The sequence below is a fragment of the Pteronotus mesoamericanus genome, unplaced genomic scaffold, assembly GCF_021234165.1.
Source record: "Pteronotus mesoamericanus isolate MK-2021 breed Mesoamerican mustached bat unplaced genomic scaffold, CSHL_Meso_final contig_94, whole genome shotgun sequence".
NCBI classification, from domain to species: Eukaryota; Metazoa; Chordata; class Mammalia; order Chiroptera; family Mormoopidae; genus Pteronotus; species Pteronotus mesoamericanus.
In genome coordinates this window covers 32,794,420-32,938,598 of record NW_026555285.1, presented here as the reverse complement: position 1 = coordinate 32,938,598, position 144,179 = coordinate 32,794,420, and the positions used below count along the sequence as shown (strand labels likewise).

Below are 144,179 nucleotides of genomic sequence, written 5' to 3'. Positions count from 1 at the left end.
CAGGGACCCAAAATACTTAATTTTGACCTGTGCTCCTTTAGAAGATTCCCTCTAACTTGCAGGGAACAGATACAGACTATTCTAAAGCCCTTTTGCACCTCCCATGCACCCCCATCCCAGGTCTTCACTGTCGCTTGCGTGGCAGCATTACTGGTTCTGAATTGACTTAGTAATATTTACAGCTAATATCCCGACTGCCCCTGACTGACATGACACTGTATGAAGACATGACACTTCATAATGTTTTTCAAAATCAAAATCAGAACAACTCTAGGCTTTCCTAGTTTGTTTCTTGACTTCTTCAGGGAACAGTTAGGTCACTCAGATTTTTCACTTCATTTCAGTTCCTCAGCACCTGTATATGCCGTCCTCATTGGTTATTCCTCACCAGCTGATGCTTTTTTCCTACATGGTCCTTCTACGTAGGGTTTCTCTGCAAACAAACTGAGAGCAGGCTGCCTGGCACTTCGTTTTCTTTCCTTGGATCTCCATTTCGGTGTCTTGCCCAGAGTTGCCCATTAATCAATGCTAGTGGAGCTGATGAATAAATAATAATTAATGATCATTTTGACTCACCCAGGTGTTTATCTGCTCAGCTGCATTATTGAGATGCCAGGGGTATCTATGTTTTATAGAGATATTTGCTGATTGAGAAACTTATTGATAGATGTGAGTAATGGCTGCTTTATTTTCAAGGTTTTCCTGACGTGTTGGTACAGCTCAGGGCTCTGTGTGCATTTCTATTGCAAATGATTACAGGAGTGGCATGTGGAGAGTGGACTGGGAGGCAAAATATATGCAGGGAGAGTGGAAATCACCGAGGAAAACGACTGAAGGGGAAATCAATATGAGGTGAAAGGTCAACAAGCCTCCTGCTGTTAGTCTGTCAAAATGTATTTAATGGGTTCATTGGATATTTTTCACATTTAAGAAGTTGACATGAGAAAGGGTTAGCCTGTAATAACTTTTTATCTTTCACTTACAAAATAGCTATTTTTTCTTTTGAGAATTTTACCTCTGTTAATTCTGTAGCTAGAGCCACATTAATTTATCAAGGTGTAATTTAAAATATATTCGTTAAAATTAAGTAAGAATCACATATGGAACTTGCTATCTCCAAGGATTTCGTTTCCGGGTCCAATTTCATTGTGTTTATTAAGAGGATTTTTCTTTTGTTCTCTTTTCTTTCATCTGTACAATTAGATTGATCTTCAGTTCTCTCTTCTTCTAGCAAGAGAGTAAGAGTAACAGAGGCAAAAAAAAAAAAAAAATTAACTCATTTCCAGCAATAGATTTTGGTAAAGAACTTTAAAAATAAAGTCTCTCCATGTAAAATCATACTTGTACTATCTTTTTAAAATATCTGTACTCTCATTTGATGTATATCCTTATTTATTTAATATTCCCCATTATTTAGACAATTCAGTCATCTTAGTAGAGGCTCAAATTTTTGTATTTTCTAACATCTTCAATCAAAATACCTTTAGGTAAATTAAAAATGTTAATTCATGTGATGGTTTCTGAGCTTTACAGAGAGATGCAGCATTAAGCATTTATATATGAAAAATTCAGCATGGCAGACTTCAATATATTAACAGTTTTCTCACTTTTTTAAAGACTAAGACGTTTGTGTTAATATGCAAATTTCCTTTAGTTGCCCATCAAGACCAGCTGATACCAATTTGGTAGGCTCAGACCAGAACCTTGCCTTTCAGTAAAGATCTGTTCCATTAATTTGAGGGAGCAATGCTACAGAAGTCAAGTATGGCCTGGAGATGCTTCTTAAAATTGTCAAGGCCCCCAAGGACGTGGCACCTTCATTTGCCACAGGTAATCTGAGCAGAGCTCAAAGATATGTATGTGAAAGAATTTTGAAAACTGAAAGTACTTTATACATTTTGTCAGGCACGCTGAGATTTGAAATTTCAAAGCGTTCACATGGAAAGGTACCACAAAGTTTAAAATGAGTATTTTTATACTTCTCATTTTTCACAATATTAAACATCAGTCATTTATTAAATAAAACTTTATTAAATATATACGATACACAAGGTATTTGCTAAATATTGGAGAAACCAAGGTGGAATGAACATAGTCACTGCCCTTTAAGAATGCTTTGCCCAGCTGGAAAGCAGGAATGTAAACAAAAATTATGTGGCAAGTACTATGTATTAGTTTTCTGTTGCTGTGTAACAAATTGCCTCAAACTTAATGACTTAAAAGAGCATACATTTATTATCTCATGGTTACTTTGGCTATGAAGTCTGTGTACAGACTAACTAGATCCTCTACTCAGACTCACAAAGTTGTAATGAAAGTGTCAGTCAGAGCTGATGTCTCATCCAAGGCTCAAGGTCCTTTCCTAAACTTACATGGCTGTTGCCAGAATTCATTTCCTTGCAGCTGCAGAACTCATGGGGACTTGCTCTTTCAAAATCAGGAGGTGAGAGTTTCTGTGCTCAGGAAACCCTAAGTCTTCTATCAAAAAGTTTACCTGATTAAGTCAGGCTCAACACCATCACTGTCTCTTTGATTAACTCAAAGTTAACTGCTCAGGTATGTTTGCGTATACCTGCAAATTTCCTTCATCTTTACATGATAAAGTAATCAGAGGGGTGATACCTCATCATCTTCAGAGGTGCTGCCTATGCTCAAGGGGAGTGGATTGTAAAGGGGCATGGCGGGTCACTGGCCCATCTTACAGTTTTGCCTACTACACGCTGGAACAGACATATTTAAGAAAACAGTTACAACTCAATCCAGTAATGGAGAACAAGGGCAAAGGAAGTCATGGACACTGGTTAACTGTGGATAAGTGAGGTTCCCTGATGCCACGATCATTAGAATATTTTTGCGCCAATTGAAGAAAAATTTTACTTCAGACTTTCTATAAACAAAGGGTCCCAAAGCTGTATTAGAGAGGAAATGCAACGAGGAGACCCCATCAAGGACACAATATGCATTTAAATACAGATGACTTGGTCATTGGGATCTAGTAAAGGAAGGATTTGGATAATATGGAACTCAAGTGGGAAACCATTTAGGTTCTTGGGTAGTGGATCTAAACACCTTTTAAGTCAATTGGTGTCTTAGCTTGGGTTCCCCTTAAGACAAAGGCTTGTGTGCCAATAGCTCATTAGAAAATGAGATTCCTGGAAGAAGGAGCAAGGGGCAACGAGACATAAATAGGGAAGGAAAGAAAAGCAACTCAGAAACGTGTTCTAGTAGTTCTTGGCACCTGTTGATCATCAGTGGCCCACTAATGAATGCTGGTCGTGTCAAAGAAGGTCCAGGGTAGAATGAAAAAAGCAGACAGTGGGATCTGAGGTGAAGTGCTTTTAAATTGCACAAGCAAAATGCTGGTCAAAACTTGTACAGGACAGTGACTGGAAAAGAGACAGGGGTACAAGGTAGGGCTGAGGGGGTTTGGAGGAGTACACAAAAGGCATTTGATATATTGATATTTTGAAAACATAATGAAAACTATAGAGTTGCTGTCAAGAAAAATGCAAGTATGCTCACATACACACATATTGTACGCACTTCAGGTAGTTTTTCTACCTCTAAAGCCGATCTATATACCCAAGAATAGGGTCCTCTGTTTAAGGTACTCTTTATAAAGAAAAGATTTTGACAACATGGTATTCATGTGGGAAACTGTTTGTTTCTCTAAGGAAAAGACAGCCTTCTTTAAATAATTGCTTTTTTCTCTGTATAAAGTACTTTCTTTTAAAATATTCTTTTATTCTTCAAAAAGTTCATTTCAACATCTATTAGTCTCTTCAACAATAAGTGTGGATGTTTTCTGAATTCATCTGTATTCATTAGGTCTACAGCAACAGAAAGGGGTGAGGGTCAAGGTTGGAATGTGGTAAAAGAGCAGAACCCCAGTATCTGAGATGGCAAATTCTGGTTTGAGGAAACTTTCTGTAATATGAGCCTCTTATCTCTTCATACCATATCATACCAGGAACAATGATAGCTTAATTTCTAACTATGAGTTTGATAACAATAATTATAGTAGACATAGAGACCGTAAGATAAAGTTTACATGTTTAATTATCATGTATCAGTTTTGTTACATATTAGAGCTAGCATCTGAGCTTTTATTATACTCAACAGCCTCACTCAGACCTGGGACAGAAAATGTGAAAATGGATTGTACAATCTCACAAATTTAAAAAGGCAAACTGGAAGTATTTTCCTTCTTGAAAAATGCATACAAAGGACTGCTCTCACTCCTATCTAGGTGAAATAACGTATCACTTTCCAAGACAAACATAAATCTCACTAAAGTCTCAGGTAAAACAAAGGCAGAGCCATGTAAGAGAGAAAATGGAATGAAAATAAAGTATAGTGGTAACACTGCAGTCAATAAACATATATATATATATTCACACACAAAAATAAAGAAAACTAAAGAAACCGCTCGATTTTCTCTCGAGCCCCTCATCAGGTGTCCAATGAGAAACAGCAGAGAGAGAGGAAGCTCCCTGACAAGAAATATGGACTTTACTCTAGTCGTCATAGAGAAAGAGTTGATGCCCTTCAATAATCAAAGATACTGCAGATGTTGCATATCATAAGAAATACTCAGCTATCTCATAAGTCAGGTGAAGTTTACACAACTGCTGTGGACTGATGTTTGTGTGCCTCCAAATTCATATGTTGGGGCCTTAATTCCCCATGTGATAGTATTTAGAGATGGCCTTTTGGAGATGAGGTCATGAGAGCATAGCCCCAATGATGGGATTGCCCCTCATAAAAAGAGGAATATACGAAAGCTCCCTCTTCACCATGTGAGAATACTCCAAGAAAGTGGCCGTCCACAAATTGGGAAGAGGGCTCTCACAAGACGCCAGATTGGGTGGCACCTTAATCTTGGGCTTCTCAGCCTCCACAACTGTGAAAAATAAATGTTTGTTGTTTAAGCCACCCAGTCCATGGTATTTTGTCATACCAGCCCCAACGGACTAAGACAATAACTAAGAAGTGAGAAACATCTTAAGAGCTATTTTTACCAAGCATTCACTGAATATCGAACACACTAGGTGCTATACATGTACTAATTCTAAACTTTCCTATAATCATTAATACTTTTAACCTATTGTGTCTATATATAAAGTGTGTTTTCTTTATTTTTTTTAAAAAAGAGATATAATTGACATACAACACTGTATTAATATTAAGTGTATAACATCATGATTTGATATACAGCATATGATTTGGTATGTGAGTATTTACCCATGCAATCATTTCCAGTGTTCTTTGATATGTATAGGTCCATAATTTTATTAATTTTCTTCTGTCTGAAGGAAATTTAACATTTTTTAAGAAGCTTTTATTTATTTTTAGAGAGAGGGGAAGGGAGGGAAAAAGAGAGGGAGAGAAACATTGATGTATGAGAGAAACATCAATCCATTGCCTCTTGTACACCACAATCGGGGACTGGGTCTACAACCTGGGCATGTGCCCTGCCTGGCACTCGAACAGATGACCTTTCACTTTGTGGGATGATGTTCAACCAACTGAGCTATGCCAGTTAGGGTAGAAAATTTAACATTTAAATTTAACATTTCTCATAGTGGATATTTGCTAATTAACTCTTACAGCTTTTTACATCTAAAAACTCCTTATTTCACCTTTTCTTTTAAAAGGTATTTTTTTCTGGATATAAAATTCTAGGTAGATTTTTTTCTGTCAGTATTTTAAAGATGTTATTTCCAACTTGGGGGCATAGCATTGTTTATAATACTCCTTTATTATCTATGGGATCATTATCAGCTTCTTTAACTTCTGATATTAGTAATTTGTATCTTAACTTTCTTTTTTTCTTTTTGCCTGGCTAGAGAAACATCAATTTTATTGATCTTTTCAAATGATAAACTTTGGTTTCATTAATTATCTTTATTGTTTTTCTGTTTTCAATTTTATTGATGTCTGCTCTGATTTTTTTCTTTTGCTTACTCTGAATTTAATTTGCTTTTCTCTTTTTAGTTTCCCAAGATGTAAACTTATATTTTTGATTTCATATCTTTTTTTCCTAATACATGCATTCAACAGTTTTAATTTCTCACTAAGCCTTGCTTTCACTGCATCCCACAAATTTCAATAGATTGTATTTTCATTTAATTTAGTTTATGTTTTAATTTCTCTGAAAATTTCTTCCTTAATTTGTGTGCTGTTTCAAAGTGTGTGGTTTAAATCTGCAAGTGTTTTGGGATTATCCAACTATCTAATATTGACTCCTAGTTTAATTCCACTGTGGTCCAAGAGCATACTTGTTATGAATTCTATTTTTTTAAATTTATGAAGGTATGTTTTATGACCCAAAATGTGGTATCTCTTGGTGAATGTTCTATGTGAATTTAAGGAAACTGTGTGTTCTGATGTCATTGAATGAAGTATTACATTAATGTCAACTAGATCCAGTTGATCAAAATAGTGTACTATGCAGTTCAAATATGTTCTTACTTATTTTCTGCCCCAGACTTTGCAATGAGGCGAAGTCCAAACCTGGAAGATGTCATAAATCCACAAGATAATTCTGTTCCAGAACTTCAAATCTTTCTGCATACAAAGATTAATTTGTTTACTGATACTTTACCCAAAAAATGTTTCTTCAACATCAGTACACCTCTCCTGAATCCTCTAGAAGGCTTGTTAAGTATATAATGTTGAGATTCACTCCCAAAGTTTCAGCTTCTTTTTAGATTGTGGGTCGAGCCTGACACTTTCCATTTCTGTCACCTTTAAAAACAAGGTGATGCTGATGCTGCTGGCCCAGAAGCCAAACTTAGGGAACCATTAGCTTACACCACCTAGGTATACTTAAAAATCCATAGGGTTCTGCATATGTATGCCAAGGATTTGGAGCACATTGTGTTCCAGACATTCTAAGCCAGGGTAAATATTTACTAAAGAGAATATTATTCCTGATGAGGATTTTCTATGTCTTAGCCTGGCCTAATAGGTGAAGAAATAGGTAGTTATTAAATTGCTGATAGAACTCACTCAAGGAGATACAATATAGACCCAGGCTTCTGGCAATGTTGGCTATCATCCTATCCCAAATAAATTTATTTCTAAATTGTTCCTCATTTCTTCTTAGCAGAGAAACTCTCATATTGACATAGTCCAGATTGGAAATAGAGTCTTGCTAAGTAAATTGAAACCAAAAGAAAAGAGGAAGCACAGCAAAGCGGACTTTGGCTTACATACCCCCAGGAAAGTTCTTGACAGAAGTAACTGGGCCCAACTTCCCAAATGTAAGCAAAGTGGTGTTATTGGGAGATTATTATTTCTCAAGTGTGGTTTACTCAAACATCAAAGCGTAGGCTGTAATTATGAAACCATATTTCTATGTAATTTTCTCTCACTAGAAATCTGCTCGGGTCCTCTTGTACAGCCTGGTCAATGTTAGTTGTCAGCCCATGATGTGCTTCTTTGGTTTTACACAACATGGTGATAGTGCATTCTACCCAGGCTAAGGAAAAGACATCTTTGCTAGCTCATTCCTGAAAGGAGAAATGACTCTCAAGCTAGTCTAGTCTATGGTCTGACTACATTATCCCTAGACACATTGAAGATTGATACAGTTCACATTTGCTTACTCATTAGTCAACCAAGAAAACCCAGTCTTCCTAATTCTAATGCTCTTTTTCTCCCTACAAATTTGATTGTCCAACACAGGGTAAGCAGCACCTGCAGGACCAGTGGCATCACTTTCATATCTGGAAGATTCATACCTCTCAGAAACTAACATTCCTCCTTTTGAATTTGTGAAGTGAATAGCTGAGATCCCTGATGTGCTTGAATTTTCTAATAGAAGTTTCATACTGGTTAACTAAAAAACACCTGGATTTTAGAACAGCCATTTACTTGCATTCTCTCTCTTGGCTGTTAGGGAGAAAATACAGAGATATGGCTAGGTTTGCAACCTCTGTATCTGCCAGATTTAGAGGATTAGTTCTTGAGGATAATTTGTCCCTGCCTTGGAGGAGTAGGTTTTCTCCCATCTCATCTCATCTCTGCAGGGAAGATAGGGTTAATTATTTTCAGGAAACTATCCTCATCAGGCACCTTCCCTTTCATAAAGCACATCAATAAAAGTCCGTAAGTTTATTATTAAAATACGAAGTTTTGACCTTAACTTACAACATAGTGTCACTTCATTTTAAATTCTCCCTAGGAATTAATTATTTGCTACCTTACACATCAAAAACTTTTGTTTTAAAAGAACAATATTTATAAGAGAATGGGTTAAATAATAAAATATGTCTCAGGATTAATGTGTCAGGAGCAAATATCCTTTGTTTGATCTCTGCATAAACTTGTATTTACTAATTGCAGTTGGTCTACATTGCAGAACATAGTAAGAAAAAAGATCTGAACTCTTTGCTTTTCTCAGCATGAGGGTTCTTATAAGAATGTCATTTGTCATATGATACAATCTCCTCTTTATGAACACAAGAATAGTTGTAAGAAATCGAATTGTATTTTTTATTGAACATTTTATTAATATGTTTTTATTTCCTTCTGATTGTTGGCAAGCTCAGAATCACAGTGGTAGCCATAACCAGCAATGTTGAAGGCATATATAGCATAGATTTTTGTGTAACAATCCTATTTGCTTCATTTTTTTCTACTCTCACTTTTCTCATCCTCTTATGTTTTATTTAGTTACTTCTTATAATAGATATTAATGGAAAGACTTTTTTAAGGAGGCAGAGTAGGTTCAGTCATTTCCAACTAATCTATTTGGTTAAAAATTTCCATCAACATTTAAAAAGTTATGTATCAAGACTGTGTGTGGTGCTGGAATAAAGATAAACATATAAATCAATGAAACAGCATTGAAAGTCCAGAAATAAACTCTTATACTTACAGTTAATTGATAGTAACAGAGGTATGAAGGCAATTCAATGGGAAAAGAATAGTCCTTTCAGCTAATGAAACAGAGACCATGGAATATCCATGGAATATGAACTTTGTCCCTACGTCTCTCTATAAAAATTTTCATAAATACCACATAGAAAAACTAAACCAAAATGAATTGGAGATCTAAATGTAAGAGCCAAAATAGTACAGATTTGAGTATAAAATACACAAAAATGTTTTGAGACTTTGGGTCAGGCAAGGATTTCTTAGATATGACACCAAAAGCATGAGTAATAAAAGAAAAACTTGATAAATTAGACTTCATCAAAATTAAAAATTTGACTTCAAAAGACATCATTAAGAAGGTTGTAAACCAACCCACAGTATAGGATTGAGTATTTACAAGTCATATATCTGATAAAGGACTTGTACAAGTAATGTTACAAAAAAGTTTTACATCTCAATAAGACAACTAACTCAATTGAAAAGTAGACAAAATATTTGAAAAAAGATACAAGCATGGCTAAAGAGTCTATCAAAACAGGCTCAACATCATCAGTCAAAACTAAACCAAAACTACAAAGACATACCAACTTACACCATTGGAAAGTCTATAATCAAAAAGAAAGACAATAATAAATTTTGGCAAGAATGTAAAAACATTGGGAACCCTCCTAAATTATTGATGGGAATATAAAATGGTGCTGCAACTTTGAAAACAGTTGGGCTATGTCTCAAAATGTTAAACCTGGAGTTGTCATATGACTCAGCAATTCCATTCCTAGGTACTCATTCAAAAGAAATCAAGATAGCCCTTACCAATGTGGCTCAGTTAATTGGGCATCGATCCACAAAGAAGGTCTCCGGTTTGATTCCAAGTCAAGGCACATGCCTGGATTGCAGGTTCAGTCCCCTGTCAGGGCATGTATAAGAGGCAACTGATTGATGTTTCTCTCCCTCTCTTTCTCAGTCCCTTCCTCCCTCTTTAAAAATAAATAAAATCTTTAAAAAAAAACAAACAAAGAAGTCAAAATATATGTCCACAAAAGACCAAAAAATATGTACACAAATATTCATAGCCACATTATTTATCATAGCCATAAAATAAAAACAAAATGTCCACAAAATGAGTGAGGAAACAAAATGTGCCTATACATACAATGAATACCATTTAGACATAAAGTGAAATGAATGTATCATATATGCTATAACATGGGTGTACCTTAAAATCACATGCTAATTGGAAGAAGCCAGCCACAAATGGCCACATTTCGTATGATTGCATTTTTATGAAATGTACAGAAAAAGCAAATCTATGGAGGCCAAGTAAAGTAGTGCCTGCCCTGGGCTGAGCATAAGAATGGGGATAAACCATAAATGCCTATGGGGTTACTTATCAGGGTGAAAAAATGTTCCAAAAATTGATTATGTCAATGGTTACACAATTCAGCGAACTTACTAAAGCATCATTGAATTGTAAACAAAACAAGTGAATTTTATGATGTGTGAATTATACAACTCAATAAAGTTAATTAAAGAATTCAACAGCTAAGGCTGAGGAGAGGTACCTCAATTCAAAACACCTGGCACTGGCCCTCTAGCTGTTGCAGCCCACAGCAGACAGACCAGGGGTGCGGCACTCTTCTGGAAGAGGCGTTGAGAGCCAGACATACTCACATTCCCATTGAATGTGCAGCTGTCCCAGTCTAGTAGTTCTTAGTTTAATGGGGTTATATAATTTTTAAATCACATTTCCGAAGCATCCTATGATTGATATGTATGCTATATATATGTATGTGTGTGTGTGTGTGTGTGTGTTTACCATAACTCACCTAAACCAGTCAGATCAACATATGAGTAAAAGTCTCCCCATGGCCAAGAATGGATAATCAATATGTCAGACCACATTTATCTCAGGTGAGGAAAATCAGAGTGACATGAAAGAAGTGAATGATTATACTTAAGTATTAGGGCTTGTCTGCCTCAGGTTATTTTGATGATACTTCAAATATTTATGGAAACAAGGGAATCGTTGTTGTTTTTTTTCAAGCAGTTTAAATTTGAGGAGGAATGTTTCTGATAGCATCCTAAGAAATGTCAATGCAATCAGGAAGTCCTTAATTCTTTGTTAGGACCCCAAGTGCATACAAACTTATGATGAAATTCGACAGGAAATGTGTGCGACAATCCAGGAGCATATCAAAATTAAATGTTCTATAGGTTTCCATCAGGAAAATAAAACATACATGTCATTTTTCTTTCTCTTCACTGCAGCCACCCAGCCCCTGGTTGTCACTGTTCCAAAAACATGGAACTTAAAATACTCCACTATGTTGCTATTCAAATACATGCCTGTCTTAAAGGACTTTATTTTGAATCTAAGAAGAAGAACTGAGTCATAGTCATCTTTGTATCCTTAGAACTTGGCTAAAGATTTGGACATTGTTAAGAGCTCAATATATAGGGTCTGGCAGAAGGAATGCCTGCTTGAGTGTGGTTGGTAGGGTAATGATATGGGTTTAATAATTTATAGTTTTAATTTGAACATTTCACCTAAAATATCATATGGTGGGCTTGGGTGTGATGTTGTTATGTTACAGAATTACATGCTTATGATTTAGTAATAAAAAATTTTATAATAAAAAGGGGGTGTTATCTGTCTTGGACCTTGTACATCTGATAAGTAATAACTAGGGTGACTTAGCTATGTTCATTGACAACATCTATTCCGGGCCACAGTAAACTAACAAATGGCATTTATTTCTTCATTTATTTCTTCACTAATTCATTTAACAATACTTGCCAAGTACCTACTATGTACTAAATATAGTACTAGGTGCTGAAATAACAGCAGCAAAAAAGACAGTCTTTACATCTTAGAAGCTCCAGAAGACAAAGACACAAAAATAAAACACTCAGTGACACTCAGAGACAATATCTAGGAGCCCGTGGAAGCTGCTAACTTAATCCAGGGTGTGATTGTGCAGGGATCAAGCGTGGGCCTGGTAATCCAGTCGGGCAAGTGGAGAAGGAGGCAAGAGGCAGGGGGCGGGGGGCGGGGAATGTAGTTACACTACAAGGTGGTTGAAAGGCTTGGAAAGAATGTGGGCTTTACAATCAGACAAACCAGGTTTTCCACCTTTAACTAGGCACTTACGAGCTCTGGGACCTTGACCAAGCGCTTTATTCCCTCTGTTTTCTCATTTGCAAAAGGTGGCTAATGACACTTACCTCACTGTAGACACCGGCCCGCAGTTAATACTCAAATACTGTAGTCGAAGAATAAGCGATATGGCTTCCAAGTGATAATGTGAGTTTTTAATATAGTTTTAATATTTTAATCTAAATAATTGTTATTATACTGGCAAATTTTTTAAATAATTGTTCTTCATTTACAAATCTGAAGTGGCTTCCTATTGCACATAAAATTAAGTGAAAATTATTTCTAAACAGTCATATTGAAGTATAATTACAGATATACTACTGGTGATTTATTTATTCATTAGTTGATGGACATTTTGGTTGTTTCCACTTTTTGACTTTCAGGAATAAGGCTACTATGAATATTTATGTCCAAGTCCTGTGTGGACATATATTTTTACTTCCCCTGAATAGATACCTAGGAATGGAACTGTTACACCATGTGGCAACTCCAGGTTCAGTATTTTGAAAAACTGCCCAACTATTTTCCAATATTATACTTTCCCACCAACAATGCATGAGAATTCTAATTTCTCTGCTCTCATTCCAACACTCATTGTCTGTCTTTTTAAACACTTTTTATCTTTATTTAAATATTTTATTTATTTATTTTTAGAGAGGGGAAGAGACATCAATGTGTGGTTGCCTCTCATGCGCCCCCTACTGGGGACATGTCCTGCAGCCCAGGCATGTGCCCTGACTGGGAAGCAAACCAACGACCCTTTGGTTTGTAGGCCAGCGCTCAATCCACTGAGCCACACCAGCCAAGGCTAATTTAAACATTTTTTAAAAGAAATATTATTTTAATGATTAAAATAAGACATTTCAATTGTATAAGTTTGAAAAATATATAGAATTACATAAAATTCAAAATAACTCATATATTTTTTAGTGCATATCTTTGTAATTTATTTTAAAATAACACTTTTGGGGTACCTGATTATGATAATGCTGAATGCCCAATTTTGGTCAAACATGAATTTAGAGAAGGGACAGGTATAATCAAAGAAAGATAGCTATAATAATAAAAATTACTTACTAGAAACATTTAATCCTCAAAGCAGCACTATGAGGGAGGTAATATTATTTTAGTAATTTAATAGATGATAGTAGCTGATGTTTCAAGAAGTTAAGTAATTTCTCTAGGTTAACATTGAAGTAAATAATGGAGCTAGACGTCAAACTCAGGTCTGGATTTCCCCAAGGCCTCTGCTATATACAGTAAATTCATGCTGTTTATGGGACTTATCTGGGCACAAAGGATAGGTGGGATTTTGTTGATAGGGAACAATCTTTTGGTTGTGAAGGAAATTAGGATATAAACCAGACTCAGAATAGATACATCTATAGAATATTTGATGGTCATTGCTAGAGCATCCTAATTAGAGTTGAGTGAGAAAGGTACAGTTGAATGGGTTGTATAATATATGGCCTTGGATGTAAGGCTGAAGAGGTTAACTACTTCCTAGAGGCAATGGCAACTACTGAATATGTCTGAGATGAAGAGGTGGCATCTTGTGATGTTACAAGATGGATTGGGGAAGGAAGTGATTAGATAGTGAAGGTGAGTCAGGATGTTGCTGAGAAGCTGTTTTGTGAAGTGATGAGGAGTGAGACTATGGGGTGGCTGAGGATGAGAGTGGACTTAAAGGATGTAAAGAGCAGGAAGGCACTTCCTCCCCTTCCCCACCCCACAATGGATGGTAGTAAAGAGAAATTAAACATGGGAAATAAGTTTCCTCGTTCTTTACAATTCTCTACTGGATTAAAAATATTAATTTTTCAAGACATTTCTGATGGTTTCAAGTATTTTAAATGCACCTTGGCATCTAATTCAATGCTGTCGATAAATGTCAATAAGTAATGATTTCCTCTATAAAGGAATTAAAACCTAGTATTTGGAGAGCGAAACTAATTCAAAGTAATCTATGTGATGTTAAACTATAATATGAGTGTCCTTCCCTGGGTTTAAGTCACCCGATGCCCCAACCGGGATCAGGAAGGCGGAGGCAAATGTTTCCAGATTTCTGAGGAGCTGCTGCAAATATGTTCATGATGTGACTGCAGCCATAGCAGCTTCAAAGGGGAAATGTTTCTTTCCTTAGGTTTTTTTAAATGTATGATGAGGGAGTAAATATAAGAGAATGAAAAAATTCATACTTGAATATAAAATATAAATAAGATTCTTAACTTTTTGTAGCTAACATTTATTGAAACCTGGTACCATATATTTAGAAAATAATCATTATAATGATAATAATAATAATACAACTACTATTGCTTGAGAACTTACAATATAAATAACACTGTTTCAAAAACTTTACAAACATTTGCTGATACCTAAATACAATGTGACCTAAGAAGTAGGAATTATTTTCTGTATTTTTACAAGAAACAAAACTTAAGCTCAGCGAGCCAAATTAACTTCCCCGTGGGGAAAGGCAGAAAGTCACAGAGCCAGGATTCACACGCGACTTACGGGGCCCTTTCTTTACTCCATGCACTGTGACTTTAGGTTAAGGGGCTTTATCGTCTGCTATCACCTGAGTTATATGATTTGAAATTATAGACTATATAAAACACTAAGGTCATTCTAAACACATTTATCTCCAAGTTGAAATCACTTTTTGTCTATGAGAACAGTGATGTGCTGCTTAAAGAACTGTTTATGCATTTCCCGTGAGAACCCATTCTTTTAGTCACTTTTCTCTTAGATAGCTGTCTGTCCATTGTCATCCTGTTCCCTTTTGTATGGCCTGCCTTCTGCCTTTTGCCTACCTGGTCCTTTTATTTGGTCTGCTGGCAATCGTCACCTATCTTTTTGAATGCCACTTCCCTGTCAGTACTGTCTTTTGCTTTTCCTAATATTTCCTTGGGATTATTGAGTGCCCTTCCACCCTGTACCTCCAGAAACATGAATCTCATACCACACTATATACACATACTGGTGTGTTTAAATACCTCCTTTACTGATTAAATTATGATCTTTTTATGGGGAAAAACTGTAACTTATTTATCTTCACTATGATTGGTCTTTATAACTGCAATGCCTATACTGCCATACCTTAAACTGAATCGATAAGTTTTAAATGGTCATCTTATTCATTAGTAATCATGCTCTATTTTATATTTATTATGTTTCTTCTTCAATGTATCTATCATGGAGTTTACTTGGACACTGTTCTAGTTCATTTCAATTTTTGACCAAAGTTTTCATCAAGGAAACTGTCAGTCCTAAAACAGTAAAAAAAAAAAAAAAAAAAGGAAAGACCTTCTCTATAGGAACATGACTGGCAGGGTCTCCAGCCCAGACCACATTGGCAATATCCCCATATTCACACTGCAAAACCGTATCTACTTTTTGGGCCCAATCACAATCACGTTTAAATCTTTTTAAGTACTACTCTCTTCCAAATGCTTCTTCCCAGATGTGCTGCATTATTAATGGAATGGAATTAAATATAGAGGTTTTTTAAATGAGCTTGCTTCCAAGTATATTAGACTTCATCTTCTCATTTTGACCTTCTTTATTTCTTGATATTGCAATTTTTTACAAGTCCTTTGCCCCATTCTTTATCTTCTCTTGTTTTCATATTATCCACCCCATTAATACCCCTCACAATTTGTGATACTTCTAATATACCTAGTTAAGACCCTACATGTGACCTAATACTGATCTTTACAGCATGTTCCTGGATGACTCCTAAATGGATAAACTACTGTCTATCATGATCACAGATTCTCCTCTATCCTTTGATTTTTCTGAGCAGGGCCAATCACACTCCAAATTACTGTCACGTTTCATTTCCCAGGTATTCTGAATAAATTTTCTAGCTAATATACTCTATTAAATTATTTACCCTAATTAGGTGTTTTCCATTCGTGTGTTGATGAACATCAAAGGGAAGGAATTACTGGCAGCCTTAGAGACCCTAAGTGCTTCTGCATGGGAATGAGAAGTGGTGAAGGGGAAAGAAGAAACATAAGCGGATGATAAATTAAAAAACTCAAAAACATAAACCTGCATGAGCTTACTGTTTAGCTGAAATTTATTCTAGAAGCAAATTTAGCAGGTTGGCTAAGTTCAACAAAAATTTCTAGAGTGATTTTTAAAGAAGACAAAATTGTAGGGTGTTTTCTTCAACTGAAACCCACGTATTCTGGTACTCTTCATGATCACAAAAAAGCTAGTCAAAGCAGATACAGAATTCCTTACAGACCCTTATCTTGGTCCTCTAGGATTTATAATCTAAAATGGATACTCCAAAAAGGAACTTTTAGAACAACCATCACTCTTCCTCGTTCTTCACCCAGACCTCTATCCCTTTTTCTTTCAATTTTGAGTTAAATAATAATGCACTGTGAAATGGAATAAGCCTCATATGACAGCACTTTGTCTTACCTGGGCCGTCTTTCCTGATTTGTCTTCTCTTGGGCCAAAAATACTGAGTAAAAAAATCACATAGTTCCCTGAGGGTTGCGTTTCAATTTTAACAACATTTGAAAGAGGTCTCTGATTGGAGAAACTGACCAAGAAAGATATGGAAAAGTATTAAACTTGCATTCTTTAATATAAACTACATGGAAACCAACTGAAAAATAGCCAAGATATGTGAGCATTCTGGGCCTGCTACCTGTTAGGCATCCTGCTAATTGACTTTCGTATGACATCTTTAATCCTCACAGCAGCCTTTTGAGTTAAGTATCATTAATATCCCCATCTTACGGATGAGAAAACTGAGCCTGAACGAATGCAAATAACTTACCTAAAGTTGTAGAGATGTACTATTGGACCTAGTGGGCAGAGGTCAAGAATGCTGCTAAACATTCTACAGTGCATAAGGCAGGCCCCACAATAAAGAATGTCATCCCAAATTGTCAATAATGCCAAGGTCAAGAGATGCTGTTCTAGACACCTAACTATAGTTTCCTATAAAGGATAGAGAATTGTGATAACAGTGGTTTTATTAGAGAAATTTCAGTCATTAGACAGAAAGAGAAGGATTCAGATTCAGGATGCCCCATGATTTCCTAAGACGGTTCCAGTGTATTCTGTGAGGTTTGTTTCTTGTTTCTGGATGTGTGTGACTGAACCTTGGTTTCTCTCAAGCAGATGCTCAAACTGCAACCTTTGAAAACAAAGTCGTTTATCACTGAATCCTATGACAGGCTTGACTTTCTTCCAGTCTGCTCTGCAAAATGCTGCAGTGCTCTCTCTCACCTGAGTCTGTTGTGTCTGTGGTCTTTCTGGCGGCTGGTTTCTACTTGCACAATCTGTGCTATCATGTACTCGATGGGTGGTATATAGCTGTAATGTCACTTGAAGAGAATATTTTCCCCATAATGGTTTCTGAACTTAAAACCCATCTTGCATTGGGTAATACCATCTTACTTGCTAAGTCAAATCACCAAACACCATCCAGAGAGAAACAACCCTGGACAACACTGTTTGTTCAATCTTTCTGTGTCCATTTCAGGTGGACCAGCCTATGTGCCATGGACAATCTACCACCCCCCCATCATGCTCCTCAGCTTAATAGGGCTACTCAAGACAAAACAAATTACTATTGCCAAATTGGAAAATTATTTTAATGTGGCTTAAACAAGGCATAAGGATGTGATCACCATCAGCATGCATCTTTTTGTACTTTGCCTTCTGGAATGGAAACTCCTTGAGAGTAGGAAGTAAAGTTTTTGAAGGTCATTTACGGAGTTAAACATAATGTAGCTTCAGGAGTATTTAATATTAACAGTATTTTCATCAAAAAATTATTAGATATTCCTTTCTAATTATTTTTATTACAGCTTGGGGGCATTTGGATAAAGAAATATGATGACAACTTGGAGGGAGTTCAGAATGAAACAATAAAAATGAGTGAATGGTTTGAGGGGAGAGGGAATCAGTTATGTGCTGGCTAAACAAGAACGAAAGAAGGAAAGGCCTATGATAAATGGAAGGTATATGTATCAAACAGCAAATCGCTGAGTTGTTGATAGGCCCTTGAGTAACACAGTTACTACCTCTGGAGCCATATATTTTGGGATTAACTGAGCTTTCTTTTGCCCTCTCTACAGTTGAATTCCCTGATCCCAATTCTAATTTCATTGCTCCATGGGGAGTCACTTGCTACTGTTGGTGGGAGTCAAGGCATTACCCAAGATTTTGTTACAATGGGTTTCTTTTGTATTTTCCAAAGACTTGACATCATCCTTAAAACTAATAAAAATACAATATTTTTAATAAAAATTCCAGTTCTCCTGTTCTTAACAAGAAACCCCATGAAATCTTGAAGGGGTTGGGGTCTGTGTGATAGAAATATGGAGAAGGTGGTGAAGAAGATATATTGAAGCAGTAACTAACTTGGAGAACAAATAGATAAGGCTTTGAGATGTGAACTCTGCTCTGTTGGCTGGCAGTCCCCACCCTTTGATGATTTGACCACATCTAAACCACTGTGGAACTCTGAGCACCATATTATAAGAGGGGTATTGACATCAAGGAAGGATCACCTTTGCGAAAAGAGTTTGAAGACACAAATATAAAAGAAATGTAGACAATGAGCCAAAGAAGTTTAATGGGGAAATTATAACCAAGTTTAAATATCTGAAGTTCAGCCAGACAAAATGGAATTTTGACTCTTATCCTAATATCACAGAAGAAAGAACAAGGACCAATGGGTAGGAGTTTCAGAAGTATAAATTTCTGATTAATCTAAGGGAGAAATGACAAATAATTGGCTGTACCACAATGGAAAGGCTGCCTATAGAGAGAAGGATTGTCACTTGAAGAATGTAACCAAGACTGAATGATTATCTGTTAGGTTTGTAGAGGAAATTCATGAGTAGGTAGAAGAAATGGATCTGAAATAGTGTTAATTCTTTTCTGATGATAAGATCCTTTAATTGTGTTATATACATTAATGAAATGTTTTCTGATTAAAGTCAAATGAATGATTGAGAGATGTTCAACTGTTGCATACACAGCTTTATCCCTGTTTTGCTTCTACTAATATGAATCAAAACTAGTTATAATTGTGTGGTTATCAAGAGGAACATAAATCATCTTACTCAATTTCATTCTTACATATTTATTAAAGTTCACCCTCACATACCCATTCACCACCTTCTGTCTCCACTCTCTCTTAAGGCAGTCCTCATCAGTTCTCTCCATGGTATTTCAGTAGCTTCTGAATTGTTTTTGTCCACATTCCCTATCTTTTAACCCATCTTCCTCAGGGTTCCCGGTGTGAAAGGTTTGGTCCTGGGGGCCCTTCAGAAAAAAAATGTGTTGATGGCTCCTATCTGCCCACAGATAAAAGCCCAGCATCTGACCACAGAACTGGAGATCCTTGGCCCATGGACCCAGCCTCTCACACTTACCTCAATCTCTGCTGTCCTTCCCTGGGAAACCGTCCCTTCAATAGTAAGGGATCTCCTGAAATCTCTGAAATAGAAATGCTCCCCTGCTTTATATTTTTTAAATCAAATGTGTGGTCATTATTAATAAGTCCACTGTAAGATCAGTCTGTTTCATCTCCTCAATTATTTATTCTCAGGACTACCAAACCAGACTATGAAAGAAAAAAGGAACCACAGTTATTTAGTTGAGTTGTATTCTATACAACCTATTTCTCTCAATAAGTTCTCTTTGATTTTCTTAATTCTTGGGTGTAAAGGTTAATATCTATTTTTACCATTGTGTTTTGAAGATTTTATTAAAATATTATGTCCTCCATTGTAATTATCAGACATTTTTTCACATTTAAGAAATATGGTAATAGAATATTTCTTATAAAAAACAACTACCCACTCATAAATATTAATCTTATTTTTCCTTTGCCTATCTTCAAGAGCCCTGATCAAATGCAGAGCATGCCTTCTAATGTCAGGCTAGGAGAAATGCATCTGTCTCTAAAATACTAAAAGCAGACTGCTTTGCATATGCAAAGTGGGCAGCACACAATTTTATGTACAATGTACCCAGTTACATAACATTCATCATCTTTGATATGTAATGTGTATAATTCAAACACATTTTAAATATAAATCTTTGCATAATGCACATTTAAAAAGTGGACTCGGTATCCTTTATGTAAGACCACATACAGGTGTGGTACCTTTGCTGAAATTCCATAAAGATGAATTTAGTCTGATAACTGGCACCCTCAGCAGTACATCATAATAATCAAAGCTTTAAATGCAATAATGTTTAGGAATTGAGCTGGCACCAGGGAGACTAAGTCCTCAAGTCAATATTTGAAAATTAGAGCTGTTGTGTCAAATGAAGTGCTAAACTGGAGAGCTGCCAACTGCTGAAAGCCCACAGGCAGGGGCTGTGACTGAGAAAATATAGAGTTTCGAGACGAAGCCGAGGAGGGGTACTGAGGGGAGATAATGTCTCCTTATCACATCTTGTTCAGGCCCATCTTTGGATTCAGTGCTCTCCTTTCCCTTCGTGCTACAGATCCTTCAGCCCAGAGTTCCTGGGTTTCCCTGACCGAATTTACAATCTAGAGTTAGCCCTCTTTGGAACCAAGGGAGATCAGAAAAACATGATTCTTTTTGAGGTGGTGGTAGGAGCCTGGTTTTTTGTGTCAACTCTCTTAGGGCAAGTGTTGCATCATTGTATGAGGTGCAGGAGCACGTTCAGAACCAAAGTGCGAAACCCGCCTCTGTTTCTGAGCCGAGGGAGCCTTAGATTAATGATGGGAACAAAAATAGAAACTCAGGTGGACTCATTGGACACATACTAAATTAAAAATATGGACATTAAGTATGTATAAGTTTTCTCTTCCCTCCACTATAAAATCTTTAGTTTCTTTACTTTGTAAGCATTTTTTGTATATCCCCCACAGACACACTGAAGTGCTGCAGATCATATGGCTTCTTGGGGAAGAAGGGAGAGATGAGACTCTTGATATTGTTTCCATCACAGTTCAGTCAGGAAAATTGCCTGTGCTGTGTAATTCAATAAAGGAGATTTAGTACATGGAATTAGAGATAGAGGTGTTGGAAGAGCCAAAAAGCCAAACAGGGGATGGAGAGACAACTCAGAGATTAACAACAGCAAAAAGCAGCCACAACACCAAAGGCTGAAAAGATACCGAGATGAGGAGGTGTGACCAGATCTCAGAAGCAGGCCATTGTGGTGGGAATTTCAAACAAGATGGAGCCTGCTCTATAGGAAACATGGAAGGGGACACTTGTTGACAGGAAATGAAGCCATCAAAATGACAGCCTCTGTCTAAGATGCTACCCATATAATAGTTGGGAGGGGATGGGGAAGCAATTTCCTGTCCTCCCACCTTCCAATCCAGTGCCTCCCATAGGCCTAACCTAGAGAAAACACAGGGCAAGGAATCCTGGGAACTGCAGTTTTCAGGGCTCAATCTTCTAAAAATCATGAACAGAATTACATACCCAACCAGAGTAAGTTTTTACAAATGGTCGGACAGCGATAATTTGATTTGTAGTTTTCTTTCCTTAAAACTTTCTCCTAGTACAGAAAATCTAATCTCATGGTAAAAGATTTGACAAGGAGTTAATATGGAATTGATCGACCTCCCAATGACAACCCTTTGCCCATCCTGAGTTCCTGAACTTGTGTAAATGTTAATCAGCCACTTGTGCAAGTTTTGACTAAAGGTTTACAAGTGTGCTATGGCGGTGGGGGTGGGCAGGGGAGACTCGGGTACTTAAATATGAGCACATAGATGAAATATCACATTATGTAAGACTTTACAAAATGAAGTGCTTCATTAGGTGTATAAATTATAGACTTAAATAAGAAGAAAACAAAAAGGGAAATTTCCAGAGAACAGGAGAACAAAAAGAACATATAATCAAGATAGGCCACACATGGGAACAAGTTTCTGAGCATACAGTTAAAGAAGTAGGTTAAATTCATATAAGAGTAGAGGATGTTCCAGGTGAAAGCCAAAGAGTGAAGGCAAAGAAAAAGCTGGCCTTTTCTTGATTCAGTGAAGTAGCCATTCTGATTAGAAAGGAGAAAATGAATTAGAGACTGAAAGAAAGGCAATTGCTCATTTGTTTGAATTAGAGATTTAATAAAAAGTTTAGAACATCACATAGGGCAGCCATTCTTGTCACAGTTTTGCTATGATTCATGAGTAGGAAAGCAAGTGGGAATAATTCAGACCCTACTATGTCCTTCACTGCTCTCCCCTCCTACTGAGAATCATGGATATACGGCATTTTTCTACACAACCAACTTAATCATCTCCAAAATATGTGTCACACTCTCCTTCAGAAGCTTTGAAGAATTGATAGATGGACAAGTGCATAAAGCAAGTATAATAAGCTACTAAATTATTTCAGCTTTATGTTTGAAGTTTTTCATAATACAATTTAGGTTCAAAAAATAAGAGCACAGAAGAGGAATGTTCCATTTCCTTTCTTGGAAGCCTATCAGTTAGGAAAGTCTTCCTATGATCATCTTCTTCACAAGTTTTAAATAATGCTCCCACCTTCCCTTAGCCATTCTTCAGTACTATGGTCAATACTCTTATGATTATCAAATGTATCTGTACATATTTAGGCAGGTCTCTCTTGCCTCCATAATGAACATATACTATTTACAATAAAACAAGGGTGCTATCTACTGATATTTGCTCTGTGAATGGTCAGCCCAAACTCTACTTTTTCTCTATCTTGTAAGACTTCAAATTATTCAGTTGCTGCTACAGCCAAACAGTTTGTCACCAATCATCAAATACTTATATTTAAAAAATTTTTTGTACTAATCAATACACCTGATTATAATTAAGATGTTTTAGCTCCCGTGGCCTGCAACCTTCTTTTTTTCAATATTTTTTATTCATGTATATTATTTACTGTAAAATAATGGCAATCCCCTGTGTTTGTGTGTGTCTGTTAAATATTTCAGTTTATTCCATGAACATGAGTTTCATTTTTAGGGTTGAATGTATTCATTTTACTTAAGTAGAAGAATCAGTGTAGTAAGCCTGAAATTAAAAAGGCATATTTTATAACTAAGTAATAATATCCAAAGACAATTGTATTGCCTAGAAACCTCAGGATTTAAAGGATATAAATACTATTTTCATTTTCTATTAATGCCCTATTATCTATAGTTATATGAACTGAATTTGGCAATTCCATGTATTAGTACATAGATTCCAATTACAGTGGTACCTCAGTGCTCATCATTAATTCGTTCTGATGAATGAAGAGCAAGTGACTACTGATGAAGCATTTTCTCTTGCTGGGTGGTATGACTCATACAAATCCTAGCAAGTGCAACGAGTGGTGGGCAAGCTTTAAGTGCTGGAACTTTTTTTTCTTTCATCAAAATGTGGTGAATACCAGAGCCAAGTACTGAGGTACCACTGTACCTAAGCAAAATATTCAAAGTCAGGTATTCACTGGACAGAAAGGAGAACAAATATTCCCTTGAGGAGTCTGATCTCACAGTCTACCATCAAACGGGATTACACACTTTTACACTTATAGTTCAGAATATTTGAAAAAGGTGAGGAGATTTAGACATCATTTAGTTCCATTTAACATTTATTGGACTCTTACAAGTTTTGTGAGTCAGTCAACAAGAGAGAATGAACTGTTTATCTGCATATCCAGACACCCCACTATAAGATAAAATGAACAACTTTACCCAGTTTATAAAGCATTTTTCCTGAACTCCAAGCTCCCAGGCACTATCCTCTTTTTTCTCACTCTAGCCAGAAATGATAGGCAAAATAATACTCTCCCAAGAAGTCTGTGTCCTAATCTCTAGAATATGTTACTGTCCATGGCAAAAGGGATTTTGCGATGTGAGTACATGAAGGAATTTGAGGTGGAGAGGTTATCCTGGATTTTCCAGGTGAACCCAGTCGATTGCAATTGTTCTTCTAAGAGGCAGGGAGTTTAGCATCAGTGAAGATGTAGTGATGGAAGTGAAAGTCAGAGAGAAAGGCATGTGAGGGTGCATTGCTGCTGCCCTTGAAGATAGAGGAAAGGGCTGTGAGCCAAGGAGTGCAGGCAGCCTCCAGAAGAGGGAGAAGGCAAGAAAACAGATTGTACCCTAGAGCCTCTGGAAGGAATGCAGCCCTGCCAACACCTTGCTTTTAGGATTTTGACCTCTAGAACTGAAGATAATAAATTTGAGTTGTTTGAAGCCACTAAGTTTGCAGTGGTGTATCACAGCATCAAAAGAACACAAAAATACCAACCATCTTAAACATAAATGACACTTACTGTGTCTGCCTGACCACTCCTGGTGGCTCTCATCCCACCGCCACCTGTTTTCCCTATTCCACTCTACTCTGAACTGCCTTTGCTCTCACCAACAATGCCAAATACAAGGATCATTTTTTGGCCTTCTTCTTTCCTGAAATTTTTGAAGAATTCAGCAGGAAACTTGTCATGTGGGTTCTCTATTAGTTGAGCTACTTGATATGCAATCCAATCATCTACCTTGTTTTCCTTCTAGTAAATGGGAAGTGCATAAGGCAACTTCTGACGTGACTCCCATGATCCCCATCTTAAAGATATTCACACCCTTATGTACTGCGCTCTCCTTGAGTGTGTGCTGGCTCTAGTGACTTATCCCTAATAAACAGAGTATGTCTAAAGTGATGGAATGTTACTTCTGAAATTAGGTTACAAAAAGACCATGACTTCCATCTTGCCATATTCTCTTGCCTTCTTGCTTCCCTTCTTCCTGCCATGTGAACAACTCTGTGGAGAGCCACATTTGCCAAGGAATTGACAGACCCCTCCAGCCAACAACCAGAGAGGAACTGAGGCTCTCAGTGCAATGCCATTGAGGAACCCAATGCTGCCAACAGCTATACAGTGACCTTAAAAACAAGCCCTGGCTGGGTAGCTAAATTGGTTAGAGCATCATCCCAATACGCCAAAGTTGTGGGTTTGACCTCCAGTCAGGGCACATACAAGAAGCAGCCAATGAATGAATCAATAATCGGAACAACAGGTGAATGCTCCTCTGTCTCTCTCTCTTCCTCCCTCCCTCTTTCTCTAAAATCAATAAATAAATTTAAAAAAATCAGATCATAGGTACTAATATAGTATCTGAACTGTAGCCTTGTGAGAGGACTCAAAAGAGATGCACCTAGATATAATTCTTAACTCACACAAACTGTGATAACAAAAATGTTTGCTGTTTTAAGCCATTAAGTTTTAGGATAATTTATAACAAAACAATAGACACCTAATACAGGCAGTTCATAGAAAGAATATACATAGTCATTAAGAAGATAACACTCCTTCTGATCAGGTAATCAAATCTCAGCATTAAAAACTAAACCACAAAGCCCCTTAATAAGAACAGAAAAAGCAATATATTGTAGAGTCTCAGATTGGAACAAAGTCGAGGGGCCAGAAGGTGATTTAGGACTTAACCCTAATTTACTAAGTCATCTCACTTCCCCCTTCAGTAGCAGAAATCCATGGACTCCCATCTTCATGCTCAGCCAGTAGAGATTCAGTTCTGTTTTTATATATCCTTTTGTTTCCAAGCAACTACCTCTTCACCACTTCTTCATGGCTTCTGCTTGCACATAATTTTGTTTACTTCATAGATTCTGTAGCCTGCCTTCCCCCAGTATCATTGTCAGCTCCTAAACCTTTTATTATTAGTTTGTTAGGGCTGCCATAACAAAGTTCCACAAATGGGCCTAAACAACATAAATTTATTGTCTCACAGTTCTGGAGGCTAGAAGTCTGAGATCAAGGTGTTGACAGGGCTGGTTCTTTCAGAAAGCCGTGAGAGAGAATCTGTTCCACACTTCTCCCTCAGCTTCTCATGGTTTTCTGACGATCTGTTGTTCCTTGGCTTATAGGAGCATCACCTTGACGGCTGCCCTCATCTTAACATCTTGTCTATATCCAAATTCCCCCTTCTTATAAAGCCACAAGTCATATTGGAATAAGGGCCCTACTCTAATTATGACCTCCCTTTAACATAACTAATTATATTCACAACAACCCTATTTCCAAATAAAGTCATATTCTGAACTTTCTGGAGTTAGAACATCAACATATGAATTTGGGGGAAAACACAGCACAGCTAATAACAACACCTGCTGCAGACTTTCTCTCTGTCACTCCAGATTCCTGGTGATGAGCCCTATTGACTCATTTGAGTAAGGTTCTCACCCTGGGACTTCCTTTGAGAACCTAGGCCAGCCTATAAATTGGCTGGCCTTGAGTGTAAAAAAATATATAATCCAGAACATATTCATTTATGTATCTGGATGATGAATCATTTAAGGTGCTTCCTTGTGAAACACAATCACATTGAAAGGAGTTATAGGATGAACTGGTGGAATTTCTAAGCTTGTGCTTCCATTTAAACTTCTATGGCATTATTATTTTCCAATTTTCCTTCCACTTTCTGTTGCTCAACATTAAACAATTCTTTCTCCACTTGCTTTTATTTTTTTATTTTTAAATCATGTTTATTCTATTACAGTTGTCTCAATTTTTCCCTCCTTTGCCCCCCTCCACCCATCCCACTCCACCACCGTCTCCCACAGTCAATTCCCACTCTGTTGTCCATGTCCAGGCCATTCATACATGTCCTTTGTTTAGTCCCTTCTCCTTCTTTCCACCATTGCCCTCCTTCCCCATCCCCTCTGGTCACTTTCAGTCTGCTCCATGTTTCCGTGCCTGTCATTTATTTTGTTCATTAGTTTATTTTGTTGAATAGATTCCACTTATAGGTGAGATCATATGGTATTTGTCTTTCACTGACTGCCTTATTTCACTTAGCATAATATTCTCCAGTTCCATCCAAGTTGTCACAAAAGGTAGGAGTTCCTTCTTTATTTCTTTTCTTTTTTTAAATGTAGACTTTATTGATTTATTTAAATGTCAAGATCCATTTTAAATATTAAAAACTTTAAACCATTATAAAGTCTCAGCAATTAAAACATGACAATGGCGCAGAAATAATCAAGTAGATCATGAAATAAAATGAGCATTCAAGAAACAAATGTATATATCTGTGTGACAATGTAATATATGATTAAATTGAGGTTTCAAATCAATGGGTAAAATAAGGCTTATTCAACAAATAAGTGCATGGACCACCGTTACTTGAAATAAAATATAGAGCCCTATTTCACACATTACACAACAAATACTCAGGTGAGTTAAAAATCAATATGTAAAATCTAAGGAGTTTTAGGAGAAAATACAAATTAATATTTTTCTTATCCTTAAGTAAAATATTCAAACCTAGAAGCTATAAAGTAAAATATTGACAATATGACTATATTAAACATTTAAGACTATATAGTAGTATACATAGAAGAAAGTTAAAGAACAAGTGATAGAATAGGAAAGTATTTGCAACACATCTAAAAAATGGTTAATAGTTTTTTGTTTGTTTATTTGTTTTTTTAGGGCTAAAATTCTATAAACATTTAATCAAAAAATGGGTAAAGAATACCAAAAAGTCATTTAAAGTTTTTTCAAAATAATAGAAATAGGCAAGAAATATACAAAAACAGGTTTAGTTTCAACAAATAATAAAAGTCAGAATTAAAAAAGCACATCATTGTCACAATATGATTCATAAGTATTAAAAATATTGGTAATATCAGGTATTGGTGACTGTGAAAGGAACTGGGTATTCACAGACTCTTTTTCTTCATCTTAAAGCAGTCCCTTTAGCATATTTTGCAATGCTGGTTTGGTGGAGGTGTATTCTTTTAGCTTTCTTTTGTCTGGGAAACTCCTTATTTCACTTTCCATTTTAATTGGGAGCTTTGCTGGGGAGAGCGGTCTTAGTTGCAGACCTTTGCTTTTCATGACTTGGAATATTTCTTGCCATTGCCTTCTGGCTTGCAGTGTTTCTGTTGAGAAGTCAGCTTCTAGCTGTATCGGGGCTCCCTTGTATGGTACTACCTGTTTCTCCCTTGCTTGCTTTAGGATTCTCTGTTTGTCTTTGATATTTGCCATTTTAATGATGATGTGTTGGAGTGGGCCTCATTGGGTTCCTCTTGAATGGGACCCTCTGTGCTTCCTGTACTTGTGTGACTTTTTCTCTCCACAGATTAGGGAAGTTTTCCATCATTACTTCTTCAAACAGGTTTTCTATCCCTTGATCCTCTTCTTCCCCTTCTGGTATCCCTGTTATATGGATATTATTAAGTTTCAGGTTGTCCTCCATTTCCCTAAATGCCTCTTCATTCTTTCTGAGTATTTTTTTCATTTTCTTGCTCTTTCTGGGAGCTTTCTTCTACCTTATCATCCAGCTCACTGATTCGATCCTCTCCTTCATCTAGCCTGCTTTTGATTCCACTGTGTTCTTCAATTCAGAAATTGTATTCTTCTTGTCTCTTCTTGATAGTTTCTATGTCCTTTTTCACGGTGATATAGTTTGCAGTAAGTTCCTCATAGTTTCCCTGTAGTGTTTTGTAATTTTCTCTGAGTTCACTGAGCTCATTGAGCTTCCTTAGAACGATTGTTTTGAACTCAATATCTGATAGTTTACTTGCCTCTATTTCATTTAGTTCTCTTTGTGGGGATTCCTCCTTTTCCTTTGCTTTGGGGGGGGGTGTTTCTTTGTCTTCCCATTATTTGTGAGACTCTTTTTTTTTTTTTTGCTTCTGCTTCTTCAATTGATCTGTCTTGATTTCCTGACTTCGTGGTATGAACGTCTATGGTAGGAGACTGCTGTTTTTTCTTTCTGGATCTGCCTCTGATGATGTCAGATGTTGACCCTGTCTGACCTTAGACAGTCTGTTCAAGACTTCCAGGAATCTACTGTCTGTGGCTGTCTCCTTCGGCTGTTAGTCTAGTCACTCTGCACTCAGCGGGCCACCTTAGACAGCTCAGGGCAGGGTTGAGTCCCTCCTGGGGGCAGTTATTGGGTCCTCTCATGCTGCTGCCTCTCAGGGTAGTTATCTGCCTGAGCCAGATGGTGCTGCCCTATGGGGGAAGAGTCAGCACCGGGATCCCACTGGCTACTCTCTCAATTCTCTCCCCAAAGCTTCTGTCTCCAGTCTCTCCTCAAGGGTCTCTAGACCACTCTGCGTTCCCTTTAGCCAGGGATCCACTATCTGTGGCTGTCACTGTACTCAACAGTCAGGTTTTAGCACTACTGGGCCAGGGCTGAGGCCCTCATGGGGCGGGGCTATTTTGTCTTCCACACGGTTGCCACTCAGGGGCGTGGTCTGCCTGAGCAAGATGGCTGCTGCCGCAGAGGGGATGAATCAGCACTGGGATCCTGCCAGCCACTCTCTCAGTTCTCTCCCCAAAGCCTCTTTCCCCAGTCTCTCCTCTGGCATGTCTAGCCCACTCTGCCGCTGCCTTTGCCAGAGACCAGGGTAAGTGACTGCAAAATAAAAATTTATGTGTTGGCCCTTTAAACGGCTCTTTGCATCTCCAGCCACCTGTCTCTGGCAGAGAGCAACTCTGCTGCTTTTGGCAACTGGCTGTTATCTGTGTAATTTTTGGGCTCTGGTGCTGTAGGCTGGAGATCCCCGCTTGTGGTTTAGACTGCAATCTTTTCAGGGGGATCCAACTGGCCCTTTCAATATTCTTCTGGTGTTACTCCCCATGAGCCCCATGCCCGCCCGCCTTCTTGAGTCTCTGCCACACTCCTTACCAGTTAGATTTTGCTAAAGCTGATTCTTCTGTCTGTCCGAGGTTATAATGCTCCTCTCTTGCTATTGTTCAGTTGTTTGTTCCAGGTGATTTCTCCACAATTTAGTTGTAATTCCAGATTGGTCCTAGGAGGAGGTCAGTATGACTTCCACTCACTCCTCCTGATTCCCTCTCTCCAGTTTCTGTTTAAACCTCATTTCCCTAGGCTTTGTTCTCAGCCCTATGCTGTTTTTTTCTTGGACTCTTTGCTTTAGGTGACTTCATCCAAACCCATGGGTTCAACTGCCATTTTAGACTCCCGAACACATTGTCATAGCTTAAATCATTGTGCTGAGCACATCTATTTGACTGTTTGGTTTCTCTTCTTACATATCACTCAGGTACTATAGACTCAAGAGGTCAAAGCATGAATTTGCCAGCTCATCTCAGGCAAACATGTCTTTCCCTCGGCTCACCCTCTCTGAGCATCCTCCCAGCTCCTCAGATGATAACACTGGCAGCACCTCCCTCTCCCCAGTCACTCTGACACATTCAGTCAGTTACTCAGGTCTATGGCTTCCACCTAAACACTTCTCATACCTTTCCCTCATAGCCATTCCCACTGTTGGCACCTTAATTCAAGGCCTCACTTCTCTCCTAGATAATAGCAACTCCCAGTGCCTATCCCAGAACATTATTTATTAAAGTACAATTGTTATCTCATTATTTTCCTGCATAAAATCATTTAATAGCACCTGACAGATTAGGGTTAAAATTGAAACATTAATTTTTAGGACTCTGTTTACTTTTCTAGCCCTTCATCTTTTGACAGCATGCTTATAAATATTTTCTGCAAGACATTAATAAATAGACTACATTAAAGATTCTGTGATCAAATGTGATCTAGTCTTGTCCATCTTCAACCTCTCCCCTCACCCTGGAATTTAATTTAGATTTACATTTATATTAACATTTTTCTACATCCCCACCTAATTCTGTAGATTACATTATCACAGCTCTTACTATATTGCACTGTAATAATCAATGTACTTGGTGTTTCCACCCTTACAAAATAAATTCCTCAAGGGAAGGATCTATTTTAATCTATGCCTAGTGATGTGCTCAATAATGCATTGTTGAATTAATGTATGAGTATGTTAGATGCTGTAGTGAACAACTTGCAGTTCTTACCATTAAGAAATCATTTTGAAGGAAACACATATTTCAAAAGTAATTATAATACCAAGTTAAATATATGCTACTCACAAAGTACAAGGAGCTGGGATGGGAAGTGGTATGTCTTGAGGGAGCTGAAGAATTGAAGAAGGTGAATTCAAGACACCTTCAGTATCCAAAGCTGATCAGAATGATGGTTCACATGTCCATCCCTTTGGGAGAATCACTTCTTCATGTGCCTAACCATATGAGCCTTTCCTCTCCTTCTAAAGAAGCAGCTTTGATAATTTCACACAATAATTTTCCCAAATCTAATAATTTGTTAGTAAAATCCTCTAGTCTAAGAAAGTTTTTTGTGGCAAGCTTGTTAACACTGTGAAGGGCTGCTTTGTAAAATCATACATTCCCTGTACCTGGATATGCCTAAACAGAAGCTGGATAACCTTTGGGGGAATGTTTTAGAAAGTGTATCCACACTAGATGGAAAGATAATTAACCTCAGATAAGGTCTATTCCAAACATGAAATTTTATTATTTTATGATTTATTTCTAATAGTTGACAAAACTCAGCTTTTTCAGTCTCGATGACAGAAAACAACTTTGATATAATTATTTTACTCTTTAAAGCCCGTATTTCAGAGGTTTTATATCCTACAGCACAGGATGTACAATTTCCTTTTATTTGTTCATTAAATTTCTCAAATTTTATTGACTTTTTATTTCATCTTTAACCCCATTTATTGATTAAAATTTTAGTTCTATTTGCATTTTGTGTACACACACACACACACACACACACGAGAGAAATGGAGAGAGAGGGAAAAAACACTCAATCTCTATGGAGCTGAATGTCAAAAGAGATTTATATTTATTCCTTCCAAATACTTGGTCAAAAGGGTTATATTTACAGCAAGTGATACGGGTTAACAAGGGACTTGAATCTTGAAGTGCCATTCATCTTGAGCAGCAAATGCCCAGTCTCCTATAAGCGAAATGTCATGTTATTTTCCCATCCAGTTTATTGAGATATAATTGACATATAACATACAAGTTTAAGTTTTGATATTTGTATATATTGTGCAATGATTATCACAATAATTGTAGTTAACATATTTCACCCCACATAGTAATGTTTTTCCCTTGTGATGAGAACTTTTAAGATATACTCTCTTAGCGACTTCAAATATACAAAACATTTTTAGATGATGCTTTTGCCAAGAGGATTCAGGACACAGTGAACAATGTTCAGTCTGATTAGCAACCTTATTTAAACATATAAATGGCTGAGGTTCCTTGTGATGTTTGCGGCAAGCCTAGTCCCTTAGTGAGGGCATGTTATTTAGTTCATAAATTTTAAAGAGAGCGAGAGAGAATAAAAACCTTTCAAATAAGGCAGTCTATTTACTAATAACAGAACATGGAAGTTTGAGATGAGAGTTTTATTAGAGTATAGTTCTTGTTAAGTAGGCGCCAACATGTATTTCCAAAGCAAGATCTCTTAAAGGGTTCTCACTGTCAGTTATGTTGCAACATTTCCTAAAACCAGATCTGCTCATTCAGAAGTCAGAGTCCAAAGGATAGTCATTTAAGCAGTTACCCACAACACCAACACAGCCAAGGGAAAAGATGAGATAAGAATAATAGGTAGGAACAAAACAAGTGTTTGCTATTTCATGAGACCATTGAAGCTGGGAAAAAATCATGTTATGAGAAACAAGCCCCCAAATGGGTGGTAGGAATGCTTATGAGTGTGTATGTGAAGAGTAACCGATAAGTAGGGAAACTTGCATGGTTATAATTTTCTGTCACTGTGAAAGAAGGTTCTTGGAGGTTTGTCTGTTGGACTATATAAAACAATTATACTTGAGCTCTGGCTGGTTTGGCTTAGTTGGTTGGAGCATCATCCCATGGACCAAAGGATCGCAGGTTTGATCCCCAGTCAAGGCACATGCCCAAGTTGCAGGTTCAATCCCTGGTTAGGACGTATACAAAAAGGCAACCAATCGATGTTTCTCTCTCTCCCTTCCTTCCTCTCTTTCTAAAAGCAATGAAAAAATGCCCTAAGGTAAGGAAAAAAATATAAAAAGATGTACTTGAGGTTAAATAAAAGTTACATTGGATTTCCAAATATAGTGTTTCCCTTTTTTATTAAAAAAAGAGATTTTTAAAAAAAATTGTTGTCTGTTTATTTTTAAATTTTATTTTATTGATTATGTTATTACAGTTGTCCCAACTTTTCTCCTTTTCTCCCCCTCCACCCAGCATGCCCCCGATGCTTCAGGCAATCCCCCCCAAATTGTTCTTGTTCATGGGTCGTGCATATAAATTCTTTAACTACTCCATTTCCTATACTGTACTTTATGTCCCCGTGGCTATTCTGCAACTACCTATTTCTACTTCTTTTTTTAAAATCATTTTTTATTGTTATTCTATTACAGTTGTCCCAATTTTTCTCCCTTTGCCCTCCTCCACCCATTCCACACCCCCCCCCCACAGTCAATTCTCACACTGTTGTCCATGTCCATGGGTCATTCATACATGTTCTTTGTTTAGTCCCTTCCCCTTCTTTCCACCATTATTGCCCTCCCCTCTGGTCATTTTCAGTCTGTTCCATGTTTCCATGCCTGTGGTTCTATTTTGTTCATTAGTTTATTTGGTTCACTAGATTCCTCTAATAGGTGAGATCCTATGGTATTTGTCTTTCACTGACTGGCTTATTTCACTTAATGTAATATAATTCTTCACCTCTTCACCCTTTCCCCCACACCTCTCTCCCATTTGGCAACCATCAAAACTCTCTCGGTATCCATGGTTCTGTCTCTATTCTTGTTTGCTTAGTTTGTTTTTCAGATTCAACCATTGATAAATATGCATTTATTGCCATTTTATTGTTCATAATTTTGATCTTTTTCTTAAAATAAGTCCCTTTAATATTTCATAAAATAATGGTTTGATGATGATGAACTCCTTTAGTTTTTTCTCATCTAGGAAACTCTTTATCTGAACTTTGGTTCTAAATGATATCTTTGCTGGGTAAAGCAGTCTCAGCTCTAGATCTCCACTTTTCATGACTTTGAATATTTCTTGCCAATCCCTTCTAGCCTGCAAAGTTTCTTTTGATAAATCAGCTGATGTCTTATAAGAACTCCCCTGTAGGTAACTCAGTGCTTTTCTCTTGATGCTTTTAGGATTCTTTCTTTATCTTTAACCTTTGGCATTTTAATTATGATGTGTCTTGGAGCAGGCCTATTTGCATTCATCTTGTTTGGGGCTCTCTGTGCTTCCTGGACTTGAATGTCTATTTCCTTCACCAAAATAGGGAAGTTTTCTTTCATTATTTTTTCAAATAGATTTCCAGTTTCTTGCTCTTTCTCTTCTCATTCTGGAACAGCTCTGATGTGAATGTTGGACCTCTTGAAGTTGTCCCAGAGGCTGCTTATACTATCCTCATTTTTTTGGATTCTTTTTGTCTTCTTGTTGTTCTAATTGGTCATTTTATGCTTTCTAAAGCTCCAAATCATTGATTTAATTCTTGGCTTCATACACTTGACTGTTGTTTCCCTGTAAATTGTTCTTTATTTCAATTAGTGTATCCTTCATTTCTGACGATATTTTTTATGCCGTTGAGGTCCTAACTAAGTTATTTGAGCATCCTTATAACAAGTGTTTTGAACTCCGCATCTGATAGATTGCTTATCTCCATTTTGTTTAGTTCTTTTTCTGGAGTTTTGATTTATTCTTTCATTTGGGCCACATTTCTTTGTCTCCTTGTTTTAGCAGCCTCCCTGTTCTATGCATAACAGTTTCTATGCATTAGATAGAACTGTTATGAATCCCTGCCTTGGTAGCATGGCTTAATGTAGTAGGCATCCTGTGGGGTGCAGTGGCACAGCTCCTTCCATCACCCAAGCTGGGTATTCAAGGTATGGCCTTCATGCAGCCTGAATATACTCTCCTCTTGTTTTGGGGACTTGGTTGCTATTGTCAGGTCACTGGGAGGAATTTACTCAAGTGAGTCAGCTGTAAGGATTGGCTGTAGCCACTGACCGCCAACCTCTGCCCTCCATGGAGGATCAACTATGCAGGGGCAGGGCGGCAGTGCTCCAACACTGTCTGTAGCTGTCCACTGGATGTGCTAGCTCTGAGGTTTCTCAGGTCAGCCCCCATCTGTGTTTTGCCCAGGGCCATCCTGCATGAGCTATAAAGCAATCTAAGATAGCTGTTACTTGTGGTGGGCTCAGAGATTCCCAGGTGAAGACAAGCTGTGAATCTAGGCTGGCTGCTGTTAGTGCTGGGCCTGGGCTGTTTAGCAAGAAGTGTGGGGGCTGGAGGATTGGGGATTGCTGAGGCCAACAGTTGCTTGTTTATGGGGTTTAGGAAGTTGTGAAGCATGAGCCAGGACCGGCCATGCATATGGAAAAGTCACTGTTAACAGCTTGGATGGGCCTGTAAGTTGGGTAGGACAGAGCCTCAGAGGATCTCCAGGGCAGGGCAAACAGTGTTAGCCAGGCTGATGGAGTCTCAGATATGGCACTCACCTGCCAGGTTTGTGGCTTTGTTGGGAGAGGGTTCAGGAAAGGGGCAATGGCTTCTGCCTGCCTCTCTGTCTGGGAGAAAGCTGTCTCCCAGCTCTCCCCTTGAGACTAGACACTTTATTTCCTCCCTGTATGGTGCTGGTGCCTTTCAAGCTGTTACTCTAGTGCTGGAGCTCAGAGGGAATGAATATGAGTAAGTTTGTGTGTGGGGTCTTTAAGAGGAACTGCTTGGGACTCTGGAAGTTTCTTCCAATTAAATCCCTGCTGTTTTTTGCAGCCAGAAGTTATGGGGACTTGTCTTCCTGGCACTAGAATTCTGGGCTGGGGGCCTGGTATGGGGCTGGGACTCCTTACTACTGAGATAGCCCTCCCGAATTTTTATCCACCTCACATGGATGTGGAGCCAGCCTGTTTGTATGTCCATCCCTCCTACCAGTCTGGATGGATGTAGTTTCTTCGATTCCATGGTTTTCAGACTTCCATTCAACTTGATTTCTGATGGTTCTAAGTGATGGTTGTTCTATAATTTAGTTGCAGTTTTGATGTGGTTTTGTGAGGAGGTAAGCCATGTTTACCTATGCTGCCATCTTGACCAGAAATCAAAAACAGAGCTTTTTGTTAAGTAACCAGGCAATAAACAATATCTTAGCAATAAGCTTTTAAATGACAATACTCTTTCAAGTCACACTCCATTTCTTCCTTGGCCTTTATTATCCTCATTTTCATTTTCAGGGACCAAACTCTAATGCTCAATACAGTTCCTAAATTGAGACAGAGGACTGATTCATACAAATCACTGCCTTTATGCATGCACAAAGGATTTTTTTAATGGACAGTGTTCTCCTGCTAAGAGTGAAGTCCCATAATATCCTTCAGAGTGAGGGAAAGAATTGTTATTTATCATACATGGAGCTTACAGTAATTTAGGACTTATTAAATCCAAACAGCAAACAAACTGGCAAACAAGAAGGACCACCATATATCTAAGTCTACCAGTTCCATCAGAGAAAAGAAGTTAGAATATCCCTAAATACCCCCCATGCCTGCAAGCTCTCCTAACAACCTACTGCAAAATTGTTAGAGGATCCCTAGTGACTGTCTGCATCCATATCATCTGGAGTTCTGTTCAAAAGAGAGATTTTTTTGCCCCACCCCAATCATGCTGTGTCAGCATCTTTAGGTATAAGAGGCAAGAATCTGCACAGCTTACAATTTCCTTGGATAGTCCTTACACAAGAAAATTGTGGAGAGCACTAATATGGTGGCCAGTCTTCAACCAGATTCTTCTTCTAAATAGGGACTGGAACACAAATGAATGAGGGGCTGAGTAGGAGACCAAGTTCCATAAAATAATTTCCCTAAGACTTAAATAGTATTCTGCTTTTGATGGACTATTCCAGCTGACCCCTGTATAGAGCCATGGTGACCTCCTAGTCTAGGTGCCATCTTCTCACATAGGACAATTTTAGACTGCTTTTGACAATTGTAACTCTACGTGACTATTGTTCTTAGACCCCAGTATCTACTTAGCAGCTGAATTTTCCATTGTGGCTCCTTCATGTTCCACATAGCAATGGGCCTTGCTGCATGTTTTATGAGCATAGCATATAGTTGGGGTTTAGGAATTTGCACAATGAGTGCACAATCTGCAATTTAGGAGGCAAGCCCCGCTGAAATCAGGAAACAGCAAATTCCCTGCAAGACAGATTGCTCTCAAGAGGAATTTTCATATCACTTTTCAAATGTATGCATTAAAATAACCTTATTCTCTTGGGAATCATTTCAAAGAGAAAGTAGATTTGAAATCCTTTGAGGTTCCCTTATAGCTAATCAACACACGAAACAAAAACAAATTGCATTTCATAAGCTGGCAATCACAAGAAAAGGGTGGCTAGAGCTCATATTAACTCATTAGATATGTCTACTTTTACAAATGAAATCAGGTTTTATCACAGAAATCCCAGAAATAATTATGTTGAGTAGCATTTCAGGGTATTTCCTGTACTGTTTTGCTTTGGAATTTTAGTACCCTCCTTTGTTTTCATTCAAGTAATCCAGGCACAAAGAAATGAGATTGCAACCCATTAACCCCAAGAGAGTAGCAGCCTGGAGCATGGTGCCACCTTTGCTCTCAAGTCGGCCTTTGATTGAGAAAGTAACCAGACAAGGCAGCATGACACAATGTGTAACCCATCAGGATTGGTGGCCTTCCCTATGCTCCCTCTCTTGGTCATGCTGGAGGCCTTTGTGACATGAGCAACTGCTGTGGGTAATAACAGATAGTTATATAAAATGGACTAATGCCAACCAAGCAAATTGCGTAAAAGGCCTGGTTGTGTTCCTTGTTAAATGTTTTGTCAAGCTGACCATGCCCTTTATTTATCTCTAACACAACATGCTTATTCTGCCCCATCTACTGTATTCACCCTGCAAATTTATGAGGCTCTATTAATCTTCTGCCCTGCTGACTATCTCTGTTGCCAAGTGTCAGCAGACTTTTGTACCTTGCTAATGTACAAAGGGCTTCCTATGAGTAATATCAGCATTTTGCCTTTTAATTGCACATATAATTTTTAGGTCTTACAGCTAATAAGGGAATTGAGACCACAGTTCATCACTGTCTCGAATGGTACTCCAGGGGTGTGGGGACTGTGGAAGCTGAGAGGAGAATATAGCTGTTCTGGTTCCAAGCAGTAGTTTCTCTCATTATGCTGGTACCATCCTCACGACAGTGCAAGGGTCTGTCACTTTTCTGGGGCTTCATAATTTCACAGGAAAAACATACTTTTCTTTGAAAACTTTTTGGATTAGATGTTAGCTCATGAGTATTTTTATCGCATTTTCTATCAATTCTGAAAGAGATCAGCTGTGTGATTTTTTTCTTACTTTATTTTTACTTTATTTTTCTTGTTTACACTATTGCAGTTGTCCCTATCCCCCGACCCCTTCCCACCAGCTGTGTGATTTTTAAAGTAAAGAAAGAGAAACTCAACATTATTTATTGGACAAACTCCTGAATTTCTAAGACTTTCAAAGGGGTGCACTTTTGCTAGTCCTTCAACTGACCTTTTTATCTATTGGATTACTTTTTTAATGCACATTTAGTTTCAAGTACTTTTGAGGAAAAAAATGTTTAAATGATTGGGTGATGAGTGTTTTCAATGTAGGTGTTTTGCTTTTGCATTAGTAGCCTTTCACCAACATTTTTACTCTGCCTGAAAAAAATGTGCATTATTGATGAGTGTACTTCTTACTGAGCAACAGCCATTAGGAAAGAAATGAAAGGTCTGTAGCAAAAAGTGAATGCACAGGGAAGTCAAGGGTAGACAGTGTTTTCAGTCAGCAGTTAGGGCCTGCCCATTACTGCCCGGCCTACGCTGGACTACTCATTTGAATTTTCTTATAGGGACCTCCATAGTTCCGGCACACCTCTTGTGGCACACAGGAACTGATACTTGTGAAGCTGTGATTATATGGCCTTGAAAGCAAAGTGATGAACTTAGCATAGATTTAATTTAATTGGGACAGGAAATCAGACGCTAAAATCTGAGGAAGAGGAAACTTGGGGGAGGTGGGAGGCTTGCGTTCTTCTCTTGACTATGATCCTGAGCCTTTTCCTTGGCCTCAGGTGCTTGAACTGTGACTCAGAGCGTTTGGAGGGTGGGTTAATGTCCTTTCTATGGCTTTGATTCTGGGTCAGCAGGACAAAAAGACTGAATGAGAATGGATGAGCATCACCCTGATTCCATTAGGCAGGGAAGGCTTTGACTAAACTGAATGGCATGTTGGCAGCTTGAGACTGCTGTTTCCTTCTCCCCTCATGGTATCTACATTTTCTCCACATTTATGCATCAATCACTGGGGTCTACCCACCTCCCTGCTGGACGGAGGCCTTTTCTCCCAAGTATTAGGATTCTTAAGGTCCTCAGTGTTGTCTTAATTTACTCGCTCCTTGGAGTTTGGGAATTTTTAGACCGCTCTTTGGCCAAATCCTTGAGCAATATCAAAAACAGAAGAAAGTCCTCTGGTGGTTCTAGATTTACTACGAAAGACACCAAGCTGAGAAGACATACCAGAGGCTTTCCATGATTTATGAGAAAAATATCTAAAGCTCTTCACTAGAATGGAATTTAGAGAAAACAAAATGACTTAAGTGACTACTGTGTACTCTCTACTCTCATTTAGTTCTCTCATTAACTTGGATTACAGATATTATCTTTAGGTTACAGATGAGAAAGTTGGCATTGAAAAAGCTTAATTAACTTTTTGTAGAAATGGGGTTTATATATAGACCTCTCGAATCTATATAAAAATATTTTTTTGGTATCATGAGGACAAAAAAAGCCCAAAAGGAGAGTCTATAGCTTGGGATTTATCTTTAAATTCATGGTTTAAACATTACTATTCCTATAGTTGCTCTCCATCTTTGCTTTTGCCTTATTATTTATTCATTTGGTCATTTATAAAAAAAATTAATGAAATATTAACTTGGACGCCAGATGTCAATATGTGACATCTCTGTATCATTTATATACAAAGATGCTGAAGCAGCAGTTGCCTCCCATGTGCACAATGAGGCCCAGGAGGCTAATGGGTGAGCGGCAGCGCCCCCACCCTCCGCCCCCCGTGGAAGGCAGAACTGTGGTGCGGGGCTCCCACTGATGATCTGTGATTATTTCACTGAACTTGCAGTGAAAAATAAACACTAGCCACTGCCAACTCTCTCACAGCAATGTTAGAACCAAAAAGTTGTTACAGAGGCAAATAGAAGTTTACACAGATTACTTTCTTAAATGAAAATCAGTTTGATCAAAATGATAAGCATTTGACAACCAAAAAAAATCTCTAGAAATTTTAGTAAAAATTAAAAGTGTATCTTCAGAGTCTTTTTTAATAGTTTAAAATCTGCTCTTATCCTGAAACAACTCTTCTCTGTTGTCAGTTTCATCATCAGTCATGCATACAGTAATATTGATTAAGAACCTATATAATACCATACTCCCATAAACTGTTTATCAATATTGGAAATAAGATTGTGCATTTTCAGAGCACATTAGCTCCTAGAATCCTTCTTGCTTTATACAGAAATAACTCTCTTGGGGCTATAACAATCAATGGTCCAGCTCTATAGAAGAGTTATAGATTTAGAATCAGACAAAGTGGGCACCTTCCTGGGAAAGCACCTTTGAAGTAGGAGACATAAGTTTGTATTGATTTTTTTTCCCTTCCATAATATTTGGTAGAAAACCAATACTATTAAAGTTGTGAATGTTTTGTATTTTTCATCTATGTCACTGAGGTCAGTGATCTCCTTAAGATACTTTCAGAAAAGGCCTTATCATGGTATTCTAACTGGTGAGTGCATTGAATTATTATAAGACTATTCTCAATCTTCAAGTAATGTTAAGATTGTGTGACTGTGTTCATGGCTCAATGGGAGTATGGACTCTGGAGTTAGAACATACAGGTATGAATCCTGGTCCCCTCAACTATTAGCTGTAAAATTTAGGCTTAGTTACTTAACCTCTGCCTGCCTCAATTTCCCCATCTATAAAAAGGGGTTCAAACCAAACTACTGCAGATGGTTGTTGTGAGGATTAAATTCAGATTTTATAAGGAAAACATATACAACACTTCCAGACACCTAGTGGTAAATGATTATTTTTAAAACCAATCTAAAATCCCATTTATCAGTCAATTTTATTATCACTTTCATGAGGACCTCTTAAGCCTACTTGGTAGCAAAATGATTTTTCATATTTTTAATGCAAAAATCACTTTTTGTAATAATTGGCTATACCAAAATAAAAACTGCTATTGTGTGTTTTTAAAGGTGTCTTTACCTTATGTCATGGTGTAATTTTAATAACAGAACAATATGTTTATGGAAGAAATGAGAGAGTATTTTAATAGTGTGGCCTAATATAGTAGGTGTCCCATAGGGTCCAGTGGCACAGCACCCCCATCGCCCAAGCTGGGTACTTGAGGTGCACCCTTCATGTGGGCTGAGTGCATCCTCCACTTGTAGTTGAGCTTTGATTGCAGCTGGCAGGTCAATGGGAGGGATTTACCCAGGCCAGTCAACTACAAGCATGGCTGTGACCACTGACCACCAACGTGCACTCTCTGTGGAGGATCAGCCGTGCAGGGGCAGGATGGTAGTGCCCTGACATCGTCTTTAGCTGTCCACTGAGTGAACAGGCTCTGGAATTTCCCAGGTGGTGCAGGCTAAGGTCAGTCCCCACCTGTGTTCTGCCTGGGGCCACCCTGCATGAGCTATAAAGCAATCTGAGATGTCTGCTACTTATGTTTGGTTTAGAGATTTCCAGGTGAAGCCAAGGTGTGAATCTAAGATGGCTGCTGCTAGTCCTAGGCATGAGGCCACTAAGACAGAAGTATGGGGAAGAAGAGGGCTGGGGGCTCCCTGAGGCAGGCTGATGGCTGTTTGAGAGGATTTAGGAAGTTGTGAAGCATGGGATAAGACCAGCCATTCGTATGGAAAAGTTAACACCTTGGATGGGCCTGTAAACTGCGCGTGACAGAGCCTCAGGTGATCTCCAAGGCAGGGCAAACAGTGTGAGCCAGGCTGATGGAGTCTCAGATATGGCACCCAACTATGGCTCTGTGGGGGATGGTTCAGAAAAGGGACAGTGGCCTCTGCCCACCTTTTTGTCTGGAAGGAAACTGTCCCCCAGCTCTCACCTGGATGCCAGACACTTTACTTCTTCCCCATATGCTTCTGATGCCTTTCAAGCTTAGCAACTGGAACTCGGAGGGAGTGAGTCTGAGTACTTGTGTGGGGTCTTTAAGAGGAACTGCTTGGGACTTCAGAAGTTTCTTCTGTCAACTCAATCCCTGCTGTTTTTTGCAGCCAGAAGTAGTAGAGACTTATCTTCCTGGCAATGGAACCCTGGGCTGGGGGGCCAGGTGAGGGGCTGTGTCCCTTCGCTTCTGAGATCCCCCTCCCCCCAAATTATCCACCACATGTGGGTATGGGACCAGCCTTTTCTGCATCTCTGCCCCTCCTACCAGTCTGGATGGATGTTGTTTCTTTAATTCTGTATTTGTCAGAGTTCTATCCAACTCGATTTCTGATGGTTCTCAGTGATGACTGCTCTATAGTTTAGTTGTAATTTTGATGTGGTTTTGCAAGGAGGCAGTGTGTTTACCTATGCCACTTTCTTGACTGGAGGTCCCAGAGAGTATTTTAAAATCGTAACTGAGAGATGTGTATCCTGTTTGAACTGATGAAAAGAGGCTTGGCTACTGCAGTAGGCAGACTCTAAGATGACCCGCAGTGATCAGTGCCTTCTGGTATTCAAGCCCTTATAACCACTTCCCTTTGAGTATGGGTTGGCTTCTACAGCAGGAATGACAAGACCTTGCTTCTGAGATTAGGTGATAAAGACTACTTCTTTCTTGCTCAATTTCTGTCACTCTCTCAGATCAATCACTCAGAGAGGAAGCCAGATGTCATGTCAGAAGGCAGCCTCATGGAAGGTCCACATGTTGAGAGACCAAGACCTGCCCGAACTAGGTAAGTGAGCTTGGAAGTCAAACCTTCAGTTGGGATAGCAGCCCGAGCTATCAGGTGACTGAGCCTCATGAGAGACTAGAACCAGAGGCTTGCAGCTAACTGTGCCTGGTTTTTTGGCTCACAAAACTGTGAGATAATAAAGGTTTTAAGCTGTCCAGTTTGCAGAGAATTTGTTACTCAGCAATAGATAACTCATACCAATAACATTAAATTAAAAGAGCCAGATTTCCAGTTTCAGCAGGAGATAAACCATGGTTTGATAAAATATGGCTTGTGAGCCAAGTCCACCACACATCTTTTTTTTTTTAATTGAGATATTATTGACATCTTTTTCTATACAACCCCCAAGCTAAGAATTGTTTTCACACTCTTAAATGGTTATAAAAAATAAAATAAAACAAAGAATATGTAACAGAGACTATATTTAGATAGCCAGTCCTAAATATTTACTATCTGCACTCTCCAGGGAACAAAAGACCCTCTCAAAGTCACCTGAAATATTTGCAGGTTGTAGAGCACAGCTGTTCAACACTCCAGATGATGTCTCTTAAATGAACTGTCTTCTCTAGAATGTGCCAAATGTGTGTGTAAGGTCTGCCTGGAAAAAGTCCAACCATTGTTAACATAATGAAAATGGTTTGCACATCATCAGTGTAACCTGGCAGCCAAAGAGAGTGGATTGGAAAGTGCTTGTGTGAACAATGATGACTTCACTGTATGTAAGTCAGTGGGGATAGTAGACGCTGTTGAGTGAGCACGTGTACTGTGTGGCCATCACATTAAAAGTGACTGAATGAGTAGAGCAATGAATCTGCATCAAGTTTTGCATGAAGCTTGAACATTTCTATGCAGAAACTACTCAGATGATTCAGAAAGCCACAGCTATGGGCAACTGGTGATTGGCAGCTTCATTACAACATACCTGCTCATGTATCCCATCTAGTGCAGAGCTTTTTGGCAAAACATTAAACCACTCAGGTGACTCAGTGCCTCTACAGCCCAGATTTGGTGCCTCAAGACTTCTGGCTTTTCCCAAACCTAAAATCACCTTTGAAAGGGAAGAGATTTCAGACCATCAATGAGATTCAGGAAAATAACCACAGAGCAGCTGATGGGGATTGAGAAAACTGTGTGAAGTCCCAAGGTACATACTTTAAATGAGAATGAAGCATCATTGTCCTATGTACAATGTTTCTTATATCTTGTCTCTTCTTCAATAAATGTTTCTATTTTTCATAGTGCATGGCTGGATACTTTCTGGACAGACCTTGCATACCTCCACACAAGAGTGAAATAATAATTATCAACAATATCTAATTATATAAAATTATCCAGATTGAGAATACTTAAAGAGAGAACAAAAAGCACACTGCATGAATATGTACATATTGAATTTTGTTTTCGACTACATATTATTTCAATTAATGTTCTTAAAAGTTTAGGATTTGAATAGATAATATGTATCTCAAAACTGCAATAATTGATGCATATCAGCACTGTGTTCCAGATGCCTGGAATCCCCCAGGACTTAGGACATGAGACAATAAGACAGTCACCCTGTCTATGACTGCAGTAGAAGCAAAGCAAGCTCTGCTATAAGATCTCCTCAAAGTGTGATCTGTGGACCATTGCTGGTCTGTGAACTATTTCTAACCTGTTTATGATAGGATAAGTACTAAAGCTAAAACAACCCAGTATTTAGAAACTAGTATAGCAATTGAAAAACTAATTATGTCTTAAATATAATTATTAAAAATTAATGCTTACCTTTTATATGTTTTGGGGATTTTTATTTAATTTTTCAAGTAATTTTTTTATCACATTTTACTAAAGTGTAAAAACCTTGGGGAAACATAAGGGGGAAACATAAAAAACATAAGGGAATAGAAAATTTTTAAAAAATTATCTTTTATCATAGAAAAATTAAAACTTCTTCCCTCTCTCTCTCTCTCTTTTTTAATCCTCCCCTGAGGACATGTTTTCATTGCTTCTAGAGAAAAGAAGGGAAAGAAAGAAACATCAATACAAGGGAGAAGCCTTGATTGGTTGCCTCCCATATGCACCCAGACGGGATTATACATGCCCCAACTGGAGACTGAACCCACAACCCAAGTATGTGCCCAGACCAGGAATCGAACCCTTGACTCTTTGGTTATGGGATGATGCTCCAATTGACTGAGCCACACCAGCCAGGGCTAAAAATTCTTTAGGAGTCCAATAAAACCTCCAGTATCCTGGAGTTAAATCAAGGTTTTTATAACAATGTCTATCTCTATCAATACTACAGATTTTTTTGGTCAACCATAGCAATAGCCAAAGCGTACAAACTCAAAGAAATACATATAGGCTGACAAGAATCTGTCATGGGTACTCAAGATGGTCATGTACCTGTGCAAAAATGCTGAAATGTCTGCCTCTCTTTATAGGTGCCTTCTCTTCTCAATGTTTAATTTAATATTTAAACATGGTGTGCTAAAGATAGGCATTCTACCCCCTACCCCATTAAACAGGAAAGCCCTAAGAATGAAAAAAGATTACAGTAAGTAAGTAGATGGAGGTACTGAAAATTTGCAGCACAGGGTACAAGGGTGACCAACCCTTGACACAACCCTTGGGTCCTTGCTCCATGGCAAACATTATTGCCAATCAATACTTTCTCTCCTGCCAAGCCAAATGCAGATGCAAGAACCTTATCATCAGAGCATTCCAAGAAGCGAATCAGAGTGGGCACAGGAGCTAAACACTATTTACCATCTCTAGTATAATGAGAAGAACACAGGGATCACAACAATTAGGTCCAAACCTGGTTCTCATCACTTCCCTAGATCTGGGGTCATGTCATTTGGAATATGGGAGTAGGTCTAAATCAAACCTTCTCACTTTAGAATTCAGTGTAGGCTTTAAAGAATGCTCATGCCTGAGCCCCAAATATCAAGTCCTTTTTTAGGCTGTCTAATGGTACCTCAGGTCGTTTCTAAAGCTGCCCTGGTGATTCTAATATGCAACCAGACTTGAAATTAGAAGATCTCTACAGTCCCCCTTCCCAAGTCTAATATTCTAAGACTCTGATTATTTGAAGCAATGATGAGGGCAGTCACACATGCTTAGAGTCTATCAGTTCAATTAGATTGGTTAGAACTTGAAGAGGCAACTTAATCCCTTGGGTGGTTTATAACTAGAGAGAATGAAAGGCATAGGGATTTTGAATTATGAGGTAATTATTCTATTGGTATATGTGATCACAACCACTCAAGCGTTACTCATGGTTTTTATGACTCCTCAGGATACCTTATAAGAATTATTATAACCCCATAAATCATGGTTGCCTATTATTATAAGTATGTCATAATTTATAATAATAATAATAATAATTACTATTGTTAATAGTAATATGCATTATAATGATCCAAGTTCTCCTATTTGAGGATTTTAATGCATTTTATAGATCTTAATCCATTAATCTTAATATTTCTGTGAAAAGGGCATGAGCCCATAATCACCATCCCATTTCATAGATGAAGAAATTAACTAGTCAACTGAGATGAGTGTATGTGTGTATGTGCATATATGTATATATGTATAAACACTCATGCTTAAAGTCCAGTTCAAAAATCTATACATTTTATTATTATGATGCTAAGCATCCAGGTTTAGAGATTCTCTCTCAAAATTTTCATGAAGTGTTATCCTACTATATTTATTTATCCACATCGGCTATCTCCCAGACACTGAAAGATAACAGAGATGAGCAAACACTCTAGTATGGGGCTGAGAGAAAGACACATTAATAAATACAACAGAAGGTGACAAGTGCTTTAACTGAAATATGCCTGTGATATCATGGCATCGTTGGGGACAGTGGGCTAACTATGATTGGGAAGAGATGCAGGTTTCACAGAGGGAATGACTTGAGAGCTGGGTTTGGAGCGTATCTGGAGTACAGTAGCTGTGAGAAAGCAAAGTGCTCCAAGCAGAATCATTGTGTTGAAATACAGAGGCATGACGGTGGTGTCTGCTGTGTGTGAGTGGGGATGGGAGCAGGTAAAGCTGCAAGAGAAGGTTGGGAACAAAGCCTGAGGTTCCTTAGACATCCTAAGGGTTGCAGATTATTTTTCCTACACACAATATGTGTTCATGGCTTGTATTTATATGTACATCCTCCTTTTAATAGGAAAGTCCTTTATAAGCAAATACTATAACTTTAATGCCCTCCTCTTTAGAATAAATTTTAAAACCTTGAGGAAATAATAAGAAAAACGTGGCATGGATTTTTACATTTTTGTAAGCATGGGCCTTAGAATATTTCATTCATCACTTGCCACTTTCTCAGACTGAGGGACGTTGGGGTAGGAGAGAGTCTGGTTAGATCTATCGAATTTAAGAATTGAAAATAACCCTAGAAGTCAAATTCAGAAGCTTTAGAACCACCAACCACCAGATGAAGCCTGCGGTCTTATGCCTTCTCTACTGACAGTATATAGAATATACACCGATTATTCTGTCAAAGTGCTCCACTAAAAAGGAGGCTCATTATGGTCAAGTAAATTCGGAAAGCCCTGCATTCTAGGGCTCTGTCTTGAACAGTCACAAAATGGATTAGAATTATAAAGACTACAAGGAATCCTGCAGGAAACAGTCCTGTTAAAGTTTGTTTAAACCAGTATTTCCCAAACTTACTTAATAATAGAACTATTTCTTTAAGAACTCCAATTCACAGTTAGGCTTTTTCTTTGACTTATTTGTCACCTAGCATTATTGATTTTAAATCACCTTTCATACTCATCAACTTTCTGGCTTCTTTACTGGTTTGTTTGTTTGTTTCTCTTTCTCATTTTGATTTTATTAAGTTAGAATGGAAAGAAGGTTGTCACTTATATCACCCTATCCTTTTAAAAACTTTTTTTATTGATTGATTTTGAGAGAGAGAGAGGGAGAGGAGAGAGAGAGAGAGAGACGTTGTTTTCCTTACTTATCCATTGACTGGTTATTCTTTTACGTGCCCTGACTGGGGATAGAACCCACAGCCTTGGGATACGGGACAGCTCTCTAATGGACTGAGCCACATGGCCAGGGCCTCACCCTATTCTTTAGCAGTGTACTCTGTTTATATTTATAGTGGGCTCAAGGGTTGCCCATCCCAGGAATATAAACAGAATTCTCTCTTCAAGTGCTTACTTGATGTTCATTTTTGTCAAACATTTTTTCCTGGCCGCTCCTTTTCTCGGACTCAAGTGCTGCTGAAAGATGGTCCCTCATACCTAATTGTCAAGATCCCATGGTGACAATAAGGAAAATGTTAACCACTCTGTCTTAAATACTCTTACACAGAAGGTAACAGAATTCTTCATTTCCAATTCAAATGGTCTCAAGAAATGCTGAATAAACCCTTCTGTATGATACCAATTTAAGAAATCTAAAAATATTTCAATATGTTTTTTAATTCAAAATGAAAATAACTTTATTGAGTCCCATGGAGACATTCTAAGTATCATCATAATTAAGGGTACTACTTTATTAAACAGAAGAATGTTAAGGCACAAATGGTACTGCTTTAAAATTCACAAAAGAATTATGGGCCTATTTGAGATACAGCAACTCTTGGCACATCTTGTTCATAGCTTACATTGAGAAGTTCTTTATGACTCAGAAAGTGGCTTCACACACATTTTCTGATTTTAAACTTGAATCTAATGTGAAAGCCTGTATCATCAACATACCCACTTTGCAGTCAGGGAAATCACAGGTCAAGGAGGTGTGGCAAAGTATCCCAAGGTCACACTGATGACCTCAGATTAGAATGGGTTAATGAATTCGTATCACTAAGAACCTCAGGTGAAGCAGGTCCTTTTCTAGACCTCAGGATGCACAGATGAGAAAAATAGGATCCCTGATAGTTTCCAATCCAAACCTGACTGTCTGTGGTTGTAGTACTGTCTCCATATTCAAGGTGGGAGGGCCAGCTATGCAACCTGAACAGCCCCGGTGTCCCCAGATTCTCAAAAAGCCTGGCTGCTCTGGGCTGGTCCTAGAGGACTGAGGTGGCTGTTGATACCCAGAGGTCCCAGTTTGCTTTTGGTAATGGTCTGGGCCTGTCGATGTTAGTTTCCATCATAGTTGGCCTCTACCCTGGTTGACATGGACCTGGGAACAAGGTATCCTGAAGGACTTCCACAGGGTCTAAGATGCTTCCCTAGGTCTAGCAGTGATTCTTAAATATGAACATGCATCAGAATCACCCAGACAGCTCATTAAGTTGCAGTTTGTTGGGCCCTTTTCCCCAGAGTTTCTGACTTAGTGGGTCTGGAGTGAGGACACAGAATTGTCATTTTTTTTACATATTGCCACGTGACAGTGATTCTGTTGGTCTGAGGATCACACTCTGAGAAGCCCTGTCTTAGTGTCTCTCTTTCCATCCCTAGCACGTTCTCTGCCCTCCAGTCATTTGCTTTTGCAAGAGTTGAAGTGTTACTTTAGAAATTAAACCTGAGTCCTTCCAGAAGTTAGGTATTACCTCTTCCCATAGGTCTCAAGTTGCTCGATTCCAAAGTGAGGGGAAAGTACCTCGACTACAAATGTTCATTAATGCCAGTTCTGTCATTATACAACTTTTAAGCTTTGAGAAAATAGCCACTTTGACTTTCTTGTCTATAAAAGGGGGTGATATGTCCAGCCCGATAGCTTACACAAAGAAAAAATTAAACCATATTAAAAAGAACCTGAGAGTTTTTACTTTAAAAGTTAATGATAAACGGACCAGAAGGTACAAACTTCCAGTTATAAAATAAGTCATTGGGATGCAATGAATAGTATTATAAGTATCATTGATAATGCTGTATTGCAACTTTGCTAAGAGAGATCTTAAACTGCATCATCATAAGAAAGAAAAATTGGAGACAGATGTTAAAAATACTTTGTAGTGATCATTTTGCAATACATACAGATGTCAAATTATTATGTGGTATACCTAAAGCTAATATAATGTTATATGTCAGTTATGCCTAAATCCAAAATAAAGTTCATGATATAGACATAAAAATCAAAGTGAGGTCTTTCCCCACTGTGTAATTGACTAGTTACTGGTATAAAGCTACTTGTCTAAAAATATACAGCAAGAAAAAAGCAGAATCAGATATAAAATCCAGGCCAATTCATTCCCCTTACAGATTTCCCCCAGGCACACTCCTCTACAACAATAACAATAGTAGATAAATACTCAAATGGGGTTTGGGAAGCCTAATATAGAACCTGACAAGAACTAATGTGATCCATCCACTCCTCTAGGTATCTATTTCAATGGTTCCATTAGTAATAGAATTTCTCTTCTAGATGCATAATTGATAACAAAATAAAAATAAAAATAGATCTTTAATCTAAGTATCTGAGTACAATACATATTACAGTGCAGCAATCACTCCTACAAAACTCAGGGGTGTGATTTCATTATACCAAGTTTTAAATTCCCTTAAAACCCATCGATGAGCCTTTCAGCTAAGTTCAGTCTGAGAAGTGCCTATGTTTGCATTTGGGAGGTTAACTCCTTCTTCTGTAAGTGAGGGTCTCCTTCTTTTCCAAAAGTAATCCTGTCAACATCAATATTTCATCCTCCTTTAAAAGAAATGGTTTAGCTGCAAGAACGATAGCAAGTGAGGGAAGACTTGTGCTGATGCCACTGAGGCATGCGAAGAAGTCACCTAATAGTTTTAGGTGGGGAACACTGAGGAAATGACTTGGCGGTGACATGGTTTGCCTTTTTCTAAAAATAGGAGCTTAAACAGTGTGGAGCTGCAGATAGTTTACATGAGGCAAAAGCCTACATAAGACAGTAGTGACTTTTTTTACAGGTCAGCAAAGGAAATGCAATTGTCTTTGATTCAGATCAATGAGCATTAAGTAAGTGCCCACGGTGCACTTGGCAATGGGAATGCAGAGCTGAGGAGGGCACAGCCTCCTTCTTCAAGGGATTGTAAAAGTCATTCTGCGATGATTCCAAATGAAATGGTTTCAGTGACATGCGTACACTTACATTGCCAGAATGCAGCATGGATCCCATTAAACGAATTTAGATAAAACAATACAGGGCAGTTCAAGCCAACAAACAAGTATTGGGTATTGGGTGCTTGGGACGGGGTAGGAGTTCTCCAAGGAGGACATGATGAGCAAGGCACTGCCTTCACATCGTGATACAGCGTTTCATAAGAATGCCAGGTGGAAAATGAATGATACACTGTGTGACAAACGTTCTGTCAGGGAAAGAATCATGTGTAATTTCTAAGAAGTGTATTTCATCAGTAGCATCTATGTCTTTCCAGCATCTGAGTGCGGGCCCAAGTTTATTGAACTCAGAATGTGCATGAGCATGAGGAGATGGGGAGTTATGTCTTACGATCATGTCACCTTCAGAAATAGGCCCAGCATTTTAGGGCTGTTTTTGAATATATTTTATTTGATGATAACTGCTACCTAATAATTTCAACTGCTCTGTTCCTTGACTTTGTCTCATAAACATTAGAACAAGAACAATAGCTTCAGTAAAAGAATGCCATGTGATACAGATAAAATGAATATAAACTGGTCTAAAAAAATCTCGGCTTAGCATATTTTATCTGACATTATTGTTTGTAATTTGTTCCCCACTTGGGGATATTAATGTTGGCTCAAGTAAGAAGTAAATGTTGATAAAACAACTTGAAGTTAGAAAAAGAGATGAAATTTTTCAGATCATGGGGGACCAAAATATGATCTGGAATAAAAATATCTGACCATTTCTTCCTCTATATTCCTGCTCTACTGTTTTCCAACCCTAAACCAAGTGCCTGCCATAGCATTTGATTTTTGAGAGTTTTTCACTAAATCATTCCACATCTAGCAATCAGTACAGAGTCTAGCTCATACATTATTCTGAATGAATGTTTGTCAAAATTCATGCCTGGAAAGCATGAAGAGGTGATAGGAGAGACAGGCCAATGAAGCACAGTATATGGTTTCTTCATACAATGTTTAAGACATCTATGTCTCTTACTATTCTATACAATAGTTAAACTGCCAATAAATACTGAAGGAAGAAAAGACAAGAGGAAAAAAAAGGCATGTAAGATTTTATAACATATTGGAAATTAAGATCAGAAAGGAATTGTGCCAACATTTTACATCTTTTTATACAGTGGGAATATGGGTGAAATTTTCTATGTCTAAATGTTTTCTATAATTTCCAAATTTATAAATTTAGTATGTCTTAGTTTTATAATAACTTTGTGAATTGAAAAATTACCTACATATGTCTCTTTTTCTTTAAGCTGCTAAAGAAATTAAAGGCAGTGTAAACACTATGGCAGTTACATAGGTTATTGTTTTTGGTTGAGTTGTAATGAAAAGTCAGGTCAGTAATGTGAATGAAATGAAAATCTATGAATAAATGCTAAGTCTCTGCAAAAAATAGCACCAATTCACTGTGTTTATATTTACAATTATTATAATATCACTGAAACCAATAATAAACATTTCCCCCTATTGCACAAGATTTTATAAAAGAAAATTCTAATTTAAAGCACAAAATGAATATCATTTGCAAGTGAAAACCATAAAAACTCCTGGGGCTTATATTTATTTAATGTTGGAAATATTTGTTAAAAGTTATATTTCCTAGTGTTTTATATTTAATGAATATGACTTTTCCACCAGAGTCTCTGATTTTTTATATGCTCTCCAGAGCACTTATCAAAGTATCATAAACAAACTCATTTTTACTCATTTTTAAATCATTTTTATTTTTCAATTATAGTTGACACACATTATTATATTAGCTTCAGGTGTATACTCCAGTGATTAGACAATACATAACTTACTAAGTGATCATCCCACTAAATCTTATACCCATCTGACACCATACATAGTTATTAGAATATTAGTGACTACATTCCCTATGCTGTACTTTATATCCCCATGACTATTCTATAACAACCAATTTGTACTTCCCAAGCCCTTCACCCATCTCCCTAACCATACCTCATCATTTGGCAATTGTCAAAATGTTCTCTGTATCTGTGAGTCTCTTTCTGTTCTGCTTGTTCATTTATTTTGGGTTTCTTTTTTTTTAGATCCAATTGTTGAAAATCATTTATTTCCATTCCCTTGTTCATATTTTTAATCTTTCTTTCTCCTTAAAGACGAACCTTTAACATTTCTTGTAATACTAATTTAGTGCTTATGAATTCTTTTAGCTTTTTCTTGTCTGGGAAGCTCTTTATCTGTCTTTCAGTTCTAAATGATAGCTTTGCTAGTTAGAGTAATCTTGATTGTAGGTCCTTGCTTTTCATCACTTTGAATATTTTTTGCCTACCTCTTCTGGTCTATAAAGATCCTATTGAAAAATCAGCTGACAGTCTTATGGGGGCTTCCTTGTAGGTAACTAATTGCTTTTCTCTGGCTGCTTTTAAGATTCTCTCTTTGCCTTTAACCTTTTGTATTTTAATTGTGTGTTTTGGTATGGGCCTCCTTGGATACATCTTGTTTGGGATTCTTTGTGCTTCCTGGACTTGTGTATCTATTTTCTTCACTGGATTAGGGAAGTCTCTTGGCATTGTTTTTTCAAATAGGTTTTTAATGACTTGTTCTCTCTCTTCTTCTGGTACTCTGTGATGGAAATGTTGGTGTGCTTGAGGTTGTGTCAGAGGCTCCTTATACTGTCTTCATTGTTTTGGATTCATTTTTCTTCTTGTTGTTATGATTGGGTGTTTTTCACTTCCTTATATACCAAATCACTGATTTGATTCTCAGCTTCATCTATTTTACTGCTGAATCCCTGTAAATTGTTCTTTATTTCAATGTATCCTTCATTTTTGACTGATTTTTTTTTTATGCTGTTGAGGTTCTCAGTAAGTCAGTCCATTGAGCGTCCTTATAACCAGTGTTTTGTACTATCTATCTGGTAAACTACTTGTCTTCATTTTGTTTGGTTCTTTTTTTGGAGTTTTATTCTGTTCTTTCATTTGGGACATGTTCCTTTGTCTCCTCATTTTATCAGCCTCCCTGTGTTTGTTTCTATGTATTAAGTGGAATTGCTATGTCTCCCAGGCTTGGTAGAGTGGCTTTTCCTATAGGGTCCAGTGGAGTAGCCTCCCTTAATCACCCAACCTGGGTACTCAAGCTGTATCTCACCCTCATCCCCATGTGGACTGTGTATACCTTCCTCCTATAGTTGAGCCTTGATTGCTGTTGCCACATCAGTGGGACAGATTTGTTCCCAGGTCAATTAGCTGCAAGTACTGGCTGCAACCATAGACCACCGACCTCTGATCACCATGGAGGATCAGCTGTGCTGGGGCCCACCCCACAGAGCAGGACTTACTTCAGTGGGACCCTGGTGCCTGCTGAGTTCAATCCTAAGTGTGTTGCTCATGGAGGTGGTTGGGTGGTGATATTTCAGCATGGTCTGAAACTGTCCACTGGGTGCACTTGCTCTGGGGCTTCCAGGGAGGTTCAGGCCAAGGTGATTTGCTCCCTCTGTTCTGCCCAGGGCCACCAGGCATGAGCTACAACATGAACTGCCACTGGGCTTGGAGGTGCCCAGGTGAAGCCAAACTGTGAACCAAGGCTGTTTGCTGCTAGTGCTGGGCTTGGGGCCAGTTAGGAGAGGTATGGGCATGCTGAGGTCAGATACTACTTGACAGATTTTGGGGAAATCTGAAGCATAAGCCAAGACAGGCCATTTGTATGGAAAAGACACGAGAAATGGCTCAGATGGGTCTGAAAATTGGGTGGGACAGGGCCTCAGGGAATCACCAGAGTGGGGTAAATAGCATGAGCCAATTAATGGAATATCAGGTAAGGCACCTGCCAGTTGTCTCTGTGTGGGGAGGACTCATTAAAGGAACAATGGCCTCTGCCAGCACTTCTGTCTGGGAGAAAGCAGACTTTCTCCCCAGACCTTGTTTTGATGCTAGACAATTCAGTTCCTTCCTGTACTTCTCTGGTGTCTTTTGAGTTCCTGTCTTAGGGCTGGAGCTTGGAGAAAGTGAGCCCGAGTTAGTCTGTTCATGGGCCCATTAAGAGGAACTGCCTGGGACTCCAGAAGCCTTCCATTACCTTCAGCCTCAATCCTTGCTGATTTTTACAGCCAGAAGTTATAGGGACTTCTCCTCTTGGCACTGGAACCATTGGATGGGAGGAGAGCTAGTGTGGGGCTGGCGACCCTTCCTCCTGAGATTCCCCTCTCAATTTTTCCCACCACACATGGGTGTGGGAGCAGCGTGTTCCTCATCTCTGCCCCTCCTACCAGTCTCAATGTGGCTTCTTCTTTAATTCCCTAGTTGCAGCTAAATTTCAGGGGGTTCTCAATGATGGTTGTTCTGTAGTTTTGTAGTCGTCGTGATATGGTTGTGGAAGTAACCTATTTACATATACTGCCATTTTTGCAAATCTATTTTTAAATGCTTAGAACATATTAGTAATAATTAATGTTTCTTTATACTTTTTGTATGTAATGTGCACTCTTTGGAATTAATTTTGAAATTCATGTTCCTAAACCTGTAATCCAGTTTCTATTTAACTAAATTTATAAACTAAAACCTAATAAAATCACAAAGGTTTTCAATATTATTAAAGGGAAATGGTTTTATTTAAAGGGTACGCTAACTTAGCTTGTGGTTCCACAAATTTAGGAATTATTTTGTCAGTACATTCAGGAATGCTAGATAAAAGGCTTACATATATTAAGCACTGTAGGGAACCCAAAGGTTAATATGGAATGGGTATTACTTGCAAGAAGCTTAAAGTCTAATTGAGAAAAATAAGACATGAAAACACATGCATTTAAAATATGAGAGAAAGTGATAAAGACTACAAGAAAGGCACAGATAAAGTGCCAGTGCTGTGGAAATAAGAGAAGGGAATAAAACATTAGCTGTCATATGAGCTAGAATTGGATAAGTAAGATACAGATATGTAGAAATGGGTCCAACAAGCATTACAGTTTTGAGATATTATCTATGATATTAAATTTTAGCTATTGGTTTACATGACTATCCTTATTCTACTAGACAATGAACTCTGAGAGCCAGAACCACATCTTATCCCTTTCATATAGCCTCAGCTCCTAAGACAATGACCAGAACTTAGCATTGACATGTATTTGTTCAATGTGGAATGACTAGAATGGAGAAAAAAAGCCCAGCAATGGCAGATCATGGACACTTTAGCAAGGGGTGAGGGCAGAGTACAAGTTGTGATAAGTTCAATTAGCTGGGCAATAACCGTATGAAGAGGAGGAGTGAGAGACCAAATAAGGGATATGTCTGTTGGCGACAGCTATTAGCAGGTCCCGAGTGTCAGGCCTGGACTTGCCCTATACATAAATGGGGAACTGGCAAATATATTTGAATAGGGAAGGACTGTCAGAGCTGTGGGAAGGATTTGGTGGCAGAAGAATGTGAGAAAGCCATTATCAACTGTTGTTTTAGTCTGTCCGAACTGCTATAACAAAGTACATAGACTGAGAGGCTTAAACAGCAAATTTTTATTTTACGCAGTCCTGGAGGCTAGGAAGGCCAAGGTACCAGCAGATTTGGTATCTGGCGGGGGCCCACTTCCTTCTTTATAGACAATGCTCTTCTTGCTGTGTCCTCACATGGCAGAAGGGGCACGAGGGTCTTCTGGAATCTCTTTTATAAGGGAACTAACCTCATTCATAAGGGCTCTGCCCTCATGATATAATCATTTTTCAAAGGCCTCACTTCTTCATCCTCCTTTCAAAATATAAATTTTCAGAGGACCTACTCAGTCCACAACACCTGGCTACTGATAATACTGGCCTGCAATAAAATAGAAATAGTAGGAATGGTAAGCAAGAGTAGTACACGGGGAAACCTGTCCCATGTATTCCCCACAGGACATGGCAACTAAACAATTTAAGGCTCATAGGAGGAAGAGGAATGAACCGTAGCTGAAAGGTTTCTATCTCAGCAGCTGAGGACAAGTATTTGTATTAATGAGAAGCATACATGTGTGAGAAAACTGAGGCACCTATTTTAACTGTGCTGGGTGTAGCTTGCCCATCTTCACACAGCCAACAAGTGGCTCAACCAGTGCTCAGAGGCAGATCTGCCTCCAACTGAATCTTGTTTCCAACATGCAATAGTCTCCTTATTCTGAAATGCACAGATGATTGGCTCCAGTTTGAAAGCCTACTATTTAAATAAATTTCACTTGCACTTTGAAATAAATAGTATATTCATATGGACTAAATTGTGTCACCCAAAAAATTCATATTCTGAAGCCCTAATCCCCAATGTGACTGTATTTGGAAACAGGTCTTTTAGGAGGTGATTAATGTGAAATGATGCCTTAGGAGTAGGGTCCTAACCCAACAGGATTGATGGCCTTATAAAAAGACAATCTCTCTTTCCCTCTCCTTCTCCCTCTCCTTCTCTCCCTTTCTCTCTCTCTCTTTCTCTCTCTCTCTCTTTCTCTGTCTCTCTCTCTCTCCAAACACACTGAGGAAAAGCCATTTGAGACCCCAGTGAGAAAGTGGCAGCGTGCAAGCCAGAAAGCAAGCTTTCTCTAGAACCTATTTATACTGACACTCCGATCTCATATTTCCAGTCTGCAGAGCTGTGAGAGAATTATTTTCTACTTTTTAAGCTGGCTCCCGCCCCCCGCCCAGACCAGTCCATGGTATTTTGTTATGGCAGCATGAGGTGACTTAGACATACATGTTCCTAAATTGGGCAGTAACAACCGTCAAGCTGAATTATCACATCAGCTGAAACTCTATGTTTTCTTTCAAGCAGCAAGCGTGTTTTTTCACGTGCATTTTGGTTTTTACTACAAGTAAATTAAATGCTGTGAACTCCTCATTGGCTAACAGGCTGTGTGATCCTTGGAGTAGAGCCTGCCTTCTGTCCACTGTGGAGACTGGCGTCTAGAAGGCACTCGGCCTCAGTTTTTTCTGAGTGAATGACTATTGCTCATTTCCCTGCCTGGGTGGTAGGACCGCACTCATTTTGAGCTGAGCGGAGGTGATCTTAAACAGCTCTCACCTTCCTCAGAGACCCAGATGACACACAATCTAGAGAATATGGAAGATGTTGTTTTTTCCAACACAGTATGTTCATCCTCAGGTTCTTTTCTCATTTAAAACACTGTCTGTGCTCACCAACAACACTAAAGAAGCAACATAAAACTGGTTTTATGGAGCTCACTAACAAATATGGAAGAGTAGTTTTATTTTACAGAACAACTTTGGCACATTCAGACACACACACACACACACACACACACACACAGAAATTGAGTATGTATAAATAACCCAAATGAAGAAAAAAATTAAGTAAATTTAATTAAGAGCAAATAAAAATATTCTTTTATTTCTATGTATCAAAGGAGAAATGAAGTATAGTATCATTTTATATGATGTTAAGAAACAAACCTGACACTTTAGATTTTATGGCACAAATTTTACTCTATTTGGTTTTAATTTGTGGGAGGATGTAATTGAACCTGTAATAACTCTATATTACAATCAACTGCTGGGCTGAACATCACATAATCACTTTAACCCTATGGCCTAACCCAATGGTTAATTCCATTCCAGTGGCTTGACTTCTGCTCACCTCACCTTCCTCTTCAGACCTGTCCATGTCATCAAAACGTGGCAATTTTAGCTCCCTTCACATTAGTCAGAGACAGACAGCGTTGTTAGGAAACTGCAATATAATCTTATTGAAATTGAAGGGAGCGTGCAAAGTACGTGGCTGCAGAAATTTACTCAGAGGCCTAAAATGGCCCAGTGTTTGAAGCTGATTTTGCAAGAAAAGATCAGGGAGGAGGCACAATTCACAACGATTTCTCCAAATATCAAATCTGGTTAGTGCTGTAAAGTCTTTCTCCTGAGCCATTTGCGAATGTTTATCCAGGGCCAGTCCCTGCGAGTGGTATTCATGCAGCAGATTGGTAGCGCAACCCTGGGTTGGGAACTAACAGGCCATTACTGACTCATTGTCTATTCATTTTAGATTGTTTCTATGGAGGATTTATAGAAACAATACCAAGGTGGCACCAAGGTGGCTATCAATGCTGTTTACATACAATTTAGAGGAATAAACCTGCAGTTATGCCCAGGCAGGCTCCCCTCGTGGTCCTGGCGAGTAGTGTTCTAATCCTATTGTGACGTGATTGCTTCACCATAAACTGCTCCACAGAGGCCGGTAATTGGCGTACAGGTCCAAATTAGATTGCTGTGTGTTTAGGAAAGCAGGGGTCATTCCACATCAGCACCTCTCAGGTCTCCATTACAGGACAGCAAATGTATATATTATCTTTTAGCATAAAGAAAATGCTCAGAGTACATGCTCACAGGCACACACGTTACCATCTTGTCTTTCATCACCACGAGGAGGGTAATGTGAAAATGCTAAACACTTTTTTGAGAATGGCAATGAAATATTTACCAGCCATGTATCATGGAACACCGGCTTCACGAGCTAAAAAGTGGAGATGGGAGGGAAATTAACAGATGAAAAAGTCCAACTGCTTTCTGCTTTCTCGTAATAATATCATCAAATGATGGCCTTGCTCTGGAAACCAAAAAGGCCTATTGTCTTTATGTTTTTAACTCTAGTGATGGATAAATTCACGAGAGGTTCCAGGATAAAACAACTTCTTCTTTAACTCCCCAGCTTCTTTTCAAAATCACCAAATAAGTCTTCAAATCATTAACAGTAAAATTCATTAATTAAGTAGCCTTGCTGCACGGCTACTCTCTGGATAGTTAAAACGTGGGACAAACAGCAGTCCAGTGGAAAGAATAATAAAAATGTCACAATTTGATGCCAAAAGCAAATTAACATTTTTCAGGTCTGTGCTTCTGCCTTTCTAAGACCCACGAAAAACAATACTTAAAGGAGGCCAAAATGAAAGGAAAATTATGTGAGCCAGAAAGAACGTCATATTAGAAAGTAGGAAAACCAATAAACAAACAAGAAAACACAAAATGTGGAAATATTAAAAGGCGCGGGTGGTAAGGGGAAAGAGGTAGTAAGAAGGGAAGGAGGGTGCATGGAGAAAGGAGAGATGTTTTCCAATTCCAAAAGGGAAACCGAGCGCCGCCAGCGCCCGCAGTTGCAGAAGCGGGGCCCTTAACGCTCCGCGTGCACGCGAGCCCGCGAGCCCGAGCCCAGCTAGTCCTCAGCCGCCGCCCCCGTTTCTGTGCCTGTGCGGCCGCAGGCGGCTCCTGCAGGCCCGGGGGGCCGGTGGACTGGCGGGAGGGTGGCTGCCTGGGGTCCCAGGCAGGGGCGACCGTGGGCCCCAGCCCGGCTCCCAGTCCGACCTCGGACAAGGATCCCGCCCTAGCTGCCGCGCAAGCCTCCCTGTCCCGCTACTGCCATTTGGGGCCGCGCGTTGCTGCAGCCGCTGCTGGCGCAGGGTTTTGCTTTCGGTGGGATCTGTCCTGTCACTTGCCTTTGTGGCCAGCTGCAGGCAGGTGTTTGGTTGTACCATCAGCCAAGGCCAGCCTTCCCAAGATGTCTTCTCCACTTGCACCCACCCTCGCCCCCCTATCAGTGCAGTTCATCATTCGATGCCTGAGAAAAGCATGAAGGAGATGAAAAAGGAAGCCTGCACCTTGCTCACAGTGCATCTTAACTGGGAAGACTGGTGTTACTTGATGCACCATTTTCCTCCCGTGTTCCGTTGTGATGCTAGAAAGTCTGAAAACTTCCACTGTAAACTTCGTAATCAGCCATTCAGGTTTATCTTACATTTTTGTATGAGAGAGTCCCACTTTCCAGATTAACTCCAAGTATTTGCCTTAAGGTTTGTTGGCATTACAAAAGAGAAAAAGGAAAAAAAAAGTCCTTCGTTTGACAGAGAATTCCCTTTCAGGCCTGGAAGTTAGTCAACGTCTGTGGTGAGGAAGAAGACGGCTTCCTTGACATTCTGGTTTGTGGATTTCAAGAGAGTCAGCATTCAATAGATACCTGATTAACCAGTTGTCAAAACAGTATTTCCTGTGTTAACTGTTTGGAATGTGATCCAGGACAGACAGAATTTACTCATCTGATGCATCGCTTTACTTAAAATTACAGATCCAGTCCTAGGACCACCTCTCACCTGCCAGAGGACAGCATAGAAAATGGTATACTTCGGGAAATCTGCTTGTAAAAACAACTCAGCATTACATCAAGATAATAAAATATGTATTCACCTCCTACAAGAGAGAGTCCCCTCTAATTGTCAACACAGTGGTCTGGGTAACAGACCAAGGAGGTTTGCTTCCCATTGATCTGATTCAGTTGCTGTTTCCCAGCCACGTCGTTCAGTTCAGTTCTGGCGGAGGTAAATCCATGCCATCCCTCACCCCCGACTGGGCAGACGGCGTGGATGGCTTGTGCACAAAAAGGCAAATCTAAAGTCAGAAACAGAGGTTTTTTTCTACTGGGCAGAATTTGCAGACAGTTTGGCATTTGCTGACAAAGAAAAGGAGAGTCCAGTTGTATTTAGTGGACATAAGCTGATACGCATCCTGTCAGACTTTGCGTTTAGAAAAACTTCAGGACAGAGACTTGCATAACAGAGTTTTCTTGGCAGTGTTAGGTCACCCTGGCCAGCGGCAGCCCCCAGTGCCGAAACTGCTTCATGCCTTACATGGTCTGACACCCCACCAGGCCCCCCTCAATGCAGATGCTCTCCAGATTATTCAAGCTGATGTCACTCCCGCCCATGGGCTGTATGCTCTGAACACCAGCTGGGTTGGTCTTTGCAAGATCCCAGATGGTGTCAGAGGGCATGCAATGGGCCCGTCCTGCTTGTCCAGGCTCCAATCTGCGATTGTTTGGGGTTTGAAACTTGTAGAGGGATGGACATGGAGAAGAGGCTTTTACCACGTCCTCATGCCCATGCCCCCAGAAGAGCTAAGAAATGTGAATTGCCTGCTGCACTTTGCCACATTTTTCCATAGTGTGTCCTCAAGAGCCAGTGTGGGCTTGAGGGGAATACTTTATTGCAAGAAAGATTTTAATCTTAGACTTCCTGGTGCAGAGAAACTGAGGAAAAGTGTACAGAAAAAGTGCACCCAAAACCTAAATTCTATCAAAAATCACTCTAATATTGTTAATAAGGGAAGGAACTTTTAATAAGGGAAGAAAGCTTGACTTCTTCTCCAGCCTGACATCAGCAGAATGATGGGCTTTTGTACCTGTGAACAGGAACCTTATGTGGCAGTGTTTCCTATATAGCTCATGGAAGTTTTTAGTAAATTTCAGTCCCTTCTTAAAGCTACATGACCTAGTTTTGCCCTAGTCCGCTGTATGGTTCATCATACATGATGTTTTATTTACTAAAGGGATGATAAAGCAACTGGGAAAATATTGTATACCATTGAAACAAAGAATATGCTTGATTCCTCAAAAAGTTCTTTAAGGACCTGGTTTTTGGAATCTGAATAAAAATAGGGAGATTAGGGCCACAAAAATGTACTAAGGAGGAAGACAGGCTGACCAGCAGGATCCAAGAGTAACAGGATGTGGAGATGCTTGTTGGTTCTTGCCCCGTGATGGCCCGCGGGGCGGGGTCCCGCCCGTGGGGTCTGCCTGGGGCTGGTCAAAGTGCCCACCCTTGGTCGTTCCCATCCCCTGACCATGTGATACTGTCCAACTACTCCTCCATTTCTGTGGGTAAACTGCTGAAAGATCATGTTTAGTCTTTAATCAAGGTTTAACAGATGAAATTTGGACTCAAGAACTCTTCTTTCTTTTTTTCTTTTTTTTTTTAATTAGATGTTTTTATGCTGAAAGTATTGCTCTCAAATCCAGGATCCCTGTCCTGGGGCTTCTAAAACTAGGTTTGTCCTAACTGACTTCTCATCTGAGATGGAAGACATAGTCTGGGCAGAGTCAGACACCAGGCTGTTTGAAAGAGGCCTGGCAGGGCAGCATTTTGAGAAAGGCCTCTTCCTGCCTTTGGGCAGCTGGACTTGAACTTGTACCTATGGACAGCTCTGCACCACTGAGCACTTTCTCCTGGAGTGCAGGAAGCTGGTGATGGTGCCGTCCTCCCAGATGGCAATACATTCTTCCTCTTCTCTCTGGTGCCACTGTTCCTTATCCTCCAAGGCTGGAGTGGCTTTGGTGTACAAGGATGAGCAGTCTGGGTCATACCGTTTCTGCATGCAGAATGGTGAAACACTTACTGAGTCGGCATTTCAAACTGATATTGTGGTTTTCAGCTTCCTAGCAGATCAAGTTGAAGGATGTTATTAGAATATGCAGGTTTTAATGTCTATATTCATTGAAGTCATTGATTATCATTGTTTTTAAGTACTCAGCATCTTATAGACCCACAGACTTGCAACTTCTCACAGGAACCTTTGTCACTCCAGGGTGAATTTTAATATTCTAGAGACCATGTAAAGTCTAACTTCTTAGTTGCCTCTTATTTATATTTAAATTTAGCTTATACCTGTTTTTCTATCTTGGTCTTGCAAAGAATTTTGAGACATCCCGCCACCTTTTTGCCTCCTCCCTTGGTTCCTAGTATCTTTGTAATAATATTCACCATAGATCATTAGCAGCAAGTCTCAGAATGAACACGCTGCCCAGTCATTTGCCTGTTCATTAAACCCAGGCTTATCTTTAGCCTAACCTTCTTCTGACCACTTCAGGATGCAGTCTTTCTTTAGACCCCATCTGTAAAGAAAACAAACATTGCCACTAGAGGGAATTATCGGCCATTTGTCACAGGACAGGACGCTGTAGAGTGGGCCAGGGAGCCTATAGACGCCTCTCATGGGATTCAAAGGTCCTAGAGATATGGCTCTGTGGTCAGCCCCAGGGTGTGCTGGCCAGACCTGCAACAGCACCGTAGACCTCGGCCGGCCTTTTGATTATCACTGGCGACGGTGTGGGCTTGTTCTTTCTCCAGCATGTTCTGGTTCAGAATGAGCGGTATTGGAGTCATTCTTAATCCAATCTAGTACATGCTTATTTTTAAAAAATGAAAGAAATATGTGACTTAGAATGTAAAAATCCTTAGTCACTGATTTTGTGATTTTTTTAAAGTCAGTTCTTTCAAAGAGATTATTTATAGGGAAGGTAGGTATGAAAATAAATAGCAACATTCTAAAAAAGAAAAGGAAACTAATTTACTTTCAGGTGTGTAAAACACAGTGGAAAAATGCAGACTGACCATGAGTCCCGTGCTAAGAAAGAAGTCAACTAGTGTGTGTGCACACACATAAACTCAAGAATTTCTCTGACATCTGAATCACAGCTCTTGACCATTATTAGGCATGGAAATGAATCTCAACAAGACCAGCACAAGGTGCCCTCTATGGGATGAATTGTGCCTTGAAAAAAGATACATTGGAATCTTAACCTTAGAGTGTGACATTATGTGGAGTTGCCTGCACAGAAATCGTCAAGTTAAAATTAGATCATTACAATAGACTTTAATCTCAAATGACTCTTGTTCTTGTCAAAAGGATAAATTTGAGCAGAGACAGATGTTCATAGAAGGAGGATGATGTGAAGAGACACAGGGAGAAGCTGGCCATCCATGCCAAAAAGAGAGGCCTACAACAGATCCTTCCCTTAAACCAACCCTGCCGACACCTTGAGTTTGGATGTCCAGCCTCCAGGACTGTGAGACAATAAATTCCTGTTGTATAGCCTACGCAGTGTGTTATGGCCGTGCTAGCAAATGAATACAGTCCCAGAGTTATAGGGAGTGACTATCAGTTGACAGATACTTCAGTACCTTTTCCCCAACCCTTCAAATTCCTCAGGAGTGCTTTCAGGAGATTCCTTAAGATGAACCTCACGACTGAAGATGACTTGCTTTTAGCACAGCAGCCTGTGGATTCTCTGCTACTTTCTTGCTTGTGTACCTCAAGTAGGAAAAATTACCCATTGGCAAATGTTTCTGGTTTGCTGTCTTTAGGACCTACAGAGTTGAAAGCCTACTGAGATTTGAACTTCCTAGTAGTTCAGAAGTGTAACCTAATACCCATATCCAGGGACACAGAACAAGGCCTTGCCCACAAAAGGCTACAGCCATCAATTAGAGAGCTATCTTCATATACATGCAATTCCCATACTTTCAATAGGTCTCTGGTGACATTGCACTCTTTCCAAACACATCAGCACAATAGGCAACCTTCTGTGCCATTGCCCCACACGAGCAGGACACACCAGCTAATGGATTCTCTGGTGGAGCCAATCTAGGGTCCTCATATGCAGTTGCTATATTCCCTGAGTCCCTGGGAAGCTTTCTCCTTTACCCCACACCGCCCCAGCAGCCTCCTTGCTAGTACATTTCCACTATGATTACAGAGAGAGACCTAAAAGATGTGTTTCTTTGCTTAACGGTGATTTTAGTAGTAATTGCCACTAAGAGGTCCTGAAGACTGATTGTAAGTCATGTCCTTCCTGTCTTTTGTCCCTGAGAGTCAAGGTACTTGGGTAGGAAAAGGCAGAAATAGGATGTATGACCTTGAGACCATCAACCTCACCATCCAGAAGCTGAAGGGAGAGGGGAGTGTGTACTAGAAACTCTCTAGATTCCTTCTCAGATAATTTTATCTCTGCTAATTTGCGGGGTTCCTCTTTCCTAAATCCTCCCTGTTTCACTGGCTTCGTGCCATTTCCAGAGTCATCCTTTATCAGTCCTGTCTGGCTTCACAACAGTTTTCTCCAAGGTGAATGCTTTATAGTAAGTGCTCACATGGCCCCCTCTGAGTCTCTTTTACAAGTAAAGAGAATGAACACTCTATACCCCATGTGAAACCCTAGCACCTCAGTGGTTTGAGCGGATTCCTTTCACCACCAGAAAGCTCTGTTACGTAATGTAACTATTAGGCTAGGCAGAACTTCATCTGATGATAAACGATAGGTCACAGAAAGTTCATGCCCAATAACAGAAGTTGCACATCGGTATTACTGGGAGCACACACACATGAAAGGGTGCCAGAGCCATCAATAACCATGTTTGGGCCTGATAATTATTATTAGCTTAGTAATAGTTATTGCCATCCTCTCTCTTTCTGCTGATTTAGTAAAGAGCAACTAATATCCATGAGGGGTCAAATGTATAAACCAAATGATACTCCTTGGCCAGACACTATGCAGTTTCTAATGAGCTAATAAATGTTATGAGTGTGGGGTGTGTGTGTGTGTGTGTGTGTGTGCATGTAGGTGTGTGTTTGCTTAACCAAAGAAAATTAAACTTGCTAGGCGGCAGGGGCATCCCTGACGACCACGTTTTCTTTTCTTCCTACTAAATCACAGACCTACCACATCCTCCTTTGAAACCCTGCCATATAGCAAGGACTAGCTAAAGAATTCCCCCTTCTGGCTATACTTTGAATCTTCTTAAAATCTAATTCAAAGAATTGTCATTCTTTTGTAGACACAAGTCTATAAACTCATTCTCCAGATAGAAGTTTTGAAACAAAACATGGGGACTTCTGAGACACGAAGGGCTCCTTGGTAATTAAGATAAAATAAGGATTCCCACACTGCCTCTCTATTACAGATCTGTGAAACAGCTCGATACTTCACTTCACTGGGCAGAAGCCCGTTCAGGCCATCGAGTTGAAAACTGCAGTATTATTATTCTTTGATGTCTACAGCTTAGTAGCACAAAGCTGGTCTCGGAGCACTTACTCTCTATAAAGAAACTCCAAATGTTTGGCCTTTGGGCTGTAAATATTGTGTCACCATTGATTTTTAACATATAAAGTGTATTTTCCTGAATGTCAAGTATTTTCAAAGTGCAGGGCCTCCCAAGAGCACAAAGTAGAAGGAATTAAAGATGATCTAAAAGCTCGAGCTATAAGCAAGCGAGAAAGAAAGGCAAGGGAAGGAAAGAATGAAAGGGGGAAATGAATGAGAGCAATAATCCAAGTACTGTGTTTTCTTTCACAGTTTAGTTTCAAATGGTACATGAAAATTTATTTCATTGTCACTAATGACATGGTAACATCAATATTTTCAGTTCCAACCTTTTCGGTACCAACTGTGCTTTACAATGCTTCATACAGCACTACAGTGAGATCTTTGAAAGGAGTCTTTCTCCTTCATTTAACGACCTCTCTACTCGAGTAAATAAATGCAAAAAAAAATGTTAAATAAATTGTGTCAATTCCTCTACTTCTCAAACAGTAAAATTATATTTCAAAGTAACTGCTATCAAATGTACTGTTAGAAAGTTCATTCAAATTAGAAAACTATTAGAAAATAATACGGAGCAATTGTTTACACATTAAAAAGTCTCTTCAGTTTCACCTTCATATCTTGGCACAGTGTTGGATGCAGAAAGATTTAAGGCAAATAAAGCGACATTTTCCTGGTTCCTTATGTGTTAGGAGAAGCGTCCTGAGCTGTGTCTCAGACCCACAGTGGATCACCTTGCTCTTTCTTTATCAGCCTCCTGTGCCAAGTCATAATCAGACCATCAAGTTCAGGTTCTGACCTCCCCGATGCAAGTGGAGCCTCTCCTGGGATTTGAATGAGCTGGGGAGCTATTCTCTTTCCCTCAGTCAATCAGATAGATGCAATTGAAGTTAGGAAAAACCTCTTTAGACAAAGCATGCCTGAATTTGAATTTGACTGCTTGTAAGACCAAAAGAAAGGTTTTGTCACCTGACTTCAAAAGAATGAGCAATAAACATCACCCAATAAACCTTCAAATCCCTCATTATTTTATAAAACTTACTATAACATATATCAGTGATTTTCAACCTGTATGCCACAAGAATTTTTAAAACATGCAATACCTGGCTATTTAGTCAGGGACACTGACCTCTTTTCTGTTAGACTGTCAAATAAAAACATAACAACAGCCAACACAACAATAGCCATCTGGTATGAATGAATCAAAATTATACCTATTTTTTTTTCAGATCAGGAAAAAGTATATTTTTTTGGTGTGCTGCAGAATTTTAGTAATTAGTTTTATGTGTGCCAGAAGGTGAAAAAGGTTGAAAATCTCTGATAATGTAAAAATTACTCAATTGCAAAAGAGTTTAAAATGTAGAACTATAACTTAAACATCCAAATAAATAAAATTCTAAAACTAAAGCATTACTGGAAGAGACCAGAAGAAAGTCTAAGGGAACACATTTTTAACAAGCAAACATGGCAACTCACAGATATATAAGGGAATAAATGTGAAAACTGTTCCTGCCAACTTCATGCCTATTCGCTAATCACTTCTTTTGTTAAGTTATACAGGCTCACTTAGGAGCTTTAAGGTTTGTGTTTCTGATCATCTATTTATCCCATAGCCCTCTCTCATTTCCATCCTCTGCCTCCTAAAACTGCTCCTGACCACCATTAATTAACTGGGAAAATGCACTAATATCTATCTTCCCAGGAGTTATCAAGCAATAAATACTCACGTTACTTAATCATGCTCTATCTATGCTTAACACAGCATCCATGCATGTTCTCGAGGGGTGTTTTTCAGACTGCTAACAAAAAACGGGATGGCTATTTTTAATTCCATGTAAAATGTAAAGGCATTTATGCTGACTCTGCCCAGTGCAAATCAGCCAGTATTAATTGAGCTCTCCTCATATACTCTGCTAAATGCCAAGGCGGGTCACCAAAGGAAAAGCAAAAAGAAATTAGCCTTTGCCAGGGAATAGGGAAATTTCAATCCCATCTCTGGCACGAAGTCATTGTATAACCTTTGGCCCATCATCTCTCTGGTCCTCAGTTTTCTAAATTAAAGTAACTAGCCTGCTGGACTTTAAGGTCTCTCCAGTATTTCAAATAATTCCTCTTCTCTGAGCCTTCAAGACTGCCTGTTTTTTTATTGCACTCTAAGTGTGAAGATGTGTGAGGTAGAAACTGAAGGAAATGAAGGATAAAACGGAGGGTAAATTGATAGACAATATATATATATCTGTTTATTGTTTGACCACAAAGAAAAATCTGAAGTCCAACAATGAACACATATGTGTTGTTTATGCTTATGGGACTCATATTTATAGAAGAAATATTTGCTTTTACATCTATTTTCTTGAGAAAACTAGTATTTGCATGCACAAGTAGTTTCAAACACTGATGACAACGGATTTAATCCAAAATTATGTTAAAATTTTGGCAATGCAAGAGCTAATCTTTCAGAAATTTTAGAACATTTTAGGTTTTTATTCTTAATTGCAATAAGAAAAGCTATTCTCTCTAAATGGAGATAAAACAATTATAAATCAAAGTTTTATTTGATGTATGTTCGTAAAGAATGGCAGACTTATTGAACAATTTCCAAAAGCTTTAATTGGAGTTACTTTAAGGCTTCCTTCCAACTATTGCTAAAACCATGAATGTGGCAGATACAACAAGGCAGTGTGAACTGTGGAAATAATCGCAGGCTGAAGTTAGCAATGGAATTATAATGAAGCGACATCAAACTGACACAACTTTATTTCATCATTAATTATTCCTCCAATATGATAATCACTAAAAATCCACAAATATTCCAGCTTGTGTATCTAAACATTCAATTTCCTTCCAGGAATTTGTAGTCATTTAGGGGAACAGTTTCAACAGATAGTATATTGTCTTTCTCACTCACTTTCTTTTCCACATTTGATTATCTAATAATAATATATCTAGTACACAGTTTAGGAATAACTCAGTCCTCTCACTTGATTACATTGGACAAAATAAACACACGTTGTTTATCTACACTATCCTAATTTAATGGTTAATTTTAAAAAGCTAATATTCATTTGTTTACTGATCCTTAACTTTATGGCAGCACTTTTCAAAGAGTCATGGTGATATTACTAACCATAACAGAAGAAATTCCTTGCCTTCTGGCAACTTACATTCCAGTGTCTGGGAGGCAGATAATAAACATAATAAACACAAAAATTGACAAGTGCTATTTAAAAAGTGGTAGTACATACGTTGGACTATGTTTTCCTTATATAATTGTTCTGTCTAGGGTATGAATAATGTATCTGGCTTTTACAAAGCGTTCATATGATCATGTAATTAGACTCATTTCTGAGGTCTTCCTATAGTTCATGCATCAAACGCAGGCCCTTCAGGCAGCTGTGCTCGGGTCTGCAGGCGTGGGATGTTAAAAAAATGAACGTAGTCAGGCTAACGCTGCCCTCACTCCCTCACACGTGTAAGACATTGTGATTGCCCGAGGCAGTCTAATTATGAAGCGTTTAGTGGTCAGGATCTAGCACACACCTGCCAGAAACTTGAGAGAAGAGATACTGCACCAGGACTTTTGCCCTGCATGGGCACTCAGCTGGATGCCAAGTTCTAAAGATGCTGGTGGTGGCATGAAAACCATGTGCCTTCAGAGTTCTGTTGGAAGTCCCAGGAGTTCTCCCCTTTGAAGGACAGGCACAGTCTCCTCGGTCACAGTCCCTCATTCCACAAGCATCATTTACTGGCCTTAAAGCTGAGAGTGGGTTTCTGCGACAACTTGGAATTAGAACTGTGATTTACACAGTCAGCTGACTGCATTTCTCACCTGGATATACGAGGATATCTGAAGGGTTTCCAGATGAAGCCTGTGGGCTGTTTTCAGAAAAGATGATATTTGATTGAGAGTTATACACCCCTCTCAAATATATTATTGCAAATATGTGATTTTGAAAATTAAATACCAAGTATATGTTTAAATGGCTCCTCGAATTTATAATGGAACACATTAAATCATTAGTATTAGAGGGAAAATGAAAATCTCATGACTTGGAGAAGTTTATCATTGAACAGAAAAATTAATAAATATTTTTCTAAGATGAAACATGTTTAAATCAACATGTCTGATGTTTTTGCTTTTTCTTGCAGATAAGTTCTTTTTTCACTAACACTTTAGATTTGTTGTATAATGCTGTTTTTTAAATACTGTATCATACAAAAATCCTAGAAAATAGAAAGAAATCCATAAAATGATCCTATTACCAGACTCAGAAACAAACTTAAGGGGAAAAAAGTAAAATCCATTTGCTGATTGCGTATACATGCTGTGTTAATCCGATAATAATAGGAGGTATAAATAATTAACTGCTCACATGCCACTTTGTAAGTGTAAATTAGGAATCTCATTTTTCCACGAAGCAGAATGCTGCAAAACCTGAAATTCATCTTGTTTCCCAGTGACTTAGGGAATGCAAATCCCCAATGGCTCCCGCAGAAAACTTACGTTAGTCATTGAATTTTTACTCATTTGTCTGTATAGACCTTGTTTACCATATTACCTGTAAAATATTACCCTTGAAGTATATCAAAGTAAAAAGTCAGGGACGAGAGAGGAATATCATCGAGCCTAGGCCCTGGCCTTGCAGCAAAATCCCTTCTCAAACACCCTGGACCAGTTTCTGTTATCCCATTTGAAAGGCATTCACTGAAAGAGATTCTAAACTTTGCCTTTTAGGAAATTCAATCTAGCATTTAACAATTTCATCATTTGGAAGATGTGCGTCATATTGAACTCAAATCCTCATTGCTATGGTTGTGATTCAGTTTCTTCTGTCTGTCCTTCCCACAGACAGGGAATGGCAGCTATGGTCTACCATTACTATCACAGCACAGCAAGGCCCTCTCTTCTCTTCCATTGCGTATGTTCCAGTCCTATTAATCTTGTAGCCCTATTTTTCTCATCCTAAAATTTGTACTTGCCATGAAACCACTCTAGATTCAGAGTACTAATGTCTCTACCCCCTCAAGCTTGTTTCACCCAGAGATCCTGCTTCTAATTTCTAGATATAAGGAACCAGAGTGTGTACAATTTAGCTCAGAAGCAGAAACCTCCCAATGGAAACAGGTCCACAGTTGTACAATAATTTCTGGAGTTTTCTGCATGTGGTCTATAGAAGCAATTCTGGTACCATAGACTTAATGAGCTTCTTAAAGAGAAGGCCAAATCCCACCTTTTAGCCAGAGAGTGTACTGGGTTTGAGATTTTAGCATAAGAATCACTAAGAAAGCTTATTAAGAGTACAGATTCACTTCACTGTGGTATCCCTTCCCCGCCACTCCCCCCTACAAATTCTGAAATGGGAGATCTGGGCCAGAACCCAGGATGCCCACTTTAACAAGCCCCTCTCCACAGCCCCCTCCCCACTGCCATGATTCTGAGGCACATCTTCTGGAAATTACACTTGAGAAGGGGTTTCCTCTGTCTGCCAGTAGCCTTTTCTTCTGAATTGATCAGAAGCAGGATTTGACTTGCACTCAGAAAGTACAGGCAAGGAACGCGCATCTCCATGGATTAAAAAGAGGAAGGGACAAGGATTAAATGGAGAAAGGGACAGATACAGTGGGAGCTTCTCAGCACAGCCTCCTCAATTTATTGTGTGGCAGTGCAAGGGAAAGGTGAGCTCTGGAGATAAAGATATGGTTTATACAAATAGTGTGTGAGGGATGAGCGCATTTAGGAAGGAACTGTAGAAGCACTTGCGGGCACTTTCAGGTTTACAGATTGGGAGCCCTGAGAGAACCAGCTGCAAAGGAGCCTGCTGTGATGACCCTAGAGCTTTCAAAATGTCTAGCATTCCCCCCCTTGTTCTCCTCCACTTCACTCTGCATTCTGCATTCTAACTGATCTTTTCTAAATCAAATTGAATTTCACACATCCCCACTCCCACCTGAAAACATCTCAAGAACTAGTGATCCTCGGATAGGACATTCTTAATCTGGTTTAAGACTCCTGCGTAGCCTGGCTGGCAGCTCCTCGCTGCAGGTTCACCTTGAACCTCTCACTCACCCAGACACACTGCTTTCTCTTCATCCCTTAATGGTGATTCCTCTTTCCTGCCACTGGGCCTTTGCACAGGATGTTCCATTTCCTGGTATAGTCTTTCCTTTCCTTTTTCCTTGTTTCCCCTTCCCTAATTTAGTCAAATTCTCTCTCATATTGTCTCTGCATTCCAAGCACATGATAACTTCCTGCCATAGAATGTATCCAGAGCTAATAGGACCTTCACCTGTGTGATCGTCTGACTTTTTCCTGCCTCCCCTACCAGACCGTAAGCACCATGAGAACAGATTTCTTTATCACTGTTTTACATGTCTCCAGCCTGAGCCTGGAGACATGCAGTGATGTGCAATATATCTTTAAAGGTAAAATTAATGAACTGAAATAATCTGCACTCTTATTTCTAAAGATGTGAGCCAATAACATATATACATTCCCCTGAGCTGCTCAAAGAAATTCACTCATATTGTCAGAAGTACCCTCACAATTGATATAGAAAACAATAGTCCACTTCTTTTCTGAAAGGCCCGTTCTAAATTTAATTTCTCTTATATTTTCCCCGTTTCAAGGAAACATCCCTTTTACAAGCAAGTCCAGAAACCATGGCTTCAGACACGGACAGTTTGTGTCTGATGAGCCTCAAGGCCAAGAGGGAGAGTGCTAGGAAGTGCTCGGAGGGCTTTGACCTTGCACAAAGGAAGGACTTGCAGTTCACTATGCTGCACCGATTATGGAATGTGGATACAGGATTTGCAATGAGAAAAAGGTCAGCCTGGGAGGAAGTCACAGAGCCCGCGGAGAAAAGGAGCCCACTCTGCTGGTGGCTAGAGCTGCTGCCTGGGGAACAGGGTTGATGCAAACAGGCGCTCAGCCAGGCCGCTTCTTTTCTGGTGTGCCCATCAGCTGGACGATGCCTCGACAGACTTTGGGCTAAAGCAATTTGCCTAGCCTGCCACACAGCTGTGGGTCTCACTGTTTCCCTGAATCCACATGATCTGTGTTAGACCTTGATTGAAGAGAAAAAGAGAGTGGTTGAAACTTTTTCCTTTTAGATTTTCAGGACCTTATCAGCCATAAGCTGAAGTCCAGTACTCTGTTTAAGTAAAGTACATGATATGAAAGACATATTCTTATTAAATGTTGAATTTTGGGAGAATGTGGCTTCCCAACAGGTAAAAATAATTTATAATTACATGACCTATTACAGTGTAATTTTGATTTTTAAAAAACTTAAATAATTTATAAAAATTACCTATTATTTATCTGTGCATCTTTGTGAATGAAATATGATTAACTCCATTTTAGGCTAAGAAAAAAAGAATATGTAAGATAAATAAAATAACTTGAAAACTAATCTGTGTGGTAGAGTAAATTCAAATACTACAAAATCTAGATGCATCTTTCTTTAATGGACAGTGTGCTTGATAAGTCAGGCAGCTGTCAAAGATGTATGATACAAGAATCATACCTATAATAAATTAAAAGGCTCTATAAAATGTAGTACAGAATTGCCTTCAATAATAATCTCTTCTTTATAAGATGACATGGAAGTTAGTGTCCTTTCAGAAATTCCAACTCCAACTGACTTTTAAAAGCTATAAACGTGTTATTCGTGTAACAGGAAGCCTTAGGTAGGGCAGCCTCAAGACATAGCACAGTTAGGGCTGCAGCTCCACCTTTTGGCATTTCTCTTGGCCCTACTCCCTCCATATATATTATATTCACTTTGTCCTCAGATTGGCTCCCCTCTTGGGTACAGGATGACAGCCAGCAACAGCTGGAATTGATACAAGCTTCCCTATGCCTATCCAGCTGAAAGAGAGAAAATGACTTCCTCCCAGTGCAGAATAAAGCACTTTTCTTTCATATGATTGGACCAAGTCGGTCACATGTCCACCACAGCCCACTGACAAGAGTCACCAGGTGAATGCCGAGTGTCCATTAACTTCTCAGGCTCCCTTCAAACATGGGTCCAGCTTCCCCTGAATCACATGGGTTGTGGGGAGGGTAGATGCCAGATCAGAAAGTCCTATTTGGAAGGAAGAAAAGAGGAGCAGCCTCGGGCTGGCAATCAACAGCATCCATCAGAGATGGCCAAAAGTAATCCAGCTTTCAGTCCTACAGCAAAAACTTGTCCAGAGTAGAATTTTTAATAACATCAGCTTTGTTGGGTTTTGAATACTCCCCAATGACCTAATTTGGAATATTTAATCACGAAAAATAATCCTTTATTATTTCTGTCAGCTGTATTATCATTTATTTCCATTTTCTATAGTCCTTTTTCCTCCTTGGGTTTTGAACCCCTTGTCTTCTGCTTCATCAGGGAGCCCCATGGCACTCAGTCCATTACTTTACATCCAGCAGGGAACAAATCATTTGCCTGGCTGCTCAGTTACAGCCAACTGGCTGACTTACTTCTTGGCCTTTTGGCTAAGAGCAAGCACAGCTTCAGTTTAGTCAGTATGGCATCTTCTATCCAGGGAGTCTTCCCTGCCCTGGCAGGAGAACAAGCCCTCCAGGCTAATTACTAAGCATGTGGCTTTTAATTAATAATGCCTATGATTAACGTGGAGCAATTTTTATCTAATACAGGTATTAGGTAGACCAAAAATATCATCTCAAAAAATATCCCAAGACATACTTGTGTTTACAGTATACAAGAAGTAAGCATGTCTTCCATAGTTAACACACGCATCCACACACGGTAACAAAATTAAGGTTTCCTCGGTTGTAGTGGGTAAAATTTAAAAGATTCCAGCATGATCTAAGACAGTTTTGTTCTGAAATATTTCAAAAGATAATGAACCCTATTGGCATATAAGATCAACAAGTAGATAACCCTGCCAGCTCTAAAGTGCCCTTTATAATAACTGCAGTTTTAGAACACTAAGGAAGTGCAATGGAAGTTAGTAATTATGCCTTTTTTTCTGATAGATACAGTAACAGAAGAGTGACAGTTGCTCAATTGTCTGCTATTGACCTAATGTGTTAAATTGGTTCAGAGAACAAAGCCCCATGTATGCTTTTGCTGACTAAAATGAAATTTCCATTAATTACGAATTTGTATATGTTCCAGCAAAAAGTAGCTTATATTCTCCACCTGGTTTCTTTATTTTGTTATTAATCTTTAAGAAGTTGATTAAGTCATCTGGTTCAACCTTGCAGTTCAATTCTTAAAAAATACAAATGAATAAGGTAGAAATTGTAATGCCATCTGCATTATCTCATACCCTTTGCCACATACTAATGCGAAGAATATTTTTGTAAAAGACTAATAGCACTAACAGTAGTTCTAATAGCACTTAGTTGCTCTACATGAATTATTTTAGTTATTTTCTCATATCAGCTCTATGAGTAAGTATTATTGTTATCTTCTCTTTATAGATTAGCCAACAGGCTCAGAGAAGCTATGCTGCTCACTCATAATCCCCTTCGTCTTTGTGTCAAACATGATCCAGTACTTTTAACTAATGCATGGCCCAATCAAAGAACAGTCACAAGATGGGCAAGAACTTCTGAATTATTAGAGGCAAGTGTAACACCCCACAGTTCAATAATGGAAAAACTGAGACAGGGATGAGTCAGGCAACTTGACAGCATATGGGTTTTAGCTCACATTACTTAACATGGGCTAAAGAACCTGAGATTCAGTGAGACTCTGGAGCAAGTCCCTTGGCAAGGAGCGTATTTCTTTAGTCTGACATATCATAGTCGCTACTTTACTTAAGGAGAACAGTATTTCTTCCTGATATTCAATGAGAATGGAGACTAGAAATTGGGCCAAAATCATCACATAGGTTAAAGGTGAAAATATAAAATAATAATTTTAAGGATGAAGATGAGGATAAAAATCATAAAAATACTACGAGAATACTTAGATAATCTTGAGGTATGGAATGACTTTTTAAATATGGCCTTAAAGAGAGAACGAAAAAGAAACAAAGCAATAAATTTGATTACATAAGAATTAAAAGGGGGAGAGGGAGTTAAAAGTAAAACACTATAAACAAAGTTAAAAAGAAATAGGTAAGCAGTGAAAAATATTAGGCAACAGGTATGACAGACAAATGGTTACTACCCTTAATATAGAAAAAGTTCTTGCAAACCATTAGCAGAAAAAAATATCCACTCCCCACACACATATCACACAAGGAATTAAAAACATAAACAGGCAAAAAATAATTGTAAATTGCCAAGCAGTATAATTTTTAAGTGCTCACCTTTACTGATAACCAAACAAATGCAAAGTCTAATTAGGATTATATTTTATTATCTCTATCAATTTTGCAATAAAGAAATAACAAAATAATTTCTAAAACTCATTCTTCCCTTTTCTTAAGCTTTTTATAAGACACTTTAAACTTTTGCAAGCATTGAATTTGAAATTTTACACTAAAGCAATTTGAAAATAAAATACATATATTAATATAAACAGAATAGTCACATCCAAAATCATCCCCATAAAACCTCTCCAAAATAATATCTGTTCAGCTATTTCAACCTCTTAAAAATTTCATTGGTATGTTTTATAAATTTTAACAGCTATCTCTCCTATAATATGTGGAATCTTTGGAACAACAAAAGTGGACATCAGATAGAACATTTATGTTTCATGTAACACATGGTAATGTCCATTGTCTTTCAGAGTACCCCAAATTTGGAGTCAGGGGTGTGGTGTTCATTTGTTATTTTAACTAAATCTTGGTTTTTTTCTCTTAAATCTGAATATATATATATATATATATATATATATATATATATATATATCTCACATCTTTATGTAAAAACTGAATCCACTACCAAGCCAAGTATAAGCACTTTGTGTTCTCTTTAACTCATGAAGAATGCATGAGGAAAAGAGTATGGGCTTTTGCATAGGAAAGACTGATTTAAATACTGCCTCCGCCACTTACAAGCTTTGTGATCTTGGGTAAGTTATCTAAGACTCAGTGTCTTCATGCACAAGTTGGAATTATTGTACCTTCTAGCAAAACTTTTTAAAAGCTTACAAAGTACCTGACACATGCTAGACATTCATTAAACAGTAGCTATTATTAATGAAACAGGTGGAAGATGAGAATTATTATTTACGTAACTATAATAGACTGAATTGTGTCCTCAAAAAGAATGATCAAAGTCTAATTCCCAACACCTGTGAATATTGACTTATTTGGAAATAGGACCTTTGTAGGTACAGTCAAGTTAAGATGAGGTTGTGCTGAAATGGAATGGGCCCTAAATCCAGTGGTTGGTGTCCTCTTAAGGGGAAAAATAATGATACAGAAAAAGACACAGAGACACATAGAAGACCATGAGAAGGCCAAGACAGAGATTAGAATGATGCAGCTAGGAGCTAACGAAGGCCAAGGATTTCCAGAAGCTATGGAGAGGCAAAGAAAACTTCTTTTCTAGAGCCTTCAGAAGGAACATGGCCCTGCTGACATCTCCATTTCAGACTTCAGGTCTCCAGAGCTGTAAGAGAATAAATTTCTGTTGTTTTAAACCACTTTGTTATAGCAGCACCAAGACACTAACACAGTAATGTAGCTCAAATTCTCCCTTGGGTGTTTGTAGTTATTTTAAGACTGCATAATAGTGATATCAGTTAACAGATTGGGTGCCATTAGAAATTCCTTTTGAAGAGAATCCAGCACAGCACAGTGGGCTGAAGCTAATGGCAATGATATATGTTAAAAAACAAACAAGCAAACAAAAACCAGAAAACCTGTGCCCATGGCATCAAAATAACTCAAACGAATTTCAAAGACTGGGTGTTGAATTATGTATCTAATTAACTCTACACCTTTGTGTATATAACTGTACACACCATTATCACATTATGGAAGTCACAGAAATAATAATCAGTGCTAAAAAGACCATATTCTAAGAAGTGATTCTATCATTAAAATAAAATTTAATGAAAGAAAGAATCACAACTAAAAAGTTGACCCCATAAATGATGAATGATGCTAACTGACAGGTGTTGGCAAAATGGAAGGAAATAGGAAATCCACAATACACTTTCATTGACCTCAGAGGTTTGTTAGTTTATTAGTAGAGCAAAATGGAATATCCCACTCCTTTACTTATGCAATTAAGTTTATGCAACTCTCTCTTATTCTGACAAGTGTTTCCCTCCTACTAAAAGCCAAAATGGAAGAACTTCAAATATTTTAGAATGAATTTTGACAGCTGGTTTCTTATTTTTAAACAATCCTTTAAAGATAAATCTCCTCAAAGAAAATAACTGGTCTGCTGAGTTTAAGCAGCAACAGTTTTGGACTTTAGGAAAATGTTAATACCAGCACTAAAATTTATTCTGTTAATTGCTCTAATAATCAATAAGTAATTTTCATTCTAAACTAGGTTCTTTATGTGACTTAAATAAACCAACTGAAGATCATTTACATCTCAATAACAATTCCTAATAATGTCACATCATTAAATTCCACCCTGGTTCTCAATAATGTTGGTTAGTCACCAATAAAGGGACTTATTACCTGGGTCAGGTCCTCAGGGCCATAGAGAGAACCAATGGGTGAAGGCGTTTCTTGTTAAACCATGATTCTGCGTGAGCCTGTCTTCTCCTGGGACTTTGCCACAATTTACTTGCAGCGTTACAGACCGCCCGTTTGCTTCTCTCTGTCTCTGTCTCTGTCTCCTTCCCTTCTCTCTTCCTTCCTTCCGTATTTTCTTTTAAATAGACCAATTTTAATCCTAGTAGTGGCAAAAAAATTATCAAGAGTCTTCTGCATCTTATTTCTCATTGAATATGATTAACAGAAGGAAAATAACTTAAGGAAAATACAAAAGTACACCACATTTAAGTTTCTTTACACTGCAAAAAAATGAACAGAAGAAGTAGATATTTGGGAATTATCTACGCATGTAGACAAATACAGAGTTTCTATTTGGACATTATTTCTAAGAGAAATGTCTTGGGCCTGTGTTTCTACTTTATTTATATTGGCAGAATTAAATATGTTGTGCCGTATAGTTGTAATAATGTAGAATCCACTGTGTATCAGTAAAAAAGTATTTTAAAGCTTAAGTGTATATAACTAAAATAATGAAAATCATTACTATTTTAAAAAAACATTTTTAACAATACTTTTGTGATACCAACACACTTGCTGATAATATTGAAATTTTTATGTTAATTAAACAACCCCTAACCACTGAGTACATTTCAGATACGTAAACTTTGTAATTACCTCCATTATTGAAATAGCTGGCTTGATTTATTCTTGCCACAGTAACATTGTAGCTTCTGTTAGTTTGTCTTTAGAAAAACGTAAGTCCCAGCAAGGGAATATAAAAACTATTACTGTAAATTAAATATTAAAGCTAACTTATTTTTGCATAAGAATGCTGTCAAATAATGATGGTGATAGTTGCTAAGATAGAAACTATTTCTGGCTTTTTTTTAGAAGCACGAATTAAAATCTAATTTTCAGTTTTGTTTTGTTTTGTTCTTTTGGTAAATTGCATGTAGTTAGTGTGTATAGTTTTACTGATGGTAGTAGCTTAAGGGGGAGCTATTATAGTCTTAGTTTAGCGATTAGGAAATACAACATTTGTTGAAGGGCTAGGCCTTTTAGTCTAGAATGGATTAACACTTGATCCTTCCTTAAGCATTTTTATACAGGAGTGCATTATCCTTGGAGCCACCCTGGGCTCCATGCCTCATTAGCTTGGGTGTTAGATAAATCAAAGGCAGCCTCGGAGACAAAGATAAGCAAACTGCAGGCCAGCAAGATGATGATGTATGGATCCAGGAGGCTAATAGGAAAGTATTGACAGGAAAATGGTGTGCTTATCCTGCAATCACTGCATATTGCAATGAGAGCTCCCAAAAGCAGATGGGATACACTTCAGGGAACGCACGGCTACAAGACTGTTAGGCAGAAATGGATCCTTATGTTTTAAATTTGAACAAGAACTTAGTTTCTTTTTAGCAGCTATTCAAATGCATTAGGCCATGTAACACAAGCCACAGCAAACTCTGAAAAGGGAATCCCATTTTAGGAGAGCGAACATTGGAGTTGTTTTCATTCCAGAACATGTTTTTCTCACCAATATAATCTTGATTTAGCAAGGAATAAACACTTGCATATGATTTCCATGATCAGTCTGCCTTATCAGTCATTCATACATTAGGAGTTTGCTTATTGATATGCCCATAGGATTCTGAAGGAACACTGCCTGTGAATTTTAACATGAAGGAAAATTACGTGTGTGTGTGTGTGTGTGTGTGTGTGTATGATGTGCCTGTAACTAAATAACATTTTCAGATTCTCATCTACAATTACGGTCTTAAACTGAATTAGACTTCTAAGATGATGTACAGAGTCATGTTCAGGATCTTATACTTTATGAGAGTTTTTGTCCTCCTCTCTCTTTTAGAAATCATGTGTTTTGTATATTTTTAAGCTAATTCACCCATTTGTAAAATTTAAGAATTTAGTGTAAAAAAATAATAATAATATGATAACCGTATCTATTAGAATCACAAATTTGAAAAACATTCATTAATACTCATTTGACCTGAGCCTACTGGGGTATTGCTTTGGGTTGAAGGTTAACTAACAGAATTGATTTTCCAAATCATGATGTACTCATTCAATCTCCTTTCCTGGCTCAAAAATAGGACTCTGATTTACTCTAAATGATGGAACAGACAACAGTTTCTCTGAAATAAGAGCCACTATGGGTTCAACTCTTTTATTTCCAGAACCGTGGATACCAAATCTATTTACCCAGATGATGACCCAGCAGCTTCTCCTAAGCCCATAAAAACTATGGTAGTTATTTGCACAAATACACATTAACTCATCCACCAGAGTTCTTATGAAAGTGGGTCTGCTTTGTGCTCAGATCACTATACTATAATGATAGGTGAGGACTGGACTTGTTCACAGGGAGTGAGCCAGAACCATCCATCAGATAGGCTAAGAGAAGAAATCACAGGATAGCCCTGAAAATCAGGAACCAAAACTTATGAAAAGTGATTTGTTAATTTTGCAGTTACTGGAATATTCAACATCATTATCTAAAATCCTCAGATTTTCCCATATTTAAGGCATTAAGAAACTTTATCTGATATACTACATGTATGAGTTTAGCAAAACTGTTACAATTGAAATAGGTGGCATACCTTAAGTCATGATTGATCTTTCATCTCCATTTCTAAATCCTGTGTTCAAAGGCAAGTAGAGAGACTCGAAAATTTTGTAGTTTAATTGCATTTAAGGGCAATGAGCAAAGAATCAACGAAGCTCCATTGCCAAGTCCAAATTTTACAGATGAGAAAGAGGTACTACGTCTCCCCAAAATAAAACCATTTGCCAAAAGCCAAACGATTAATAATTGGCAACACAGAACTAGGTTCTAGGTTACCTAACAACCAGCTCCATGCCTCTAACATGCTGCTTCACCAATCAGCACAGAATTTGAAGGTGCAGAGGTGGGAGATTACTACACCCCAGCTATTAAACATGAAAACAGGAAGTGGCTTAATTGAAAATGGGAACTGAATCACAAAATGGAAATATATAGTTTTCCCGGGTCACTAGGTACCTCTAACACAGTTTTATCATTGCAAAGAAAAAGGAGTGCAGTGGACTGTCCCTACTCTAGCCCACGTGATTGACATGGCAGAAAGTTCACTGTACTGGGTCGCCCAGGTCAGACACCATAGGCACTCTTGGTTTGAAGGAGAGAAACTTTGTCTCTCTTGTTTTTCCCAGCCTCGATGAGTGCTTTACTTACTGTACTTACTACTTAAGTCTAACCTTCTGCCTCCTTTTCTCCAAGAATTTCTGCCTTCACAGTCAAAGATAAAGCTTTAGAATCATTATTTTGCCAAATGTGAAATGGTTTACCTTCATCTAAAAACTATGTATTTATCTTAAGCTCATAGAAATAGGTCACATATTTTCAATTTCTGACCTTAAAGTGTTGCTGTCCTTGCCTAGAAACATATTGCTTTCTCTCTCTCTCTCTCTCTCTCTCTCTCTCTCTCTCTCTCTCTCTCTCGTCATCAAGAGGGGAAATGGTCAGGTGGAACATCAAAATCCACTGCAGCTAACTGGTCAAGTTGGGATTTTTTGTTTGTTTTTAAATGCAAATCTATTTGGTAAATCAATTTAATGCTAATTGTAAGAATAATCTATAAATGCACTACACACAGGGATTTTAAAATCATACATAATGATGTCATCTGTCATACCTCTGAAGTTACCCAAACATTTATCTTCAAAATTATGAGCAGAAGCTAACCCAGAATTCACATCAAACCTGCAATGTTGGCCTTCACCTCTGCGTAGCTCCTTAGGAAGCTGTAAGGAAATCAGACATCCAAATAAACAGAGTCGGTTCACAAAGGAACACTGGAAGGCAAGAAAAGAAAACTACCCTAAACGTGCTACCTATGCATGCCTTGCTGGTGTAGGAAACAGTCATATTTTTCACCTAAAAGCCAACCCTGCAAACTCCCAGCTGGCAGAGGTGCCCTGCCTTTGTTCTGCGCTCCCGGCTGCCTTCTCCGCGCGCCGCCCCCGTAGCTTGGGGAACGCTGTGATTAATGCACACCTCCCTGCCCCACCCGCAGGCCCGGCCCCTGGCTGCTCCCCCAGCACGGCCCGCGCAGTCACGGCACCGCGGTCCCTGCGCCTTTAACTGCCTGCCTTCCCTTCGGCCATCCGCAGCTGGGCCTCCCTCCCGGTGGCCTGACCGGCTGCCTCCTGCACCTTGGGACTCGGGCAGGGTGCGTTCATTACTCATCTGTGACAATAACCCATCGAGTAAGATGTAGAACTCAATTCCAGCAGAAAGACCTATAATGTCGGAGTCAGGAGGTTATCGCTGGGGGACCTGCACCTTGCTCCTCACCTCCCTTATCGAGAGCTTTACAGCCTCTGCCGGGGCCAGCATCTTGTAAAGCTGAGGGCGGCAGATTTGGCCTCAGATTAGCATACATCTTCCTAAGTGGTACTACATTTAATTAAAAAAGTAAACCTTAGTTAATTCTTGTTTTCGTTATTGTAGTATAGGAAAGGAGATGTACATTGTAAAATCGGAGTTGACCAATAAGAGGAAAAGAAAACAGACCTTCTGAACTCTTGTGCTTCTCTTGTTCTAGCCTCCTCCCCCTCTGGAGAGGCGAATGAGTCATTAGGGCCTCGGAATCCTCTCCCTGTGTCCCAGGTGCTTGTCCCAAACAAACAATCAACATCAGACAGCCCCCGGTGCTTCACCTTACAATACGGTTTTTGCAGCTGTGCGGTGGTCATACCCCTGTCGCACTATCTGGCCTTCCATATTTTCCTAAGAGGGTCAGAGTATTTGAACTAATGACTAAAGTTTTGATGTGTGAATCAAAACTAAATGGAGCTTTTGCTGCCTCTGAGAAATTCTGATTTGATGACAATTAGAAAACTTCAAAAGCCCAAGGGCAAAAGAGATGGATCAGGATAGAAAGGGACAACTCTAGAATATGCCTTTGCGTTATTTACTTATCTTCTAGAACCACGTACATCAAAACATTAAAGTGAAACACAAGTGTTAGACTCACTTCAATTTCATTACATTAAACAGATATTCATCAAACTGTAATAATTAACCAGATGTAAGAAAAGACTTATTACATTTGAGAAGGAATTTCAGGTCATGACTACGGTATCAATGAAAGCCAATTGTACAATTAAATACCATAAACTGCTTAAACTATTTCTTACTGATTTCAGTAGGATTATTTCTTGACAGGTAATATTATAAAACCAAATTCTATAATATTGAGAAACTTTAAAAATATGTGAAATTTTAATTGGCAATGGTTTAAGATAGAGTAAACCAAGCAAAATAATATAACCTCAGTGTATAGTTTCACATTTGATAATTATCATTTCTTTTCTAAACTCTTTGTCATAACATCCCCTTCCTAAAATTTTTCAAAGTCTTAATCTAAATTTTTAGGAAGTTACCCTCTTCTAAACAACACAGTCTTCAAAACAAAACAGCTTTGCCATTTTCTAGTTCTGTCTTTTATGCCACTTCCCAACTTCCCAACTTCTACTACTATTCCCACTTACAACATACCTGTGCCATTTTCATTAGAAATATCTTAAAATATGTAACAGAAGTCCCCATCCCTCCAATGCCTCTCTCTGTTAATAAAAATTTAAAAAAGGAGTACTCCAGAAAGCATGCAGACATTTGCTTAGAGGGAAGATAGCCTAAATCAGCATTTCCACAGAATTCCACAAAACCCAGTTCTTTAATGTGTTCACAGTTGCTACTTTTTACGTAAATTATGCTTGTATTTTGTATTTGAGGAAGTCCAAGTTTAAAAATCTCAACATCTTCTCAGGACCTGTAAAATCACTGTACATTGTAAACCCCAAGACACAATTCACTACTTATTTCTCAGTTATTTGACTGTGGAATCCTTTTATGATAACATTTGTGAAGAGTAGCTTCCTGTAGAAACTACTTGGAAAACCCTATACCTTCACTTTTCCTGGGTGGTATACTAGGGAATTTGCTAATATTGCAATTTTTCTTGGGGTTATGAGGTAGGAGGCAGGATAACATAAAGAAGAGCAAATGCAATAAAATATGCAAAACTCTTAGAACAGTTCTTGGACCCAAAAAGATGGTATTAATTATTTTCACTACAAAAAGTCACCTCTCTGATGCCTTTTGCAACTGTTCCAGGCAGAGTGCTACCTCCCCCAAGCTTCCCTAGCACTCAGCTTATGTCTCTATCAGAGCGGTTATTAATTGAGTTATAATAACCACTTTATGTAAGTGTCTTTTCACTTGCTTCTTAGTTGAGAGCCAATGTCTAACTCATTCTTCCACCTTTACTTCTTAGTATTGTGCTGAGCACATGGTTGGCAGTAATAGAAGTTTGTTAAGGGAATGAATCAGTCAATAACTAAAATTTTATTCACCATTCACATTAAAATATAGACTATTTCTAAATATATAACAGGATCAAGATCTACCCTCTACCACCTCGAAGAAATAAAAGATACTTCATTTTATTACAAAAATAATATTAACAACCAAATCAACCATGGAAGAAGACGATTTTGTGCTGGGCATCGTGCTAGGTACTCTTACATATATTATGCTCCTAATCTTCATAATGACTCTCTGAGATTGATGTTATCATCTCCACTAGATAAATAAAAACACTGAGGCTGGAAGGGCTAAGTGCTGTGCCCAGAGCCATGCAGAGAGAAATAGGTGAAGCAGAGATTTGAATCCAGACACTCCTGAGTCCATACTCCTACGTTAGCTACCATTCCACTGTCAAGGAAACTAAATACAAAGGAGAGCACAGTACTCTGTGATTCTTGCCTTCTTACTCAGATGGGTCTTCACTGAGACTAAAATAAAATAAAATATAAAAATAAATAAAATACACCACTCCCCTGTCCTTCCTTACCATTCAATAGGAGAGAGTGTTGCATGGTGGAAAATCAACAGATTTTAGTATCATTGCTTTGTTTTTGTAAGCCAAGTTAGCTTCTCTAAGTCTCAGTTTTCTTATTATAATGGGACACGATGTTTGTTTGTTTGTTTCAGTGAAATGTAAAAATCAAGCACAACACTTATCAGACACTCAAAAAAATGACATCATTATGACATATTTTCCTCCTTTATTTCAGAGCCATACTTTCTAAAGGGGAGGCAGAAGCTGATGCCTTTGGATTTCTACTCCCCTCTCACTCTGATCCCCTTTGACCTCTTCTGACACCATCTACCTTCATCTGCTCTTTGAAATTCCATCGCTGACCTTCTAGTTGTTAAATCCAGAGTTCTTTCCTTAATTATTATTTTCCATGACTTCTATAACATTTACAAACATTTTAAAATGTTTTCTTAAGATTTTCTTATATAAGGAGTAATCTATTAATTGCATAAAATTTTTAAATCACAGGTAAAATATAAAGAGAAAACTAAAATCACATATACTCATTATTCAAAATTAAAGTCATTAATATTTTAGTTTATTTCCTTCAATTATATAAATCAGGTATATTATGTAGATATATTTAAATTTGGAATAACATTATATAGAAAGTTTAAATCCATGTATATTTATTTAATACCATAATATAATCATAAATCCATGTATTTAAATTTTCTTTTAAATCAACGTATTAATAGCCAAGGCATGCACCATAATTTACTTGACTCTTCCCAATTTATTTTGAATGTAAGCATTATGATAAACATCCTTACCTATGAACTATTTTATTTTGGAATATAGTACTTAAAATAAAAATATATTAAATGGGGGCAGGCAGTATATGGGAAACCTCTGCACCTTCTTCTCAACTTTACTGTGAACTTTAAAACTGTTCTAAAAATTAAATAAAGTCCATAAAATATATGTATTAACATTTTTGAATTCTTGATATGTGTTAAGTTGCTTCCCCGAAAACCTAAACCTTTCTTGTCCAATATGAGGGCCGCTAGTTGCGTGTTGCTATTTAAGTTTATATTTATTAGACTTTTTAAAATTACAAATTCAGCTTCTCAGTAAACACGAGCTACATTTCCAGTGTCTGAAACAGATATGGAACATCTCCATCATTGCAAAGAATTCTATGAGACAGTGATGAGACAAGAATGACTTATCCAGAAGGAAGATACAATCACGGCACCATTTGCCTTTCTCCTTGATCCTGAGAAAGAGAGCAGATAAGGAACTGGTAAAATTGTCAAGCTACACAGATTAACTATGTGGCAGAAAAGAAATGAAATATGAAAAGTTCAACTCATATGTTTAATACAAAAATTCAACTGGTTTTACTCTTACTGACTTTGAAACCATTTGACTTATGATGAGAGTACTCCCACTGTAGAAAGAAAACCACTCTTCTAAGAATACTTACGTTGGTAAAGTCTTTTTTATTCTCAAAGAGTCTTACTTGGAACTCTGAATTAGTGGCCACCAAGCCCCACTGTGGAAGAAGAGGAATATTACAGACTTTTGTGTGAGACAAACCAGAGGAGTGATTTGAGACTCAGGAGAGGTTGGGAGAAGGGAGGAAGGGCCAAGCAAGAAGGTGCTCTCTAGCTTTGAAGTTGGGAGTGCCTAAGTAAGGTCCCATCTCAGAGCAAGTTCTCCGAGTGACTATGTCTCAGGAAAGTACCAGGAAGTAGACCAGGAAAGGGACCACTGTACAAAGTGCTGTTCCAGTGTAAAAGTGCTCTATGGGACCAGAGGCCAAGTCCAGTTGTAGGACTGTAACACTTGGACAGTCCTACAAGTCCAAGTGTTACATACTTGTAGGAGAAAACTTGCAAAGGCCAGCTGCATTGCCGGATCCCACCAGCTGGTCGTCCATATGAATGAGAAAATTATTATGGAGTGGGAGAGGACCATGAACCTAGTTATGCCTTGAATCTTTGCACAATCATTTATGTTACCTTGCCTTTGAGGACACTTCTCTGCTTTTTCCTGAAACATTCATAAACCCTAGGGAAGGCCTAGGACACCTGGATGACCAGGGGAGGGCTAAGCTCCCATGCGTAGTTTTGGAGACTAGATAGGGCACCCTATAGCTTCAAAGAGTCATAGTATCCTATTACACGGAAAACTGGTCATGCAGTTGGGAACAGTGCTGAAGGCCAGGGCTGTGAGGAAGGGAACTCCTCTGAGCATATTGTCAGTCAGCTCTTGTTGAGTCTTTACCCACCCCAGTGACTTAACTCATTTCTAGTTTCACCATTTCAGCACTTTGGTGAGAGGTTTTCATTCCTCTCCCACCTGAGTCAGAATCAAAATATGAACAATAACACCTGGGGACAGCGTATTGAGGAAGCTAAGTCAGGATGGGCACCTCTATATAAATTTGGTAGTTTAATTCTATAGAAATGAGTTAGTGTGAGGTGTGAGCAATGTTATTAAGATATTTACCCTCTTAGCTAAGAGTAAACATCAGAAAGAGGCAAAAAAATTCTAAAAGTGTCTGTAACTTACGGTACCATTGAGGCCATCCTGAAGGCTTGCAAATTCAGTATGTCTGAGAAAAATCATAAGCTCTGATAAAAAAATTTATAAAAGCATTGCTTTATTAATAGAAACAGAATAAGCTGTCCCATTGGATTGTTAAGCTGCTGGGGTGTAACTACTAGATAGAGACCATTTGGCCCATCCCATGAATAAAGTGTATCTGCAAGTTGTAGAAAAAGAACCACCTAAAAATAGGACTTGAGTTCCTGGATCCAAATGTGTTTGAAGTTAAGAGGCACTCCCAGATTTCCCCGTTAGGAGAGTTAATAAATACCCTTTGGAGGTTTAAATCATTCAATTAAATTAAATTGGGTTAAATTGATAATAAAATGTAAAGATTACTACAAAGGGATATAAATAAAATTATTTTCTTTCTATATTGAGTCTAAAGTGTCCACAAGATTCAAAGAGGTGATAAAGAGAACTGATTTAGAGAGAGTTGAAGGTATTTGCTTGTCTTTAATTGGAAGTCAGTGTAGTACAGTAGATGGGAGGAAGTTCTTAATTTTTATTATCCTGGTTTAAGTATTGGTTGTACCAACTCTGAGTTGGGTGACCTCATGCACATTATGCAATGGCTCTGTGTCTCAGGTACCTCATGTATAAGATAGGAAAAATATTAGTGCCTGCCTCATACGGTGGTTGTAATAATTTAATAAATCAATGCTTGTAACACATTACCACCTGCCACACTGTAGTATTCTATTAATCTTACTTACCATTATTATTAAGCTTTAACAGGGTAGAGTACAACCAGACTGTGAGGTTTTTGTTCTGAGTGTGGGCATTTCTGTGGAGTGGTAATGATTATACCAAGCTCTTAATCATATAACTATTAACCGAAATGCTGGGTAGACCATGGATATAAACAAAAACTAAATCATGAACATAAAAGTAAGTTACTTGTTTAAGTTATGTTTGATATTCATGATGCTTTGGTATGTCATTTGCAAATGTAGTAATGTATATATCCCTCAAGACAAGTCAAATATAAATATAATAATTTAGGTACTAATCATGTCCTATCAAGCACTCATTATTCTTCTTAATAGAGATACACCTTTAAACTCACCAGGTCTCTTATCTTTTTCACTGTATAAATAATTTTTCAAAATACCAACTAATAAGTGAAATTATCATTCACTCCAATCCTCTAATCTTTATGATACTGAGTTTAAAACTGTAATTTTGTGTTTGCACAGTTTTTTCTCAGCCAAATTTACTTAAGGTTTTGATGAGTATGAAAGAAAATTTGTATCAGAACCATGACCTTAAACTTGGCAAATTGCTTCCATAAAATTTGTTGACTGTATCTAAAATAAAAGGAAGCTCTTGCTCTAAGTAATGTTGAGGGGGAAATTCTCTGCTAAGTAAGATTTTGAGAACAAGTTATTTTCATCTAATTCAACTTGGATAACTTATGAATTGTGAAATGAAAATAATTCTATCAATAGCTATTGATCATTTGTGTTCTATTTGGATGCTATATTAGGCAGAATTGATATAGAAAACTGTTTGACAAAAACATTATAAGAAATGAAAGCTATAGACCAATACTGTCCTAAATATATACACAAAAACCCTCAAGAAAATATTAGCAAATCAAATCCAACAATGTATGAAAAGTTATAGACCATAATTTGTTGGAATTTATTCAAGCCATGCAAGTCTGGTTCAACATTCAAAAATAATTAATGTAATTCATCATAACAGCTAAAGAAGAAAAATCATACCATAATATCAATGGGTGCATAAAAAGCACTTGACAAAACTCAAAACCCATTCATGATTAAGAAAATATCTCAATAAGCTATAAGGGGAAACTTCCTCAACGTGACAAAAAATATTTTTTTAAATCCCAAAACTATACTTAATGGTGTGAACCTAGGCGCTTTCTTGCTAAGATCGGGAATAAGCAAGGATGCCTCCTCTCACCGCTGCTTTTAAACATCATACCAGAAGTGTTAGTAAATGCTATTAGTAAAATAATTTTTTTCCTTGGAAAGATAATAAAAGGTATACATATTGGTAAGGAAGAAATAAAATTGTCTTAGTTCACAGATGACATGATAAGCTATGAAGAAAATCCTAAAGAATTAAAAACAACTCCTGAAACTAATAAACGATTAGAGCCAGGTTTCAAAGACACAAGGCCAGTATACAAATTAAATCACTTTTTAAATATACCAGCAGTGAACAATTGAATTTTGGGATTAAAAACACAAAATCTGGGCGCCACAGCCAGAGTCGTCGTGCAGTCTGTGCAGCAGCCCAGCCTCATCCCACGCCGTCAAGGCGGGAGGGGTCCCCGGATCGGGAGGGTGGATGGTGAGGCGGAGGCCCCTGGGCCCTCAGTGAAGCTGGCCAGCATCTTCTGGTCCGTCCGGCTCCGCGGGCCACTCAGGGCCAGAGCCAGGGGAAGGCAGAGCAGAAGGGACCGCAGCCACGTGGCGCCACCAGGAGTCCGCCGGCCGTGAGCCCTTCACATTGCACCAAACAAATTAATTACTTGAGTATAAATCTAACAAAATTTGTATAAGATATATATGAGGAAAACTACAAATTTCTAATGAACAAAATTAAATATCTAAATGGATGGAAAGATATTCTATGTTCCTAGATAGGAAGACTCAATATTGTTAAGATGTCAGTTCTTCCCAACTTGAAACATAGATTAAATGTAGTCAAAATCAAAATCTCAGAAAAGTACTTTGTGGATATCCACAGATTGATTCTAAAGTTTATGCAGAGAGGCAAAAAACCCAGCGAGCTAGCACAATATTGAAGAAGAACGAAGTCAGAGAACTGACACTGCCCTACTTCAAGTTTACCAAAAAGCTATAGTAATCAAGAAAGTGTGGTATTGGTGAAAGAAAAAAAAAACAAAAAAACAAACAGTGGAACAGAATAGAGAGAGCCCAGACATAGATTCACACAAAAATAATCAACTGATTGTTGACAAAGAAGCAAAGGCAAACCAATGGAGAAAGGATGGTATTTTTAACAAGTGGTGCTGGAATAACTGGACACTCACATAAACAAAAACAGAATGTAGACACCCGTCTGACATCCTCACAAATATTAACTCAAAATGGGTCATGAACCTGAATGCAAAATATAAAATGATAAAACTCCTAGAAAACAGCGTAGGAGAAAACCTAGTTGATTCTTGGTTTAGTAATGAGAGAGTTCTTAAAATTAAAAACTACTCTGCTAAAGCTTTTAAAAGAATGAAAAAAAGCCACAGACTGGGAAATCATACTTGCAAAAATTATATATCTGATAAAAGACATATCCAAAATGCACAAAGAATTCTTAAGAAGGAAACAACCCAATTCAAAGAGGGGTAAATGTCTGAAGAAACACCTCACGAAAGAGTATAAGCAGATAACAAATAGCATATAAAAAGGAGCTCAACATCATGGTGTCATTATGGAAATCGCAAATGTATTTGAAAAAATAAAAATAAATAAAGCAATGAGATATAGTTAACTACACATCTGTTAGAATGACTAAAATCCAAAACACTGGCAATACCAAATGCTATAGATGATGTGGAACACAAGGAATCCTTATTCATTTTTGAATGGTACACACTTTGAAAGACAGTTGGGCAATTTTCTACAAAACTAAACATATGCTTACCATATGATCCAGCAGTTGAACTCCTAGGCATTTACCCAAGTGAGATGAAAACTTATGTCCACACAAAATCTGCACAAGAATGTTTATAACAGCTCTATTTAAAATTGCAAAAAATTGGAAGCAATCCACATATTCTTCAACAGGTGAATGGATAAACAAATTGTGGTACAGCTATACAATAGAACGTTATTCTGCAAAATAGAGAAATGAACTATCAACAAAAAAAAGATAAGATACTTAAATGTGTATTGTAAAGTGAAAGAAGTCAACCTAAAAAAAGGCTACATACTACATGATTTCCACTATATGACAATCTAGTAAAGGCAAAACTGTAGAGATAATAAAAAAATCTGTGGTTACCAGGACATGCGGGAGGTGGTAGGGCATGAGGGGGAAGCATGGGTGGAGCACAGTGGACTTTTAAGGCAGAGAAATTATTCTGTTTGATACTGTCATGATGGATACCTAATATTATGCATTGACAAACCCCATATAACTGTACATCAAAAAGAGTGAACCCTAATGTAAACTATGAAATGTTTACATTATAGAATATAGCAATACTGACTCATCAATTATAACAAATGTACCATACCAGTGCAAGATATTGGTGATACAGGAAACTGGGGAAGAGGGGAAGGAATAGGGAGTATGTAACAACTCTGTACTTTTTGCTCAATTTTGCTGTAAATCTAAAATTGCTCTTATAAAGTTTATTAATAAAAACATGATTCCTGAAACTCTTTTTATCAAATTTCAATTAAATAAATGAATAAAATGGAAAATTAGTGCTTGGGTTTACTTAATAAAACTATAAAATTCAATAGTGGATATTCCACAGAGAGAGTATCAGGTAAATTCCAGGGCCAATTGAACAGATTAACCCCTCTGCATGCGTGCATACACACACACACACACACACACACACACACACACACACACACAGTCTGTATGGTCAAATTAAGGCTCAGTGAAGACAATTAGGAAAGCAGATTTCATGAAAGAAGGAGGACAGAGATTCTTAGTCACCTGTTAAGGTAAAATGAAAACTGAAAAATGTGCATTTTTATGTTTGCTGGCCAACTGATGTCTGCCACACAATTAAGTCTGTAATGTTTATGTCATTTGCAGTCGTCTTTACATTTTAGCTATACTATCTGAGGCAAACAACTAATGAGAATAAATGAGGTCAGCTCCAAAGAGAAGCGATTCTGGGAATGCCGGGTTGGAAGAACACTATTGATTGATGTGCAGTTGGTCAGAGGGCCCTACTCAGAAGTCATCGAGGGTTGAATGTCAGCCTTGGGGGCATATTGAGCAGCGGCCCTCCAGGGGTGAGGTCTGCACCTGGTGCTGTTTAATGTTTCCACGAGCGCCTCCCATGACGTGCTCTAGAATGTGCGTCTCAAGCTGGTTCTCAGTTTGGCAAAGATTATTTCTCATGATCTGCATACTTTGGTGGAGGATTGTTAAAACAGGGTGACACACAGAGGGAAAGTACAAGGAAATTTATTTCAGAAAACCAACCCCCTGGGTATACCATGGAGTGGCCCCCGGTGGTATCTCCACCCAGGCCCTGCCTTCGATCCCGTGGCTGACAGACTGTCCCAAGGGGAGCCTGAGCAGGGTCTCTACTCTCCTGAATGGAACCATCGGAGATGTTTTTCGCTGGATTGAGCCCCCAGTGAAGAGCCTGAGAAAGATCCTCAAATGACCCTGACATGTAAATTGGTAAAATTTACTGCTGGCTGGGAGTAATGGAGGCTCCTGGTATCTCACGAAGATCAGCTGGAATAAAAACTGTTTATAATGCCCAGAATTCCTCTGATGACAAAATGCAAAAATCTCATAACTTACAATATTTTAATTGGATAGTTTATAAATATAGATCTCTTATTGCTTAAAAGATAAATTGTCTACAGTTATAGTTTTATTTTTTTTATTGTGCTAGGCTTATAGTGATATAATAACAAATAGCACAAGAATTCTGAAAATGAAAAAATAGCCATTATGAATTAGAATGAACCAAGAAGGCTCCACTTTGGGGCTGTGCTTTGGAAGAAAGGGAGTATTTGGATAAAACGAAAGGGGAATTTCTCTAAAAATACTAATAAAAATATACACTAAGGCAGGAGTTCTCAAGTTTGGCACTATTGCTTTTTGAGGCTAAGTATTTGTCGTGGGAACTTGTCCTGTGCGTTGCAGGATATCTAGCAGCATCTCTGGTCTCTACCCAAAACATGCAGTCGTGCTTCTGGGTTTTTAGAACCAAAAATGTCTTACAAATGACCCGTGGGAGACGGGAGAGCGGACAGGATGACACTATTACCCATTCCCCCTGTCGCACACGCACACTGAGAACCACTGCTATAAAGAAAAAACATTAGAAATTCAAAAGCTCTTTTCTTAAATAAAAATGTTAAATTACAGTAAGATTAAGTAATTCTGTCATAGAAAACAAATAAGAGGCAGATTAGGACTAGAATCCAGGTCTTCTGGGTGCTAGTTCAGATTCTTTCATAACTTAGTTGCTGCTTTGAGTCCTAGAGCCATGGACAATGTCCAGGAGAGCAGGCTTGGGTAGTCTGTCCCCAACAACAGGCACAGGAGTCTCCTTGGTGGGTGAGTCCTGTGACCCTGGGACCCTGCCGGGGTTGGGTGGACTCTGCAGCTCTCAAGACAGGGATTCCTTCCTACTTCAAAGTTAAGGTCAAGATGGTGAGGGGAATAAGAGAAGTGTGTGATGGCCATGAACCCCCAAAACTGAAGGTAATTTTCATTTATAGTTGTTATTCCTGGAAATCCACAGTAGATCAATGGATACCTCAAGGGAAAGCAGGCCCTAACACATTGCAAATAAGGTAATAAAGGTCTTCTTTTGTTATGTAATCGTAAACATAATAAAAGAGTTCCCATACTTAAGGTGACCCGCACCTTTAAAAAATTGGGAGAATATTCAAAGCCCGGAAATAAAAGTAAAAATTGATCTTTGAATCTGGTCAAAATTTACAAATTTTAGAGCACTATAAGACACCATCAAAAAAGTAAAAAGACAGAAGAAATTGTAAAACATCCCACAGAAAGGGAGAAAATGTTTGGAAACCATATACCTAATAAAGGACTTGTATCTAGATTAATATAACAACCATTACAATTCAATAATAAAAAGACAAATAATTAAAATAGACAAATGATTTAAATATTTTTCCACAGAAGACATAGAAATGGCCAATAAGCATATAAAAAGATGCTCCACATCATTAGTCATTTAGGAAATACAAATTAACATACCGTCTCTGCCACCAAAATGGCTAATATCAAAGTGAGACAATAGCAAGTGTTGGCAAGGATGGAGAGAAAGTGGAGCCATCATACATTTCTGGTGGCAATAAAGCCTGGAGCATCCACTTTGGAAAACATGTTGATTGTTTCTTAAAAGGGTGATCACAAACGTATCACACCACCCAGCAATTCCACTCCTAGGAATCTACCACAAAGAAATGAAACCATGTCCACACAAAAACTTGTACACTACTGTTCATAATGGTATTATTTACACTAGCTCTGAAGAGGAAATGACTCAAATGGAGATCAATCGGCAAATGGATAAACAAAATGTGTTATCTCCATACAATGGAATACTATTGGCAATAAAAATTAAAGAAGTACTGATACATGCTACAATACAATTGAACCCCCAAAAGATGCCAGACACCAAAGAACACATATTATATAATTCCATTTATATAATGTGTCCAAAAAAGATCAAATATAAAAAGACAAAGTAGATTAATCAGTGTGTAGGGCTGACATTGGGAACGGGGAATGATTGAAATTAGGTATATTTTGTTTTTAAGGTAATAGAAATGCTCTAAAATTATATTGTGGTAATGATTGTAAAACTGTAAATATACTAACATTCATTGAATTGGACTCTTAAAATAGGGTAAATTTATGGTATATAAATTATATCTGAATAAAAGTTTAATAAAACACCTTTGAGATGGATGAAAAAGCAGGTCACACAGGAAGAAAAGATTCACAATACACTTCTGACACTGTGTGTACCCCACCCCCCCAAAAGTGGATGAAATCTGAATTTCTGAATTTAAAAAGAATAATGAATAAAAGAAGTAATATTACATTCCCAAGGGGACATTTCTCAGTGTGCATCATTAATATGACACAACTGATGGTAAGTGGAGGCTATAATATTTAAATATAATATTTAAATCAAATGACAGAGAGCTAGAAGATTTTGATAAGAGTTCTTTATTACAGTGAGTATAATTATAGAACAATTTATACCCCATATCAGTTAGTTTCTAATAGCAATGTCCCCAAGGGAACCAAGAAAAAAATGTGGTAAAAGTTCAAATAGTGAAACATTGTTCCAAAAGACAAAGGAGGGGGTGCGGTAAGCAGGGTTTCAAAACAGAGAAGGATGTCTACAAACAGAAGTGATATCATGGCAATTGCTTTGCAAATGCAGACTATAAAAGATAAGGGGAACATAATATGCTACTGTGGGTAGATAATAGCAGAAGAAAAGAAGCTTCTTTGCTCTGCTTGAAAGCCTCCTGTGGGTCTTGATTGTTGGTGAGGTGTTCAAGGGCCTCCTTAATTAATATGATAGCTTACCTTTCTGGTTTTCAACGTCCTCTAGAAGCACCATACCACCCTCTATATTCGGGACTCTTCTTTCACTCCTTTTTCTCCACACCCCATGGACTTTCTCCGCCTCAACCCACTACTCTTGTCCCTTAGTGTGCAATGTCCTTCCCTAATCTTCATCTGTTGAAACCCTACCCCATTTTCAAAGCCAAGTTTAGAAGTCCCCTTCTTCCATGAAGCTTTCCTTAGATTCCTTTTCTTACTGGAAATAAGTCTCTCTTCTATGTTCCCAGAGCATTTTGTATATTTCTCCTGGCATTATCCACTCTTTATGTGATAGCTCCCCTTGGAACTGTCTTGTTTCCCTTCTGTATAATAAAGGTAAGCAGCCATGCCTATTGTCTTTATATTCCTATCGAGTATATGCCTGGAAAAGGCTAATCTCTCAATCCATTTTGAAGGAAATTTACAAAGGAAGGAGTAAATAAGATTCCACCTGAAACAACTAATCAAATGTACCAAATCTATATTGTGTTATCAGGTAGTTTCTAATCACAGTGTCCAAAGGAACCAAATCAAATTACCAAATTAGAAGTGATAAGTGGTTGACTCTCTCTATGTATTTATTTATTGTTATTAACAGGAGGCAATGTTGCCTTAAAAAGTGAAAGAAGATATTTTTAAAATGATAATAGCCAAATTCTGAGTATCTCTTTAAAAGTGAATGTAGAAATTGATTTAAGTGCTAACATTATTGAGGTGTTATCTATGTAACGAAATAAATAAATCTGGCAGGGCTTAAAAATATTGACATAAAACAAGATCATTATTCCATGTAAATTGTTAATTGCATTAAACAACATTTAGCAGTACAAAGAAAAGTTTTACGATAATGTAAAGGAAACAAAACCTAAAAACCTTTGATTGTAATAAGAAAAAACTCTCCAGAAGTATATATTTACTGTTTCAATGAAGCAAACCACCAAAATGTATTTAGTATACTGTATACCAAAAACTGGCACTAGGTGTTGAAGGACAAAAACCTATTCATAAAGATGATAGATATATTAAAATGTTGGTGAAATTAAAAGTTAGATGTAATGTATTTTAGATTCTAATGGGCACATAGAAATTCAAAAGAGCTTATAGTCAACTCTGCCCTTGCATTTAGACAGTGGGTCAGAGAAGGCTTTACAGAGGAGGAAAGTCGAGTCTGGAAAATCTTGAAGAATAAGTAGGCTGTCATTGGTGAGGGTATAGGTAAGAAGAAAGGAAAGTGGGAGCAAAAGCACAAAACTGGGGAACCATCGGTGTATCCTGGGAACTACAAACAGATCACATGTCAGAGATCCAGGGTGCAAGAGGAGATGCAGAAGGAAGGTAGTTGGAGAGGTTTACTAATTTAAGAAGTTTGAACTTTGGGAAATATGGAACCTTTGAAGAGTTTGAAGAGCTAGCCATATACTGGTACATTTGCATTTCAGATGAAGCACTTTGGTGGGAGAAGGAAGATGAATTAGAGGGGGACAGGACTAGAAGAAATGTAATTAGGAGACTCTTACAGTCTCTAACCTAGAGATGATGGAGACTTGGTATGCAGTAGTGAGAGAGATTGCAGATATATTTAGGAAGCTAATGCAACAGGACACGGTGATTGATGGCAAGTGCAGAAGAAGAGACAATGAGGAGTCAAGGTTTTGGGTTAGTCAATTGGGGTATGTCATTTGGGTTGTAGGAAAACATGGAAGGAGTGGTTAATGGGAAGATGATGAATTCTATTTCAGACATCTTAAGTTTGAGGAAAATGTGAGCCATATCAGTGGCAATTTCCAGTGGGCACTTGGATTAATGTATCTAGGGTTGAGATTAGATATTTGAGTCAACTCCTTATATTTATTAATTTACTTACCAGTAGAGGACAAGAATTTGAAGGCCAAAGTATAAATTCTGAAGAAAACTGAGTCTTGGAAGGAACTTCAGGAAACACCAAGCTTCAGACAATATCATACCACGAAGAGGAAGGGACTGCTACGTCAAAGGAAATGCTTTTGCAAGGCCATTCCTACTGTGGTATTTTACCCATATTGGCCCCTGCTAGCATTTTATCCCCCCAGTCTAAGTCTAGTAGAACACTTCCTGACCTTTCTTTATCAACATTTTAACAAGTGTTGCCATGAAATATTCTCTTCCTGAGAGTCTTAGTTCTATAGGAACAAGTTATAAACAACTATCTTTCCTTAAGGTAAGAAAAATACTTTGGGAAAGTACAAAATCTTTTATCCCCAGCAGAAAAATTAAAAGCATAACTGTACCTTTATTCCCAATGCCAGAATTTTTTAAATACTGCACCCTGTTTAACTCATTCATTAAAAAGCATTCATTAGAATCTACATTTTGCAATGATCTGATCTGTCTGTGTGTGCCACTACAAAGTTAGGCATATAGATAGCCTTAGATGGTAATCTGTCTGATTTAAGCCATAGAATCACATGATTGATAGTTTTGGGCTTGGAACTGGTTAAAGTATCCTAAAAAATCACTGTCTCACCACTCCTATCCAACATAGTACTAGAAGTCCTAGCCAAAACAATTAGGCAAGAAAAAGAAATAAAAGGCACCTGTTTCATAAAGGAGGAAGGAATATTGTCTTTGCAGATAATATGATCTTATATATAGAAAATATAAAGACTACACAAAGATACTATTAGAACTAATGTATAAATGTAGTAATGTTTCAGGATACAAAATCCACATATAAAAATCAGTTGTATTTTTATACCCGATGACAAGCTATCTGATAAAGAAATAAAGAAAACAATCCCACTTACAATAACATCAAAAATAATAAAATACTTAGGACTAAATTTAACCAAGGAGGTGAAAGATCTGTACACTGAAAATTAAAAGACATTGATGAAAGAAATTGAGGAAAGCGCAAATAAATGGAAAGCTATTTATGTTCATAAATCGAAGGATATTGTTAAAATGTCCATGCTATCCAAAGCCATTTGTCAAGTTTATGCAATTCTTATAAAAATTTCAATGAAATTTTTTCATAAAAATAGTGAAAAAAACTCTAAAATCCATATGAAATCACAAAGACCCCAATCAGTCAAAGCATTTCAGAAAAAGAACAAACTGGTGGCATCACACTTTCTGATTTCAGATTATATACAAAGCTATAGGAATCAAAACAGTATGGTATGGGCATAAAAACTGATATTGAACAACTGAACAGAATAAGAAGCCAACACATATGTGGTCAACTAATATTTGACTATAGAGCCAAGAATAGGCTATACAAAACAATAGATTCATCAATAAACAGTGTTGGGAAAACAATATTCACATGCAAGATAATGAAATTAGACCTCTCTGCCTTACACCACTCACAAAAATAAATTCAAAATGAATTAGAGATGTAAATGTAAGACCCGACGCCACAAAACTAGAGAAAAAGATAGACAAAAAGCTCTTTGACACTGTCTTGGGAACAGTTTTTTAAATATGACACACATACATACAAAAACAAGAAATAAAGTTAAAAAATAAGCAAGTGGAATTACATTAAACTAAAAAGCTTATGCAGAATAAAGGAAATCATCAGCAAAATGAAAAAAAAAACTTATAAAATAGGAAAAGATATTTCCAAACTATATATTTGATGAAGTGTTAGTATCCAAAATACATGAGAAACTCATACAATAGTAAACTCTCTCCCCAAATAATCCAATTTAAAATTGTACAGAGGACCTGAATATACATTTTTTCAAAAATGTACAAACAGCCAAAGATACATTGAAAGATGCCCAACATCACTAATCATTAGGAAAATGGAAATCAACATCACAAGGAGTTACCAACTCATGCCTATTGGAATGACTATCATTAAAAAGATAACAGATAACAAATATAGTCAAGGATGTGGTAAAAAGGGAACCCTTGTGCACTATTGGTGAAAATGTAAATTGATATAGTGTCTGTGGAAAACAGTATGTGGGTTCCCCAAAATACTAAAAGTAGAACTACCATATGATCTGTGGATCCCACTTCTGGGTATGTACCTGAAAGAAATGAAATGATTATCCTGAAGAAATATCAGTTCACTGCAGCATTATTCACAATTTTCAGACATGGACACAATTTGAATGTGCAGAGACGAATGAGTCAAGAAAACGTTGAATGTGTGTGATATATACATTATCTGGCACAAATAACGCCCCTTTTATTACAAAGTTAGAAGCACGTAATTCTGTAACATAACAATATCACACTCAAGCACACCATATGACATATTAGGTGAAATGTTCAAATTAAAGCTATAAATTATTACACCAATATTATTACCTTACCAACCACACTCAAGTAGGCATTACATTTGCTGGACCCTGTATATAATTCAGACAAAAAAGAAGGAAATACAGGGAATCCTGTCATTTGCAACATGAATGGACATTGAGGTCATTAAAATAAGTAAAAAAAGTAAGACAGAAAATGACAAAGAACTGTACGTTCTCCCTTATATATAAAATGTTTTTTTAAAGCCAAGTTCATAGAGAGCAGAATGGTGTTTGCCAGGGAATGGGAGAGCGGGCAGTGGGGAGATGTTGGTGAAAGAGTTCCGACGTCTTTTTGAAGCGAGAATTGAATTAAATAAATTTAGCACAGTATCTGGCATATAGTCAACTATTATTCAACATTAGCTGATATTTATTAATAATAGCTAAATAATTGATTCTATAATAAAATTTTATAATAGTATAATATAATTTGCTAACTAAGACAAATTCTGGAGATCTAATATACGTAGCTGATGACTACAGTTAGCAATATTGGATTGTGCACTTGAAAATTTCTGAGAGTAAATCTTAAATGTTCTCGCCACAAAAAAATGATGGATGTGTTAATGACCCTTACTGTGTTAATTATTTCACAGTGTATATGTGTATCCAGTTATTGCATTTTACACTTTAAACTTACACAGTGTAATGTGACAATTATATCTCAATAAAACTGGGGCAGAAAAAGAAAGTTCCTTGAGTAGATCCCTCTGAACCACCATGGCCACAGAGAGTTCCACAATCATATCATCAAATCAGTAGGGGAAGTAGAAATTTAAGGTTTACATTTAAGATTAAATATGACTGATGGGGACCTGGGATGAAAGCAAACTGAATCCAAGAATGATACATATATGGGGTTTGTTATACTACATTCTCTGCTTTTATTTGCTTGGAATTCTCCTTAACAAAAAGTTAAAGGCAGAGAGAATCCCAGATCAAGAATACAAGAGATGAAAACCAGCTTGCAAACTATCTGGACAACTGAAGAGATGCAGAATGATTGAAGGAGGCAGAATATAGAGATAAGAACATCAGCCCAGGAGACAAATTCCTGGATGTGAACCCTAACTGCATCACCATTTACTCTACCATTACATGATCGTAGAAGTTTTATCTAATATCTCTGTGTCTCAGTTTTCTTATCTGCAAAATGGTGATAAAAATCTCCATCTCTTTGAGGTGAGGATTAAATGAGATAAATTTAGCACTGTATCTGGCACATATAAGATTATTAAACATTAGCTATTATTTATTAATAATAATTAATAGCTTATATTATAATTTTATAGCACAATTAGCATACTAATAGATATTATTAATAATAATAGTGAATTAATATTCTAGTCCAACAGATTAGAATAAGGTGAAACCAGAAAGGAAGATTACAGTCAGAGAATGGAGTGGTCAAGAATGAAAAATTTATGTTTCATGTTCTATTTGTCCCTTTTTCTATTCACTAATCCATTTCATTTTTATTTAGTGGTTAGATGCCTATTTTTGATATTTTCTTCCCCCAAGATCTAGCTAAACTTAGCTTAACTCCTAATGAAAAATCCCTGGGTGTCTTTCGTGCGCTTCAGCTCCAAAGCCACGGTGGAGGGATGTTGAGAAGGTTGGGTGAGACCATCTTCAATAATTATATCCCTCAGAAGCCAGAGAACATGTTTCTGTAGTTCAGCTTCATTCCCAGAGTTTAGCATAGCATAGCAGACACTAAACAAAAGTAAGATGTGGTATTGTATATACATACAATGGAATATTACTCAACAATAAAAAAGGATGAAATCCTGCCATTCAGGACAACATAGTGGTACCTAGAGGCTATTATGCTAAGTGAAATAATTCAGACAAGAGAAAGACAAATACCATATGGTTTCACTTATATGTGGAATTTTTTTATAAAAAATCAAAGGAAATGAATGAACAAAAACAGACTCATAGAAACAGAGAACAGATGGTTGCCAGAGGGGCAAGTGGTGAAGGGATGGGGGAAAAGGTGAGGGGAAATATAATCACTAATAGTGTGAGAACTTTGCATGGCGATAGACGGTTACTAGACTTAGTGTGGTGATCACATTGTAAGATACATAAAAGTTGAATCACTGTGTGGTACACCTGAAACTAATATAATTTTGTATGCTGCTATAAGATTTCCAAAAAGTTAGCTGAATGAATGACTGAATGAATGAATGAATGAAAGAACAAACAATAAACAAACTCAGTTGCATTGAGACCTTGTCATAAGAGAGTAGGAATTTGGCTTCCCCAACATTTTCATCTTGAATGGACTTGAAATTCCAACCAGCGTGACTGTGCTACAGAACAGTTTGACCAAATCCATGGAGCTTTGGAGCCAATGAGGAGCGGCTTTCCTGGTCTGAATGTGCACTCACCAATGATGCCGCTCAAACCCTAGTGAGGTCTGGTAACATTGGTGGGAAGAATGTGTGGAGGCAGCGGGGGCCCCCTCCAGCTACACTTCCAGCCCCAGACCCCATAGGGGCCCTGCGGCGGGAGCCCCCTCTGCCAGGCGGCTCAGCCTTTCAGCTTCTGCTCACAGTTTTCATGCTTCAAACTTCTTTGTCCCTGCACCAAGAAGTCAGTCTTTCTACTCGATTCCAAATATTTGCTCTCCATAATAAACTATTTTTAAAGCACCAAATTCTCTTCACTTTATCTAAGCCAGTCGTCCCATAATATGCAGTTTTTTATTTTAATCCCTGACTTTTTTTTACAGTCCTAACTAAACTCTTATAATTTTATATTTTAGGGATTCATTTGAAATATTCTTCCTATGTTCTAGGGGTTTTTTTCTCTTATTTCTTCTTCTTCTTGGTTGTCATTTATTGTTTTGTTCTCAAGTTGTTCCTTTGGTCTGCAATGTTTTTGGTGCAAATATATACCAGTACTGTAAGAAATTGTGTTCTAAATTATGTTATTTTAGTCTATACTTCAACCCAACATGATAGACATTATTATTCCCATTTTACAGATGAGGACAAAGTGACCAGAAAAATTAAGTAATTTGTCCATGGACATATAACTAGCAAAATTAGGAATCAAATCCACCATCTTTTAAAAACACAGAGAAGTTCTTTGTTATCTGTCACCACTGAAAATCTGAAATGGAAGGGGAAAAAAATCAATCCTCCATATAAGATAACTCACATATACAAACATGTTCACAGGGGAAAAAAGTATTATTTTTAAAGACAGGAATTGAGGGCTCAGAGGAGACAAAGGAAAGAATATTCAAAAAGCTCTCCTCTATTTCTCAAAAGCTGAGCCAGGACTGCTTAACACAGGAACCCTGTGTTAGAGTTTGAATCCTCCGTTCACTCAGCAGTGACAGCTTTCATTTGAACACAGTTGCTCTGTGGGTTTTATGTTCCTTTTTTCCCTAAGTGCTCTACGTCTCCCCTCATTTGTGATGGTTCATTTTCTCTCTCTCGCGGCAGAGACAGAGAGAGCTGGCTCTCAGAGAAATGGGACCACCGCAGCCCAGACTCCGCAGGCTTGAGGCCGGCAGGAGAGCAGCCAGGCCGGGGCTCGGCGTGACGCGATCTGGAAGGGCGTCCGCGGTCTTCTGGAGCTCCCCGGAGCCAGGGACCTACCACCAGACATTTGTCTGTATGTGTCCTGAATGATCGTTTTGCAAGACTATCGCCAGTTGTATGACAATCTATAGGAAACCAAACATTTGCACTACCCCGTCCATTTCCTCCAATCTTTTATAATGTATTTTTTATTTTATAAAGAAAGTCATGTAATCAATAGTCTAACTGTGAACCATAATAACCAATACATATTTATTGTGCTATGTCTTCAGCTCAATTATTCACAGCACAACTGATCTTCATTTAATGACCGTTCAGAGCCGAAACTAAATAGAAAGTTTCTCAACTACAGCCATCACTAACTAAAAACCCAAGTGCTGGTCAATCTTCCTAGCTGCTTGCTAGGAAATGGTATCGCTGGGGCCATTTTTTACAAAGGACACGAATTTGGCTTCTCAGAACAGGCAGATAAAAAACAGATGGATTTTTATCTATTCATTCAAAGTGCGGGGGAGGGGCCAAGTGATTTGTGTGTTTTGTGTATCTCTATTGGAGGACAATAAACTGATTGAGAGGGATTTTTAGGAAAAGAAAAGCAGTCTCTGAAATAAATCAACAACCATCCCTTTGGAAGCCAGCTGACCTGGATGGACATTTAGTGCTAGATTTAAAAGGCTTTGTTTACAGACAATTAAAAAACACATAAATTTAAATTGTCAAAAAAAAAAAAGAAAGAAAGAAAGAAAGAAATGGTTTCCAAAGCCTCTAACAGCCGAATACCCCCTCCCTAGCCCTGTGCAGGAAAGACCCAGAGGCAAATGCAAAGCCACTAACCCAAATGCCTGTGGAGTTTGCCAGGAAGCCAGATCCTGCTGCTTTGGCTGCTTGCTACTGCTACTGAAAAACCAAATCTTATACAGCTTCAAATGTAGGTTCTCTGAGTGCTAATCAGACAACGAGAAGTCACCAGACAACCAGGGAGGAGGTGCCCCCATGAAAGTACTTCTCAAAGTGTGTAATTACTGCAATTTAGGCCTTTGGCAATCAGTATGTTTCAATCTTCAGTGCACACTCCATTTTTCCCACCGAAGGAACCAGATTTCAAAAGTAATACCAACACAAATGATTGTCCGCTTTAAAGCCTGAAATATTCCAATTTTTTTTTAATCTGTGTATTTACTTCTTTCCACCAGCCATAGGGCAAATGGACATGAGCTCTGGAAAACAGTGGCTCCATAGGAAAATAAAAAAACACCCTTGCGTGTTTGCATCAATATTTGGTGCTGATGTTGATGAATAAGTCATGATGTGTAGGTGTTGATAACATTTATACACGCCTCTGATTGGTTCTGACACAGGTGCTCCGTGGAGAACGAGGTTTACAAGCTGAAAACGGTCAGGCAAAAGCCGTGGTTTTGGGCTGTCCCTCACAGATGCGGGGTTTTGCACCTGTGTTTGAAGTTGCTCTCTCATTTTGTTTCTCTGCAGAAAAGCCAAGCATGATGTTCAAACTGGGAGCACCTGTGTTTGGGGCCAACTTGGACTATTTTGTGGCCTGAATGTGGTCTCTTGGATTCATTACTTAAACTTAACAAGAAAACTTTTTTTTTCCTTGGAGTTTTGAAATTTGGGATTAAAATTATGTACACTCTTTAATCTTACTACAAGACCAAGCAAATGCAAATTATAGTACAGCTTGCTTATGTTGTTCAAGGACTTGGGTGATAAAAGACAAATGCTATTAAAAACTGGACGAAGGCTGCTCATTGATCAAAAGTCACAAGGCAATTCTCCTATGTTAGTGATGTGACATTTAGGTAACAGGGTCAACTACTAATTTAATACAATCTTACTCTCTTATAAGTTAAAGGCAGAAATTGAACAATATCACAACCTAAATTAAAATTTGGAAGACTTTTGTCTCTAATAAACTGACAACAATATTGATAGATTCTTCACTCTCTGCTTAATTGGGTTAAGAACATTAAAAATTCTCCAGTTTAAAATAATAAGTCTTTTGCAACCGTAACTAATCTTTCATTCCCTAAGGTTCAGCCAGTGACAACTGGAGGCAAATCAAGAAGAATTTATCACTCCGAATCATGGCCACAAGTCTCATTAAAAAAATTGCAGGGAGAACAATTAAATGGCATGTTCAAATTCTTGGGACTTGGCATTGGTAAATCTAAAGGCTAAGAATGTGCATTACGTAAATCTATTGGTTGTTTTAATTTTTTAGACAAATTTGTGATATATACATTATATTTTTTATCAAACTCTTTTAATTTTTTCAGGAACAAATGTGAGGGAAGGAGAGGTGATACATTTAGCTTTCTTCAAATAAATAAAATATCTGACCAAAATTCTATTGATAAGTTATGCTGATAACAGCATTCTGAAGAAATGGATTTATTATTTAGAGTTTAGATTCAAGAGCAGAAGGTGCCAATCAAGTAATAATGTGTTAAATAAATATTGTGGAAAGAGTACAATAAAGAGGTTATGCACAGATAAAATGTTATATTAGTAATGATTTTTGACAAATAACTGACTACGAACCATTTTCAGAATTAACACTTGTTTTATTTTTTATCAATTAGCTCAGCCTTTGATTTGAATTCTCCACCCTCTGGCGTCAAGGAGATGCCTTTTCTTTTCTTTAAACAAAGGATTATTCTTCCTCAAAAGGGGTTTTGTCTAGTTCTTTTATTGTTTTATGTCACACAGGGGAAAAATGCTTTTGAGGCATCACTACTGAATTTAGCAGGGACGAGAGTTTACTGCTATATAATCATTAGTCAATGCAGTAGCTGGAACCTTAAACAAAAGAAAACAAACTACAAACAGGCAAGCATCCCCTGAAGGCACATCAGAACACCAGAGAGGGGCTGCGTGGATTTCAAACAAGGTTGCCCAAGCATGTGCTAAATATTGCTGCTCTTGACTTCAAACTGCACACCAAGGAATACAGTTTCACCTTCTATTCTGAAACAATACTGAGAAGCAGGGGGAAAGGATTATAAAGGGTTTAGCCAATGCACTTTACTCCGACTCTGTGGCAACTTGGTGAAAATTATATTTCAAACCTAATAAAAATCTCTCAGTATAAAGGGTCCTATCATAAAGCTATTAGAAAGCGATGCTTAAATTGCCAGCATCTTTCTATCTTGAGCCAGGCTTTGTTACTTCATACCAACTACCTCCGTCTACAGTTTCAGGTCCATGGTTTAGCTAGCTCTGTGCTGCTAGAAATCTTGAGGAAGCCCTGAAGCAAGGCTCCTTGCTTTCAAACAGACTTATCATTTTCATATCAGGTTCTCAACGATGAGGGTCAGCATTAAAACTTGTCCGTTATCAATTCCTAAAGCAAGCTAATGAGAAAATCCTGCTTTTAGGGGGGGAAAACATTCATAAAAAAGGTGAGCAAAAAAGAATAAAATGGAAGTGGTAAAGCCATTTTTAAAGGCAGGCCAGATGCAGATGGAATACATTTCACAGACAAGAACCCATGTTTTGGGGAACAAAATAAGAGTGTGATACCACAAAAGTACCTTTTGTAACAAATGTTTCCATCTAAAGTATTTCTTTAAATTATTGATTCCTTCCACTGGGTTGTATATGTGTGTTTTCTTTTCAATTACTAGAGTCAGTTTTGTTAATATTCATTCTTGCTGGTTAAAGAGAAGTTAATTTCGTAATTTAAAAAGCCAAGCTCCTACACTCATTTCTAGTCAGCTTTGCAGTCCCTGTCAGGGTAGGAAACATTAGTCCACAGCAGCGTGTGTTTTTGGGACACGTTCACAAGTCTTAGACGTACTTACTCACTCTGCCTCAGCCCCTAGATATTTCTCACTTTTCAAAAATAGTTCTGAAGTAACCACAGTTAATATAATAACATATAAAATTCTAAGTTATGTGAATTTTCTTCGTTTTTGGTGTTATGTGACAGGAGATCAATGAACCAGAGAGTAGAAATTTAATAACATTTAATTACACTCTTAAAATGCCCAATTTAAAATTCTTGACAAGATAAAATATCACTTGTCATAGCACTGATTACTGTGAAAATTCATAGATTTGGTTTCCACCATAACATATCTTGTCTGACTTTGAGATTTTTCTCCCTATTTTAATTTACATAAAAATATACTCTGTAACTTGGAACACCCCAAAATGCTTATTTCCTTCTACTTATTCCCAGTCATGAAGTTGTCTAGGAGCTGGAGAGGTAGTTTCAAATGTTTTATTTAATTTCTCCAAATTTATTTAATGTTCCCCAAAATTAATTAATTACTTACTTCATAGGTTTATGAAAGCACTATCTGTTTGGGGTTTTACCAATACTTGTATAGTCTCCATTAGACCGATATTCCTTGAGAGGAGGGGAACAGATTTTTTTTTATTGAATTTATTGGGGTGACATTGGTTAATAAAATTATATGTTTCAGGTGTGTAATTCTATAATACATTATCTGTGTATTGTATTGTGTGTTCACCAGCCCAAGTCAAGTCTCCTTCCATCACCATTTTATACCTTTTTTACATTCTTCTACCACCTCCCTCTCCTTTTTCCCTCTGGTAATCACCACAGTGTTGTCTGTATGTATGGGTTTGTTTGTTTGTTTGTTTGTTTTGCTTAATTTCTTCACCTTTTTCAGGCAGTTCCCCGACACCCCTCCCCTCTGACAACTGTCAGCCTGTTTTCTCTATCTATGTGTCTGTTTCTATTTTGTTAGTTTATTTTGTTCATCAGATTCTTATCTGGCCCCTAACCCAAACCCCCTCAATTCCCCCCCCAAAAAAGTTTATTAATTGAATCAATCCTTAGCCAAGAAGGGATGGGAATCAAAAAACAGATAAAATAACTGAAACTTGAGAATACTTAGTTTGAGTTGGGGTAAAGGGCTTAAAAGTCTGTATTCCATATTTTCCTGAAATAAATCAATAAATGGTAGAGACTGTCACATTTTAGAAAAAAATCTAACAAAATTATCAAGTAAAATTTATTTTGAATTGAATCTTATAGTATATAACAAGTATAGATATCAGCTAAAAATAGTCATGATAGTATTAAACTTTGTACAGAATGAAAATAATTATCAGAATCATTGCTTACCAAATCGGATTATTTTCATTAGAGATCTGGGTATTGACATTGTGTCTAGATATGCATAAAAGGTTGGTTGAGAACTGATCAAATGCCAGCTACCTACCTGTACCAGATAAATATTTCAATTGCCCTTTAACCCACAGTGAGACTTTTTCCCTAAATAATTTAGATTGCCAAAACTCTATTTTATCTATGTATACCTAGGTATATTATGGTGATTAAAAAATGTGTTCTGTTCTCATAAAAGAGTTTTCATCGATTTGATTCTATATAGGCAAAAGTCACTCTTCATCACAAAATTCAAAAAGAACTTTTACAGATAAAATTAGAAATCAACTTTTTGGTCTGAAGTACTTTTCCTGTATATGCCAAATGTCTTAGTTTTCAAAGTGTCCTTAAAAGATCATAAAAGTATTATTACAATGCTTGCAAATCTGGCTCTTTTTTCATAAGTTAATGATGTAGGATGAGAGATATTTCATCTTTTATACAGTTATTTGACAGTGATGAATTTAATTCATTCCATCACATTGAATGATACATTTATATTCAGTATGTAGTTTAAAATTTCATAAATGATTAAAGTCCCTGTCGTTTTAATTATAATATGCAGAGAGCAGCCAGAACTTATTTGCAAAGAATAATGTACAAGTCAATAAATTTGGTGAGTACTCCTGACAACATATAAATAATGACTCTAGAAGTCTAACTACCTGTAGTTGAAAACTAAATAACAAAGGTCCATGTTTGGGCTTTCATAAACTAGCTGATCCAGCTTTCTACAGAAGCTCTTTGGGGTTATAACTTGCTGTATTAAATTGAATATATAATAATGCAATGACATTATATTAGTAATAAATCAATTTCAAGGGTCCAGCTTGAAATAAATTAACCCTGGTCATGGTCCTGCCCCTGGGCCTTGGTCACTGAAAAGGGCTTTGGGCACCCAGAACTTCCTTGAGATCCTTTAAAAATAAAGAATTATCATCTATAGACCCAGATATCCCTTCCCACCCAGATGACCTAATAATACCAAGGAGCATATTTCTGCTATTGCCACTACCCACCCCAGAATGTACACTGCCTTTTACAGCTTAAGTTGTTTCTATAAAGAGCCAACTTTAAATAGTTTATTCATTTACTTAGCAAATATTTACTGGGCATCAACTATGTTCCAAGTACTACTCTATCTTCTTAAATTACAGGAATGCATAAGGCGAGGTCTGGCCAGAACTAGATTAGCCTTTATGGAATAAAGAAATCAAATGACCAGAATTGAAAGGTGTGACCCAGTTCCTCTTGGACCTTACATTCTATTTACTTTAGTGCATTTCTCTCAACCTTAGAATTCCACTTCAAGACAAGAAATTAAAGCTCTACTGACAATGCAGACAGAACTTGTTTGAATCCTTCTTATGGTTCAGGAATAACTGAGATAATCGAATTACTTGATGCCATTTAGTGATTCAAATGGGCAGTATGCCATCCCTATTTTGAGAGTATATCTGGAATTATCTCCCATGAAAGATCCACTGGAAATGCAGCCACTGATACTACTCCCACTGTCTTAGCACAGTGAAGGTTGGTTTGGCCAAAAGGTCTAGTAGCTTCAACTTCTTGCTAAAATTATGAGCCGCGTGACACAGGAATAGACCAGAAGTGAAGTCTCAACCTATGCCTGACACAAAGCATGTCATGATAAGTAGTCCTCGTTCAACGTATGTGCTAAGAAGAGAAGACAGGAAAGAAACTGAAATGCTGGTATCATATCACCTTCATTTAGTTTCAAATGTTTGTGGGTGACTTCTGTGATTCCATATCAGGCAACATTTTTCAAGACCCTAGATGCTCAATTTATGGTAACTTTTGTCTGTCCTGTAACTGCAGGTTTGCATATACATAGTTTTATTGCAGTTGGCCCTTTGGATAGCTGTGCTTCTCAGAAGAGAAGAAAGAAAAGGGAAAAGGAAATAAAAAGAAAGGGAAAGGAAAGGAAAGGAAAGGAAGGAAGAAAACCACTTAAGATATGGACTCCCAACCTCTAACGTGTGAATTGTGCACACACAGAGGAACTGTGACCACCTCAGAGAGCACAAGGACAGAAAGAGAGCGGTCTTCTCTGTGGTGCTCTTAGTGAAATGGCCCATACACGTTTTGATCCAGCTCACTTCTTTTTTCTTTTTTAGAGAGGGAGGAGAAGAAAGGGAGAAAGAGAGGGAGTAAACATCAATGTGAGAGAGAAACATTGATGGGTTGCCTCTCCCACGGTCCATGACGGAACATACAACCTAGGTACATGCCCTGACCAGGAATCAAACCAGCGTCCTTTTGCTTTATGGGATGACACCCAACCGACAGAGCCACACTGGCCAGGGCCCAGCTCCCTTTTCTTCATCTCTTCTCCTATTCTACTGTTCCTCAGTTAAACCCTTCCACTCCAGCACCACTACGGAACTACGGAAGAAGTCCTCGTGCCCGTCTCAGAACAGAAATAAAAAATTAAACTCTTAGCTTATCACTGAAACAGATGAGTTAACTACCATTCCTAAGCAGGGTCTCTGGTAGAAACAGCCACAGACCTTTAACTAGAGTGCCGCTGCTGGGTGACAGCCTAACAAACTGCCACCTAGAATCTCTGAGGGTTAATAAGCCACCTGTCTTGAAAGTAGCAGTCATATTGGTCTTTGAAGTCTATCCCAATACTTAAACTCTTGATAAAGTTCTTACTGTGCCAAAGGAACTTACTAACAAAGCCACTGAGTCAATTTAACCTAGGGAAACTGGACCCAGTAGACCAGGCTATCAGAGTTTTGTGTTGAGATAATTACTGCACTAAAGAGAGCATATGGGCTGTCAGAGCTGGCACCTGGCCTGCACCAGCTGTTACCTGGGCGCTTTGGAAAACCTACCGAACAGCATTTTGGACACAGCGCAGCTCTGTGTAAGTTTTCCAAGGCTTCTACTGGGGGTTCTTCATAATAAATTTATTTCCTGTGTAAGAGAGGATTGCACCCAGTAACGTAACTGGAACAAGCATGTTCAATTTTTCTGGCAGCGAGAGTATCACTGGCTAAAAGGGAAAAACAATCTGGGACATAAACAGGCGCAAAGCCTGCAAAGCCAGGAATAATCAAAACATTAACTAGAATAGGTCCCTCTGTCTTAAAAAATTTAAAAGGTAACTTTAACACATTGAGAATTTCCTTGAAAACAATTGATATGTAAGAATGCATTGAAAATACTATCACAGTGTCTAGCATACAACAAATGATAGCTGTTAAGTGTTATTAGTATATTATTAATCCTACCTGGCAGACATGTTTGGGATTCCTGACCTGCCACGAAGTAGTCTGTTCTTCTAGAATGCCTGCTAGAACTATTTTACCTCAGAAAAATGTTTTTCCAAGAAAGAATATCAAAGTGTCAGCCAATGAATGCTTCCTAAAGTCAACAACTTCTATTTGCATAAAGCACACACTCTCCAAAACAATCCCAAAACTTGACAACCACAGCATCCTTGACTGACCCTACTGAAATTCAGCTGTCTCAGAAAGTGCCATACAACCAACACAACCACAGGCAATGAAAACTCTGAAGACAAACTAAAGGAAAACACGGGGTTTTATAAAAGGGTTTTCACCCTAGAGGTGTTATATAAAAAGATACATTTCAATAAATATAACCCCAAAATTGACATTAATCATTAAACTTTAATTCCAGTGCTAATTTTATCCCACTTGTAACTTAGATTAAACTTTCTTATTCAAAATGTTTTTTTCCTCCTTCAAGAATGTTAGGAAGACTAACTTCGGGCAACAACAGACATTACTGAAGAGTCACTAAGACATTGATTCTATGCCAGCATAGAAGCAGAGAGTGAGCCTGGATTTTGATTTTTAAATTTAAACTTTGTCATCTCTTTGAAAACAGAAACAGAGTGCATGTAATAGTCACAGTTTGTCTCCACCTGTTTGGGAAGGAAAGTCAGCTTGGGAAGGGAATAATTTAAAGCCAAGTTTACTTACAAAATAGGTGTTGTTCAAGGTTTTCTTTTGAGTCAGACACAACACTTAGTCTCGATTAGGTGACTTTACGCTGAGTAATTACATGGCAGTTAAAGACAAGCTATGGCAGTGTCAAGTCCAGCCTCTTCTGTCGTGTTTCTGGAGGGACAGCTGAATTGGATTCCCAGACAAAGAGAGGCATGTTTCGGTGGAATGGGTACACATCCAACTTGGAAAAATTCAGTTATGAGATTTAAATTTTTAAAATGTATGCCTTAAAAACATTCAGGACATTTAGAAAATCTACCACATTACATCACAGTAAGTGCATCACCGCATTATATTTTGCAAGCTTTAGCAAATAAAAAAATCCCCCAGAAGTATCTTAATTCTTATCTATGGAAAACATTAAACTGCTAAGCGCTAACAACTGGAATTAGTCCTTAAATCTCTAATGAGAATAATAAAACATGAGTGCAGTTTGTGCTGTAACTTGATAAGGCCTGAATTTACTTGCTGTTAGGAAAAGTCACTGATCCAGCAGTATAGCTTTTTACTCCCTGAGGTACAGGAAACAGTATCTGTCCTCTAGGAGCCTCCTCTGCGGTAAGCACTTCTTATCTGAGCTATCAGAGGACGGAGATAGCAGGGTAATATCTAGTAACAGCAGCTTTATGAGATGATCCATTACTGATTTAAATCAATCCCAAGCAGGTAGTTCTCCTTAACCCATTCCGAGCAGGCCTGCCCCCACCACAGAGGACCCTCAGACTTTCTCACCATGCTGCCCGTTTTCAAACTCCCAGGGAAGACATTCACTGCAAAACCTCCCTTTTTGTCCTCAAAACCAGGCATCTTTTTTAAAAATCTCACCGCTCTGAGAGATTGTAGGCTTGAGGCTTCTGACCCAAACTTGAAATTCAATTTTAGCTATAATGATCAATTCCGGGTTCACTCAGTAGATAGACATAGCAGGAGCTTAATGAGCCTATAAGCAATTTGCTAAGACCCCCAACAACTTGCTGTGAGGAATGAGAAGATGAAACAACTCCTTCTTTCTGCACTTGGGGGATTTTGTTAAAGACATATTTGCTGGGAAGCAAGTCCCACTGCTTATAGACACAGATCAGCATAAATGCGAGTGGAGGACTGTTTAAAAGCAAATTAAGCCCCGCATTTCAGGCATTAAGTTAGCAGGGATGTCAGGTAGGCATATGATATTAGAGTACTATACGTTCGAAATGAAAAACGTTCTTGGATACCTTAACACTTGTATAAATAAATGCTAAAGACAGATTTCTGGCTTTTTTGCACACTTTTTTGTGTGTGTGCATATATATATATGTATGTACATGCACAAAGATGTAAAATAATAGATTTTAATGTGTGAGGGGGGCTTAAATATTATACATTTACCTTGCTAATTTTACAGAGAGAAAATGGAGGCTTTGAGAGATTCAATAACTTACTTATCCAAGGTCACAACTAGATGTTGACAGATTCAAAATTTCTTAATACCTGCTAATGTTTTTCTAGCACACCCTGCTGCTTTTAAACAGAAGTCTTTGTGAATATGTATAACCCCACATACATATGAGATTTTAGCAATTTCTGGATTTCAGTACTAATTCAAGCTCTGAACAAAACCAGTAGTCACGTATTAAATATTTAAGATTACTTATGTTGACTTTTGGTTGATGCATTATTCCCATATCAATTAGATTTGAATACATTCACCTTTTCACTCAGTATCAGGAGAGTAAAGTGTCAAAGTCAAATACATACAGAAAAACAAAATCTGGTACCAGCTATGCACGGTTTTGAACATCATCCTATTTTTCCCCAACATAATTTTGCTTTCAAAAAATAGGATAAATATTCAAACTTCTCCATTGTTACTTAGTTGTTAGTTTCACAGTGCTGTGACCTAGGTGAACTTATTGACAACCCTCAGAATTGTAATTTCATTTCATTGCAATAGAAATTAAAAGTACATGTGAACCACGATGCTTCTTCTTTACTCTTTTGAGGGTGGCATTTAAACACTTTTCACTAATGCAACTTTTCTTTTAAGTTTATTAAAGATTTCATTAATTAACTGCATCTGGCCTGCTTTGACACTAATTACTGATTTTTTTTTGTATTTTGTTGTTTAGAAATGTGTTGATCCTTAGACACCAACAAACCAAAAAGAAAAATGCTCTTCTCCAACTTTTCTGCCAGAGATGCACTGTCTTCTCCACCTCAGCCTCTGCTATTTGTGTCTCACTCAGCGCCCCAACTCCTTCACCTGATCACGTCCAATTGCTGAAGTGCAGGCGACCACCTGGAGGACCGCAATAATGGGCTTCCCCGGGAGAGAGCCCCGTGGGACTCTTGTTCATTCCTTTCATGTAGAAACGGCATGCAGGATATTTTATGATTCATTTTTCCCTTTTTGATAAGATATGAAAGAAATATCAAAAGAAATTCATAGAAATTTCCATTTTCTCGGAATGAGAGGAAGTACAAGGAGCTTCTACTTAAGAAACATGCTTTGCTTTTTTTTTTTTTTTTCTCCTCTGGTATTCTGGGTTCATAAAGTGAGAAAATTATTTTTAGTGCTTTTTGCTTGATGTCTGAAAACAAGGTTCGGTGTCCTTTTGTACTTTTATCCCTTCAAATTAAATCACCTATCTTGGTGAATTTAGTTAACATAAGCACCAGTAACATTTGCTTACCAAATTAGTAAAACTCAAAAATGCAGCATAAAACATACAAGGACTAAAATATTTAATGTACTCCCAAATTAAAATATACTATGTTTACAAAGCATGTAATACTCCAGTAATATCCTTTTAATATCTTGGATATTCAGTTAATATGAAACAAAAATTTTTCATGTAACATAATTACCTAAATATTTTATCTACTGGCTGGAGGTTGTAGAAACAGTCAAATAGCCTTTTTCCTTTGTGCTATTTAATCACATTTTATAACAAATCTTCAAATGTCAAGGTTGTTCCTAAGATTTAAGAGATGGGCATTTTTATATTTTGTATGCCATAATCAAACCACTTTGTCACATAACACTTCAACATGCTTTGGCTTTTCAATGATTTTATGCATTCAGATTCCTGGATGTTTTAGCAAGTTTATCAAACCATCACTTTAAAGAAAACCAGGATCAATGGATTTAGTATCACATATACCATATTTATTCAATGGCCTAAAGCTAGAGCTCTTCTCTCCTGTCTTATCCTCATAATTCTGAATTCTCTCATACAAGAATAGAAACCCTCTATTAATATATTTAAACCAAAATAACATCCAACTAAATGATTTTTGTAATCACTCTGCACATGACTGTAAAACACATGCTGACAATGCTTTACCTTCAGTATCAATGACCTTGTTTATAAATGACCTATTATCAAATTTCAGGAAAGTTTGCTGTCAAATTACCCTTGGTCAATTTCGCAAAAAAATAAAAAAATTAAAAAAATAAATTAGATCTGTTCAGTTAGATGCCATTAAGACAATTCCAAGACATTTTATAACAGACACCAATTCAATATTCCTCTGCATTGAACATTACAACTCCAGAAATTCAGAAGGCCTTTAAAAGGGAACACTTGGAAAATTTTAAATAAATCTAAAGATGGTATTCCATTTCAGTTGTCCTTAATTCAGCAGTAATAGGACGAGACGGCAGAAATTTCGGAGCAATTAGGATACCTGTGCACCAAATAAATTTTAAATGGATTTACTCTCTGCTTATTGTTTATACTACTCTTGGAAATTTGATTTGAGGAAGAAATGCCTTTTCCTCTCAGTTTTGCATCATTTCCCCACCCTAAACAAGTATCATTCGTACATTCACACAGAAAGGAAGATAAGTAATAACACAGTGTAGGGTCCAAGTAAAATCTAGCCCAGTACAGACAGCGTAATAATGATGTCATTAAGACTCCTGGCTGAATGGGATTCAGACAGAACTGTTGTATAGCTGCAGACATAAATCTGAAAGAACTTTTTGGCTACATTCTCAGACTTACCTTGAGAGATATTTAGGAGCTCCAGCAAAATGAGTTGAGAGAAATGCACTCAAAAGGAGGTGTGCAGACTGCAGCAGAGATGTAGGCCCTATAGGTGCAGCCTTCTGAGATACAGGAGGAAACAGTTTGTTAGATGGATAAAGAGAGAGAAAGAATCTGAGGAAGGAGAAAACAGAAAACAAATAAACCTTAATTCTAGCACAAATAAATGAGAGAGAGGCAATTGTGGGGCTGCTCAAAGCCTTTTTGCCTAGCTGAATGAAAGCAATCCCTAAGACTGAATGGGTAATGAGATCCTGGCTCCTGAGATTTTAGCTTTCTTAATCATGTTCATAATTAATTCAAGAACATTGATAATTTCATTACATTCTTTTTGTCTTATCAATAAATGATGTGCCTGCACTTTTGGTCCTGTGTACAGAGAGAGGAGAGATGCTTTGGGTAATATTGCACTAGAAATAGTGGATATATATGATCCAAAAAGGTGAAGTGGTAATTATTATCCTTGACCAGCCTTCTATTATCAGAACACGATGACAAGCAGCTACAAATAATTAATAAGCTTTTTATGCAGAAATGCAAAGCCTTTGAAGAAAAATATGCTGCAAGTAGAATTCCTCACTGAAGATTATGTACATAGCATAACACGCTTCTACAGAGAAAGAGTTTGAAATGGAACTCACTAAAATGTCTGCATCACAAATAGGAGAAGCAAATCAATACCTTGTTTTTAAAATAACATTTTTAAAAACTTTTCTTCATCTTAATGTTTTATTTAAGAAAAATTCTGTGTCCTTCCAATTGTCTTCCTGAAGTCCTTCCCAGGATCAACCTACAAAGACGTTAAACTGAACTACCCACTCAGGAAAACCTTCTGTTTTAAACCAAGACGGAAAGCACTGTCATTATCTGTCAGTCATCATCAAAGGGGTCCTTTTCCTTTACGGTTTTCTATTCACCCCAATGTAAATTTTCACAAAGCCATCACTTATTAGTTTCACAATCCATGTTCAAGGGTTTGAAGGGAATGTTTAATGCCACTTAATAGCGTGAAACAGAAAGGCAGCCTAGTCTCCCAAACCAATTAGATAATTAACACCAACTTAAAAACCGGTCAGTTACAAGGGGCTGCAAATATGAGAATTCTCCTAATTGGTAACAAGAATAACATTTCAGTTTTAAATACAAAGCGTGTTGCAAATAATCCATGCCCAAGTGCACACAAGTGCTATACAGCCTAACATTTTTTTTAAGTAGACCAATATGGTGGAATAAAATTTCAGCAGTAGAAACCATTCCATAAAAATGTCTCTGAACTAATTGTGCTATTAATGATAAAAACAATTCATATGATGCTAAAAAGTATGCATGTTGGCACTTTGATCTTATTACTAAACAAAATAGTCTCTGAGAAGACACTGCAAAATCACTTAGTAAAGCAAGCTGTTGCCCATGACATTGATATATGGGACAGAGATGATGTATATACTGGGCAGCTTTATCAGTAAATCACTGACTCTATTTACTTCCCCAAGGAAAAAGACCTGTCCCTGAAAGAGAACTCTTTGTTAGAACCACCAGTAGGGGATTAATATTGGCAAAACATTCAATTTGGATATAGTCCTGTAGAAGATTCATAAAACAATAATTTAATAAGTTAACGGAAAAGATTTAGCACATTGGCAGCATACAATTGCCTAGAGAACATTAAGTTTCTTTATTAATTTTATCCAATTATGTCTCTGTGAATTCATTTATATAGGTTCTAGCCACCAGCCACCTATTTTTCAACTAAAAACAACAAATTTGAGAAATCCTAAGTCCCTTAAAATAACTTTTTAATAACGTACAAAATATCAGCATCCTACAGACCAATTGTTACATAAAAGACTATTAGATGGCAGTTAAAGTTAAGCTTAGCTGTGAATTTCCATATGTTCCACATATCCATAGACATTTCAGGTCTGCTTTTAAAGTCCCAGATTGGAGGTAGACATTGCAAATCAAATATGCCAATCAATACTCAAAGTTAATGCAGACCCAACTGAATTTCAGGGACAGAGGCTGGAATTCTAAGTGCTTTCTGTGCAGCTTCATAAAAGCAGTAAAATTAGGAAGACAAATATATTCAGTGAAGTGTAGCTTGCACTGAAGTGTACCACAATCTGTCACCTTTACATATTTACTGCCAACCTAAAGAGAAACGTCAAGGCAGTGTTCTTGACCCATCTCACAAATTCTCCCCCAATATCTAATCAACCATCACGTTGCAATTCTTCGACTTCCCAAAGGTCTCTTCGACCTTCTCTCCGTTCCCAGAGCCAGCACCTCCTTACAGCCATTATCCCCCATTGAGTTTTGTGATTTTTAAACGTCCTTCTGGCTGCGTTGAGGCTTACCTTCCTTTTTGCTCTCACACTAATGCCCATCATGTTTTCAAAACAGAAATCTGATCATGCCATTCCTCGGCTTAAACTTTCAGGGGCTCCCTATTTCCCTTCTGAAGGGTTGCTTCTCAGGCCCTTTTGATCTGGCTCCTCTTTACTTCTCTCAGCCTCATCTTTGAACCATATGGTTCCCCAATTATGTAAATTACTTTATGTTTCCCAGACTGCTCTTTATACTCAGCCTTTGGTACATGCAGCACCCATGCCACATTGGGTGGCCAATGGCCAACTATTTTCCAGTTGGATTTTATGAGACTTCTGAAGACTTTTTTTTCAGTTGTTCTTGCGGTTTCTCAAAGGCCGGTTTAAAATTGAGGGCTTGTCAATGGAGTTGGTGGTTCTGTGTCAGTTGATTCTTGCTACAGTTTATCAGTGGGCTTTAGAGCTGCTCAGCCTCCTTGGCAGTGACACCAGCCACTTGTCTTGTTCCTATTTTCTGTAGCCTCTGCTGTTTGCTTCCCATAGAACTGAAAGTGTCAGGTGTAAGGAGAAAGTCTCATCTGTGTTTAAATTTGATCAAATACAGTCTATTTTCAAAAAAGTCGGGTCTCATTAGAGTGATATTCTTGGTCTTGGCGACAATTATTTTATCAGACTGTTTTATATCCGTGTTGGATTCTGCATGAAAAGGTGAAGGTTGTTAGAACTGAGAAAACAGATAAAATGGCTTGAATGCATGTCATATAAATATGTCAAATTTTAGTACATTTTGACTGCATTTTTTCTTATTTTTTTTGCCAGCATTCTGAAAACTTAAAAAAATGTTGAAGGTAGGGAAAAATGTGTTTTCCTTGCTTCTTCTATATTAGACATTTTGTATAACCTCAATATTGTGGCCATCAGGAGGAATTAAATGTAAAGGCACAAAAGGATGTATGGATTATAATGGGTGCTCAACAAATCTTGGTTGGAATAATAAATAAAGATAAATTGAACCTATGAAACGCAATTTCTTGGGCATCATTCTACATTTCCACCTGACTGCTTTATAAGAAATTCAAATTTGGTCAACTCAGTGTTAACTAAGTCATGGAAAGTGTGCTGGGAGCCAGAGGAGAGTGGCTTACATAGACAGAAGTACCCAGCCCTGGTCCCTGACCGGTCTCATACAAATGAAGACTCCAAATTCTTACTGTTTGATTGGTCCAAAAGACCCTGTCCTGATTGGTCAGAATGGAGCTGCTCTGATTGGTCTGTAAAGAAGCTGATGAGGATTGTAGCTGCATAGCTCCAGGTGGATGAGGAAAGCCTCAGCCCTGTTGGCTGAAATAGGACTCCAGAATCTCCTTTCTAAGGGCTGGCTCAGACAGCAGAAACAGTGCAGGCAGGCAGTTCAGTGCAGAGGTAGATAGTTCCATGCAGACTTCTCTCTGAATGCAGTTTGCACCAGAGGCCCCTATGGAGAAATGGCTGCTGGGCTCTGTTTTTAAAACTGGAGCCCAGTCAGCCACAAGGAGCCCTCCTTAGTAGGTATTTGCTTTTTCAGGGTCCACAGACATAAAGAGAAAAGTGCACATATTTTTACCCATTTCCTCTACCCTTTTCCATTTCTGAAAGTCACTTTCTTCTGTTTTACTTCTGAGCTTGAGCGTCTTCTCCTTTCTCTAGTTGGAGGATGCCAAGGCTCAAGTAACAATTAAAGTTCTCCAAATACAAATAACAGAAAGAAGAAACTTTTTTCCACAGTAATTTTCCTCATATAAGAGAAACTACCCAAACTTACATGTTTAGAATCTTTTAGGATTTGAAAAGTTCAGTAAACTAAATAGAACCCACATAGGTTGACAAATACTGTACAGAAATGAATTATTTGCAGAAGCATATAGAAATGGTTTGCTTTAATCTTTTTCTCTTTTTTTATGGACATTTTTAAAAGCTATTTCTTAGACAATTCTAAGCTCTCCCTTTATCTGAAATGGTAGAGATTAAATATTTAACTTTTTTTCCTTGATGATGCTGAACCAGATTTGTGATAGATCATCACTATTGCTCTATAAAATCATGGTCTCAGAGAAATGTACATCATACCAGCTCCATGTTATAGATAAACTGAGGCTGAGGGAAGTTGGGTTACCTTGGTCACAATGCTTGTAAATGATAAAAATAGCATTTCCCCTCTTCACTCTACAGCCTCTAATGTAATATAGGCAATCTAAATGACAAAATTCAATTGCAATAACCAACTATGAATGACTTAACTATACCTTCAACCTACTCTCTATGTGATTTTCCCTTTCTACCTAGTCTTTGTTTGGAAACAAGAGATTTCAGGATCCCAGAAGCAGTGGATTTCTTTCCCCAATTTTTCCCCCAGAAATCCCAGTGTTCCAAGAAGCAAGGGTGAAGAGAAACATTCCACCTCATTTGGAGTGTAGGGAAGGGAGATATTTTTGGAGTTACCTGTAGGAGATAGTAAGCAAGTTTAAAACACTAGAACATCACAGCGGAGCTAAGACTCCATTAGGACAGAGGAGAGCTCAGCTTTGGGGTAACCAGCCAGGCCCCTACCAAGGTGGGGTCTGCAGGTGCCCAGGGCATATCTGGCAATTCTGGAAACTTATATGTTTGTCCCACAGAAGGAAGATGCTACAAGCAAGTGGTGGACAGAAGCCTAGGATGTTGCTCAACATCCTACAGTACACAGGACAGCCTCCCACAACAAAGAATTATCTAGTTTAATACATCAATGGGGCCATGGCTGAAGAATCCAGCCTTTCTGAACACCTTTCTTCTCCATCTCCCCTCAGTCTTGTTGAGAATAGAATTGGGTAACAGAAGCAGGCCATAATTTCCTCTTCATGCTCTTTGCATTTAGGTAGCTGCAATAAACATACCAGTAGTTGATTTTCCCTGACATTCCCCTCCCTCAGGCTTCTTGGTGGTTAGGATCACAGACTTTGGAGTCACATAACCATAAATAATTCGCAACAGGCAAATTATTTTTCTTATTTAAGCTTCAGTTTCCACATCTATAAAACTGGCAACATAGTAGCACTCACCTCCCAAACTGAAGGTCAGATTATTTTCTCAATCCTAGTTCCATAGTCTTTGTTCACATTTTCTTCCTTTTTCTTCCTTTTTTTTTTTCATGGACTACTGTCATGCTCTTTTCATTGGGTATAACTACTAGTTTGGTCTGCACTGTATCTCTGCATCTCTTTATCTCTTTACTTTGGGGGGAATCATTCTTTCTCTCAATCCAAGTCATTCAGTGATGTTCTCCCCTGGGTCCAGGTGTGGTTAGACTAGGCTTGATCAATTAGAACGTTCCATCTTCCTGGTCACAGTAATTGGTTCAGGGATAAGAACAAAATCAGGCCAGCAATATCCACCCCAGGGATTTTGCTGGAGCTGTTGGGAAATAGATGTTCTCTTTTTTCTGGGATGATTTCCCCATGATGGGAAATTAATGCAACCAAGGAGCTGGCTAAGCATAAAGCCCAAGCCAGAGAGAAGCAGAGGAAGACATGCAAAGAGCAAGAGAGAGGTGGGGAAATTCCTCATAGTGTTGGCTGAGCACCTGGATCCATCCAGCCCTGTCACTAATTCTACCTCTAGATTTTCAATTTGATAAGCTAATTTTTTCTTTCTTGCTTAAATCTATGCAAATATATTTCAGTCATTTGCAAAAAGAACAAAGATCTCTTTATTTTTGTATTCCCCATGCAACCTATTGTATCAGTTTTTGTACTTATAGGACCTCAGAAATGTTCAACTGGTTAGGATCTAAGTACTTTGAGAAATGGGTAGCACAAAACTAGAAGAATGTAGGAAAATGGAGGTGAATCGTGAAGGGAAAACTCAAGGGCATTAGGGTCACTAGAAAGACTGGAGATTCTTGGGGAATTGGCACTTGTTAGGTGAGGTTAATAGAAACATTAAGCCCTGGGGCTGGCGGGGAAAGAGGCGTTCAGGACAGAGCAGGGTGTGCAATGGAAGCGCAGCAATGCTCGTTGCCCGTTCTGAGTTAGACATGGGCCAGGGAGGCATGTGCGGTCAGTAGGAAACATGGACACGTTCTGTTTTCTGTGGTAATCAATGGGCGAGGAGGGAAAGAATACAACTCATTTGTGCCCTCTCTGGGCAACTGTGACACAGCCGTGAGAAGACCCACAGTCAAGTCTCAGCTCTGCCCCTTCCTGGAATCATAATTTTTTAATTACTTACTTCTGTGCTTTATTAGCTGCACAGTACAGATAAAGATTCCTATTCCCCAGGCTGGTTGTGATCTAAACGGGATGGCATTTATGAAGGTGCCCAGTGCAGTGTCCACCAAGAACTAGATGTTCAAATCCTTTTGGGAAAGAGGCAAAATATAATAAAATACCTAAACTCACTATAAATGTTAATTAAGCATTTAAATGCACCAGACACCATACTAGGTTGTGAAGAATAAATATATATGTAAGGTAATCCCTTCTCTCAGGGCATAGTTTAGAGGGAAGCATAGATAGATAAGTACCTTAATAGAAATACACTTTGCTAACTACTACAACAGAAGGAGAGATAAACTACAACTCAGAGAAGACAGAGATTCATTCTGCCTTTAGAAGACAGAAAAACATTTCATTAACTCAGACTTGGGAATTGAAGGGGACTTCATAGAAAATGGGGCATTGATGGAGTGGAGAAAAATCAATAGGAATTTTCCAGAATTAAACAAAAAGGTTAAACCAAAAAGAAGTTATTTATAAGAACTAAAAATACCTAAAATCCATTTCAAATCAGAAACACTATGGTTATTCACATATGGCAAATGAGCACACATGGAGTTGTCCAACATGATTAGCCATCAGGGCATGCAAAATAAAACTACAACTATCAGAATAACTACAATAAAAAGTAATGACTACACTAAATGCTGGCTAGCATGCTGAGAAATTAGACCTCTCATACATTGCTGGTGAGAACGTAAAATAATACAACCATTCTGAAATTCAACAATTTTTTTAATAAAATTAATCATATTCCATACAACCTAGCAAATTACATTCTTGGGCATTTATCTCAGAGAAATGGAAATTTATGTTCTTGCAAAAAAAAACTGCACAGGAATGTTCATTGCAGCTTTAGGTAATAGCCAAAAACTGGAATTAGTCCGGAGGTCCTTCAACTGGCCAGTGGTTAAACAATCTGGTACATCCAAACCATTGAATAGAACTCAGCAATGAAAAGAAGAAACTATTGATAAACATGACTTAAAATTCTGCTGAGTGAAAAAAAAATAGCCAATCCCCAAAGGTTATATACAGTTTGATTCTATTTGTATAACATTTTTTAAATGACAAAATTTTAGAACTAGAGTTAAGGATAGAGGTTGCTAGAGGTTAGAGATAGAGGAGGGGGCATAAGGGAGGTAGAAAGGGGTCTTGTGATGATGGAGCTTGACTATGGTGGTGGATACATAAACCTACACATGTGATTAAAATTGAGAGAAATAAATACACACATACACTCAAATGAGTGCAAGTAATACTGGGGAACCAATCGGAATAAATTTGGTAGATTGTGTCACTATATCGATGTCAATATCCTCTTTGTGATATCCTGCTATAGCTATTTCAAAATATTATCATTAGGTGAAACCAGCTAAAGTGTACAAGAGATGACTCTGTATTATTTCTTATAACAGCATATGAATCAACGATTATCTCAATTAAAAATAAACCACTAGGTTCAGTATTATAAAGTAACTGAGGTTTCATTTAACACAATTTAGAAATACTTTTAGTTCTTTTTATTCTATACGGATTTATTGAGCCCATAATTGCAATCACAGCTTGATATTTGCCATTAATGAGATTCCTGTTCTGTGTCAGCTTACTCCAGCTGCGGCCAACCCCTCCTTCCTTTGGCCCCCACTGTGCATTGTACTCTATATTTGTTATAGTAACTGTGCACAGATTGCGATCCCTTTTCATATGCTACGGTAAACACCAAATATGTTCACTAGAGTACGTTTCCATTGCCTTCTAGGCACAACACTGGTCCATATTCCCCAGCTTCCCTGGCAATTAAGTATGAGCTTGTGACAAGCTTCTGGCCAATGGAATGTGGGCAGAAATGATGTATGTTACTCTGACTCATCAACTCCTCGGACACAATCTTCCATGCTTTCTGTTCTGATCAGATACAAGGGACTAGCAGAGGACCCCGCAGTCCTAGGAGAGAGCAAGCCCACAGTGGCAGAAGCTTGAGATCCCAATGACAACGCAGAAGGCCATTCACCATTAAGAAGAAAACTTATATTTTGTTAAGCCAGTGATTTTTAACCAGTGTGCTGCAAGAATTTTTAAAACATGCAATACCTGACTAGTCAAGGGCATTGGCCTCTTTTCCCTTAGATTGCTAAATTTAAAAAAAGACAATAGCCAACACAATAGCCATCTAGTTTGAATCAATCAAAGTTATAACATTTTTTGGTCAGATCAATGAAAATATATAATATTATATATTTTGTAGTATGCAGAATTTTATTTTTTTAATGTGAAAGCCTTTATTTTTTTAATATTCTTTTTTCTTTTAATTTTTAAATCATGTTTATTCTATTAGTTGTATCAATTTTTCCTTCTTTGCCCACCTTGAACCATCCTACCCCCACCCCCCGCTCCCACAATCAATTCCCACTCTTGTCCATGTCCATGGGTCATTCATACATGTTCTTTGTGTAGTCCCTCCCCCTTCTTTCCACCATTGTCCTCTTTCCCCAACCCCTCTGGTCACTTTCAGTCTGCTCCATGTTTCCATGCCTGTGGTTTATTTTGTTCATTAGTTTATTTTGTTGAATGGAGTCCACTTATAGGTGAGATTATATGGTATTTGTCTTTCATCAAATGGCTTATTTCACTTAGCATAATATTTTTCAGTTTCGTCCATGTTGTCACAAAAGGTAGGAGTTCCATCTCCCTTTTTTCTCTCTCTCTTTCTTTCTTTCTTTCTTTTTCTTTCGTTCTTTCTAAATGCAATTGATTTTACTTATTTTTTTAAATGTCAAAGTTAATTTTAAAATATTAAAAAATTTAAAATCATTATAAACTCTCCGAAACTAACCAACATGACACCAGCACAGAAATAATCAAGTAGATCAACGAAATATAATGAGCATTCTAGAGACAAACGTATATATCCGTCTAACAATGTAATACATGATTAAGTTGATATTTCAAATCAGTGGGTAAAATAATGCTTATTCAACAAATAAGGTGCACGGACCACTATTATTTGAAATAAAACAAATACAGAGCCTTATTTCACACATTATACAAGAAATATTCAGGTGAATTAAAAATCAATTTGTAGAATCTAAGGAGTTTTAGGAGAAAATACAAAGTAGTATTTTTCTTACCCTGAAGTAAAATATTCAAACCCAGAAACTATAAAGTAAAATATTGACAATATGACTATATTAAACATTTAAGACTGAACATCAATATACATATTAAAAAAGTTAAAGGACAAGTAATAGAATAGGAAAGAATTTGCAACATAGTTAATAATTTTTTGTTAATAATTTTTTAAACAGTTAATAATTTTTTGTTTATTTGTTTTTTTAGGGCTAAAATTCTATAAACATTTAATCAAAAAATGGATAAAGAATATCAAAAAGTCATTTAAAACTTTTTAAAAATAATAGAAATAGGCAAGAAATATACAAAACAGGTTTAGTTTCAATAAATAATAAAGTCAGAATTAAAAAAGCACATCATTGTCACAATATGATTCATAAGTATTAAAAATATTGGTAATATCAGGTATTGGTGACTGTGAAAGGAACTGGGTATTCATAGACTCTTTTTCTTCATCTTAAGGCAGTCCCTTTAGCATATTTTGTAATGCTGGTTTGGTGGAAGTGTATTCTTTTGTCTGGGAAACTCCTTATTTCACCTTCCATTTTAATTGGGAACTTTGCTGGGTAGAGCGGTCTTAGTTGCAGTCCTTTGCTTTTCATGATTTGGAATATTTCTTGCCATTCCCTTCTGGCTTGTAGTGTTTCTGTTGAGAAGTCAGCTTCTAGCTGTATTGGGGCTCCCTTGTATGGTACTACCTGTTTCTCCCTTGCTTGCTTTAGGATTCTCTGTCTTTGATATTTGCCATTTTAATGATCATGTGCACTGGAGTGGGCCTCATTGGGTTCCTCTTGAATGGGACCCTCTGTGATTCCTGTACTTGTGTGACTTTTTCTCTCCACAGATTAGGGAAGTTTTCCATCATTACTTTTTCAAACAGGTTCTCTATCCCTTGCTCCTCCTCTTCTCCTTCTGGTATCCCTATTATATGGATAGTATTATGTTTCAGGTTGTCCTGCATTTCCCTAAATGCCTCTTCATTCTTTTTGAGTCCTTTTTCATTTTCTTGCTCTTTCTGGAAGCTTCTTTCTACCTTGTCCTCCAGCTTGCTGATTTGATCCTTGGCTTCATCTAGCCTGTTTTTAATTCCTTCTACTGTGTTCTTCAATTCAGAAACTGTATTCTTCATTTCCTCTTGTCTCTTCTTGATAGTGTCTATGTCCTTTTTCATGGTGATAGAGTTTGCAGTAAGTTCCTCGTAGTTTCCCCGTAGTTTTTGGTAATTCTCTCTGAGCTCACTGAGCTCATTGAGCTTCCTTATAACTGTTGTTTTGAACTCAATATCTGATAGTTTACTTGCCTCTATTTCATTTAGTTCTCTTTCTGGGGATCCCTCCTTTCCCTTCAACTGGGGGGTATTTCTTGGTCTTTCCATTATTTGTGAGACTTTTTTTTTGTGTGTGCTGCTTCTTCTTAAGTTGATCTCTCTTGACTTCCTGACTTTGTGGTGTGAACTTCTATGGTAGAAGACTGCTGTTTTTACTTTCTGGATCTGCCTCTGATGATGTCAGATGTTGACCCTGTCTGACCTTAAGCAGTCTGTTCAAGACTGCCAAAAATCTACTGTTTGTGGCTGTCTCCTTCAGCTGTTAATCTAGTCACTCTGCACTCAGCAGGCTGCCTTAGACAGCTCAGGGCGTATTGACGTCCCTCCTGGGGGTGGGGTTATTAGGTCCTCCCATGCTGCTGCCATATGGGAGAGGAGTCAGCACTGGGATCCCGCCAGCTACTCTCTCCCTTCTCTCCCCGAAACCTCCATCACCAGTCTCTCCTCAAGTGTCTCTGGACCTCTCTGCTCCCCTTTTAGCCAGGGATCTACTATCTGTGGCTGCCACTCCGCACTCAGCAGGCAGCTTAGACAGCACAGGGTAGGGTTGAATCCCACCTGGGGGCAGGGCTATTGGGTCCTCTGACATTGGTGCCACTCAGGCAGAGTGGTCTATGCCAGAGCAAGATGGCTGCTGCCGCATGGGGGATGAGTCAGCACCAAGATCCCGCCAGCTACTCTCTTAGTTCTCTCCCCAAAGCCTCCTTCCCCAGTCTCTTCTCAGACATCTCCAGTCCACTCTGCTCCAGCCTTTGCCAGAGACCAGGGTAAGTGGCTGCAAATAAAAATTTATGCGTTGGTTTTTTAAACGGTTCTTTGAGTCTCCAGCTGCCTGTCTCTGACAGAGAGCAACCCTGCCACTTTTTGCAGCTGGCTGTTTTCTGTGTTATTTTTGGACTCTGATGCTGTAGGCTAGAGATCTCCGCTTATTGTTCAGTCCCCACTCTTCTCAGGGGGATCCAACTGGCCGTTTCAATATCCTTTGGTGCTGCCACCTGTGGGCACACCCCCGCCCCGGCCTTCTTGAGTCTCTACCACACTCCTTAGCAGTTAGGTTGTGCTAAAGCTGATTTTTCTGTCTCCGAGGTTACAAGGCTCCTCTCTCGCTGTTGTTCAGTTGTTTGTTCTAGGTGATTTCTCCACAATTTAGTTGTAATTCCAGGTTGGTCCTTGGAGGAGGTCAGTGTGACTTCCACTCACTCTTCCGCCATCTTGGTTCTCAGAATTTCAGTATTTAGTTCATTGTGTCATGAGATGAAATAGGTTGAAAACCGCAGGTTAAGCCATTGAACTTTGAGTTTTGTATAATAGAGATCATCATGTAATTTTCCCTAACTACTACGTATGCCTGTTTCTGCACTAGACTGGGCTCCTGGAGAGGAAGAACTGTGTTTTGTTTACCTTTTTACTCCTGGAGCCTAGTAGAGTGCCCGCCACAGAAGAGCTGCTTCACAAATGTGCGTCGACCATCGTGCCCCCATGAGTGACAGACGTTAATCTTACCTGCTCTTCTATTGCCTTTGACATATCTATTCTCATCCTTGAATGCGGTAGGAAAGCCAAGGATTTCACTCTGAAGCCCGAAGTCTCGCTTATGGCCTTGAGAAGCAGTGCACAGATATACCTTTGCACAGACTAGCAAAGGTACAGGTTACTACTGGCTGCTTCATTTCCTTCCCTGAAGCACATCTCTATTTTCTTTTATTTTGTTAATTAAAAACACATTTGGTTTATCAGAGCCTCACTGATTTGAATGGTATTTATCCTTGAATTTGATGTTTTGCTAAATATTTCTGTAAAAATTAAGAGCAACAATCTCAAGTGAGAACTTATATTTAGACACCTTCGTTTTTTAGAAAAATACCGCAAGACACTACTGCACTATGAAATTGTATAAATAATTAAAATCAAACTTCCCATATCAAAATTAATGACCTAAATACATTTCATGATACATTATCCTTTTACCTTGTGGGTTGGCTTGCTTATCGGATAATTTGCAAAAACTTCATTCATCAAAAAATAGGTCTCCAGGTCATTTGGGTGAATTTATGACCATGAAGTTCTAGAGTTTTACTCCAGTAAGAGACTGTCATATTTTCTTTGTACCTTGTCTAAGTATGCACATGCAGCATATTTTCAAATCTCAAGAGAAAAATAAGACTAACCTGTTTAATTTATGCTTTTACAAATATATGGTTTCCCTTTAAACCAGTCTTTTTGTGTGCTGCCTGATATCCCCTTATGTAATATCTTAAAAATGTTTTGGTTGCTGCAGATAGTTATTTTATTCACAGGAATAGCTATATTACCACAGTATTTAACCATTGGAAAAGATCTTAGAGATTATCTGGTCCAATATCTTTATTTACTGGAAAAGAAACTCTGTCCCACAGGTCATGTGACTGTAGGAGCTCGCGTTGCTGATAAGCAGAAGAGCCACATTCACAACCCTTGCTCTTCACTCTGGCCAATGAGGCCTTGGAATTCTAGAAGAGGAATTCAACTTTGATTATAAGAGCTTATAAGCTAAAATAGGAGTTTTGCTAAGAATACATTATTTATTTGACTTTGTTCTTGTGATTTACACTTATATATATAATTACATATGAGATGAGTTGAAAGGCAATTGACTAGATTATGGTTTCTCAATATTTAGCATTTATTAACTGAAATTTCATGAGCCTGCCTTTGGAAATAACTTTTTTTTGCTCCAGTTCCAAAGCCTTTTTAAACCCCTCAAAAGCAAACAGCCCTATTTAGAGTTTTAGTAATCACAGTTATTTTTGTTTTTATTTTTATGGCCTGAGTTTTTACATTTAACTCTTTAATTGATGTGAAATTTTTTTTTTTTGGTATAAAGTGAGAATTAAAATTTTTATGTTCCCACTTAACTAATCTTTGTGACTTGCCCACTCTATCACATGCAACAGTCTTTTAGCTAATGGGGCTATTTTAGAGTTACTTATTCTATGCTGTTGAATACATTTTTATATTAGTGCAGTATCAATCAAAGTAAGTTATATAGTAACAAACAACTTCAAGATATAGATGAATTTTCACTGAAGCTGTATGTTCACTGGGGTCAGTAGAGGGCTCTGTTTATGATGGTCACTCAGAAACCACTGCTGCCCACGACGCCTCCACAAGGGGCTCCTTGGACCACGGAAGTCTAATGCTGTCTACCCACATACATATCACTTTTGCTCTGTTCTTTTTTTTCCTGCTCAATAAATTTTGCAGATTTTTAAGTTCTCAACTGTACAATTGTCTTGATATAATTTGTCTTGCTTTTTATGATTTTAAAACTTAACTATGCAGGTTTTCTATTAAGTTGGTTTTAAGTATGTATCCCGTGTTCCACAAATAAGCATACACTTCATTTAGACTCAAAGTATTATAAGATTATACATATCATACTCATGAAAGCAGTTATTATAGCTTTTTTCTTATTTCTAATTACATATATTTGTATTTTATCTCTTTAATTATTCAGTAGCTTTGCTAAGCACTTATATAGTTTGCTCACTTTCTGAAAAAATAAACCAGCTCTCAGATTCATTTTCCAATCATGCATTTTGTTTTCTCATTCACTAATTTTTGCCATTAGTTTTATTATGTTCATCTTTTCATAGTCTTTGTGAGGTTTTCCTTGCTTTCTTATAACTGTTGAATTCAAGGATTGAATGATTTACATTCTCTCTTTTATAAACTAGTATATTTGTGAACATATCTTTAAATACACGATATATTCTGATATATAATATTCTCATATTTACATGTTTTGAAGTTATCTACAACTTTATCATTGATTTCTACACTTCACAGGTTATTAAGAAAAAGACTTTCTTGGCTTTTACAGGCTTAAAGGCTTAAACATTTCTATTTAAATTTTTAAAATAAAATGTATTGTTTATTATATATGGTAAAAGAATCTGACCTGATAAGTTTATAAACTATAGTTTCCAAAATTATAGTGTGTGAGTGTATGTACTTAATCTTTACCTAGTAACAAAATACTTTCCAGGACTCCAAAGTGCATTAGTTCACTATTCAACTCTGGATATACTGGGTACTAGGAAAATAGTACATACAAGATGAGAAGTTGCTTCTCTTTTGGCCAAAGCAGAAGATATGCTGTAAGGAGCAGATGATAGCTGCCCGATTGCCTGCTCCAACTTCTTCATCCAAGAGGCAGGCTGGCGACAGAGTCAGCATCGCCTCTGCCCTACTTGCCAGCCAGCCACGCTGTTCAGGTTCCAATTACAAGTGTGGGCTACAAGTGGGCTCTTCAAACCACAGATGGCAGGACCCCCTCCCTCCCAGGCTCTGCCATATGGTCGAGTGTTAGCTTTAATTTTCAGGAGTGTTCAAGCCTTTCAAAATTTTTGTCTTTATTCCCTTTACTATATTTTAAACTTTGACTAAAATATATGCATCTTAACCCACTTTTCCCTGTTTTTTGAAGTGGCAATCAGGAGCTCTTCCTGTCTCTGTGCTTCAGTCCCTCATGACACATTTTGGAAGCCTTGAAGAGCCTATGTCTTTTAAAAGCTGTTGAGGTCTCTGGGCATTTTCATGGGAAGTTGGAAAAGGTCATATTAGGGACTGATTGTAGTTGTCACCATCTTGCTAGTGAACGTGTGTGGTTTTTTTAAAAGTCAGCATATGGAACAAATATACTAATTTGTACAGACTCTGTTCCCACACCTGCACTTACAAATTCTCACAGCTAAGAGGAGTAATTACACAAATAAACAAAATACGCCGAGGGTTTAACATGTGATCCGAAATGCTGTTTAGCTTTTAAATAATGTGTGACACTTTCCTCACGTAAAATTTAGGACCCAGGATAAAAAGAGCCAGTGCACTGTCAATAGAGACAGTAACCAAGTGTTCATAGCAATTTAAGCTCAAATTCTGTACGTTACCGAGACATCAAGCATTAATAGTTTTAATTTTCAGTTACAAAAAAACTTATAGAGCAACTGCTAAATTCTATGGCTGCTTAAGTAGCCTTTTTTTGAATGTTAAACCAATCGTACTTCTCATGTAAATTATTAAATTGCTACCTATGGTATTATCTTTATGTTAAAGTATTATCCTATGTTAAAATCTTACTCAAGTGATATTATCTGGTTTTTAATCATAGTTTTAATCATAGAAGTGTCTGAATAACCATTCATTAATGACACATAACTTCTTTTAAAAAGTAGGACTGTTTCACAAATATATGCCTGTTATTTTCAAAACTTGGTAGAGGAAAAAGAATCATACATTTTAAAATCAAAGATAAAAGTATTTTCAAAGACCCACTGAATAGCAGTATTTGATTTGCCATAGCTCCTAGATGGCCCCAAACTTTCACATCTACATATGATGGCAGAAAATATTTTAAAATGTGAATTGGACCACGATAATCTTATACCTAGACTATAATCCACAAAACCTAAGTCTTAAAAAAAGTATGCAAAACAACATGTTTAGAATTTTTCTCTTTTTGGTAATATTTTGTGTCTTTGTCTAGTTCTCAAGTACATAAAGCCTCCTTCAATATCTGCCACATGCAAAATATGGTACCAGGGCTGTGGACAATGTAAACATGGGTCAGGCTTTGGGTCTGCTGCTCTTTAGTGCTGGAAATAGACACAAAACAATCAGCTCCAAAACAAAGTTGCTAAAGACAAATGGCGTAATAGAAAAACCTTAAAGTTTCTAGGAAACTCTAAGAAAGAGAGAGAGGAATTTCACCTTAAGGGACCTGAGAAAGAAATTATGATTTGAATCAGGGCTCAGAGGATGGGAGGACTGTAGAGGGCATGGGACTTGGTGCCAATATGGCTAAGTCTGAATGCCTCTGCCCACACCACGAGTCAGAGCTGCAAGAGACAATGATGTGACAAAGCCGTGGTTCTGGATCTGAGGTCAACCAGTCTCCACCGCACAGTTCAACCCATTGGCCCTGCTCTTCTGTGGAAAATCTGCAGTTAATGTTGACTCTGCCTCCTTCAACAATTCTCACAAGACCAAAGACACAGTTGGCCTCCAACACATAGGGTCAGCCTTATAGAAAACGATGCATATAGGAGACACTCTCTCCTACTGGGGGAATGACTCTAACAATAGCTAGACTTTTCTCTCCTTCAAAGACAAGAGATCACTCTGCTCACTTTCTATATAGGATAAAATGCCATACATCAAATGCTTTACAGATCAAATGACATCAAGCACATGTGAGAGCTTTTCAAACCATGAAATCCCACATAAATGTCAGGTGCTGATATTACCATAATAATCCTGGGTAAAAAGAGACACAGTAAGAAGGGAAATCAGGAGGAGCTTCTCATCTCTGCCCTGCACTCCCCTTTGATTCCTAGGTCTAATGGAGAAGAAATAGCTCAATGACCTGGTGCCTTTCCACTTTACAACTATGTGCTGAAAGTAGTAGGGTAGGCCTGTGGCTTTTTGGATGATTTGCAAATTTTAAAATAAGAGAATGTTTCTCAAACTCCAGTACTTCATACACTAACTTTATGATGTTTTGCTATAGCCTCATATAACCTATAACATTATTTGCTTAACAATTTTCTTTGCATTGACTCATTTTTTTAAAAAGTGTATTTATTTAACAATGAAATTTTATATTCTCACCACAAATGAGAAAATAGTGCCACTGCTCATAAATATAAGGTAACCATCTAACATGTATAATGAAAGCAAAAAAGAAAAGTTATAAAACTCTCAAGGGATATGGTTGCTTAGCAAAGGCTGTGTGAATGCAGCAATGGCCCAGACAACCCACAGAATCATGAGAAATAATAAATTTTTGCTCATTTAAACACTAAGTTTTGAGGTGGGTTTGAAGCCAAACTGAGTCATTCAGTGGCAGGTCTTCTTATACACTAACATGCACACACATCATTTGGGGATATTATTAAAAGGCATTTTACTTCCAAAGCTCTGGGTGGGGTTTCAGATTCTCACTAGGTGAATGAAGGTGATACCAATGCTGTTAGCCTAGGGACCACATTTGCGTAGCAAAATTTTCTAAGAGCATGATCTTTTTCTTTATTCACTTTTGGGGCATTATATTAGTTTTCTATCACTGCCACAACAAAGTACCACAGGTGGCTCAGCCAACAGAAAATTATTTTTCCACAATTTCCTGGAGGCTAGAAGTCCAAGATCAAGGTGTTGTCAGGACTGGTTTTCTTTTTTGGAGCTCTGTCTCCTGGCCTTGTGGATGACCATGTCCCTTTGTCTCCACATGGCCTTCCCTCTGCGCAGGTCTGTGCCCTCATCTTCTCTTCTTATAGGGACACCACTCGTATTGGATTAAGACCCATCCCTATGACCTTATTTAACTTTAATGACCTCTTTAAATACCCTACCTCCAAATACAGTCACATTCTGAGGTACTGGGAGTTAGAACTTCAACATATGAATATTGTGGGGGACGTAAAGCTGTTTAGAGCTGGGACTAAAGATGACTTGAATTTAGTAGCAGCCAAGAAGGATAAGGTTTGTTTGAAGGCACTAAGGGGTCAACTTGATCTCAGCCGCATCAGGTTGGGATGCACATACACTTGACAAATAGAATTGGGCAGGGAGCCACAGGACCCCAGCTCACATGTTACTGCATCGAACCCTTTGATTTTTTTAAAGAGTGCTTCATTATTGCCACATACACAAAATCCATCCCCTTTCCAGCTTCCCCCACAATGTTCAATTCCCATCGAAAGGAGAGCATAACTTCTGCTCGTTAAGAGGAATGCAATTGGCTTGTACAATTGCAGAGCCTGTCCCCGCTCATCTGTGACACTAAACCAATCCTCTGTCCCTAGAGGTACCCCTGATGTGGCTGACATTTTTTCAGTCAAAGCCTGCGGGTACTGAAACATTTCCCCAGCTGAGAGCTACCTATGCCACAGCACCATTGTATCCGGGGAGGAAAACAAAAGGCATCTCCCACAGACAATAAATAATAATACATGGTATTGACGTAGCACCTTTCTCAAAGGAGCTCAAAGTGCTTTCCAGACATTACCTCACAACATCCCTGTGATCCTAACCTGAGAAGTGGCTCCTAGAAGCACAGCCCTACTCAATCACCACAAGAAATCCAGAAACCAGAGGATAATATATATTCTTTTAAGGATAAAAGTGGGACTACTTAAATACCACTGAGGGGATTTTTTTTTTCAGAGTGCTTCGGTAGTACAGGCCATAAGCATCCCGGACTGGCAGATCGCATACTCTTTGGGCACCGCATGTGCCAGTCTGGGGGAGAGCAAAGATGGATGGGCTGTCCAGGCTGACTCATACAGCTGTGTACTTTGGAAAATGACCCGATTGACTATTTATACTTTCTATTCAGCCTCTCAAGTATTTGAAAGAGATCCGACAGAAATACTGCATTCATGGGAAGGAGCAGCAACGATGAAAATGGAAGGATGTATTAGCCTTGAAACCACGGCTGCTAAGAGCCCTGGTGTCTACTCTTCTCCTTAGCCCTGGGCTCTGGGAAACGCATAACAACTCTCTCCAAGAGAGCAGTGCTACCTCCTCTAGGCCGCTCATGGGAAAGAGCACCACTTCTGCAGTTCAGAATGTGATGGTTACTTATGAGCTGTGTGACTTTGGGTGAGTAGTTTTACTCCCCAAAGTCCCTGTTGTTTCTCTATGAAGCGGAAATAATAATAGTGCCTACATCAGCGGGCGAGTAAGGTTATTAACGAAAACCGCGTATGTAAAGAACTTAATGTCGTCCCTGGCGTATCTTCATTCTTCAATACACAGCAATAGTGATACACAATGGCAATCACAGTAATTACTGTTTTTCGTGTTACCTATGAAATTAGAGCAGATTGGAGGAAGGAAGCATAACAAGATTGTGAGGGAATTTGGAAGGCCCTGCACTCTGAACTTCACTCCCTTGTCCCAAAATAAGGAGTATCAGGGGGCTCACGTGATGTCAGAATCTTCTTCGGTTTTGTTTGATTTTGTAACATGTTGCAAAAGTCTTCTCAGTACTGTCTCACTGGAATTTTACACAAGGTAATGCTCTTTGACATATTGTTTAGAGAATTAAAAACAATAAACACTGTATTAGGCAACATTTTATTTTAAAATAAAATGATGAAGAACACTAAACTTTGAATGTTAGTTTAAAATGTGAACCTCTTCTTAGCTACTGGTTCTAATCAATTGAGAACTTGAGTTCCCATTTACTCTGATAGGCCGATAGATAGTTTCCTATTGCGGGGTCATACTTACTCTAAAAACAGTAAATGGCCCGCATAATGATACAAACATATCTGAGTTACAAACTATTATTTTCTCTGTCTCGAAAACCCTTGATGGTATTTACATTCTAAATTAAACTGAACACTGTATATTGATTTTAATATGTTAAGATGAAATTCAATTTCATGAAGACTACTAACATCACAGAGTATGTAGGATCAATGTGTTTGCTGATTTCCTGCTTACAACCAATATCTCCCCAAGGGTTTGAGACAAGATTTACAGAATATTGTTTCTGAAGATGTGTGCATAAATATGCTATCAAATAAGCTACAATACATTGCACATTAGGCAGTGAATGATTTGTTTGCTGCATTCTAATCAGCCTGGCATAAATGCTGACACATCCTTTGGAGAGTTCACTCTCGACAGTCCTGAAGCTCAGTTCCTTTCCCTAGGAGCCAAGCCGGCAGGAGAGGTCTCCCTGTGACTGCTCTTAGAATCCACCCTCCCCAAAAAGGAGGCAGTGCTTCTCGGCTAAGATAGAGCTATGGGGATGCAGGACGTGAATGCTGAGATGGCAGCAGGCCCACTGGCCAATTAGGAAGCAGGAAGAGTGTGTGTCTGTGTGTGTGTGCGCGCACGCATGCACATGTTTATCTAGCTCTATAAAGCCTTCTTCTGACAACCAGAGAGGCACTCTAATGCAGTGGCTATGAGCATGAACTTGGAGTTTATCAGCACTGGGGTCAAGTCCAGATTATAACATTTACCAGCTGAATCATCTTGGGTAAATTATTTAACCTATCTGTGACTTGATGTCTTCCTCTGAAAAAATGGGAAGACTGCCCTAACAGGTGTTGCTCAGTGGTTGAATGCCAAACTGGGAACTGAAAGGTTGCCAGTTCAATTCCTGGTCAAGGCACATGCCTGGATGGTTGGCCAGGTCCCCACTTGGGGGCGTGCAAGAAGCAACCAATTGATGTTGCTCTCACATACCGATATTTCTTTCTCTCTTCCTTTCCCCCCGCCTAAAAAAGATAAATCAAATCTTTTAAAAAATGAAAAGATTAATAAGTGCCACAAGGGGTAGAATATTTAATAAGAAAACATCCAGGGTCCAGCAGAAGTAAGGCTTGCTTGAATGTGGTTGGTCGGGTAATAATATGGGTATAATAATTTATAGTTTTAATTTGAACATTTCACCTAAAATGTCATATGGTGTGCTTGAGTGGAATATTGTTATGCTGCAGAATTACATGCTTATGATTTTGTAATAAAAAATTTTGTAGTAAAAAAGGGCATTATTTGTGCCAGACCCTGTATATACAGCTTTCCCCACAATACTTGACATTGAAGAAGAGCTCAGTGAATGGTAGCTATACTGTTAGATCAAACTCACATCCCAGCCATTCAGACAAAAGTTTTATTGAATTCTCATTATGAACAAGACACTATATAGACACTTAGGAAATGCAAAGATTATCACATCAAAGCCCCTACCTTGGAGGGGCTTACATTCTAGTTGGGTAAATAAGTACATAAAGTACATAAATAACTATAACTGGTAGTAAGACATAGTGATGTGAGAAAAGAATGGTATTTAAAAAAAAAAAAAAGAGCTGTGGAAGTCCACAAGGTAAATAGATTGTTTCCTGTTGGGGAGATTGAGGAAGCCCTTTTAGAAAGAATGTCTTTGGGTTTGGAGTTTTGAAGAATGAATGATATTCTAATATGCCAAAAATTAAATGTGAATATGAGTAAAAATATGGAAGCAAGAATATGCAACCCAGAGATGGCTATCAGTTCTGGTTAGCTGCAGGTGGGAAGCTAATGCTCTCTATTGTCTTCCTCCAACCTGTTTTTCAAGCTTCTTTTCCATCGACAGCAGCAGGATTTGAATTCAGGTAATCTGGCTGCAGCGCGCAAATCCTTGACCTCTAACCCCACAGTCTGCTGTTCCAGAAGAAAGTGAGAGTAGAATAAGGGAGACCAGTGAGACCATTATTAGAAGGCAGGTGAGACAGAATAAGAGCCTGAAGTAATATTACAATTAAAGTAGGATCATGGTACATCGAGACAGCTATAAGGATTTTGACAGGGGTAGAACTGATAGGATTTAGGGATGAGTTTTATTTGGGAAAATGAGAAAGATGATTCAAATGCAGCCAACTTTGCCTCTGGGAGGAAGCCAATCAGAGCATTCCTGGGCTTTGCCAGCACAGCACAAAGTAATACAAAAGCATGACTGTTGGAGTCTGACAACACCTTGGTTGACCTTGTGCACTATTTGTTTCTCTATCTACAGAAGTAAAGATTTGTAAGATTATTTGTGATTGAATGAGCTATATAATATTTATAGAAGTAACTGGAACACAGGAGGCACTCAATTAACATTAATTTCCTTCCCTGCTGAACAGACCAGAGGTCATCGATAAGAAGACAGAGGATAGAGGAGACAGATGCTGCCACAGAGGGTTAACCTTCCCTCCTTTGGCCAGTATTGCTTTGTCTTTAGAAATTCCACTGGGGTCTTGCAGGGGAAGGCAAGAGTTGAGATGCAGACTTGTTTCAACTGGGAGTTTGGGGTTGGCCCCAGGCAATCCTGGCTGTCCATCTGCATGGGGAGGGTGGGTACAGTGGGAGAGAGAAACAAAGGTGGTGGAGAGAAAAAGAAGCTTCTCTGGCTCAAAAATGGGGCTGACATCTTCATCTTAAGATCCAAGGCAAGTTAAAATAGAGGATGACGTCTACATGCAAACTTCTTTACAAACAAGCAGACAACACCTGGCAGATGTCCTTGGCCATACACACAATTGTGACCTTGTAGCTAATATGGGCTATAAACTTAAAATTGGGAAAAGAGCCAACAAATTTTAAATCCATTTGCAAGAGCCTCAGGAGCCTCATGCCATATTAAATTCCTTCCTTAACAGACTTGCAGCTAAACGGGTTGGCCATTTTAATTATTGGAATCAGGAGGTTAAAGCAGAAACTAGAGAGAAGGATCATAGAATTGATGAGACTAGATCAATTCTATAGTCAAATTCCCAGGGCAATGAGACAACTTGTAAAGAATTGAATCTGTAACCTATTCTGTGAACATAACTGTCTAACCCGTAGAGAAGAAAGCCAGGAAAATAGTTGCTGAAAATAGAAGAGATTATGAACTTTCTGAAAAAGGCAAAAGAGGACAAAAACTCCATTGACTGAGTAAAGCTTACAACACTTTACTTACCTGAATAAAAGGCTCCAACCCCAGGATACCTCAGAAAGACACTTTAGACATGTCAACCAAGGGAGTGAGGCTTTTTGAGCCATCTCCAGGGAGATGAAACAGAATTTTTTTAATGCCTAAAACAGTGGGCTGGAGCTGCCCTCAGATTGCAAAGCAGCAGAAATGCTATGCAGTGACTCACAGACTCTTCCACTGGAAAAACCCTTCATCTCTACCCAGGTAACTCCCCATAAACACCCACATCACACCTCATTCTAGGACCTCTTTATTCTTTTAATATTTTATTGTTTATGCTATTACATTTGTCCCAGTTTCCCCCCTTTGCTCCCTTCTACTCTGCCCACCTACCACTTCCATAGTCAATCACCACATAGTTGCCCGTGTCTATTGGTCCTTCATATGTGTTCTTTGACTAACCCTTTCCCCTTTATTCAATAAGCCCCTGTTTCCCCCCTCCTCTCTTACAGCTGTCCATCTATTTCATGGTTCTATGCTTCTGGTTCTATGTAGCTCATTAGTTTATTTTGTTCATTAGGTTCCTCTTACAAGTGAGATCTTATGGTGTTTGTTCTTCACTGACTGGCTTATTTCACTTAGCATAGTAGTCTCCAGTTCCATCCATGCTGTGACAAAAGGTAGGAATTCTTTCTTTTTAACTACTGCATCATATTCCATTGTGTAAATATACCACAGTTTTTTGATCCACTCACTTACTGATGGGCACTTAGGCTGTTTCCAAATCTTGGCTATTGTAAATAATACTGATATGAACATAGGGGTGCATAAATTCTTTTGAGTTGGTGTTTAGGTTTCTTAGGGTATATTTCCAGCAGTAGAATCACTGGGTCAAAAAGACCATTTCTAATTTTTTGAAGAAATTTCATACTGTTTTCCACAGTGGCTATTCAGTCTGCATTCTCACCAACTGTGCACTAGGTTCCCTTTTCTCCACATCTTTGCCAGCTCTTGTTGTTTGTTGATTTGTTAATGATGGCCACTCTGACCAGTGTGAGGTAATATCTCATTGTGGTTTTAATTTTCATATCTCTGTTGGTTAGTGATGTCGAGCATTTTTTCATGTCTACAGGCCACCTGAATGTCCTCCTTGGAGAAGTGTCTATTCAGGTTTGTCCATTTTTTAATCGAGTTGTTGGTCTTCCTGGTGTTGAGTCATATGAGTTCTTCATTTTTAATTTGCAGATGAAACCCTTGTCTGATGTATCGTTGGCGAATACATTCTCTCATATAGTTGGTTCCCTTTTCATTTTGATGATGGTTTCTTTAGCTGTGCAGAAACTTTTTAACTTGACATAGCCCCACTTGTTTATTTTTTCCTTTATTTCCCTTGCCCTAGGAGATATATCAGCAAAAATATTGCTAATGTGAGATATATGAAATTTTACTGCCTATGTTTTCCTCTAGGATTTTTATGGTATCATGACTTATATTTAAGTATTTTATCCATTTTGAGTGAAGAAAGAACAAAGGTGGAAGGATCATAATACCTGATATCAAACTATACTACAAGGTCACTGTAATCAAAATAGTCTGGTACTGGCATAAGAACATACACATAGATAAATGGAACAGAATAGGGAGCTCAGAAATAAGTCTATGTCTTTGTGGTCAATTAATATTTGACAAAGGAGGCAAGAGCATATAATGGAGTAAAGACAGCCTCTTTAATAAATGGTCTTGGGATAACTGGACTGGTACATGCAAAAAACTGAAACTAGGCCACCATCTTACATCATACACCAGAATAGGACATCTTTATTCTTGATGGTTTCATCCTGGCCAACCTAAGCATGCTTTGTCCTTAGATCTGAAAACTTTATGATCCAGATCAACCACTACAGATCTCATTCATGGCTGAGTGGCTTCAGTTGATGAGGCCAGCTCATCATCAGGCAAGGGAGTTGAGATAGTTACACAAGGGTCATTCTCAAAGTGTGGTCTGAGGAGCCTAGGTCCCTCAAACACTTTCTTGGAACTCACAATAACCTCGCTTTTCTGATTATATATACACGTAAAGCTGCATTTTCTTTATATGCTTCAATCAAAAGGACCTATTGCAACACAGTAAATGAAACAGCAGATATGAAAATGCAATTTGCCATTTATGAAGTCAAACATTTAAAAAGGTTTGCAAAAGTGAAATACAATATTACTGTTCACAAACTTTTTTGTTTTGAAAAATATAGTTATTATTCCCCCCAAAATGTTATTTATGCTAACATGTGATGGATTCATGTTATTTTTTTAATGACTTAAAATATTTTTAAAGTTTCCATAATGACATGGTTAATATCAATAGATGTAACCAATACCAAAATAAATAAATAAATAACCTCTTTGGGGTCTTCAAAAATTTTTAAGAATGTAAAAAGATCTTTTAAAAGTTTATAGATCTGCTACACTAGAAGGATGTTACCTATTTTGCTTTCCACATTTCCATCTTGGATAAGATTCTTCAGACACACATATATTAGAAAACTCCCATCATGAGATTGTGGGGAGAGTCTCGTTTAGGTAATGCAGCTACCAAATCAGCTGTCTTTTGGTAAATAAATATAATGCCATT

The 144,179-nt window shown here is 38.0% G+C and overlaps 1 pseudogene; it reads left to right on the top strand.

Moving 5' to 3' along the window:
• The first annotated feature begins 59,976 nt into the window (after nucleotides 1-59,976).
• On the top strand, nucleotides 59,977-91,158 carry LOC129081169 (polynucleotide 5'-hydroxyl-kinase NOL9-like; annotated as a pseudogene).
• Nucleotides 91,159-144,179: the final 53,021 nt, after the last annotated feature.